Below are 121,896 nucleotides of genomic sequence, written 5' to 3' on the forward strand. Positions count from 1 at the left end.
CTACCATAGTCTGGACCTCTAACAATTTACTTAACAGTTTTTCGGTTTGTTTTTTATTGGATTCTAATCTACTATAACCTAACCCAATAAGGTAGGATAAAACAAAGCCGAAGCAGAATGAAACAAAGACGGAGCAGACAATGGTTGTATCAATTTTCTCTTTCTCAGGGCTGAATAACTTCAAACCTTGAGCCAACCATTTTTTCCAGTTCGCCTGAGAAAATTCTAGGGCTAGGGAGCTCGAAATGAAAACAAAATAAATCAAAACAAGAACACATTGTTTTCTGAGAAGGTCATCCATCCTGTCGCCTTCCCTCAGGGGCGAGCAATTTACTCACCTCTAAGCTTCAGGCGTTCCCCGTACGGGCCACCAAATGTTGCAGTCTTGGCTGGGCACAGAATCACGAGCCAATCAAGCAGGAACAAAACTTTATTTTGAAAAAGCCGCTAACACTCTCAGCGCCAGCAAGTCAAAAACCGGTCCTCCCACGAGGGTGTCCGACCGGAACCGCGCGCCGACCGGAACCCCCCCGTCTCCTCCCACCTCCTCCGGAATTCCCTCCTACTATCCTTCCCCAACCAATGGGAACTCTCCAGCAGTCCCGTAAAGTCCCGTAACTTGAGTCCGGTAGCAGGCCAAGGTGAACAGCGGGAGTCCAGTTTGCATATGAATGTAAATTTTAACATAATCATCTCAGTGGCTAGCTGGCGTCACTTTACAACCAAAGGTGCCATACATCGTATATATGCTTGTGGCTCCTAGCACTTGTCCACACTGACAAGCACGTGGGACAGTCTCTCTAGTGTGGGCTCAGCCATCCCAGGAGTTTGACAAGGGCCAGGACATCCCAGCTCCGGGAGCTCCGGGATTCCACGGGAGAGGGCGGCTCCTCACCCTGGCTCCCCGCGCCTGGCCCATCCCTCCTCGAGGGCACCCTGTTCGTCCCAGGTGCTTGCTGAGCTCCTTCCTGGTGCTAGGTGTTGGCAAGCCAGGTACCCTGAGATCCGTTCCAGGTTGAGTCCTCGTTTCCCCTCAGTCCTTAAACGTCCCAAGTACTTGACAAATTGTGATTTAGTTCTTGAAACTCAATCCCTGTTGTGCCAGGAAGGAGAGGAGGTGCACAGCTGCCTCGTATGTCTTCCTTCTCATCTCCGGAGATTAACGGATCATTATCTATTGCAGGGGCTTCGTTCGTGGTGGGTTCTTAGATTTTTCTAGAACTTGTTCAAGGCTTTGTCCAAATAAGTTGGGGGCCTCTGTAAACCCTAGAAAAGGACTGTCCACGCATGCTGTCGTTTCCTCCAGTCTGAGAATTCTCCCATTCAAAGGTGATCACATCTCTACTGACCTTGGCTAAAGGACATGTCCAGAAAGCATCTGTTAGATCTACCACACCAAGCTCCTGGTGATCGGAAAGTATTTTGCTAGAAAGGGTGTAGGGACAGGGGACTCTGGGATGTCTGTGTTGAATAATCTGATTCATTGCCCTCAAGTTTGGGGCTCCCCTGTAAGATCCATCTGGTTTCCTGACTGGTAAGATTGGGGTGTCCAAGGGGAACATACAGGGTTCAAGTAGGCCATCTTCGAGTAGCCCCTCTATGACAGGTTGCAATCTGTCTCCCTTCAAGAGGAACTAGGGGTTATTTTCTCCTGATTGATTCTCTTTAATTTTGAGTTCAATATGTATTGGGTCAACCTTTAATCTCCCTCAATTTCTCTCCTTTGTCCAGATCTCAGGAAGAAGTTTTTCTTCTTTAGCAGTTAGAAGGTCCAGAGAACCAGGTGCGGTGACACATGCTGTAATCCCAGCAGCTCGGGAGGCTGAGGCAGGAGGATCTCGAGTTCAAAGCCAGCCTCATCAATGGCAAGGCACTAAGCAACTCAGTGAGACCCTGTCTCTAAATAAAATACAGAGTAGGGCTGGGGATGGGGCTCAATGGTTGAGTGCCCCTGAGTTCAATCCCTGGTACAAAAAAAAAAAAAAAAGACATAAGGTGCATCACCCTTTCTTCCCTTCTCCATTCAGGCTTCCCCTCTTAAATGTCCTTCCTCCCACATTTGTAGCACTTATTTCCTCCCCTGCCCCCTGGCCTGTGGTCTCTCAGGGTATCTCGACAAGACCCCATTTGTGTCTGATGTTTAGGGCCTGGTTTTCGCCGAGTGACCTGTTCTGTGGTAGAGAGCACGATCTGGCCTTTATCTCCCGTCCCACGTACCTTCTGAGCGTTTCCATCGTCCCTCTAGACGTCTATCCTTCCAGTTTTCTTTCTTATTTATTTATTAGTTTAGGTGGACACAATATCTTTATTTTATCTTTATGTGGTGTTGAGGATGGAACCCAGTGCCCCGCGCATGCCCGGCGAGTGCGCTACCACTTGAGCCACCTCCCCAGCCCTATCCTTCCAGTTTTCTAGTCTGTAATTTTCTAGAACTGTCAAGCCAGCCATTAGTCACACACTGTAGTTCTAACATTCCTTGCCTTGAGGGATCATTAGCATCTAACCCAGAGTAACTTCTCATGGATGGCGAAACCCCAGGTCTAGCCAGATGCCCGGGTTCCCAAGTCATGGTGGCTGATTTCCTAATCATCCCCTCTCTTCCCCAGAAAATAAGATACTTAAGAGAGTCGTGAGTCCAGCCCAGGTGTCAAGTGGAAGGCTGGGGAATTGGTCTAAGTGGTCTGCTGCCCAGGTGGGTCCTCTAATCAAGGACTTCAGGTTTATTAAAGTTTTGAGTTTCTCTGGAACCCAGTTTTGCCTGATCCCAGAGGAGAAAGGGTGGAGGGGGAGGAAAGGGAATCAGGCCTTTTCCTCCCTGGGGAAGGAAACTTTGAACACCGGGTTTGCATTGTTCTAATTGTTTTTAATCTAGACAGGGAAGGGTCTGGCACTGGCCCAGGGGCAGAAGCCTGCAGCTGCTCCGTTTCCTTTGCATCCTCTTTTGACACACTCCTGGGGCAGGAGATGGATTCTGTTCCTCGGTGGCAGCAGGGTCTGAGTCCACAGGAAGGTAGAGCGGGGGAGTTAAGGGATCCCGTTTGTTGGATTCGTCCTTCTGGGTCTCACCATCTTTAGTCATCTTAAGAAGAACAGGACTTTGGGCCCCTTTCCCCAGAGAGCATAAACCACCTCATCTCGACTACGAGGGCCTCTGTCACTTATTCTATCAATCATCGACAGGACCGATCTTCATCGGTCCCAAACTTTGGTCAGCATACTGATGGGTTTAGCTTTGGCGGCTGAGTCCAAATAAAACAACAGTATTTTATCATCTTTGCTTTCTTCTTCCCTTCTGTCCTAGGATACCTTTCCAATACTTTCACCTGCGGCCCAGAGGGCTACCGGGGGAACTCTGGTGTCCTTTCCCCTGCCCGGCACCCTCTTTCCCTGGAGGGGAAAGATCACCCTGTCCCCTGGGTACGATTGTGTGTTCCTGAGGCTCCAGAGGTGTAGCTGCCCTCGGTGAGGGAGGATTCCTGCCCCAGCCTCAGCGGCCCCCTGACTCTGGCCAGCTCCCCGGGCTCTGCGCACCGACTCCTCCGCGGCCAGGACGCATGCGCACTCGCCTCCCATTCTGGGGGGCCACCAGGACAGCGCTGCTTCCCAGCTGGGGTTGTCCCCTGGACTCAGGTGCTGGCCAGAGCCCTTCCTCGCGGTGCTGACTCACCTTCGATTTGGGGTCTGCTGTTGGCCTTGGAGTCTCAGCTTCCTCCCCCACCCAGCAAGGCAGCTGGTGTCTCCTCCCAGAAGGGGGTCCCCAGCGCCCCCAGGCATGTATGGAGCCCCAGCTGAGCGCCAAGAAATCAAATATGGGACAAAGAATAACTGTCTATAACCACCCACTGTTATATTAACCCCCACTGAGTATAAATGGAAAGGAATTTCCAGACCTGGGGCCCAGAGATTTTTTTGGCATTAGCCCCGCTGGACCGCAGCAGCTTAAATAAGCCTGCTTCCTGGGAATTCCTGGGTGTCCAGCCTCATCTGTCCTACATCACTCAGAAGTGGGTCAGCAAGGCATACTGTCCCTCCACAAAAAGGTGTGCCCCAAAGAGCATCTGGATCTAGCACACCTGGGCAGGTGGCCTGCCAATATTTATCCCTAAGGAGGCATTGCGCCTCCCTTCTGATAGGAAGAGTTGAGGGTTACAATCTATGTGATTAGTTAATCTAGTATTGGGGTGGGCACGGAAAAGGGCTACAGTTGTGATTGGATACCTGTTAGTGGCACCATTCTGCTCACATGATTCCCAAACTCGGGATGGCTCCATTCTGACCCTATGAAACTTAAGTTACAGTCAACACGCCTGTGTTACATTTCAGGTTAACTTTGATAGAAAAGAAAACATAAATCTTACTACATGATATGTATTTCAGTGGCTTTAGCACAGATGATCCCAACTTGCTCAGCTTAGGACTTTTTGACTTTATGAATGTAGGATGGTAGGCAGAGATTTTCTCAGAGCATAGAAAAAGATAGCTGGACACCATTAGTACCAAGGTGAGCCCTCCCAACTCAGTTGTGACATTATCGCTCCTCTGTGATCTAGAGATAGAACGTCTAACCAGATATTACCACATATGGTGAAGTGGCACCCCCTTTCTCCCCAGAAAAGCCCTCTTCACCATGGCTGACTTTAGGACTGTCAGCAAAAGAGTCTCTGTGAAAGAGTCCAATGTGATAAACTTCCTATTTTCGTGTCGCCCTGTTTACTTGGCCACTGGCCGGGAAGATACCAGCACTCCAGGTGCTGGACACCCCTTACTAGTTTTTCACAAATATATCCAGTATAGTACTTTGTAGAAATGTGCAAACAAGGCCTCTGGCCTTGAGCTGGGCTTCACAGAGATGTCTACATTTTTAAGATAAGTTACAATTGGGCCCATGGTAACAGCTGGCAGGGGGAGGAAAGGGGGAGAAGAAGCTCTCCTCTTCTCAGGTGTTGTCCTTGAAAGGTTAACTTGCCCAGAACAGGGACAGAAAAAGCTGCTTTTATGTGAACTTCTGCAGACTGTGAACTTCTGAGCCCCTCCCCTTACACGCTGGGTATAGAACTCTGAAAGTCCCTGAACTTGGGGTTCAGGGGATTGATTGATTACAGCAAAAGCTGTGCCCCCTGAACCTGGCTGCAGCCAAATAAAACTGTTTCCTGCTGTCTTGATGCCTTGCCTCGTTTGTCCCCACAACAATGGGAGAAGGAGTATGTAAGAAATAGTGTGTAAAAGGAAACTAAAAGAGTATACAAGGCTATGGCTCCCTGCACTAAATGCTCAGCCTTTGGGTAGGAATCCCCTGAGCCTTTGTCAACACAAATAAACACTGCTTCCTGCTGAATGCCCTGGTGTCCCATGTCTCTGTGTCTCTGTGCGAGAATCCTGCAACAGTACCAAAGCGACATGATCAGCAGAAACAACACTTCAGACTTTGACTTTCGCTCTTTTCCCAGGTTAGGAATACACAGTGCCATGGTCTTTGTGATGCCGGGGAGTGGCGGCAAGCACTGCTCCCAGTCCCCCGCGATGGGGCTGAGCCGCTGATGCTCCACAGTGTCCTGGGTGCTAAGTCGCCATATTCCGTAATTTAGGTGTGTTCGGTGCATTTTCAACTTACAATGGATTTACCAGGATGTAACCCCACCTTAAGTTTGGACCATCTGCATCTTCACAGAGTTGTGCAACCACGGAAATGGGGTGACCTGCTGTAGCCACCTAGCCACAGAGATTCCCAGAGATGGGTGTGGCTTCCCAAAATGCCAGTCAACCTTGTTGACTACAAGACACCTTGAAAGAAGACTCCACCTCTCAAGCCTCATCCCTGCCTTTGATGCTATCCCTTAAGTAAAGAATCGGAGCCATTTTCTAACTGTTCTGTTCCAGCTCCTGTCTATCAGGCGCCCCCTTAAAACTAACTCTGACTTTGTCCCTTGTTTCTTCACTAATTACTTCAGGCTTTAATTTTCTCAGGTGGCTTATCCCCTCCTGTGCAGAAAGAATTACCCTGGAGAGGTGCTGGCCGCCTCGCGATACAGGTGCAGCTTAGGGCCTTGCTGGAAGAATCTGCTTCCAAGTTACTCCCCTGGCCACTGGCCAGACTCAGCGGTTGCTGGGTGGAAGGCACAGGGCCTCAGTCCTTGCAGGCTGTTCCCGAGACCACCCTCAGCTCCTTGCCATACGGGCCTCTCCGTGGGGCCGCTGACAGTGCAGCAGCTGGCTTCCTCAGAACAAATGAGTGGAAAGCAGCAAATGACGAGATCAGTCCTTTGTCTCTCTCTCAAGTGACATCTCACTACTTTGGCCACTGCATTAGTTTTCTGTTGCTGTGTGTAAGTTACTAAATTCAGAATCTAGAAACAACACCCACGTATTATTACCCAGTTGATGTGGGTCAGGAATCGTGCACAGTGTAGCGGGGCTCTCTGCTCAGGGGGACTCATAAGTCAAGGTGTGGGCTGGGCTGTGTTCTCATCCGGAGCTCAGGGTCCTTTTCCATGTCCCCTCTGATTGTTGGCAGAATTCAGTCCCCTGTGGTTGGAGCTCCTAGGCCCCCATATTTTTGCTGGCCATGAGCAGGGGCCACTCTCAGCTCCTAGAGTCTACTTAAAGGTACCAGCAGGCTGCTCACCTTCCTCCAACCAGCAGGTGAAGGCCTATCAGGTACACCCAGGTAATCTCCCTCTCGATCAGCTCCAAGACACTGAAATGATATCCCTTTCTGTTCCGCAGCCCTGACCACACTCACAGCAAGGACATTAGTGTGGTGGGTGCCCAAGGGACCGAGAAGCTTAGAGGCCAGCTCAGAATCCAGTTTGCTACAAGAAATACACTGAAAAATACATAGGAAAAAATACAAAAGATAAAAATAAAAATAAAAATAAATTTTAATTTTAAAAGAAAAAAAAAAAACCATTTAACTAGCTCCAGCCCATAATGAAAAGATGGAGATTACACAAAGATGTGAAGGATCTAGGGTCAGGTCACTGGGACTCCTCCTAAAAGGAGCTGCTGACCCCATCCATCTATTTGACAGCCTATTATGTTTGGAGGGGGTGTCTAATCCTGCTCTTTCAGGGTCTGTTGTCTTGTTCACAGTGACTTGTTTCCTTGTGTGATCTGTAGTTTTGGGTTGTGAGCTCAGCTTCAGAAGGGACTTGTGTGGGAAGCCATGGTGGCCAGGCTCAGGGCATGTACCTAGAGAGCTTCCCTATTGGTTTGGCCAGGTACCCGAGGGCCTATCATAGGCAAAGATCAAAGGCTAGTCAACGTTAGCCTCTCAACTTCAGGGTTCCTGGACCTTATGAATGGTGTAACTTCTTTGTAGGAATTCCAAACTTATATAAAAATTTCATGGGAAACGTCTTCTGGACTTAAAGCTCAATATTTTTTGCATCTTTCTGCTTCTCTGGGTGGACATTTTTTTCTGTTCTTTGTTCTAATAGTGTTGTCTTCCTCGGCCCCAGCTTTAGCGTTGCATTGTAAGAGCCCCCAACCCCCAGCCATGTCCCCACCTGGCTCGTGAAACTCAACCCAGGCCCCTGGGCTGCCTCAGTTCCCTGCCTCCACCCTGCTTTGCAGCTCCCTCTTCATTTTTGGCCCTAGGAGACTTGGCTTCTTTTCTTTTCTTTTTAATGAGAGAGAGAGAGAATTTTTTAATATTTTATTTTTCAGTTTTCGGTGGACACAACATCTTTATTTTATTTTTATGTCGTGCTGAGGATCGAACCCAGCACCCCACGCAAGCTAGGCGAGTGTGTTACCGCCTGAGCCACATCCCCAGCCCTGGCTTATTTTCTTGAATGCTCAACTCTATATTTAAAAGGAAACTTATCCAGTGGCTCTGGAGGCTGAGACAGGAGGATTTTGAGTTCAAAGACAGCCTCAGCAGTTCAATCCCTGGAAGTAAAAAAAAAAAAAACTATAAAAGGAAACTTGTTTCTCATCAAGCATTTTTAAGTGTTCTGTAGAAGGGCCCTTTTCAGGTTATCTCACCTGCTATGAGAATTTAAAGATGGTGGAAATCTTAGACGGAGGTTTGAGGGATCATACTTTTTTTTTTTTTAGAGAGAGAGAGAGAGAGAGAGAGAGAGAGAGAATTTTTAATATTTATTTTTTAGTTTTCGGCGGACACACCTTTGTTGGTATGTGGTGCTGAGGATCGAACCCGGGCTGCACTCATGCCAGGCGAGTGCGCTACCGCTTGAGCCACATCCCCAGCCCCGGATCATACTTTTTAAATCACATCATGCCAATAGACAAGACATCAGAGTTGCTTTTGGAGCAACCACAGTGCTCTGAGGCAGAGGCTTCAACACAGACTTTCCACCCAGGGATCCAAGGCCTCCACCAGCCACTTTAACCAGGGGTGACTGAGACAGGGGCGGTGACACCAATGGCACTGTCTTCACTTACTGTGAGACCTGGAGCTGCTCAGGGAGCAGGCATTCTGACTTCGGTGGCTCAGTCACCACTGCCCCAAAGAGCCAGCATGTTGCTGCCCCTGTCCCTGTGGCCTGCCCTGTGTGTGCACATGGGTCGCCTGTTGTGTTACGTGGTGCCTGTCCTAGGTATCACCTGTCATATATGTGGGTGTGAGTCTCATCCACGTCCCAGGGGCAACTAGGTGGATGTGGGGTCCTCGTGGGGACCATGACCCCGGTAAGAGAAGGAGGACTGAAGCCGCACCCCCACACTACGCCACACACCTGGGTCACCTCAGTCTGCTCCACATTGGAGACTTGGTCCTTCAGCATAATGAACTTAGAGATGAACTGTGACATCGTAGATCCACTGTCCAGACATGTCCCCTCCCCATGTTCACCCAGCACACCTAGGACCCACATCCTTCCAAAAGGCACCCACCCTGCATCCAAGTGCCCATTAGCCCAGTGTCTGGTCACCAACTCCAACTGGAACCCTGCTGGAATCCCGCCAGGAGGAGGTTGCCACCTTCCAGAATGCTCCCTTCCCCGGCAGGTACTGATGGGACCTGGAAGGACTTGCTGTGTGACAGTGTCTGGGTCTGCTTGTCACTGAAAATTTGCAAGTGAAGCAGGCTGCTTTCCCTCCAACATGTAGACAACGTCTTCTCTCTGCTGTGCCCTTGTAGCTTAGAGGACCCGGTGCTGAGGGGCCAACTGCCTCTTTATAGACTGTCCCGGGAAGCTGTGGTTCAGATGGGAGGGGGCGCCTTGCAAGGCCACAGCACCTGGCTTTAGGGTCCACTAGAGGCTCAAGAAGGCAGTGGGGGGCAGAGAGAGGAGGGGGGGGGCACAGAACATGGGCAGGAGACCCAATGCTGAAGACGGCATGGAGGGGAGGCAGGAGCGAGGGTCTGGCCTTCAGCGTGGGGCCCAGGGGCTTGAGCGGGAGTGGTGTGGCCTCAGCAGAACACCAGGGGAGAAGCCACAATCCCCCACGGTGCCCTTCAGAGGTCTTCACAGAGGGGTCTGGGTCTTCTCTGTCACAGTGGGCACCTGCAGATGCTTAACACTGCCTGGTTCGCCACCAGCTTCTGGGCATCCTAGCTGAGGCTGTGGCCCAGGACAGTGACCAAGTGTACCTGGGCTCAAGTCACTACTTCCTAGGCCCATCCTTGGCACAGGGTGACCCCCAACGTGACTCAGAAGTGGAACCTGCCCTCAAAGGTGTCCCTGGAAGATTGTGGCCAACATGCTGCAATGAGACAAACAGGGCTAGGGCCAGGCTGCCTGCCACCACAGTGCCCCAGAGGCCACATCAGCCAGGCACACACCCCAGGCGCTCTTCATCCCCCCTGCAACCCCGGCCGAGACCCCGCAGTCAGGACAGTACAAAAATCTCTTTATTGCTTATTTTCTATAAAAAGTCAGGCTCTCATAGGAAGTGCAAAGCGGGAGTCACAAGAGTCACAAGCGGTCCAGCAGCGGCCCCGGGCTGGGGCGGGTCCAGTGGCGTCCCTCAGGGCTTCGGCTGTGCTTGGACCCTAGGCCCCCCGCACCGCCGCGGTTCCAGTGGCCCTGGGCTCCAGACCCAGATCACAGAGGGCGCAGGGCTCCCGGGACCGGCTACCCGGGGCGGCCGTGCGGCCAGCGAGCAGGGCGCCCCGGGCCTCAGTGCTCCTCGGGGCCGTCGCCCCCCAGCGCCTGTTCGTAGGGGCAGGGCCGGCGACAGAGGGCGGCTGGCTCCGGGCCCGGCCCTGCCGCCTCCTCCTCGGCGCAGTCCCCCGCGCCGCGCGCCCCCTCCGCGTCGCTCTCGTCCGAGTTCTCCTCCTCCAGGTAGCGGTAGCCCCGCACCTTGTGCTGCGGCCGCGGGATGCGCGGCTGGCGCGGGGCCATCCCGCGCCGCAACTTCCGCTCCATCCACAGGTACGAGGCCGCCGCCGCCACCAGAGTCACCAGCAGCACCGCCAGCTTAGCCTGGGCGCAAGGGAGCCATGAAGGCACCGTCCTCCCGCGCTCCCAGCCCAGCCGCACCGGCCCGCTGCCTCCCGCCGGCCCCAGGAGCCTCCCGCCCAGCCCCCACACCTCCAGGGCACCCTGGATCCTGGCACTGCCCCGGTTTCCCGATTAAGAACAACAATCCCTTGGCCTCACGGGTAGATGAAGATTGGGTAAAGTCTGAACCAGGCCTGACCCTCTTTGACCAGGGCGTCGATTACCGTCTGTCCCCTCAACACAGCAGGCCTTAGTCATGCCTTTCAGATTTTTAAAACTGTAACCCACAGTCAGAGAACGACTGTGCAGCCTAACTTGGCTCACAGACTCATATTTGCATCCCCGTTTTGTTTTGTTTGTTGGTTTCTATTCTACTTCATTTTTTTAAAATGTTGGTCAGGACCTGCTAAACTGACCTGCCATGATTAAGGAGCGGGGGTGCAGCTCAGTGGGACAGCACTTGCCTAGCATGCTCCAGGCGCTGGGTCCCATCCCCAACACCACAGAAAGAAAACAAGCAGAGGAGCCCTTGCAGGCCATGGAGGGAGACATGGAGGAACCCAGGAGCCCAGTCTGAATGGGTGACCAAACAGGCCACAGGAAGACAGCTGGGATACACCCGCAGGAAAGCACAAACTATGGGTCCCTCCAGAGATGGGTAAACTGAGGCTGACAGGAGAGGCAATAAGTGGGGTACTGGGTTGGGGGCCACCCAGTGGGCTGAGGAAAGGGGTCCTTGGCCTGGGGCTTGGCCCAGGGAAGTGGGGGTGGGGCACGGAGTCCCTAGCCCCACTCAACCTCACCTTCATGGGCAGGCTGGCACCCAGGTACACCATGAAGATGGCCACCGCCTGCCACCAGTGGTAGATGGTAAAGATGAAGTCCTGCCTCTCCTTGTCCTCGTACAGGATTCCCAGGAGTGCTGCAAACAGGCGGAAAGGACAAGCAGGATGCAGGGGTCGCCTGGTGCTGCTGACCTCCCCCGGGGACTCTCCTAGGCCCTGCACTGGTCCCTTCCATGAGTCCCAGAGCACCCGGGCAGCACTTATGCCAGTCCTTGCCTGCCCTCTAGAGGAGGCCCTGGTTACCCTGCTGCCCAGGGGAGTTCCAGAGAAGAGCTCTATGCCCAGAAGTCATGGCCTAGACCTCAGGTGCACAGGGCCAAGAGCAAAGGGACTGTTGCTCTTCCTCCTCAGGGACCAGGGAGAGCCAACTACCCACAGCAACCAACTTTCTACAAATCGACCCTGAAGTGTGGGAGCAGGGGACTTGTTTCCCAAGAACCCTCCCAGGTGGGGGGAAGAATACTGACAGGGAGTCAGGGGACTCGGACTTGAGCTTCAGGACTGGAAGGTGGAGGTGGGGGTTCAGAGGTGCAGAAATGTGGATATAAACGTTGGCTCTGAGGATTATTTGGGTCAAGTGAGTTTATGCATATTCTATGCTGTTAGAAGTTCTAAAAAGAAAAGGCCAGTCGGGCACCTCACAGGTACTGGGAGATACTTGCTATTAACACCTCTGCCAGGCTCAGGGAATGAACACTCCTGTCCTGGGGCTCATGGGTGACATTAAAAACCATTAATGGCTCTGGTACACCAGAACAGATGCCAATGTGGACTACCCACGTGGCTAGACCCATGTGTACCAGTAATTCCCACTGGCAATACCCCCTCTATACAGAGGGCATCACACAGCTGAACTTGGGCTCACTCTGCCTTCTGCTGATAGGGCCCCTTTCCCCAGTGACTCATCCCTAGCAGCCCAGACCTGGAGACTGCTAGGCGATTAGGTTAGGATTCATGCCTGTTCCTGTCTCTGCTCCACAAAAGGCCCAGATCTGGGGCCATATGTATATCTCAGTGGTAGAACACTTGACTAGCACGCATGAGGCCCTAAGTTCAATCCCCAGCATCCAAGGGGAAGAAAGAAAGGGCCCAAGTCTACACCTGCATCCTAGGGTATGGACAGGGCTACCTGCCACTAGTCCCACGGTGCTTGTCCCTCAAGCATAGACCCCATCATCTACTCCGGTGTATGGAAACTCTATGAAGGCAGCCCCACCCCTGTGATGAGGAGGAGGTGTCCCCGCTGTGTTTTCCAATTTCCCTGAAAGCTGGGCACACCCACCCCATGTGTCCACAAGATCTCACCCCACTCCCTTGGTGTCTGCAGGGCTCAGTGCCCACCCTGAAGTATCAACAGAATGTCCATACCCCCAGGGCGTCTGGCTCTTCTTCGTCTGTGCCTCCACCCCTGGACTGCCCACCTACCTTTACTTCATAAAACTCCATGGCAGATCGCCTGTATGTTCGTGTCCATCCCTGGGTGTCCATGTCTCCCAACCACCCACAGCTTGCCACAGATCCTCCCCCGCAGTCATCCCAGTGTCCATGGCTGTACTCACTGCTGAGTCCGGTCTTGTTGAAGGCACTGCCTACACCCCAGAGGGCAGCTGCCACATAGAGGACCCAGCTGTGTTTCAGGGCTCGAGGTGCAGGGGCCCAGAAAAAGAGGCCAAGAGTGAGCAGCAGGTGCAGCCCTGCCCCAGTGACCAGGGGCACTGAGCGTGGCAACCACAGCCCCAGCAGACCCAGGACCGAGGCAGCTGAGGCACCCAGGCTGTAGGCCACAAGGAGGTAGGCCAGCCGCTCCAGCCCAATGGAGCACACTCCATAGCCCTGAGGGAAAAGCAGAGTATTGAAAGTCTGACAGCCCAGGCCCTGACCCTCCCCATACAAATGTCACTTTAGGCCACACTTTGTCCTCTCTGGACCTCCTGGGAACTAATTTTCTCCAGGGCTGCTAGGAAGGTTCCAGGAGAACTGTCAATATTGAAAATACTTGGACTGTGTCCCCAGACACTAAGGGCTGTACCCCACATAAAACCAAATGCTTTATGGAAATCATCCCAGTTCAGCTTCAGAGAGGTTAAAGTAACTTGTCCAGGGAAAAGGAGAATAGGGACAAGGAAGGAAGAGAAAGAGGGAGAAGGTTCTTATATATATTTATACACATGTACTTTTTTTTTTCAGTTCTGGGGAATAAACTCAGGCTGGCATCAAACTTGGGACCCTCGTGCCTCAGCCTCCTGAGTCACTGGGATTACGGGCATGTGCCACCATGCCCACCTATACATATATACTTTAAAATATGTGTATTTGGAATTTAAATTTAACTGGATATCCTGCCTCTTGTTGGCAACCTTATGCAGGCTGTACTTACCAGGGCGAGACCCGTGCAGGCAAAGAGCACCTCAAAGCCACTGTAGATGAAGAAGGGCACCAGGTGGCGCAGGCGGAAGTCACGCACGTACTTGAAGGGCAGCTGGAAGATGTTGCCCCAGCCCACGCTGCGCAGGTCGATCTCCTCGGTGGGCCGATAAGCTGCACCGCACAGCCCCAGCACCTGCCGGCAGGAACTGTTTAGAGTGACCAGCCAGGCACCTCGCTCCACCCCTGGGCTTCAGCCTCACCGCAGCCCAAGGCCCCGCCCCCAGCAACACTCAAGGGCTTTGGCCCCGCCCCGGGACACGCCCACAAACCTTGCTTTCTAGGCCACGCCCCCATCCCCGCCCCTCAGGCAACGGCCATATCTCCATGCTCCTCCAGTGGACTTGGACCTGGCTTACCAGCCCCGCCCTGATCTTAGGCACGTCATGTCCACGCCCCCGGAACTTTAGCTCTGCCTTCTAGTATCGCCCTCAGACTTGAGCCACATCCTCCAGTCCATGACCCTGGGACCGGCCCCAAACCCCTCTCAGGTAGCACTAATCTCTGGGACTTCAAATCCAGCCCGGGTCCCGAGGCGTAGGCCCGCCTCCTGGACTCAGCCCTACAACCCTCCCCTGGCCACACCTCCAGGCAGCGGAACGCAAGCCCAGACTGTTTTCCAGGCTGTGCCACTCGGTCCCAAAGACCCAAGCTTAGCCTCAACGCCTCTGGCCCATCCCCAGCCCGGGCCGCACCAGCAGCATGGCCAGGAAGGCTACCGCCATGAGCACGCTCTCCACCACGATGAGGTTTCGGCTCCGCGGTAATGTCCGCAGAACCGTCTTGTTGAAGCCATTAAGGATGCCATGGCTGTTGGTGCCTGGGAAGAGTGGATGGGGACACGGTGAGTGGGACCCGCTGTCAACCCTACCACGAAGAAGTGCAGCAGCCAGGGGACAGGCGAAGGTGGTGCCAGCAAGGAGCGCTCCCCTGGGAGGGTGGGCAGTCCACCTCCATACATCCACCCGGCACTGACTGAGCTCTGCCTGCCTGCTGGCCCCAAGGGAGAGCTGGGCAGTCTCAATCCAGGCGGCCTTCTCTGCCCGCCCCCACCGCTTAACCACATGCTCCTTCTGGGTCCTGGCCTTTCCCACCAAAGCCAAGGGATGCCAGGCTTCAGCCCCCACCCCTGTGAGTGAGGGCTCAGTGTCTGCTGGGTGACTGGGTGGGGGGAGTAGCAGGCCCTGGGGAGCCCCCCACCACCATGAATACTAACCGCAGCTCTGCACGTTGTACAATGTGTGGTTCAGGTCATACAGGTAGTAGTTCAGGAAGTAAACCATGGGCAGTTGGGCACAGGCAAAGCTCAGCTGTGGACAGGAGGGCCGTTGGGGCCAGACTCAGGCACCAGCCAGGCCGAAAGCCCTGGCACTGTCTGGGCACAGACTTGGGGAACTGGAGCCCTCCCCCTACTGGGTCAGCCTGGTGGCAGGGTGGGGGGGTGCCCAAGACAGGAGGACTTCTTCCTGGCCAGCAGTGTAGACTGGGAGGAGACGAGGTCTCTGTCACTAGAAGTAGGCAAGCAGGGGTTGGCTCCAGAAAGGATTAGAGGGTTGAGAAGATGTGCAGTGGGCTCCCACGTATGAGTTCTGGGCCCGGGACATCACACACACCCCCAGTGCGGTGCGAGGTGCTCACATGGAAGAAGCTATAGAAGATGGCTTGGAAGACCAGGAGGTAGGGTGCGTGGGAGCCCCGCGGTGGACGCTGCTGAGGGCCCTGCTCATCCTGCTCCTTGTAGTGGGAGTACTCATAGTACTTCTGCGACATCCTGGGCCACAGAAGTAAAGGCTCGCCTCAGCCCCGTCTCTATGGCAACCCCACTTCTAGCACCCTGAGCTACGGGCTGAGCAGCTGAGGCCCAGAGCATGGAAGGGGCCTGCCCAAGACCCCCCAGCTGAGGGTGGCAAAGCAGTCGAGGCTCAACCAGGTCTCCAGCCTCCCAGCCCACTGCCCCCGACTCACCTGGTGATATAGTTGCCCATGGAGGCCCAGAGAGGAACAATGGCCATGCCCAGGGCCACAGCTGAGGGCACCAGTGTGTAGTAGCGCTCCCAGTAGTTGGTGGAGACAAAGAGCGCATAGATGCCCACGGCCAGGAACATCATCCACTTGGTGCCAAAAAACCTGCAGACAGGGGAGGGGTGCTGGTTTCCCGGACCTGCAGGGACAACCTGGCCTGAGACCAGACGGCCATGGCCCCATATCCCCGCTTCCAGGCTGTGTGTGATGGAGAGAGCCCTGGCCAGATGGCCAGAGAGGGCCCGAAGATGGAGTCTCAGGTTATAGATGCCGAGTGGATTGAGACAGGCCACTGTGCCTGCACACCTTGGTTTCCACAGCTGTGAGGTGGGCAGGACCCAAACTACAGGCCTCTCGTGGTCATGGCAACGATAGAAGGATAGAAGTCAGTGGCTGTGGGTACAGCTAGCACTCACTCCTGTCCTGCCTGACTCACCAATCTCCCTTTCTCCTCCCAGGCTTCTGAGGTGACTCTAGAGCCAGTGACATGTTCAAAAGGCTCAACCAGGCTAGGATGAGAGAGAAGACGGGCCTCACGCTGTCAAGCGCCCGAGTTGGAGCCTTGGTGCCCCTTCTTCCCTGCCCACTGCTCTTGGGTTCCACTGTGGTCAGTGGGGAAGTTTCCCCTTCTCTGGGTCTGGGGAGAAGCCACACAGTGACCATGGAAGGGACTTGATCAGTGACAGGGTAAGGACCCAATCAGAGCACGGAGGCTGATCAGCCTAAAAGCCCACTCCCAGCATCTCTGGGTTTTACTTATGCTCCTTAGTTCTTTCTTTGTCTTGACTTCCAGGAAGCTCGAAGCTAAACAGCCCTGGGTTTTTGCCGCCCATTCTTTTGAGCCACATCTCCAGCCCTTTCTTTCTTTCTTTTTTTCTTTTTTTGAGATAAGGTCTGGCTAAATTGCTGAGGCTGGCCTAAAACTTATTCTCCTGCCTCCACTTCAGCCCTTCTAGCCACTGGGATTACAGGCCCCACTTGTTATTTTTAGTTTGCAATATAACAGGCAGCCTCCTCTTGATCTATTTGAGGGAGGGGCAGTTCACCAAAAATGCACATTTTGATGGAGCAAAAAGTAAAATGTTAGCACTCATTCACTGCAGGAGAGGATGTGGTTTAGAAATTGAAACAGCCCGTGGTCATGAGCATCGGCATGACCCTTTGGAAAGGTAGCCTGGTGGTTCTGGCCAACGGTGAACACCTGGGTTTAGAGTCACTTGGCCAGCATTCAAACCTGAGGTCTTTCAGTTACTGCCTGTGGGACATAGTCAAGTCTTCTCACCACAAGTTTCCCTTGTGGGTGGGAGCAGCTACCCTGGACTGTTGGGAATTTAGCTCCTACAGAGTGCCCAGCACATAAGAAACAAAATAAAGGCTAGCTGTAATTATTTAAAGTAATAGGTTTCTAGACCTGAAAGCATTTCATGTGCCTTTGACCTAGTGAAGACACTGCTGGGAATTTATCCCAGGGGAAAACAAAATAAAAATAATTTTAAAAAGAAGGAAAGAGCCAGGTACTGTGAAGCCACCTGTCACAGGAAGCTGAGGAAGATGGATCACAAGTTCAAGGCCAGTTTGTGCAATTTAGTGAGACCCTGTCTCAAAAAATAAAAGGGTTGGAGGTGTAGCTCAGTGGTAGAGCACCCTTGGGTTCAATAACCAGTACCAAAAAAAAGAAAAAAAGAAAGAAAAGAAGTAGAAGAGGAGGAGGACAGACAGACAGACAGCCTGGCAGTGCATGGCCGGCAGTCCCAGCTGCTTAGGAGGCTGAAGTGGGAGGGTTCCTTGCGCTCAGGAGTGAGATTAGCCTGGCCAACATAGCGAGACTCCTGCCTCCACAGAAGAAAGAAAAAGAAGGAAAGAGTGTCAAGCACAGAGGAAGCAACCATGTCCAACTGAGGGCCACAGCTGGTCCCCATCTCTGCAGAAGACACGGCCCTGGCAAAAGTCCTCATTGTGAAGGCTGCAGACGAGGCTCAGATGTGTCAAGTGGAAAGAAAAAAAGAACAAGAGCAAGGCTTGCACACACGTGCTCTGGTGACAACGAGGTGGACTTTATCCACTCATGCTGGTGGGACAGAGGACGTGGGCCATTTACTGGAGGGCTTAGGAGGAGTTTCCTTGTTTATGATTTCAGTTATGGTGACACTGTTCAACTGTGAAAAGGAAACTTAAAAACAAGGGAACTAAAACCCATCAACTCTGCCCGCTGGCCTCCTGGTCTCATCTGGGAGGTGCTGAGGGTGGGATTTCTGCACTGGCCAGGAGGCTGAGCCACATGCCTCTAAGGCTGGGAAGCTCCTGCCCAGCCATTCCCCTTTCTGTGCCAAATGTCCTCTCAACACCAGTCACAGCTGATAGGGCCAGGAGTGGGTGCCTGAGCTTTGCCCACTGACTGGAGCCTCTCCCAGAATCCACAGCCCAACTCAGAAGGTCACTATGGGTCTGGGCCACCACAGAGCCCATGAGAGGATGCCATGTGGGACACAGGCCAAAGGAGGGCAGAAGCCTGCTTGAATCTCTTGCCTGAAACCAAACGTGCCCTAGAAGCGGGACAAAATTCTCCTTTCCTCCCCTACACCTTGGTTTCCCCTCTTCACTCTCACCCTTCTAGGGGGGCACACTTCCTCCCCAGTTCCCTGTTCCTCCCTGCAAAACAATGGGCCAGCAATCTCTGCACCCTTGGAGACAGGGTGACAGGCCAGCCCTCACCTGATGAGCACTGGTGTGTAGAGCAGGGCAGCGATGGGTGTCACGTTGATGCCCATCAGCATCTTGCTGTCGATGTCGGGAAGGCCCATATTGCCGTACTTCACCTCCCGGTAGGTCTCATCGTAGTGCAGGATCAGCTGCATCTGCAGGAGGCCTGGGGACAGGGGGCAGCGTGGAGGGAGCAGTCTGGCTCCCGGAGCAACCTAGCAGAGGCGGGAGGCAAGCCTGGCAGGGGCTCCATGTCACCCGAGGGGTTCCCATTCCTACAGGGAGCGGAGGAGGCAGGGAACCCACCCCCACCCATCCCCACGGCTCTGGCTGGGACCTGGGGACACGGGCCGGCCAGGAAGCCCCTCCTTGCCCCAAGTGAGGCAGCTGCAGCTGCAGCTAAGAGGGCGATGTACCGGGAAGTGAAAGGGGAAGGAGAAGGGCTGGCCCAAGGTTTCTCTTTCCCTGAACGGGTCGGGCGAGGCCAGGGGTCGCGCGGCGCAGGCCGGGGCGCGGGGCGTACCCAGGTAGACGCCGTAGGTGAGCATGCCGCCCGCGCTGGCGGCCAGCACGTTCTTGAGCACGCCGAGGCGCTTGCGGCGGTAGTAGCGGCGCTCCTCCTCCTCCTCGTCGTAGTTGGGGTACGCGCCCACCAGCTCGTCCAGCTGCGGGCCAGCACGCCGCTAGCACCCGCTGGCCACCCGGCCGCCCCGCGCCCCGCGCCCCGTGCCCCGCGCCCCGCAGGGGACCCTGCCCCGCGCCGCCCCGCGCCCCCGGCCCCCGCTCACCGGGGCCTCGCACCCGTCCGCTGCCCCGAGTCGGTCCTCGTCGCCCTGCGGCCCCACGGCCCCGGCCACCGGGTAGAGCGGCGGCTCCGCCTCCATGGCCAGACTCCGGACTGACAGCGCGCCCCGCGCCTCCGCCGCCGCCGGCCGTTCCTCCCGGGGCCCGCCCCGCGCGCCGGCTCCTCCCCGCGGGCGTGCCCGGGTCCGGGAGCCGCCAGGGACTCCGCCTCCCGGGAAGAGGGCGAGTTCGAATCCCGGCCCAGACACGTCCGGCTCCGTGCCTTTGGGGACGAGTTCACCCCTTCCCTGTGTTCCTCAATCGGGGACACTTGGCGCCACTCCCCGGGGAATATGGTGAATGACCAGCTAATGCGAGGCCTTGACTCCCCCGCGGGGCTCCCCTAGGAGGGGATCTGCGAATCCTGAGCTTGGGGAGGGCGCAGGGGGCGGGACTGTGGCTCCCCTAGGCTCTAGGGGTGGCCTAGGGTGGCCCCACCACCGCCCGGAGGGTCCAAGGCGCCGGAGGGTCCAGGGCCCCCGGAGCCCATGAAGTTGCCACCCTGCGGCCACTGACATTCCACAGCCCTGCTTGTCCACCTGCCTGGAACCACCTGGGAGACCTTTTAAAATATCCAGTTCCCTTGACCTCCTGGCTCCTTCTGGTGCCTTCCCTCCCTGCTCCTCCCAGAAGGGCCCTTCCCAGCCTCGGCTCTCAGTGCCGGAGGCCAACCCTGAAGACCATGTATCTGGGCTTCTGGGGTTTAATTTCCCACCAAACCAACTGCTCCCCTCCTCCCCCTCATGCTGTGTTGGGCACATACTAAGTGACCGGTAAGTGGGACAGGATGGATGGATAATTAACAAACACCTCCCCCCACAGAGGGGTCACTGGGAAGTCTGGGGACTGGGGACATGGGTATGTGAATTTACAGGGGCCTCAGGCTTTAAGATAGCAACACTTTATCCAGGGGACACCCAGGTGCAGCTGTGGGAGAAACAGAGGGTGAATTCCTGCTGGTGGGTGCCTAGAGGTGGGAGCCATACAAGAAGCAGGAGAGAGGGCAGGGCTCAAGGTGCCAGGACAGGAGGAAGTGGGAGAATAGAGATGCCATGGGTTTCTGGAGCCAGGAAGCCGTCGGGCTGTGGCCAGAGTGGATACCAGGGCTCACTGAGTGATGACAAAGTGCAGGTGTGGCCAGGGTGGCCTGGAGGTGAGTGGCCATGGGCTGGGGTGGTAGTGTGCTTTGATGCCCCAGGAATACTTGGTCCTATAGAATTCAGGGGACAGGCATGTTCCAGGAGGCAGAGAGATGGTTCCGGGTATGGCTGCAGGCAGTGGGCAGGGGTGGAAAGGGCGGTTTGGAGGCTCCAAGGGAGGGGGGAGGACAAGCCTCTACCTCCCAGGAGGATACCCCCTGAAACCGTGCAGAGGATGGGCTGGTGGGCCTGAGCCCAGATGAGCTCCTGAGGTCCCTGAGGCCTGCGCTTCCCCCTCCACCAGCCCCTGGATAACTGCCCACGTGCTCTGGGGCCAGCAGAGGTCTCAGGACTATCCTCCAAGTTGTCAGACCCTCACAAAAGGGAGTCTGAGGCCATAAGGAAGGGGGGGAGCTGTCACCCACACACGCCTGTGCCCAAAGCCATTACGGGACTCTGCCAATCAACCTCGCACAAAGACGCCTGGAGGACAGCCGCCTGTCCAGCCTCGGGTGGGCGCTGTGGGTATTGATTCTTGTAGCTGAGGATTATTTTAAAACGATCATAATTCTCCTCGTTTTACCTTTAAAATTCTTCACCTTCACTTTACTGGGTCTTGGGTTCATCTGAACATTGAATTGGTGTTATTTAGATGGACACCAGAAAGAAACAGAGGTGAGGGCCCTCCAGCCATGGAGCGGGTCCCAGGGTGTCCCCCAGCCCTGGCCCTTCAGTCTTCTCTGGCCAGTAGTGTGGGAAGCCCCTCACCTCGCCCTCCACATACCCCAGGATTTCCTCACCTCCAAATAGAGATAGGCACAAAGGAATTCTGCAGACAGGAAATCAGATGGAGGGACAGCCTAGTGGCCAGGGGGCACAACCTTGGGTCAGAGCAGATGTGTAGGAGCTTGTGGAAAAGGAAACCTTACACCCCTAGATGGAGGGGGCACCAGGCTGGAGACACAGGCAGGATGGGGTGTCTGGTGTGACCACAGGTCCACGGAAATCCCATGGAGGAAGAAGGAGATGACTGAGCTCCGAGGGGCCAGGAAGCTCTAAGATGCAGTCTCTTGAAGCTGCTGTCCAAGCCAGCAGTTTGGAGGCGTGGCCAGGCCTCACACTCCACTGCTCAGCCAAGGAGAAGACCTCACGGGTTTGTTTCAAGGTAGAGGTGCATTTCCAATGTCCCAAGCACAATTTGTCATCCAGGGAACTCATGGAACAGGACTCCTGACCCTTAATGGGGAGGAAGGGAGCATCTGCAGGGCGAGCCAGCAGGCTGGAGAGAGAGAGAAACGGGACAGTGTGGGTCTGAATGCCATCTGCTGCCAGAATTCCCTCTTCATACCTTTTCAGTGAAGGCCTTCAACTGATTGTATAAGGCCCACCCACCTGGTTTTAGAGCACTTGCCTAGTACAGGCAAGGCCCTGGGTTCCACCCCAGCACCACACACACCAAAGTCTACTGATTTAACTGTAAATCTCATTCCCAAAATGCCTTCACAGCCACATCTAGAGTAATGCTAGACAAATATCTTAACTGCAGCCTCACCACACTGACCCCCAAGACGAAATGGAGAGGGATGTGTTTTAAGAAATAGAAGCAAAGAGAAGGAAGGAGATGAACGGGACGGCTCCAGGTGGGGAGGTGGGCCCCCAGTGAGAAAGGCTCCAGAGTCCATGCACCACGGTCACCTCCCCATGCCCACCCCTCAGCCTAGGGACGGCTCCACTAGGTGCTGCCTGTCCGTGAGTGACCCCACCTTTAAGTTTTCAGAGTTATTTAATTTAAAACCCTTGTTACCTTGGAATCCTCCTGAAGTTCATTTGTAACTTCTAACACTAAGTTGCCGTATTAAAATAAACTCCTTTTTTGTTTTACTTTATTTTAATTTATTTTTTGGCAGTGCTGGGGATGGAGCCCAGGGCCTCCCACGCGCCAGGCTCCGCTCCGCCACTGAGCCGCGCCCCAGCCCTGATGCCCTCCTTGTTTTCTTTTTTTATTGGCTCATTGTAATGACACACAACAGTGGGATTTGTTTTAATATATTCATAGGGCACACAATAACACATAACTTGGTTAATTTCATTCCCCAGTACCTCCCCTTTCCCTCCCCTCCCTCCCCCATCTCCCCTATTCTGCTGGCCTCCCTTATATGTTTTTTTGAATTTGTTCTAATCAGTTATACATGACAGTAGAATGCCTTTTGACACACTGTACACAAATGGAGCTCAGCTTCTCCTTCCTCTGGCTGAGCATGGTGCAGAGTCACACCAGGAGTGTAATCATATATATTTATAGAGTAATAAGGTCTGTCTCATTCTGCCGTCCTTCCCATCCCACAGCCCCGCCCTCCCCTCACTCCCCTCTGCACAATCCAAAGTTCCTTCTACCCCCTCCCCGCTGTGGATCAGCATCTGCCTATCAGAGAAAGCATTCAGTCTTTGGTTTTGGGGGATTGGCTTATTTCTCTTAGTATGATGTTCTCTAGTTCCGTCTATTTACCTGCAAATGCCATGATTTTATTTTTCTTTAAGGCTGAGCAATATTCCATTGTGTGTATGTACTACATTTTCTTTCCATTCATGTTGAAGGGCACCTAGGTTGGCTCCATGGTTTAGCTATTGCGAATTGAGCTGCTGTAAACATTGATGTGGCTTCTTCATGATAGTTTTAAGTCCTTTGGGTATATGCCAAGGAGTGGGATAGCTGGGTCAGATGGTGGCTCCATTCCAATTCTTTGAAGAATCTCCAAAGTGATTGTTCCAATTTTCAGTCCCACCAGCAACGTCCAATCATCTTGAATTTAATAATATTTATTTATGTATTTATTTTGGTACTGGTGATTGAACCCAGGGGTGCTTAACTACTGAGCCACATCCCCAGCCCTTTGATGTATTTTATTTAGAGACAGAGTCTCACTGAGTTGCTCAGAGCCTTGATAAATTGCTGAGGCTGGCTTTGAACTCGAGATCCTCCTGCCTCAGCCTCCCAAGGCACTGGGATTACAGGCTGCACCACCGCGCCCAGTTAGCTGCTTTCATTTTTAAATGAACACTGACACAAAATTACAAGTACCGATTACTCAAGTTTAGTAAGAAACAATTTTGTTCTTGTTGGTGTCATCGTGTGGTGACAGCCTATGGATTTGGCTCCTGCAATGTGCCGACGTTGTGGTGGGGAGTGGATCCTGGGTGTGCTTATCTAGAGACACAGGGTCTCGGGGTCTCACTGGGCTGCTGAGGCTTTGAACTCGCCATCCTCTGGCCTCAGCCTCCAGAGCTGCTGGGATTAGAGGCTTGTGCCACCCTCCCCCTGACCTTTGGTTTCTGATTATTGTGGGTCAAAGGGGGGTGCTGGCAGAAAGCAGAGGCAGTGGGGAGAGGGGCTGGGTATTGCCACCCCCACCCCTGCTTCTGAGCTTTGGAGTGAGCATGGGCAGTGACTTGACCCCTCCCTGGTCCCAGGGTCCCCTGAGGGAGCCCCTGTGGTTCAAGATTGGGCCAGAGCCCAGACTCCCTGGGATCTGATGGCGTCACTTCCCCCCTTTCCCTTCTGGTGCCAGACAGGAACCTCTGACTCAGTGACCATGGGAATGAAACAGAGCCATGTTTGGAGAACACGCAGGTGAGGTTTCGATAGGGGCTCAGCTCGGGGGGCAGCACTGGCGCAGGACACGGCTGCTCCCCGAAAACCAGGAGATGCAGCTCCAACCGCCTGGCGGGCAGGGCAGTGGGCGGGACCAACGGCCGGTGGTTTGGCACTGGGGCCAGTTTGGGGGACACAGTTCTGAAAGATGTCTTTTCTTGCACCAGATTCTGGCCACCGGGCCGTTGCAGTCAACCTGTGCAAGAACTGTTGGGTCACCCCTGCAGCCAGTGCCACCATCCATAGTCTTACGATGGGGCTAAAGGACTGCGGGACTCAGGCTGCGTAGCTGTGGAAAAGCCCAGGGCTGGGCGGAAGAAAACACCCGCTCCCGCAGCCAGGGTGTCCTCAGGCACAGCCCAGGAGAATCAGACCCTGGCTACTTTGTCCTACACCAGAATCCAACCCGACAGCGTCTGTCTCTGGCTCCACAGCCACCATGTCCACATAGACATCTGTCCATGCTGGGGCCATCAGTGTATCAAGTGCCGGACAGTAGAGGTGCCTCCCCTCCAAGGTATAGGCCTCTTGCTGGTTCACCGACATGGGCAACAGCACCTCTGAAGTCCAGCCCGTGGGCCAGCTGACAGTGGGCTCTGCTGTCACTAGTACACTCACTCTGAGCCACACAGTCCTTGGGGTGATTGCCCACCTTTACACCCATCCCACCACGGGATTCAGGCCACGCACCAAGACTTCAGTGGCACCCATGATGGCCTCCAAGGCCACCAAACGGCATGCACAGCTGTAATGCTTCTCCATCAGGACGTGGAGGGCTTGCAGCCTTTCACACTGGACACCAACGTCCCAGAGTCTGTCTCAGCCATTTGTATTTCTGCCATAAGCCCCAGCTAAATCCTTCTCAGGTTACAGGCACATCTAAGCCCGGAGGTTGTGCAGGATCAGTGACATGTAGCACCCGGGGTCTCTGGCCCCCGCCGGCTCCTGGCCCACCTGGACGCTTTCGGCCCCTCCCGGTGCTGTAGGGCGAGTCTCGAACCTCTCCATTTTAGGGCAGTGCACATGTTGTCCACCCCTAAAGCTCACAGGCCAGGGCTCTGCTGGCCTCTGTCTCTATTGTCTTCCAAGCTCGGCTTGATGGGCCGAATGAGGGCGCCTGGTCGCCTGGCTGGGCCCTGCTGCCCATTACCACTGAGGGCCTGAGGGGTTGATCCCCCTCCCCTCCTCCTCTCAGCCATGAGGGAGGCCGAGAGGGGTTCTCAAGGCACGGAGGTCCCCCTCCAGCGACCGGGCTCTGGTCTCAAGGCCTCTTCCTGACCTTACACCTGCCTCATCTTGGCGGGCTCTCTGAAGCACCCCCCGTCTGCTCAGAGCAGGAAGGGACATCCATCCCGCAGCCCAGCCCTATGCGTGGGCTCCCCGTCCTCTCTCCATCCCCTTCTCCTGGCCATGGGCTGCTGCCCGGGCTCAGCCGCTCGGTCCACAGTCCACCAGGTCCTGCTCACCCCCAGGGCAGTAAGAAAACACCCAGCCACTTGCCTCCCGAGGGGCCGCCCCGGGGTGGGAGCTCAGTGCTCCTAAAGGCTTCTCCCTGCTCTGAGGGAGCCCACCCTCCGCATCCCGGCTTTCCTCGGGAATCCATGCCAACAGGGTGGAGAATCCGAGTGCCACAGGTCGCCCTGTTGCCAGGGGGAAGGCATCTCTCACCTGACGGCACAGAATCCTGCCGGCCACGCCCGTTGTCAGGCTGTGGCCCAGACCAGGAGGAGGGTCGGGGCCCTGGAAGTTGAAAGGAGATGTGAGGCAGTGGGGACGGTAGACTGCTCTATCTGGAGGTGACAGTAGCCCTGCCATCACCTCCATAGGCCTTCTTTACGTGCAGGTCAGACAGAGAAGGTACGTCAGTGGGCGCATGTCACAAGCAGAGGCTCATGACCTTGCGTCCCTAGGCTGAACCGGGGTGTCTGTGACCTTGGCTACAAACTGAAAGCATCGCCCGTGGGAAGCCTCAGCAAGGGAGTCTGCCTGTGGCCATCGTGGGCCGACAGTGGGTGACGGGCCATCCCTCTGCTCATTGAGTGCTGGCCGGGGCCCAGGCACTGCGCCCTGTGGCCTCTAACTCTGCACCCCAGGAAGGATCTCAGTGGCCGCAGGGGAGGCCCACTCAGTGGAAGGCCACAGGGCTGGGCCTCAGGGACAAAGCAAGCACACCCACCTCTCAGGAGGGCAGGGAGAGGGGCAGGAGCACAGCTACATTCATTGAGCACTTCCTGTATACCTGAGATCCTGGCAGGTGCTTTCCCCATGGGCTCCTTTTGTCCTCCCAGGAGTGAGGTGAGGACACTGTGGCCTGAGGTGGGGACACCCAGCAGGTGAACGAGTAGCCTGTCTGCAGGTGAGACCGGGGAGCTCGGGGAAGGCTGGAGACAGGCTCAGGTGGCGGCAGGAAACGAGGATACTGGTTCCACCCGATGCCACACCCTTGTCCACTCTGCCCTCCCCTGCCCCTTGCCCCTGCCTCAGAGAGAGGACAAAGGTGAAATTTTTTTTTGTATTGGAGACTGAACCCAGGAGTGCTCCTCCACTGAGCCACGTCCCCAGCCCTTTCTATTCTTTGACACAGGGTCTTGCTAAGTTGCTGAGGCTTTGAACTCCTGGTCCTCCTGCCTCAGCTGCTGGGATTTCAGGTGTGGCCACCACGCTGGGCTGGCAGGGTCTTTCCATCAAATCCTCTGAAGTAAGTGCCAGCGTCTGTGACACTGCATGGGCAGGCCAGGCCGAGGCCGGGGCGGGGGTGGCTGGGGCGGCACCTCCTCCTGTGCGGCCACAGCAGAAGGCCCACCAGAGGGAGAGGGCTGCTGGGGCGTCCTGGACCCAAGGTCAGGCCCCACCTCAGGCACCTCCCTGGGCCTCCGCTGTCTGCTGCAGATGGGGGCTGCGGGTAGGTGAGGAGGGAAGGGCAATGGGGAGGGCCAAAGCTAGGGACCCTGGCAGAGGACGGTGGGACCGAGCCGGTCTGGAAGGCAGCTGGCAGGGGCCTGAGCCACCTTCCTGTCTTGGAGTTTGGGAAGTGGCTCTCGGCCTCCTCCAGGTTGGGTTGGGGCACTTGAAATGTCAATGACTCCAGACCCACCTGCAGGGATTGAGTTATTCCATCCTCGGGATCCTTGGGCACGTGTTACAGTTCCGTATCCCTCTAGATGGAAATGCAGAGGCACAGGAAGGTTAAGACACTGACCTGAGGTCGCACAGACAAGTGTCAGGACCGGGGCTGGAAACCAGGCTACCCCTCACCGCCTCTGTACCAGGTGCCGAGCTAAGTGCTTCACCGTGTCAGCCGTTTACCTTGTGGACACCCTGGGCCTGCTCTTGCCTGTACACACACGAGAACTCCAAGGCCAAGAAGCAAGTGCTACCCAGTGAGGGTGGGCAGATCTGTCTGGCCCAGACACGTGAGCTTGGCCACAGCAGAAAGTTCGAGACCTCTGGCTCCCCTACACCAGATGTGCAGGCCCAGGCAGCTCTAAGAGTGACCCCTGGAGGTCCTGTCCACAACCATCAGGCCCACTGAGCCTCTGGAACCCCCCTCTAGGGGCAAGGAGAAGGGTGGGATGCCTCCCACCCCAGGGTAGAGGGGCCTCCACACCCAGCACAGGTGGACCCTGTCCCAGGAAGGCGGACCTCCTCGGGAGTCTCCTTGCGAGCTGTTTCGAGCCCTGCAGGGAGTCTCCTGGCAGCTCTCTGGTCAGAGAGGGTCTTTAGGATCCTGCACACCCCTCTCACCCATCAGGACCTTCCCAGGTGGGCTCCCAGTTTGCTGTGTGGCTTTAGGCCTGTGACTGCTCCTCTCTGAGTCTACTTCCTGGCTGAAAGCTATGGGCTCAGCCCCCGCCTAGCCCTGCCTGTCACCAGCTCTCTTTGCTTCTGTCTGGCTCAGCTCCAGAGAGCGGCAGAGCAGGCTGTCACATGCTGAGTCACGTGACCGGTGGCGGCTGGGGGCTCCATCCTCCACAGAGAACGGGGAGGGGGTCCTCCGCAGCCCCTTATCCCTCCTCCACCCCAACTAGCTAAATCCTCCAGGGTGTCTGAGCTGACGTGGGCCAGAGGCCCTCTCCCGCCCGCCCAGGGAGGCAGGGGAGCCGGTGGGTGGGGCAGCCATGAGCATCTCCCAGGTGCAAGGTCGGCCCAGAGGCCCTGGCCCCGGAGCCTCCAGGCAGACCCAGGGCACCAGCAGGGAGGGCACCGCAGCAGGCAGTGGCACAAAGCCGGTCCCTGCCCGCACACCTGGAACCCACGAGCCCGTCTGACCCAGCACCTGCTTGGCCCCACAGGTATGCCTGGGGTGGAGACAGTGGCAAGGCAGGTGGCAGGCCCCCGGGCACAGCTCTGTGCCTGAGGAGGAGTGGGAGCACAAGGTCCCCCAGGGTGACAGGTGACACGGTGATGCGTAGCATCTGATCACTGTTGTAGGCAGTGGAGGGTGGATTCGTCCCTGGGAGGCAGAGGGGACATCTGTGACGGTGAACACCTGCTCGGAGCAGGAAGCCCTGCCACCCCTGCCCATGGTCAAGTCCCGTCCCCTTTCTGGGCACTGCTTTCCTCATTTGTAAAACGTCAGGTTTGGGGGATTACAGGTTCTGTGCAGGGGGTGCTGCTGGGGGTGGTGCAGGGGGTGCTGCTGGGGGTGCTGCTGGGGACACAGATAGGCAGAGGCTGAGGACAACAGGCAGCAGACATTGTCCTGGGATTGTGCTCTGGCCACCAGCCATCTCGGCTTTGCAGATGGGGACCCCTCTCTTGCTGTAGGCCTCTGGCCCCATCTCGCCCCTGATTCCCCGTCCACTGCCCTGGGCCCTCCTCGGGCCGGGCCCCTTGGTCAGAATTGACAGGCTGTGTGGCCTGTGGCTTGGTGCTGCCCTCTCTGAGTCCTGGCTCCTTCTCCTGAGGTTCAGGGAAGGATCTAGAGGCCTCTGGAGGAAGTAGCGGCAAAATCTTGCTTTGCAGCCTCCAGCTGGCCCAGCGCCAAAGTCAGGCCCGAGGCCAAGGTGCCCCGCCCGGGAGGCCGGCCTGTCTTGGACCTTTCATAAGGCAGGGGAGCCCCAGCCGAGCAGAGACAGCCAGCAGGAAGGGCAGCTTGGCGGGGCCTCAGGTACTGTATCCCGGGCAGCTGGGGCTGCACCCATCAGTCAGGGCTGGGACCCGGCTCAGCCACGGGGCTGCCGGCTGCCAGGCAGGCAGGCTACTGGGGACACACAGGCTCACTGTGTCCTCGGCTCCATGGCTGGCCAGGGGAGAAAGGGGAAGGAAGAGACAGGGTGGAGGGACAAGGAGGGGGAGAAGGAGGGCCCGGGAGAGGCCAGAGCGCTGGGCCCAGCCGCCAGCAGCCAACCTCAATCTGTGGGAGTGGGCCACCAGGCCTCCTCCTCCTGGGTACTGGACGCCCTGTGAGGCCAAGGGACCCTGCCCTGTGCCCAGCTGCCCCAAGAGGGAACACACTCCATGACCCCGGAGGGGGCAAGAGTCTACTCAGGTGACGGCCACCTCCTGGGCATGCCATGCCATTTCACAGACAGGAAAAGTGAGACTCAGAGATCAAGAGACTCGCCCTAGGTCCCCCGGCAAATAAGCAGAGCTGCTGGGAGTTGGGAGCCAGGTCGCTGGACCCCCAGGCCATGCCACGGCGGAGAGGCGAGCGGCTCAGTGACAGCACTGGTCCAGAAGGTCTGAGGCCCTGGGTTGGGTCCCAGCACAACACAACCCAACAACAAAAAGCCCGAAGGCCTGAGTAGGGACAGGGCCTGCAGCCGGAGGAGCATCCAGCCCCAGGCTGCGGACGGGCAGGGCAGGACCCGGCGAGCCCGGCCCAGCTAGGGGCTCTGTGAGGGGAGGAGCCAGCACCGAGCCACCCCATTCCTCTCGCTGACGCTGCCACACCAGGGCAGGCACACCTGTGCCCCTGAGCCAGAGCCTGTGATTATTTTTAGAGGGATCCCCGGGTCATCCGCCTGGAGGGAAGTGGCCGGACCTTCCCGGCCCCAGGGGACACAGGCCAGTGTTCTTTTCACCCTCAAATGCTCTAGGAAGCCCTGCCCACCCCCCTTCACAGAGACCTCCAGGCCTGCAGCCCCTGGACCTCCCTGGCCCGGCCCACGGAGGCAGGAAGGGACTTGGGCCTGCCGGGCGCAGTGGGCACTGGCGGGACTGAGGGCAGGTGAGGGAACAGCACGGGAAGAGCGCCACTCCTGTCCTCACAGGGTGCCTTGATGACAGGCCTGGCCCCAGGTCCCCTCCCCAGGACTCCGGCTGCCCCCTCGCAGGGCACTGGAACTGTGCTGTTTCCAGCCTAAGAATGTGGGTGGCCTTGGGGGACCCCGTGCCTTCTGTGTCCTGGTCTCCATTTCTTTCGATGGGGTGACTAACGGCCCCCCAGCTGTTGGCATGTTTCAGCGAGTCAGGGCAGACAGCCGGACAGACTCAGTGTGAGATGGACCTGAGATGGACCCACGAAGGGGGACCGCGCTCCAGCCCCGTGACTGCTGCAGGAATCTCCTGTGTCCACAGTGGCTGCGCGGCTCCCCTGAGGGGTCACAGCCCAGGACACTGGGCAGAGGATGGCCTGGCTCCTCTGCTTGCCTGGGTCCTGCCCAGCTCCCACCCTCGGGGCCACTTGCTGGGGGCCTCAGCCCAGAGTGACCAGCCACAGGGGCACGGGCAGCTCAGGGCCGTAGCCTTCTGCCCATGCCAGCCAGCCTCACTGTTGCTGGGAGCAGCGGCTGGAATGTTCCACTGGACCCCTGTCCCCCACTGAGCTCCTGCCCACGTCCCCTGTGGGTGCTGCGAGCTTCACATTTTTGTGGGCGATGAGAGGCTCTGATGAAAGGCAGGGGGCGGTGCGCTTGTACCCGCGCCCTCGGTGGGGGTGAGAAAGTGACGGGAGAGGAGTCAATATTTGTAGACCTCTTAGAGAAACAGCCAGGTGACCCTGTGCCCTGAGCTCAGGGCACAACGGCCAGCGCTTTTAGGCTATGTCCTGCCACGTGACGCAGAGGGGCCAGGGCGAGCGTCGCCCTGTGCTTTAGACAAGGAGACCGAGGCAGGGAGGGCGAGGGCCTGCCCAGGCCTCCCAGCTTATGAGGCCCAGCCAGGAGCCCAGCTCCGGAGGCCGGCAGGCACCACGAGCTGGCACATGCTGCTCTATGCCCAGCAGGCGGGGAGGCTGGGCACGGAGACCCAAAGGAAGGATCAAGTAGGCCAACAGGGGCTGCCATCCAGGCCCTCGGGAGGAAGCAGACAGGCAGGGGAGGAGACTGCGGGGGTGGACCGAGAGTCACTGAACATTTATCTCACAGCACCACCCAGAACAGTGGGAGACAGGCAAGGGGCAGCTACGGGGGTGGGTGGGGAGAAGTCAGGGCCGGCTGCCTGGAGGAGGCATCAGCTGAGACCCGAGGGAGGCAGGCACCAGGCTGAGGAGTGGGTGGTCACAGCACTCATCAGACGAGCCTCAAGGGAACAGGTGGGGCCCAGGGGGACGTGGGGCCCTGTCCTGGCTGGTGACAGCATGAAGCCATGAGTGTCCCTCACCCCATGTCACCTCCTTCTACAAGCACTGCAGACTGGATTGGAGGGGGCAGCAGGGCCTTCCCCCTTGTGCCAGGGCAACTGAGGTGCAGGGAGAGGGAGCCACTGCCCGGGTCACCCAGGCCTTGAGCTGCCACACCCATCCTGGCTCCCGGGTTGGGACAGAGAGGACAGGGATCTCTGTGTCCAGCACATTCCAAGAGGTGGCCGTGGTGGCAGATGGCAAACGGTCCCTCCATTCATCGTACTCCTGTCCACTCGGCCAGGCCTGGTGATGGCCAGCCTCCCTCCAGGAGGGCTCCCCAGCAGGGTGGGACCGTGACTCAGGGCCACCCTATGTGGCAGGAAGTAGGGTGACCTCAGCCTGCCTGCCCAGGCCTGGGGGCCGGGGAGCAGCTGTCCCCAAGCCACACTGTCTCCCGTGACACCCGCGCTCCCCTGGCAAAGGGAGTGGTTACCAGGCCTGGCGCGTCTGAGTGAGTCCATGGCAGGGCAGGGACTTGAAGGCCGCGGCTGGCCCGTGGGGTAACTGAGGGGCAGCCGCAGGACGCCCTGGAGGTGGAGCACCCAGTTCTCGCTGCCCTGTCCAGCAGGATGGACCCCTTCGAGGACACGCTGCGGCGGCTGCGGGAGGCCTTCGGCTCGGGGCGGACTCGGCCGGCAGAGTTCCGGGCGGCGCAGCTCCGGGGCCTGGGCCGCTTCCTGAAGGACAACAGGCAGCTGTTGCTGGACGCGCTGGCCCAGGACCTGCACAAGGTGGCCGGGTGGGGGGGGGTGCCCTGCAGGGAGGGGTCGGCAGCACAGCTGGGACAGAGGGACAGAGAGCCACCAGAGCCCAGCTCCTGCCGGGGCCAGGACCTGCTCCTGCTCTCACCCTGCCCCGGGTCCTCCGCTCAGTCTGCAGCTACTGTGTGCTGCTGAGGCTCTGGGCACCCGAACAGGGCCAAGGCCCCCAGTCCACAGAGCTGACCCTCTGGTGGGGGACAATACAACAGAACAGAGGTGGCACAGTAGGCTGAGTGATAATGAGTGTCATGGAGACACCCCAGAGAAAGGGCAGAAGGGACCAGGAGCAGGTGCTGGTTTATACATGGAGGGGCAGGGAAGGTGTCTCTGAGAGGGGGCATTAGAGCAGAGACACAGAGGAGAGGGAAAGAAAGAGCCCCTGGACATGGGGGGTGGCCACCTGTGTAGCACATGCAAAGGTCCTGAGGCAAGAGGACTTGGTGTATTTGAGGAGCCACAAAGAGACCAGTGTGGCTGGAGGGAGTGGGAGAGAGAGATGTGGAAGGTGAGGCCCGGGAGGGGGGACCCAGTGGGTCGGGCCTGGTCAGCCCCGGAGGACTTTGGCCTCACTCTGGGTACAGCGGGCATCACAGGCTCTGTGTGAACCCGGGAGGCCCACAGGCTCAGACCCTCCCCATCCTGCAGCAGCCACCGTGGAGGCCCCAGAAACACGCACCTGGCAAGGCCCCACCCCTCGACGCAACTGCCCCAGGACAGCTGTCCAGCGGGCTGCCCCAGAACCCTTTTCTGGGCAGGACGTCCCCAGCTGTCGCCTCCCCCAGCCTGTTAGGCTCCCTGGGGAGCGAGTCTCCTGCCACCCGAGACCTGACCTGACCAACCGGGCTATCTGGTCCCTTTGCCACTTCAGCTCTGACTCCAGGAGCCCAGGAAACCCAACCCGACCCCTCCCCGGCCGTCCCCACCCCAGCAGGCAGAGTCTCCCAGAGCTGTGTCCTCCCACGCACCCAGCGGCTCTTGGAGGTGCGTCACTCCCAGTTACCCCTAGAGAAGGCTCGGGAGGGACACGTTCTTGCCGGAAGACACAGCCAGGGTCCAAGCTGGCTCCAGGTGGCCCACTCTCCAGAGTCACGGAGCTCAGCAGACCCAGGCTGCCCGGGTCCCAGCAGCGTAACCAGCTATGGACACAGTGTGGCTGAAGGCTCGCGGCAGCCCGGCAGCCACCAGGGGGCACGAGGGGGCACGGCCTTGTCCTCTGAGGCCATCCCCTCCTCCTGGGCCCAGTGCTGGCCCTGGCCTTGCTGCAGGCTTGCTGAGTGACCCCGAGTGGACGATTCCTGCCTCTGGTCCTGACCACCTCACCTCTGCTCTGACACAGGGAGCTTGTCCTGCAGTCAGTCGCTCTGACCATGGCCTCCAGTAGCTGGCAGTGACTCCACTGGCCGTGTCTCTCCTGGGGGTGGGGACAGGGCACACCAGCTGGCAGAGATCAGGACAATGTCTCGCCCACTGAGCCCCTTCCCAGCCCTTAGAGACAGCGTCTCACTGAGCTGCTTAGCGCCTCACCATTGCTGAGGCTGGCTTTGAACTTGAGATCCTCCTGTCTCAGCCTCCCGAGCTGCTGGAATGACAGGCGTGGCCACCGCACTCAGCTCTATTGATTTTTGTCTCCTCCCTCCTGCCCTAGAAACCTGACCGTGGTCCCTGTCCCTGGGCTGTGGGAACAGAGATTTGCCAGGGAGGGGGCTGTGCCCTGCGCTGTACAGATGGATGTCCACCCTGCAGACAGCTGTACGCGGCCCGTTAGGTCCAAGTCGGATCCCGCCCCCTCTGCTCAGCGGCGTCTCCTGTCACCTGGCCATCACCTCCGCCATGCAGGGCCCTGCCCCCACTGGGACCCCTGTCCAGAACGTGCCACCCCTAGGCATGCAGGCCCCACCTCCTTGTCTTCAGGTCACTGCTCAGTGGCTCCTCATCCCGGAGACCTGTACTGACCAGTGTATAAACAGCACACCTCGCGCACACTCTCACACCCAGTCCCGCACACGTCAAGACTTAACACACCATTGATGACCTCATGGTCACAGTCACTGTCCCCTACATGGGACCCCAGGGTGGTTGCCCATCTGTTTTGGTCGCTGCTCCATCTTGGCACAGGAACAGCGCCTGTCCCCGGGAAGGGCATGGAGCGTGGAGTGAGCCCAGAGGTGTCACAGCAGCAGGTTCTGTGGCGTCCCCCATCCACCCACCCGCTGACCCCCAGCCCACCCCGACCTTGGCTTTCCCGCAGTCCAACTTTGAGGCGGAGGTGTCTGAGATCGCCATCAGCCAGAGCGAGGTCGACCTGGCCCTCAGGAACCTGCAGACGTGGATGAAGGACGAGAAGGTGTCCAAGAACCTGGTGAGAGGCCGGGGGTCGGGGCGGGCAGGCGGGCTTCAGGAATATTTGCTCCCATGGGGTGGCCTCTCGGGCACCTCACTGTTCACCCCCACCCAGGCCACACAGCTGGACTCAGCCTTCATCCGCAAGGAGCCCTTCGGCCTGGTGCTCATCATCGCACCCTGGAACTACCCGCTGAACTTGACGCTGGTGCCCCTGGTGGGGGCCATCGCTGCAGGTGAGAGCGGAGAGAGCCTCCGTCTTCCTACAGCCCCCAGGTCTCAGGGCCCCCGGGGCCAGAACAGGTGCTTCCACCGGGCTCACTGTCCAGGGCTGTGTGGCCTCAGATGGGTCTTGTCCCCTCAGTCAGAGTCTCCATCTGAGAGTGGGCGGGGCCAGCACCTGCCTGCAGGGCTGTGGGCTGGGGGTCCACCTCCCCGCCCCCTCCTCTCCCGCCTGCAGGGAACTGTGTGGTCCTGAAGCCCTCCGAGATCAGCAAGAGCGTTGAGAAGGTCCTGGCCGAGGTGCTGCCCCAATACCTAGACCAGGTGAGAGGGACAGGCAGCCCCTGGCGTCAGAGGACCCAAGTCCCAACCTCAGTGCTACCTCTCCCAAGTTGTGTGACCTTGGCTAAGTACCCCCCACCAACTTCCCTCTGTGAAGCAGCCAGAGCACCTGTCCCTGGGAGTCCCAGCCCGGCCCCACCCCCTCAACCCCATACCTGTGGGGCCCCGTCCCCTGGGGGACCCCAACCTACCCAGCCTCCTAGAGCCTTGGCAACTCTGGGTCAGGCCAGGGGGCTGGGGGTGGGCAGGACAGGTCCCCCCCGGGCGCTGAAGCTGGGACCCCCACCTGTGGCGCAGAGCTGCTTGGCTGTGGCCCTGGGCGGGCCCGCGGAGACCGCGCGGCTACTGGAGCACAGGTTCGACTACATCTTCTTCACAGGTGAGGCGGGGAGGCCCTGGGGGATCCCATCCCTGAACTCCAAGAGCAGGCAACGGCCACCGATGACCCAGCCCCGAATGGGCAAGCGCTGGGTGGGTGCACAGGGGCTGACCTCAACCAGGCTGGGAGCAGGACCTGGTCCCTCAGCACCACTCAAAATGGCATCGAGTCCCCTGTGTGGGTCCACAACCCACCTCTGCCAACCAGTCTCCTGAATCAAGCATCTGGCCTTGCTAGCTCCAGCTGTGCCAGGCCTCCCACCCCAGGGACAGTGGCCCTACTGCAGGCTAGACAGGTGAGGCCCGGGTCCAGGTGACCAAGGGCCCTGCCCAGGGTCACTCTGCCCTGGCCAGGACAGGATGTGCACCCAAGCCCTTGGTGAGAGCTGACCCCTGGGTTCCCCTGCCGTCACACTAGTCCCCACACCTCCTGGCTTCATCACCAGGATGGGGCTTCTGGAGGGGACACAAGGACAGAGGCGGGGCAGCACTCCCAGGGCTGAGCTCACCTCTGACCTCAGAGGAGGGGAGGTGGGGACGCAGCCTTGCCCTTCTCCCCTGCGGACCCTGCGTCAAGCTCAGGAAAAGCGGTGCCTGTCCCACCTGGCCACAGGGAGGCTAATGGAGCAAGAGGGTCTGGTGGCAGCTCCTGTAGTCCCCATTCGAGGGAGGAGCTGCCCCTCCACCCACCCTGCAGCTCTGGCGGGTGAGAGGCCAGTGCCCCAGGACCAGGGTATAGAGGCAGGGAGACCCCAGAGGCTGTTCTAGGCGCAGTCCTCAAGGTGGCCTGCACAGAGGCTGCAGACAACGGGGACCTCTGCTGCACCCCAAGCTCTCCAGGCCTGTTTTCTCATCTGCAAAGCTGAGTCATCTCTAAGTCACAGGTCCGTCCTGAGGGCGAAGGAAGGACAGACGAAGTCCTTCCCAGACTTGGCCCTGGAGCTCCGTTCTCTCCTGCTGCCCTGGTCAGTGAGGTTTGCTGAGCCCACCGACCAAGTGCCAGACACCACGTGGGCCTCGGGGTGCAGAGGGGCTGGAAGGACAAGACCTTTGGAGTTCTGCGTTAAGGGGAGAGAAGAGACCAGGGGCCGAGAGGCGTGGAGCTGCAGGCCAGGCCAGTGTGGGAGGCTCCAGGGGTGACAGGTGGCATCTGAGCAAAGGCAGGAGATGAGCAGGAGCCACAGGCCTGGTGAGGTGCCCTCTAGATCCAGGAACTCAGGAAGGGAGTTGGGGACAGAGAGGGGACAGGCAGGCTGAGAGCTGGTAAGAGGCCACCAAGGCTCTAGAGGAGAACGGAGAACTGGGAGGGGAACAGCTAGCATTTTAGGAAGAGTGGCCCACAGGATGGGCTGCAGCCGGGGCCAACTTGCAGCCGGGCTGCAGCTCGGCGCCTCCCCAGAGCATCTGCACTGCTGGGGCTGGTCTGGGGAGAGACGAGCAGGGCCCTGGCCTGCAGCGTGGTGGAGTGGTAAGGAGGCCAGGCAAGGAGCCAGGAGCCCAGCCCCAGGCCAAGGCTGTCCGCTTAATCAGAGTGATTTCTTCCCATGCCCAGGGAGCCCCTGTGTGGGCAAGATCATCATGGCCGCCGCTGCCAAGCATCTGACACCCGTCACCCTGGAGCTGGGGGGCAAGAACCCATGCTACGTGGACGACGACTGTGACCCCCAGACCGTGGCCAACCGCGTCACCTGGTTCCGGTACTTCAACGCCGGCCAGACCTGCGTGGCCCCGGATTACGTCCTGTGCAGCCCCGAGACGCGCGAGCGCCTGCTGCCTGCCCTGCAGAACGCCATCACCCGTTTCTATGGTGACGACCCCCAGAGCTCCCCCAACCTGGGCCGCATCATCAGCCAGAAGCATTTCAAGCGGCTCCAGGGACTGCTGGGCTGTGGCCGGGTGGCCATCGGGGGCCAGAGCGACGAGAGCGAGCTCTACATCGGTGAGTCCCCTCTCCCCTGCCGCAGCCCCCTGGGCCGAGGGCCTTCCTCGCTGCAGGGGCCTCGCCTGAAAGCCGGCCCCGCTCCCTGCTGGCCAGGCCTGGGTCCCCGGCCCGGTGCCTGGTTCCAGAACACCAAGGCCCCACGTCACCACGGCCCGGAGCTGTCTCCTCACCCCAAACTCTGATCCACTGAGCGGGACCCCAGTTCCAGGGTCCGGAGGGTGGTGTAAGCTCCCGTCCTGCCGTCTGTCCTGCCATCTGGGTCCCGAGAGGCCAGGACCCAGGTCCTCAGAGCCTGGAGAGCTGGGAGGTCAGGCCAGGGGGTCCCCAGCCTGCATCCTGGGTCCCGGCCCTGCCGAAACCCCTCCCCTGGGGTGTCCCTGCTGTGGCCCTGGGCTGACTGTCGCCGTGCCCACCCGCAGCGCCCACTGTGCTGGTGGACGTGCAGGAGACGGAGCCCGTGATGCAGGAGGAGATCTTTGGGCCCATCCTGCCCCTGGTGACTGTGAGGAGCCTGGATGAAGCCATCGACTTCATCAACCGGCGGGAGAAGCCCCTGGCCCTGTACGCCTTCTCCAACAGCTCCCAGGTGCGGCCCGGCAGGATGGGGGAGTGGCGGCAGCAGAAGGGACACAGCCTTTGTGGGGCAGTCACACAGGACTTCAAGGCTGGTGGCTCTTGGCTTTGTTCCTGTCCTTCTTCCCAGAAGTATGTCCCTGGGATCTTCTCCAGGGTCCAGAGTCCCCAAGTCAATTTTCCCCATACACCTGCACCTGGTGGCCACCGTGCCTAGCTCTGGAGGCACACACGAGGGGGCCACCTGGGTGTGGATAGGACAAGCACCTGCAGTTCCCACAATGTGCCCTGCTTAGGCCCACGGAGCAGCCTGAGAATCCCCAGGGCACAGGGGTGGTGTCCCCAGCCTAGGACAGGGCAACAGTTCCCACCACCCTCCCACACCCCTCACCCAGCCCTCCTGAGATTCTCCTCCTGTCTGAACAATGGTTTTTTAAGTACACTTTTTATATGGAAATAACTTTGGACTTACAGAAGAGCTTCAGGGACAGTAGAGTTCTTGTGTGCCCCATCCCCGATTCCCCTGCCTAAGGGCCCTGTCGTGGGTTGGAATAAGAAACTGCCATGGTTCATCTCCATGAACTACACTCAGCTTCCTGGGGACTTCACCAGTTTCCATGAAGGTCCTTTCTCCTCCAGGAGCTAACGATGCACTAGCTAAGCCTCTCAGCTCATGCCAGCAGCTTTATTTGTCCCCAGCCTCAGGGTGCCTGGTTTTTCCCAGGACTTCATTAGGGGTGCTGGGCTATGGGGAGCAAGGCTGTGCTGGGTGTGGCGAGACCTCTGCTGGCCAGCAGGGCAAACCTCAGCTCCTGGGTGAGGCTGCACCTGCCGGGGCCCCACCATGAACTGGAGCCAGGCTCCGAGTCTGGCCCTCGGCCACGGAGGCAGTGTGGGGGGCGCTCTGTGCGCGGTGTTAGATCATCTGCATGTTATTTGTGTCTTCAATGATCTATGTAGAAGGGATATGTTTACTTGATTCTTTGCGCTACAGGCTGTGTCACAGGCTTGGAGGCCCCTGTGTCCTATGACATGGCCAAACTTTGGTCACCTTGCACCTTCCTGACCCAACTCTAGAACCAGCCATTCCTCCAAGGACCCTGTTTACCAGGATCCTTGACCTTTAGGAAACTGGACCTGGGCTTTGGCATCAGGGTCATCTGGCCCTCCACCTCCCTGACCGCCAGCACCGGTCCACCTGGCTGTTTGCTGTTAAGGCTGGTCACGAGGGCCACCAGGATTGGAGCTACAGTGAAGTGACCTCACAGCAACTACTTAGAGTCGGCTCGTTTCCCCCATTTCCTTCTTCAGATAAACCTAGACTGAAAAGGAAGGCTTCGTTAAGTCAGCCAGGGACAGGTGGAACCGCAGGGTCAGGTCCTCGTGTGTCCCCGTGCCCACTCCACACGGCCCCTCCCCATGAGACTGAGCAGGCACACCAGGTCCCTCCTGGGACACCTCCCTGACTACGTGGCACCGCACCACTGCCATGACACTTTACCCGTCCCCAGGTGACACTGTCTCCTGCCTCCCCCTTGGGCTTGAGAGCCTGTGTCCCAGCACGCTGCACAGACCACGCGCCAGCACTCAGGAAACACGTCAGCGGCTCTGTGAGGGGCGGCGTGCCCACGGCCCTGGACCCTCTGCAGCAAGGCCGGAGCCGCCAGGTTTAGCCTCGAACACTCTGCTCTCTCCCAGGTGGTCCAGCGGGTGCTGGCCCAGACCAGCAGCGGGGGCTTCTGCGGGAATGACGGCTTCATGCACATGACCCTGGCCAGCCTGCCTTTCGGAGGAGTGGGTAGGTGCCCGCGGAGCCCTGCCCTCTTGCCGTTCCTGAGTGTGTGGCAGCAGTGTTACCTGACGAATTTCTTGCCACAAACTGCTTGAGCCCAACCTCACATGGAAGGTGACACGGAGGCCCCCTGCACTGACCATCCTGCTCTCCTCCCCGGTTTGGAGTGGAACCTTCCAGACCTGCCTGCACTTAACGCACATAGGTGGGCCCACAGGTGCACAGCCGTGGCCACCTGTCTGTTGTGCTACAACTTGCCTTTCTCCCAACAGCGTGGCTTGGGGTCTGCTGTCTGTCCACGGGCACTGCCCCAGGGGCTCTACGCTCCGTGCCTGGCTGCCTGCACTCCTTCACCCTCCCGCAGCCCACAGGCCAGCCCTGGCATCTGTTGCCAGCCCCCTGCCCTCAGCTCCATCACAGCTGCAAAGCCCTGGCCTCCAGACTGGGAAACCTCAGGGCTGGCCCCGGAAAGCCTGTCAGCCTGTGTGACCTGGGGCAGCAACTTCCCCTCTCTGGCCCACTTCCTCAGTGAGAGGGTAGAGGCCGAGGAGGCAGTCAAGGTCCTGCCACAGTAAGCTCCAGAATGAGCAGCAGCAAGGCCTGGAGAGTTGTACCTCAGTACTGCCTGGACCCCTCCTGGAGGGTGGCTAGGGCCACCGCAGCACACAACAGGCTGAGGCAATGCCACCTGGCAGTGCAGGCCACACTGGGGTGGGCACACGGAGACCCTGGCTCTGGATCCCCCCTTCCTCCAACCTGGAGCCTCTGCTCCTACCAAGGTCACTGCCAGTCCCACTCCTCATCCTACTTTCTCTGCCCCTGGAGGAGTGGGGGTTGGCCTGCAGGCATATCCGATCCAGCTGCGACCCTGAGGCCCCAGATCAAGCTGGGCCTGACTCCCAGCATCCTGAGGCCAGACCAGGGGTCCCACTCTAGCCTCCTCCCCCAGCTTCCTGCCTGCTGCTTCAGCCACTGAGCTTGGCCCTAACAGGCCACCGGCCCCCAGGGTTCTGTTACCCCACACCAGTGCTCCTCCTGCCCACCTTCCCTCTTCACCTGGTGAGTGCCCTATCCCTCGGCCCACTCACTCCAGGATGCCCCAGCTCCACCCAGGCCATGGCCCCTGACTTCCCTCACCTGGTCCTTGTCTGCCTCCCTTCCTAGACCCTGATGCAAACCAACAACACAGAGCTTACCACGTTCGCAGCTCTGAACACTTGCTTGGTTCTTTTTTTTTTCCTTTTTTGGTACTCGGGATTGAACTCAGGGGCACCTGACCACTGAGCCACATCCCCAGCCCTATTTATATTTATATAGATAGATAGATATAGATGTATATTAATACCTTTATTTTATTTATTTTTATGTGGTGCTGAGGACTGAACCCAGGGCCTCACATGTGCTAGGCGAGTGCTCTACTGCTGAGCCACAATCCCAGCCCCCTATATTTACTTATTTATTTAATTAGAGGCAGGGTTTTACCGAGTTGCTTAGCACCTTGATTTTTTAAAATATCTTTATTTTGCTTATTTGTTTTTATGTGGTGCTAAGGATTGAACCCAGTGCCTCACATGTGTGAGGCAAGCACTCTGCCACTGAGCCACAACCCCAGCCCTAGCTGAGGCTGGCTTTGAACTCGCAATTCTCCTGTCTCAACCTCCTGAGCCACTGGGATTAGAGACGTGCGACACCACGACTGGCTTCTTGCTTAGTTCTTGCCACAACCCTTGAGGTGGTTCCATAGTCCCAGAGGATGAACCTGAGTTAAAGTCACCTGCCCAAGGTGACACACAGCTATTCATGGTAGAGCTGATCGTCAACCCTGGGCAGTGTGGCTATAAAATAGGCACCCTTGAGCACTGTGTGCCTAGCTTGCCCCAATACCTGGTGTCCCCAGCACTTACTGTCCTGGTTATAATGCAAGGCTTGGGGCCCAACCCTGATCAGCCCACTTAACAGATGCGGAAACTAAGGCTCACAGGATCAGAGCCCAGGTCTGCCTGATATCCCCCCAGCGGGCCACTGAGGGCCTGACCTGTGCTCTATGCCACTCTACAGGTGCCAGCGGGATGGGCAGGTACCATGGCAAGTTCTCCTTTGACACCTTCTCCCACCATCGTGCCTGCCTGCTCCGAAGCCCGGGTATGGAGAAGATCAACGACCTCCGCTACCCTCCCTACTCACCACGCAATCTGAGGGTGCTATTGGTGGCCATGGAGGAGCGCAGATGCAGCTGCACACTGCTCTGAGCCCGCAGGTGCTGGGGCACCAGCCTCCCTCCCCTCATGAAGCAGCCAGAGATGTGGGCTAGGGCACAAGGAGACGCCCAGGTGACAGAGCAGCTTGCTCAGCCTCACCCTCCGGGGGATTTCCTTTTCTGACCCTTAGCTGCCCCATAATGAGGACAGGCTGAGGACGGGAGCACAGGAACAGTGCAGAGACCTGCCCCTACCCCCCATGTCATCCATCATGTCCCGGAAGAAGAGAGCAAATGTGGCACCTCTGAGCCACTTGCCTTCCTGCAGAGGGTGCAGCAGAGGAGCCCTGGCATGGGGTCCAGGCCACAGCATGGAAGCTGTGTGAGCAGGTCATCACTGTCTTCTGTGAGCCTCAGTGTCCCCACCTGCAGTGCTGGTGGAGATGATTAAATGACACCTCTGAAGACTGTTACAAAGATTAAATCCCGAGTTGCTGACCATGAGCTCCAGGTGTCCTTTTATTCTTGGGGTGCAGGGCCAGAGTGGGTGAGGGACAGGGGGCTGTCTCCCTCTCCTCTCCCTCCAGGCAGGGCTGAGATTCCTGCAGCAGCACTGCCCTTTGCTTCAGCAGCCTCTCAGAAGCTCTGCCTGCCTCCCGGTAAACATGTCCAACCCCAACTCCTCACCATCCTGCTCATCCTTGGGGCTCCATTCACTCATCTGCCACCAGGGCCAAAACCCTGTGGCTCCTGCTTGACGCCCTATCTCCTCCCCCAGGTCACAGCTTTGAACACGTCCTGGTGAACCTGTAATACCCCGGGATTGCTCCAACTCATACACAAATCACAACACCAGGGCCGGGCCTCGAGCAGGACACTATCACCTCACTTCTCCCTCTGGCCTAGCTCCTCTCCCCACGCTACCCACCAATCTTCCAAAATTAGGCAGAACCATGCCACCACTCGGCCAGAGACCCCTCAGTGGCAACCTGTAGCTGACAAGTCCCTCATCTGCTTCAGTCCCCAGAAGGCTCTTGTTCTGCTCCTCTCTCCCAGGACTGCAGTCACCAGGCCGCCACCCTCGGACCCGCGCTGGACAAGCTTTCTCTGTCCTTCCCGGCCTGCCCCACCCTAATGTCAGCTCAGGCACCGCCTCCTCCAGGAAGCCTTCCCTGTCCACCATCCCAACACACACGAAGACTGACCCAGGGGCGACTCAGTGCCCGCAGCCCCCGAGGGTCCCTCTACCGCGGAGCGCACAAGAGGAAGCAGACGATGAGAGGCGGGTCCCGAGGCCCACCGGTCCAGGTGCAGACCGCACGCCGCTCCTCGGCGGCCTGACACGTCCCCGCCTCGCTTCCTCATCTGAGAAGTAACAGTAACGTTTCTCCAGACTGAGCTCTGAGAACTAGATGAAGTCGCACGAGTCCAGCGTCTGCGCCCGGGGCTGCCGCCGCGGTTACAGCGGCGTCACCTAGCCCTCCGGCTCCCCCGCCTCCAGCACTCCCGCACGTCTCCCTAAGCCACGCCCCGGACGTCCCGCCTCCAGCACTCGGAGGTCCTTGGGTATTGGTCTTTCCGAACCAACATGGCGGCGCCCTTCCCAACTTCACACGCCTCCTTTTGCGCATCCAATCAGAGGAAAGATGCTTCTAGATCCCGCCTCCTTCGGCAGAACCACTGGCCAATAAGGGCACAGCACGGAGGTCACCGCGGAAAAGGCAAAACCAGCCGACCCAATGGCTATGGCCCAGGGATAGGCTCCGCCTCTCGCTGACCAGCCCGCTCGGCTGGGGAAGGAGAGGCAGCGCTTCGAGGTGGGTGCCTGGGGCTCGGCCGTGAAGGCCAGGCTGGGCAGCGCAGCGTCGGGGGCGAGTGTGGTGTCCCCGTCAGTCCCGCAAACTCTGTGCCCACGCTTCATCTAGGCCCCTTAGGACCCGTGGCCTCTGCGCCCTTCACGTGTCGCGGGCCGACCGGGAAGCTGGCATTCTCGCGGCGCATGCGCTGCCTGGCCGCGTCTTCCTGCGTGCGTCCTTGGGGTCAGAGGTCATGGGGAAGGTCGGAGAAGGTGGTGGGTTGGGTGCCCGGGACTGTAGCCATTGGTCAAAAGAGTGGGCCCGCTAGAGGTCAAAGGCCTGGAGGGTCCCTTTTGGGCTCTGGCGAAGTGCCAGGCTCTGGACTCACCCTTTGGGGTGTATGAGTCCCAATATATAAATCTCATGATCCCCTAATTTGCAGGTTAGAAGTCTGAGGCCAGGTGGCGTCACCTACCTTAGGTCACTCAGTATGCTGGGGGACAGTTCTAGAAGGGCCTGGGAGCGGGGAGCTGGGAGAGGGTTTCCAGCGGGAGGTGGCTTCCAGCCCTGAAGCTCCCCTGTTGTGGGACTGGGGGAGTCACTTCACAAGGACAAGCTGACAGTTCCTGAGTGTCCTCATGTAGAACCTGGGGCAGAGTTAACTTGTAGTGCAAGCTGGTGGTGGTTGGCCTTGTTATTTTGTGAGGACAAATCAGGGCCGGGAGAGATGTAGAAGGAACTTAGGGCCCATAGAATTCCCAGAGCTTTAGCCCAGCTGAGCTGCATCAGGTTGGAGGGCTGGAAGACGTGCCTGGGAACAAGATGGCCATCGAGGGAATGGAGTGTGAGGGCATAGGATGGCACCACTGGCCCTGGGGCAAGTGCCAGGGGTCCTGGAAGGTCAGTTTTCAATCTTGCACTTTCCCTCCTTTTTATGCCCTCAGATGCGCTGCCTGACCATGCCTACGCTGCTGCGGGCCCTGGCCCAGGCTGCGCGCACAGGTAGGACCAAGGGAGCCTTCCCTGGGGGTGGGAAAGCCCCTTCTGTCCTAAGATCACAGCACATCATCACCCCTCCCTTGTAGGACATCCCAGTGGCCGGAGCCTTCACAGCAGCACAGTGGCAGCAACCTACAGTGAGTAGTGGGGCGGCCTCCAGCCTAGGCTTCCTGATGGAGGCCCTGCCAGAGGCCAGGGAGGACACCATTCTGGTCCTGGCTGTGCCTGGGCCCTTCCTGAGCTTCAGTTTCCCCTCTAAAAACGAGGATGATGCTGGGCGTGGTAGTGCACACCTGTAATCCCAGCAATCCTAGGAGGCTGAGGCAGGAGGATCACAAGTTCGAAGCCAGCCTGGGCAACTTAGTGAGACCCTGTCTCAAAATAAAAATAAAAATGGTTGGGGTGTAACTCAGTGGTAAAGTGCTCCTAGGTTCAATCCGCAGTACCAGAAAAAAAACGAAGGACGATGATACAGATGGGCTGAGATTCTTGGGAGCAGACCTGCCGGGTCAGGGTGCGGGAGAGTGGTGGCACTGCTCCTCTAAGTGGGGCCTGCGGTGTGAGTCATGGGTGCCTGTTCCTCTACAACGGGAAGGTGGGGGCCAAGCCTCTCACCCACTCGTGCTCCTCTTTAAAGCCTTGCTTGAGGGTTCTTGTGGGCTCAAGGGTCACCTAGGCACAGGGAGGAGTGAGTCAGGCCTGCCTAGGTCCAGGCTGACGTCCCAGGTCCTTGTGGAAGCTAGGGAAAGGGTGGGGAATGACCAGGCCCTGGGAGCCTCATGGTACGCCTAGGAGTGAGGCCAGGCCTCATCTCCCTGAGCTGGACTCCCGAACCTCCTGTCATGGCCCGTGCCTGCCACCCCGCAGAGTATGTGAACCTGCAGGAGCCCGAGATGGACATGAAGTCAATAACCGACCGGGCAGCGAGGACCCTGATGTGGACTGAGCTCTTCCGAGGTGGGTCCTGGTGGGGTGAGGACAGAACGGGCAAGGCTGTGCTGGGGAGGAAGACGGCCCACACACAGGCCTGTACTGCCCACAGGCCTGGGCATGACCCTGAGCTACATGTTCCGGGAGCCAGCCACCATCAACTACCCATTTGAGAAGGGCCCGCTGAGCCCGCGCTTCCGTGGGGAGCACGCGCTGCGCCGCTACCCATCTGGGGAGGAGCGCTGCATCGCCTGCAAGCTCTGTGAGGCCGTCTGCCCTGCCCAGGTGAGCCCAGCCCCTGCCCCTGGAGGGAGGACAGGCAACCTGATGGACAGTCCCTTTCCTGCCTGACCCTGCACCCCCTCCCCAGGAGTGGGTCTGATGGCCTTGTTGCCTGAGTGTCGTGGGCAACAGAGGCCAGCCTTCAGCCTGTGTGGCTGGGTGGCATGTGTGGTGCTTGACTCGGTCGGTCAGCAGTGTGAGGCTTGGGCCTAGGATCGTTGGGGTGGCGCCTGAGGTGTCCATTTTCTCCAGATGTAGCATCGGCTCCAGGAGCTCTGTGTGTGTGCCTGCCCTGGGCTGGACCCCCAGACAGAGGCCCCGTCCCTGGCGGCCGGCCCTGGCAGCTCTGGCTTTGGGTGGTGGAGGATTCCCTAGAGGAGGGGCTCTTGGGATGGAAACGGAGATGCAGATGCTTCAGACCCTGGTGTGCCCAGCAGGAGCCCAGCAGACTGTCCTCACTTGGTCCACACAGCGGTCACCTTCCAATATCTGTGGCTCAGGGTGGCTCCTGGTCACATCCTAGCTAGTCTCTCCTAGACCACTCCCAGGTCCTCCAGGCTGAGAGCTGTGGCTTTGATGCTTCTCCTCCACCCACTGCCTGGGAGCACACAGGAGTGTCCTCATGCAACAACCTTGGCTACAGCCCACGCCTGTCATCCAGAGACTTGGGAAGCTGAGGCAGGAGGATAGCAAGTTCAAGACCAATCTCAGCAGTTTAGAGAGAGACTGTCTCAAAAAGCAAAAAAGGGCTTGGGATGTGTCTCGGTGACAAGTGCCCCTTGGTTCAGTCCCCAGTGCAGTCATGGCTTCTGGGTAGTGAGTGCTGGTCACAGACAGGCATGCACTGAGCTCACGCCTTCCATCATCTCATTTAATCGTTAACGCAAGCAGATAGAGGTTATGTGTCCATTTTTACGGGCATAGAAAGATGAGGCTACAGCTAAAGGTCCCACTGTGAGTAGTGAGTGTGGCTCTCCTGGAGGTCTGCAGGAGGGTCTGAGCATCCTTGAGGGTCCTCCTGCTGGGGAGGCCCCAGGCCGCCTTTCTTTCTCCCAGCTGGCACACACGTGGTGCACAGAAACCCCTCAGCCTCAGCTTGATCATCCGTCAGCTGAGGATTAATAGACCTAAGGCAGAGAGCTGCTCGCCACATAGCAGGTAGTCACTGGGCACTTTCTACAGGGCCAGGCCCTAGGGCTAATCTGCAGTGAAGGGGGCGTCCAGCCTGGCCCTGGGGGGGCATTCTGAGGCAGGAGATAAGGCAGTTAATTAACAAAGAGCAAGATGTTTCTGAGGCAGGAGCTGAGAGAAACAGAATCTGGTGTGGCAGGTGTGAGGGCTGCCCCTTAGGAGGGGTGGCAAGGGGCAGAGGCATCTGCGCAGACACCAAAGGTAGGAACAAGCCCCACATAGGTTGGACCTGGGGCCAGGACATGGCTGGCAGTGTGACGGTGACCAGTGGCCACTCCCCCCAGGCCATCACCATCGAGGCTGAGCCCAGGGCTGATGGCAGCCGCCGGACCACCCGCTACGACATCGACATGACCAAGTGCATCTACTGCGGCTTTTGCCAGGAGGCCTGCCCTGTGGACGCCATTGTTGAGGTAAGTGGGCCCCAGGTGGGAGCGGCTGGGCAGAGGTCCTGGGAGGGGTCTGACCTGGCTGGACCTCTGCCCCGCCACAGGGTCCAAACTTCGAGTTCTCCACGGAGACCCACGAGGAGCTACTGTACAACAAGGAGAAACTGCTCAACAATGGGGACAAGTGGGAGGCTGAGATCGCCGCCAACATCCAGGCCGACTACCTCTACCGGTGACGTGCCCGCCCGCCCAGCTCAGCCCCCCAGCTCAGCCCCAGGCCCTGCTGCCCAATAAAAGAGCCTGCTCTCCCTAGCTGCCTCCTGTCGTGCATCCAGTGTCCAGGGTGGAACTGTCCCCTGCCAGCCCAAGGTCTCTGGATTCCTCCAGCCAGATGAGGGCCTGGTCCACCAGCTTCATTCTTCCTGTGGGTTCCATCAGCCCAGCAGGGTTGGCCCAGCCTTCCTGTATGTTTCCATGGGCCCATCAGACCCTCTTCCTGGTCACCAGAGGCCACAACCTCCCTGATACCTACATACCTTCCCCAAGGTGAGCAATACCAAAGGTCACCTTGGCCCTGCTGCCCCCACAATTGGTGTTCTTGGGAGTAGGGGGAAGCCTGCTCTGAGGTCATAGTCACGAGCAGATGATAAGGCCCTGCTGCCTCTGAGCTGGCCTTTCCTCCAAACACATCCCCTTTTCTCCCCAAGTTCCCCAAACAGACTGCTGGCTCACAACTTCCCAGTTTGCAGTCCCACTAAGGCAGGGTAGCTCCCTGAGCTATACACAGGCCCAGTGCCAATGTACTAGCCAAAGCAGCCCCTGAACTTGGTGCTAAGCATTGTAGGGAGGCGCTTACGAGGTGAAGTGACTATCCAGGTCACTGAGCACATATCCAGTGACTTACTCGGGTCTAAGAGGCCTTGAGTCCCCTGCCCCATCACTTGCAAAATTGTTTTTTGCAAAATGCTGATCTCCGAAGATGTATCTCGGAAAGCAAGGAGGTGTTTTATGAACCATGGTGTGGGAAATGCCCAAGTGCACCGTCTCCTCGCTGGACTTCGAGGCGTTGAGAAGACCTGCTGCTGGTTTCTGTTCTCGGGCTCAGGGGTCACTCCAGTTGAACTGGGCTGACTGGGCTGCACAAGAGACAAAGAACCTTTTTCTTTGGGGTTGCTGTGACGGCTCCTCTGACCTTAAGGGTCCACAGGAAGAGAGAGAGTCAGGAGCTATTCAAATGAGGCAAGGGGTCAGGTTTCAGGGGGCTTGTCCACTATTAACAGGTTGACTGACACCTGGGTAGGCCACACCCAAGCACACAGTAAGAGAAGGGGACACACACAAGGCACTTCCAGGGATGATTCTATCCTAAACAGGGCAAGGGGTTATATCACAAAGGGACAGGTGAGCATAGCTTCACCCATGGGGCTGTAGCAAGACACACCCATGCAGGGGACACCAACCCTCGAACCCAAGAAGGGTGGGGAAAGCTCTGCCACATTTCTGTGACTGAGCGCCTCAGCACCCAGCCGGGAAGTGTGACTCAGTCACATGTAAGGTTGGTCTCCCACAACCTATAGCACTGAAGCCCAGCCCCCAGTCCATTCCCAGGAGTCCTTTTGCTCAGATCCCCTACTAACACCTGGCCTAGTTCCCAGGCTGGCTTTTGTCATCTCCTGATACAGAAGTGACTCAGGCTCTGCTTGGGCCCCACCAACAGCCAAGAATTTGGGGCAGGCCACTTCTATTTAGTTTCCCAGCCACCATTAGCACCTTGAATTAGACCTGGGGCAGCTGCATCAGCAAGTAACCAGGTTCTCACTGATCTGAGGTATGTTGTGGCCTCAGGAGTGTATCCATAACATGGTTTTGTGACCATGGTAGAGTTCTGGTTTCCTCTGCACTCCCAAGGATTGACCTGGGCCCTTTGGCACTGAGGTTGGTTGTAGTGAAGGCCCTTCTTATCCCACTGATGAGGAGTGGAAGCACATGTCTCAATTTCCTGAGGATGCTGACCGTGCTGGTGACTGTTTCCAGGTGTAGTTCTGGGGCTTCTCCCCCACACTCCTACCCTCTAGGCCCTTGCTCACTGAGCGTGATTCAAGGATCACCAGGGCTAAGGGGCCATCCTCCCTCTGGTCCCCAGTGGGTACTGTCCAGCCCGTCCAAAGTGCAGGCAGCGAGATGGTGGTGAGTCCCAGTTTCCAGGCACTGGAACTGACAGTTCTCACAGGACACCCCTGTACAGTATGTGTCCAGCCACAAATGAATCTGCTGTGCTCTGGGCAGCCACCCCATCCCCGCAAGGGCACAGCCCTCCTGGCTCAGCCTCCTATCCTGGGTGGTCAGAAGCAGAAAGGGTGAATGAGTCGTTGTGTGCTGGGGAGGGCCAGGTTCTGGACCCTAGGGCCTTAGGTCCAACGAGCCCTTCAGGTGGGAGGGGCGTGGGAATCCCATTCCCTAGGCTGGCCTCCCGGCGCCGCTGGTCAGTTATCTCCGCTCTCCGCCGTGATTAAGCGGCCCACGCGCCTGAACAGTCCCCGAACCTCCCGCGCCAGACTCGGAAGGCGCCTGGGCGGGGCGTCCCGGGCCCCGCCCCTGGGCCCTAGCGAGCCGCGCGCGCAGCGGCCAGGTGCACAGCCCCTGCAGAGAGCGAAGCGGCGCGGCGCGCTGGGTGAGTGCCCGCCCCGGAGGGGTGTGCGGAGCGCGGCTCCGCCTGCCACCCGCGCCCCTGCCCCGGAAAGGTGTCCCGGCGCCCCACCTAGCTGGGTCGAGGAGGCTGTGCTGGCGGCCGCCGGCGGCGTCAGGCGGAGCAGAGGAGACGATCAGGAGGGGCAGGAAGATGGGTGTGGGTCCCCAGCAACTTTCAAGGCCGCCCCTGCCGGCCTGCGCTCAGAGTTTTCCCGCTGCGCCTTGCTCAGAGGGCGGGATGCATTCTACAGATGAGGAAAGCAAAGCTCCCCCAACTAGGAAGTGGCAGAGCCCGAGCCCCGCAGTGGAGGGTTGGCAGTCCGGGGCCAGAGGCTGGGAGAGGAGTCGCTGCTTCTGAACTCTGCAGACCACGCGGTGGCTGGAGGCGCTGTGTGGTCTGGCAGGCTCTCCCCTGGCTAGGGCAGGGGCCGGGGGGAACAGGGACGGGGCTAGCCAGCGGAGGCCAGGTCTGCAGCCCCGCTCTGAGCTGGGACTGCCAAGCCTGCAGCCCTGGTCCTGGCTCCTCCCTGGCTTGGCCACCAGCTGGTCATGTTATGTTGGGCCTTGCGTCTCCCGGCTTCAGTTGACCCCCGTTTAAGACAGGGCTCCATCGCCCCTCCCCCAGCATCACCATCAGGGATTAGTGTGAGTTGGTGTGGGTGAAGGGGAAAGATGGGGGTCTCTGGTTATTTTTGTCATCTCATATCTGTGGGGGTAGCCAAGTCCCAAAGAGGAAGTAGAGGTCCAGAGAGGGCAAGTGACTTGCTTAATGTCACACAGTGTAACACAGTGTCACAACCTGGGTAGGGCCCCCAGTCCTGGTTCCTTGCCCTCTGCCCATGGCCGGAGTCATGTCCTTGAATGATGAAAGCCAGGCCCTCCTGCCCATCCTTTGCTGTTCAGGAACCTGCCCTTCTGCAGCCCCTGATGCCTGCCCTCAGAGTTCACTCCTTTCCCAGGCTGTGAACAGGCCTGTGGTTTCCTATTCAGAATTACAGAAACCAGGCCCAGGGACATGTAGGTCATGTCCACACAGCAGGCAGAGCACACTAGTCTCCCCAGGGAGTGAAGGGTGGTCCTCAACCATGTCTGTCTCCCTGCTACCTAGAGAGCTAAGGAAACTGAGGGACCCTGGGACCGGAGAGTAGTGGGCACAGCAGGCAGAGGGGTCCTGACTCCAGCAGGTTATCTGCAGGGCCAACTGGAGGCCACCCTGCCCCTCTCCCTGTCCGTGTTTGAGCAAGGCGCTGCCAGGCCCTTCCTGCCATTTCAGTTTCGTTTTTGTTGGTTTCAACACCTGGAAGCCTGTCCTGAGTCCCCAGGGGCGATGGATACAGCCAGGCGGCCTGGGGCCTCAGGATGGCTCCACCCCTGAAGACACCCTTCCCAGGCCAGTCTCTGTGGCCTTGCTGAGTCCCCGCAGAACAAGTAGAGCCGCCCACCCGAAGGGCTCAGACTACAGGAAGGTGGGAGGGCGCTGGCTGTCCCTGAGGACAAGTCCCATCCAGGCCTGTGTGTCACTTGTCACAGCTGATGTTTGGATAAATAAAGGCAAGCCTGGGGGCAGCCCTTTGCCTGGGGTGCTAGGGATAAGCAGGACTCAGGTGAACGGAGGGGTGAGCAGAGCCAGTGTCACCCCAGTGCTGGGGTGGGTACAAGGGACAGGGTGGAGGCAGGTGGGCTTGCTGAGAGAGCTTGAGGCTGGGCTGGCCTCATGCCCAGTTGTGGCGCTTACTTCCTGTGTGATCTCAGCACCTAACTGCCCCTTCCTGGGCTTCAGTTTTCCCCTTCGGTCACATGGGGACAGTAGTCACAACTCTGAACTACATGAACAGAGCTTTAGGAGGTGCCAGCTGGGTTGGGAGCCTTCGTGGCCTGCCCTGACCTCACCCCCCACCACAGCACCATGGGCTCCATGTTCCGGAGTGAGGAGGTGGTCCTGGTCCAGCTCTTCCTGCCCACAGCTGCTGCCTACACCTGTGTGAGCCAGCTGGGCGAGCTGGGGCTCGTGGAGTTCAGAGACGTGAGTGGGGCCAGGGCCGGGGGAAGGCCTTCATCCTGGGGCATTGCTGCTGGGGTGGGCTGTGATCTAGGCCTAGATGGGGACCCACCTGTCCCATAATCGCCCCTGGTCCCACATGCATCCCAGAAGCCCTGGCCATAGGTCCTTTGTCCTCAGGAAGCCCACACCTGAGGCTCCCAGGCACATGGGGATCTGGAGGCTCATGGGATACTCAGCCCCTTTTTGAAGAAGGTGGCTAAGGCCTGAGGAGAGAGAGGCCTTGGCCCAGGGTGGGACCTCCCTGGACCTCTCCCTGAACACACTGACCCTTCCATGTGGCAACCGCAGCTCAATGAGTCGGTGAGTGCCTTCCAGAGACGCTTCACAGTGGACATTCGGCGCTGTGAGGAGCTGGAGAAGACCTTCAGTGAGTTGGCCCAGGCCCATCCCAGGCTGGCTTTATGGAAGTGGCCCTGGGCGGGCAGGTAGAAGACAGGAAGGAGGTGCAGGCAGGCCCCCATCTGTGGGTGCTCCTGGGACTGGGCCTGGGTGGGCTGTGCAGAGGGTTTGGGGGAGCGTGGGAATTTTGTGCTGTGGACTTTGGGAGCCATGAGGGTTCTCAGCAGGTGAAGGGCATGGACAGAGCTTACTCCTAAGTGATGGACCGGGTGGACGGAGGCCAGGGTGTAGGGCTGGAGCCCCCAAAGCAGAGCTGCTTCCTGGACCCACCATGGCAATCTCCAGGAGGTGCCTGTGGCCAATGTCCAGCCCCTGCCTCCTGACTGGGAGGATGGAATAGGTTTTATTTTATGGCCTATTAGTCTGACCAACAGCTTTAGAGTGATCAGGCCTGCAGGCTGACCTCAGAGAGGCTCTGTCCCTGGGCTGGGCAGTGGCCAAGAGATAGGAACACAGAGTCACCCAGGAAGGGAGCAGAACTTTGGGGACAGGGGTTTGGGCTGTTTTGTTTCTGGGGCTCACAGGCTTGGTGAATTAGTTAGCAGGTGGCAGTAGAGTTTGGGGTGCACTTGGAATCCTCCAGATGTGGCCAGTCCTTAGCTAGTAGTGGATATTAGCGGGTGTGGCCTCTGCTGAACCTGCCCTCTGTGCTCAGCCTTTCTAGAGGAGCAGGTGCGGCGGGCTGGCCTGGCACTGCCCCCTCCCGAAGGGAGGCTGCCAGCACCCCCGCCACGTGACCTACTGCGCATCCAGGAAGAGACAGAGCGCCTGGCCCAGGAGCTGCGGGATGTGCAGGGCAACCACCAGGCCCTGCGGGCCCAGCTGCACCAGTTGCAGCTCCACTCGGCCGTGCTGCAGCAGAACCATGGCCCTCCGGTCAGCTGCGGCCTGGGGGGGTTGGCGGGGAAGGTGTGCAGGCCCCTCCTGCGCCCGGGTTCACGGTGTCTCCCAATCCCAGCTGGCTGCTGCCCACAACGATGGGCCCTCTTCAGAGAGAACTCCCCTGCTCCCGCCTCGCCAGGGACCGCACCAGGACCTGAGGGTCAAGTGAGTGAGGGAGGACCTCTTGTCCTTTCCCAGCAGCCCCAGCCCTGACCCCAGGTGGGGGCAGGTCAGGCCCCCTGTGGGCCTGGCCCTGTGCTCCCTGGGGCTCAGCTCGCCCTCTGCCTCCTCCCAGGCCCTGCCCTGGGAGGTTTCTGCCCTTCTGGCCCTGCACTGGGGTCTCCTGCCTTTTCTGGCCAGGGCGGGAGGTTGGAAGCGCCTCCATTCCTGGCTGGCAGCTTTGTGGCAGGTGCCGTGGAGCCCCGCAAGGCTGCGGCCCTAGAGCGCCTGCTGTGGAGAGCCTGCCGCGGCTTCCTCATCGCCAGCTTCCGAGAGGCCGAGAGGCAGCTGGAGGACCCACTGACGGTGAGCCGAGGGGCCTGCCGGGCTATCCTGGGCGGAACCAGAAGTCCAGGGTGACCTGAGCCCTCCCGCAGGGTGAGCCTGTGACCTGGATGACCTTCCTCATCTCCTACTGGGGTGAGCAGATTGGACAGAAGATCCGCAAGATTACAGACTGGTGAGCCACCCGGTCACACCAGCTGCCCCCACCCTGGATCAGCAAGCCTCTGCCTGCTCAGAGTCCTCCCTGCTTGGGTTGGGCATTTGCCCGCCCTGTGTGCCCAGGACCCTCCATGTCACCTCCACCCTCCTGGCAAGCTCCCTTCTGACTGTCCCCCGTCCCGATCAGCTTCCACTGCCACATCTTCCCATTCCTGGAGGAAGAGGCGGCCCGGCATGGGACCCTGCAGCAGCTGCAGCAGCAGAGCCAGGAGCTGCAGGAGGTGGGTGCCCACCCGACCGGCCCCTGCCCGCCTCCTGCCCAGCCCCTGCTGACCACTCGCTCTGGCCCCAGGTCCTCCGGGAGACAGAAGGGTTCCTGAGCCAGGTGCTGGGCCAGGTGCAGCAGCTGCTGCCACGGGGGCAGGTGCAGGTCCACAAGATGAAGGCAGTGTACCTGGCCCTCAACCAGTGCAGCGTGAGCAGCACGCACAAGTGCCTCGTCGCGGAGGCCTGGTGTGCCACGCAAGACCTGCCCGCCCTGCAGCAGGCGCTGCGGGAGAGCTCGGTGAGCAGCGGGCTCCGGGCTTGCCCACTCCACCGCTGCCGCGGACACCTCCTCTGCCTCATCACCCTCCTTTCTCAGCACCTTTGCCCCGGGGGAGGGGGTTCCCTCTCCTCCCAGCCACCTCCTCCCAGGGGTCAGCCCAGGGTCCCTGAGGCTCTGCATCCCTCTCATCCATCTCTCTTTCCTGGGAATTCCAGAGCGAGGCGGGGGTGAGTGCCGTGGCTCACCGCATCGCTTGCAGGGACATGCCCCCGACCCTCATCCGCACCAACCGCTTCACGGCCAGCTTCCAGAGCATCGTGGATGCCTACGGCGTGGGCTGCTACCAGGAGGTCAACCCTGGTGAGAGCCACAGGGCCCTCGCCCTGGACAGCCCTTGGACCCTCTGCCTGGGCCTTGGGGAGGCCCAGCTGCCCCATGGAGTGCAGGCCTGGGTGGGGTGGGGGGCTCCCTCGTCCTCACATCTGTGGGGCTGTTGGTGGTGCAGCTAGTCGCAGTGGGGGGGCTGCAGCCTTGTGGTCCAGCAGGCTGGAGGTCCAAGTTCAAGGGTCGGTGGGCAGATTCCTTCTGAGACTGTGAAGGGGAACGTTGTGGGCCTCGTCCTGGGCCTGTAGGTGGCCATCTTCACAACCACATGGGATCCACCCTTTGTGTCCGCCTCTGTCCAGATTTCCCTACTCATAAGGTCACTGGCCCTGTTAGATTAGAGCCCACCCTGATGGCCTCATCTTTTTTGACCACCTCTGTAAAAACCCTTCTCCCGGTGAGGTCCTGGGAGTTAGCGTGCAGGAAATCTTTTTTGGGGGGGGGTCACTGTTCAGCCCATGTAGGGTGTGTGTATTGGAATTGGCACCCAAATGAGAACTTACCCCATTTTACTGAAGGGAAATGGACTTGGGAGATTCACTGACTGGTTTGGCCTTCTGGAACTTTCTGTGTGGCCTCCAGGATTGCTTCTGGACTCTCTGTCCTTTCTGTGGTTCTGCTTAACACTCTTTTTAAAAATAACAGCAGCAGCCAGGCGTGGGGGCTCGCACCTATAGTCCCCGCTACTCTCGAAGTGAGAGTATCATCTCTAGGAGATCCACATCAACCTGGGCAACAGGAGGCCCTGTCCCAAAATTAAAAAATTGACTTTTCGTCAGGAACCTGTGGCCTGCCAGGTCCTGCCCAGGGACACTCATTTATAATACCCTATGAAGTGGTCCTGCCTTTCTCCCTGTTTTACAGATGGGGAAACAGGCTCAGAGAGGTTAAACAGCAAGCCCAAGGTCACAGAGATTACCGGTGGCAAATGATGAAATCCCAAGTGGTGTCCCTGCCTCACAAATGCTCCTAAGCTTGGGGTGGGGTGGGGGCCTCTGTCATCTGTGGTCCTCAAGGGAACAGATGCCAGCTCCTGTGTGGTCCTGGCTGACCTGCCCCCCGCTGCCTGCAGCTCCTTACACCATCATCACCTTCCCCTTCCTCTTCGCCGTGATGTTTGGCGACGTGGGCCACGGGCTGCTCATGTTCCTCTTTGCCCTGGCCATGGTGCTTGTGGAGAACCGGCCAGCCATAAGGACTTCGCAGAATGAGGTGCGGGCCGGGGGTGCCTGGTGGACGGGGTGGTGGGGCTGGGCATCCCCTGACCACGTCACCCCCCAGATCTGGCAGACCTTCTTTGGGGGCCGCTACCTGCTCCTGCTCATGGGCTTGTTCTCCATCTACACCGGCTTCATCTACAACGAGTGCTTCAGCCGCGCCACTACCATCTTCCCCTCGGGCTGGAGCGTGGCTGCCATGGCCAACCAGTCAGGCTGGAGGTGAGGCCAAGGCCCCAGCCCACCCTCGGTCCCAGCCTGTCCTGTGGCCCCCCAGGCTCCGTGCAGCCCTGACCACTTGCCCACCATTGCCCCAGTGACGCGTTCCTGTCCCAGCACCCACTGCTCACCCTGGACCCCAATGTCACTGGTGTCTTCCTGGGACCCTACCCCTTTGGCATCGACCCGGTGAGTCCTGCAGCTGCAGCACCATGTGGGTGGTGGCCAGAGGGAGACTGGGCAGGGACTTCAGCTCATTCACTCCTAACTGTGGCAGCTGGTGCCAAGCCTCTTCTGTGTGCCAGGCACAGGAGACAGCCAGCACCTGCCTGGCTGGGCCTGTCACCATCACCAGGTAAGCAGAGGCCTGTAGGTGCAGCTGCCTAGAACTGCTGAGCCCTTAGTGATTTCTTGTGTGGTCTGTGTGACAACCTGGGTGCCCATTAGCGTGATCCCGTGTACAGACCAGGAAACTGAGGCCCAGGCTGCAGGCCCAAGGCCACCCAGCTGGGAAGAGCTGGGGCTTGAGCTCCGGTTGCCAACCACTCCCTCTTAGGCCCCCGTGGCAGTGGCAGAGTCCTGAGGGGGCCAACGGGGCAACAGGAGGCAGGGGCTCCCTGAGTGTGGCCCGCCCCTCCCTCCCTCCCTCCACCCAGGTCTGGAGCCTGGCCACCAACCACCTGAGCTTCCTCAACTCCTTCAAGATGAAGATGTCTGTCATCCTGGGGGTGACCCACATGGCCTTCGGGGTGCTCCTCGGAGTCTTCAACCACGTGTGAGGGTGGAGTTGCCAGGGGGTGTGTGCAGCTGGGCGGGGCCGGGGTGGTCCCAGTGACCCTGCCTGCTCCCCCCAGGCACTTCCGCCAAGGGCACCGGCTGCTGCTGGAGACCCTGCCTGAGCTCATCTTCCTGCTGGGCCTCTTTGGCTACCTTGTCTTCCTGGTCATCTACAAGTGGCTGTGTGTGACCGTCACGCATGCTGCCTCTGCCCCCAGCATCCTCATCCACTTTATCAACATGTTCCTCTTCTCCAGCAGCCCCACCAACCAGCCGCTCTACTCTGGGCAGGTGGGCTGCCCAGGCAGTGGCTCACACCCCTCACGGAGACCCCTCTGACTCTGGGCCACCCAGAGTCAGAGGGTCCTCGTCTGAGAAACATGGTGTGGGCCTGAGGCCCCGCAGAGGGACAGTCCCTGTTAGTGACTGATGGGCAGGAGAGCCCCTGGGTGCCTGGGAGAGGGGAGGTGGCCCAAACTTCTGAGTGACTCACCTCTGCTGCAGGAAGTGGTGCAGCACGCATTGGTGGTCCTGGCCTTGGCCATGGTGCCTGTCCTGCTGCTGGGCACACCCTTGCACCTGCTGCACCGGTGGCAGCGAAGCCGCCACTCACCGAGGCCAGCTGTGGGCCAACAGGTAGCTGCTGGGAGCACGTGGTAGGGGAGTTTGGTAGACGAGGCCACTGTCAGGTGGCCCCTGACCCTGGCTTCCCCACGGGCTCCAGCGTGGCAGGTAACAGGCCCTCATGGTGGGCCTCTCCTGGTGCTGGGGCTTCTGACACTGCCTGCTCCTCACCCTCTATCTCCAGGACAAGAATGAGGACAAGGCCAGGTGCGTGGACTCCTCCGATGCTTGCGAGAAGGGCTGGAGCTCTGACGAGGAGAAGGCGAGGTGCCCAGGGGGTGAAGAGGAGGCCGAGGTGGGTGCAGTGCCACCTTGAGGGGGCAGCTGGCTGCCGGCCCCTGCCAGCCCTCTCACTGCCACCCTTCCCCAGTTTGTCGCCTCCGAGGTCCTGATGCACCAGGCCATCCACACCATCGAGTTCTGTCTGGGCTGCATCTCCAATACGGCCTCCTACCTCCGCCTCTGGGCCCTGAGCCTGGCCCACGCCCGTAAGTGGTCTGCGGCAGCAGAGTGGGCAGCCAGGGTGGCCCACATCCTGCTCCAGCTCACACACAGCAGCTGTCTGGGTGACCTGGGCAGGTCCCTTCCCTCTGGGCCTCAGTATTCCTCCCCGGCCCCTTGAGCAGGGAGGCCTCCAGGGGCTGGAGGGTGCCCACTTGCCTGACCCCACGGCCCGCTCCCTCCGCAGAGCTGTCCGAGGTGCTGTGGGCCATGGTGATGCGCGTGGGCCTGCGCTTGTGCGGGGAGGTGGGCGTGGTGTCTGTGGTGCTGGTCCCGGTCTTCGCCGCCTTCGCAGTGATGACCATAGCCATCCTGCTGGTAATGGAAGGGCTGTCTGCCTTCTTGCACGCCCTGCGGCTGCACTGGTGAGTACCCGGGCTGGCTGGGTGGCAGGGTGGGTGGGGGCTCCCCTGACCAGCCTGCCCCTTGGCCCCCAGGGTGGAGTTCCAGAACAAGTTCTACACAGGCACGGGCTACAAGCTGAGCCCCTTCACCTTCGCCATCCAGGACGAATAGCGCCCCCTGCGGGCCATGCCCTCCTCCTTACCTTCCTGAGGCAGAAAAGGAATAAAGAGCCCCAGGCCCAGGAACCGCACCCAGGCCTCTTCCTCCCCCAGGGGCTGGACTGAGACCAGGAGGGCAGGGCCCTGGGTACCAGGCTCCACCAGCCGGCCTCCACCAGTCCCTATACCTGTCTCCCTTACTCCCTCTGTGGGGGGCAAGGACCCCCACAAACACACCTGCAAAGAACCAGACTGTGGGGGAGGGGGAGGGAGGGACATTTCCAGCACATTCTAGCTTAGACTGTCTTTCCAGCCAGGCCAGGGGAGTGAGGTCCCTGTCCTTGGAGGTATGCAGAGTGGCTGGCACCTCTGTTCCACACCTTGTACAGGTTCCCAGAGGTTGAGGCACTCTGAAGTGGAGCAGCAGGGACACCAAGCCTGGCCTGCTGCTCCACATGGGACCATGGGTCACCCACCCAGGGCCACAGTCCTGTGGGGAAGGCAGGGGCTGTCCAGAGTCGCGAAGACTTGCCCAGGGCCCTGAGGGTCAGAAGGGGGCTCAGTCCCCATCCCAAGGCCATCATCTCATCCCTCCCTGGTCTCCTGCCCCAGGCCATCCTCCCTGCATGATGGGTGGGGGTGGGCTTCGACCTCCCCAAGTCCCTTCTGGCTGTGCCAGTGGAGGCCAAAGCCAGTGCTTTAGAGGCCAACAGGCTACTAAGTAGTTCTTCCAGCTGGAGCACCAGGAACAAAGGCAGCTTTGAGGCCAGCGCTGCCCTGGGCACAGTGAGATGGCTGTGGCTGTGGCCGTGGCCAGCTGCTAAAGGGGCCTGACCCTTGGATCTTGGACTGTCCTGTTGAGGACCCCAGAGGCCAGGTGGGCATGCAAGGGACTGTGGTAGTTCACATGCCTGGAAGACTGGGCCCAGAGAGGGGGCAGCAGTGCCTGGCCACGAATGGCTGGGGTGGGGGCGGGGGGCAACACGGGTTCAGGCTGTGAAGGGACCTGGGCTAGTCGGTGGCTTTGATCCTTGGGGAACAGAGTTGAGCAGACCTTGGGGGGGGGGGGGTTGTGACAGCAGAGGCTCACAGTCTAATGGAGGTCTCCTGGGGAGACACCAGTGGGTTGCCATGGAAACAGCACATGGCTGGCTGTGGGGTGGCACCTTTCAGGGTCACCTGCCTTGAGGACTGGCAGTGACCAGGCTGGGTTGAGTTCTCAAGGTTATGGTCTGGCTCAGGGGAGGACCCAGACAGATGGCACTCTAGGGTCAGCTGAGCTTCACGGAGAACAGGTCAGGGTGGCTTAATTTTGTGCACCATCTTCAATGGAAGGATTCAGAGGTGTGAGGGTGCTGCACGGCCTGGCAGGACTCCCCTGAAGGAGCCCACCACCCGCAGACCTGACCCCAAGGCATCTAGGTTGGCCCAGGGCTTGTAAGCAAGCGGGGCTGTTCAAGTGTGGCTGGAGCGAGAGCTGGGGTAGGGCCAGTTGACCTAAGTGGTGAGTGATCACACATCCTTTCCTGCTCAAGATCCTGAGTATCCAGATGGGTGAACAGTTAAGTCCCCTCCTGCCTCCCCCACCACCTGCTCCACTCCCCAGACAGCCACTGTCCCAGTTTCCTCTGCAGAATCAGCAGGCACAGAGCTGGGTTGAGTCAGGGAGAGTAACAGGCTGTCCCAGGGCCAGCAAGCTGGGCAAGAGCCCCATGGGACTTGGGGCCAAGGGCAGACCCTGGGGACTGGGGAGTCCAGAGGAAAACCAGAACATGGCGAACAGACAAGTGTCACAGGAGGAGGAGAGTCAGATGCTCTTGCCCACAGCTAGGGCAGGACACTGCCATCTAGAACCTCCCATGGGCACATGGAGGTAAGAGGAGCCCTCCCCAAGGTTAGGACACATCCAGAGAACAGCTTGAGGCTGAGTCTTAATTTTATTATTTATCTGTGTAGTACAATCTCTGTGGTAGCAGAAATATATGCACAAAAACAATTCAGAGTTTGGAGTAAAAAAAGTCGGCTAAAATTTACCCCCCGCTGGACACTAATGCTCATAGATTCACAGCTCTGCTCCATTGCACCACAACCCACGTCAGTCTCCCAGAGTGACACCAGGCCGTGGGGGTGGGGGTGGGGGTGAGGGATGGGGCTGGGAATGCTGGTCGAGGCCAGGGCAGCAGCCTACGCAGAAGGATTCCCTGGAGGCTGCCTGTGGCCAGGAGAGGGAAGGAGAGAAAGGCTGGGGGCTGAGGTCCCCACACTGTGAAGCCAGAGTTACAAAGCACACCAGTCAGAAGGGGCGGGTGCAGGTCATGTCCAGTCATAGAAAAGCTCGTCCACGTATCAACATATGTAGCAGGCACAGGAGGGCCGCGGCCATCTGCCCGCAGAGCTCCTGGCAGCTCCTGTGTAGCCTGCTTCTCCAGCTGCCGCCGCTCTGCCCAGAGGGTGCTGCCCGGGGAGCCACTTCACAGTGTGTCCACTCCCTCGTGTCCCTTGGGAGCAAGAATGTCTATATCACATTGTCACCTACAAGAAGCCTGGTTACAACGTTCACCAGTATATTAATGATAAATTTAAAATTAAAAAAACCCAAAAAACATTAACCGAAGTACCTGCAGCAACGCTGTCCGCTCCCGCTGGCGGCCGTGCCCACCGGAAGTCTCAGCCCGGCGTGAAAGGCCGCCTCTGGTTCCGGGGCTCAGAGGCTGATCTACTGTTCTACTGCCTACACTCTGCTTCCCCACCTCGTCCAAGTCCTAGTGAGATCGTCAACAAGGGATGAGATAAATGTCACTCCACTTTAATAGTCTTCGTTATCATACACATCTGTGTTCAGAGACGTCTGGGCCTTCGTGCTGCAGGTCACTGCGCAGAGGGCCCGGCTCCCGGTCTCCCACAGTCCAGTGGTGAAGGGCTGCTCCTCCCCAGTCACACCCCAAGCTTCCTCTTCTGGTCAAAATAGGCATCAAATCTGGCTTGCGCATACTCCTGGGAGACAAGGAACAAGGAAGGCCAAGGCCTCAGCAAGGGCTGTACTCCTGGGGCCCTGCCCACGCCGCCGGCCCAGGGCCCAGCCAAGAAGACACCCAGCGCAGTGTGGCCCATGCTGCAGCTGCTCTGAAGACAAAAGCTGCTGAAGCTCTCAGCACTGTCCCCACACCCCTTTATCTCAAAGCTAATGCCTGTCGAGTGCCACTCAGAAGGATCTCATCTACAAACCTGGCCTTTCGACTGCCCAGAACATTGGGCAACCCCTGGGACAATTCCAATTTTAACAGCAAAGATCCCAGAATGTGGGGAGACACAGAGAGAGGTCAACTAAAGAAGGTGCCCCTATTTTCTAAAATCACTGGCAGCTGTCACAAGGAGCACTTTGCGGGGGAAGGGCTGGCCAAGCTATTTCTGCTCCCTCATCTCTCCAGCTGCACACACAGCAATTTCTGAGGACCTACTCCCAATCCAGTCTGCGCTAGGAGGGTTACCTTTTTCTTTTTTCTGAGTACTAGGGATTGAACTCAGGAGTACTTAACCACTGAGCCACACCCCCAGCCCTTTTTATATTTTTAAAAACAGAGTCTCACTAAGTTGCTTAGTACCTTGTTAAGCTGCTGAGGCTGACTTTGAACTCTTGATCCTCCAGACTCAGCCTCCTGAGCCACTGGGATCACAGGCATTACGGGCATGTGCCACCACGCCTGGCTACACTGTCACTTTTTGAAAAATTAATCTGGAGGCAGGATTTCTATCCCCCAAACATGAACCCATTTTAAGGGTACACTGTAGTTTCCACAGACACGCCCACTGTGGCAAGAAAGGCCCCGGGTCCCCTGGAGTTTTTGGGGCTTTGCAGTTAGTACCCCTCCTCTCCCCCCACTGCACAGGCAGTGCTGCCCTCACCTGTCCCTAGACAGGCCTCAGTCCTAGAGCAGAACCAAAACCACAGCATGTTGGTTCTGGCACCTGAGAGTCCTCTGTGCTGTGCAGACCAGGGACCCGCTCCTTCCCCGGGTCCCACTCTGCCGAGCTGACAAATCCTGTTTATGTCAGCACCTGCCCATCAGCACTGTGCAATTTCCCGCTTAGGTTTATTGAAACTGAAGGTGTGGCTGTGGTGGCGCACACCTGCAACCCCAGCAACCTGGGAGGATGGGACATTTGGATCGCCAGTTTGAGGCCAGCCTCAGCAACTTAGCATGACCTTGTCTTAAAAAATAAAAAGGCTGGGGATGTAGTTCAGTGATAAAGCACCCTTGGGTTCAATTCCCAGTACGTAACAATTAAACTTCAAAAATAAAATAAAGGTGCCATGAGCAGTTGAGCGCTACCACTTGTGGCCCACCTAGCACGTGGGACGCCCTGGGTTCCAGCCCTGGCACTGCAAAAGAAGAAAACGGGGAGGGAGAGGGGTGCTTCCATTTTGTTGAGCTCCCTTTTATCTGGCTCTCTGTACCTGCAGGTTCCACATTCATGGACTGAAAATACCTAGGGGAAAACCTGCGTCTGTACTGAACGTGCAGACCTTCCCCGGCCGCTCTGAGGCATCAGTGACACAACAGTCACACAGCACTGCCCTGTATCTTAAGGTAGCATAAGCACTGCAGAGGTGACCAAAATGACATGGGAAGATGCATGCAGGATTTTATGCCAGGGACTTGGACACAGCAGATTAGGGGAGAGGGTTCTGGAACCACTACTGCTGGACTTCCCCACTACACTTTTCCCCTTTAACTGTGCTTTATGGAGTTTATAAAATATTTGCCTAGATCATAAGACTTTTCTTTTTTCTTACAGAAGCCTAATAGTTTGGCCTTTTACAAGTTCACTTCAAGTTAATTACAGTACATGGCATGAGATCAAGAGGGTTTTTTTCCCCCCATAACTCTATGGTTGTTCCCTTTTTTTTTGGTACTGGGGATTGAACTCAGGGGCACTCGACCACTGAGCCACATCCCAGCCCTATTTTGTATTCTATTTAGAGACAGGGTCTCACTGAGCTGCTCAGTGCCTCACTGTTGCTGAACTTTGAACTCGCCATATTCCTGCCTCAGCCTCCCAAGCTGCTGGGACTTAGGCGTCCCAGCACCACCACACCTGGCCCCACATCATTTTTTGAAATGAATTACTTTGGTCCTTGGGTGGGAGAATGTGTGACTGTGGACTGAACCCAGGGGAGCTTTACCACTGAGCCACATCCTCAGGCATTTTTCTTTTTTGAGACAGGGCCTTGCCAAGTTGCTGAGGCTAGCCTCAAACTTGTGGTCCTTCTGCCTTAGCCCCTTCCCAGTAGTTGAGATTACAGGCATCTGCCACCATGCCCATTCTTATTATGAATTCAATTTGTTTAATAAACATATAGCCATTTCTTATATCAGTTTTGGACATTTTTATCTTTCAAAGAGTATGCATTTTCATCTACACTGTCAAATGTGCTGGCACAAGGACTGGGATTGTAGCTCAGCAGTAGAGCACTTGCCTAGCACATGGGAGGCACTGGGTTCAATTCTCAGCACCACATTAAAAAATTAATCAATTAATTGAAGGTACTATTCCCATGTACAACTGACAATATTTCTTAAAATAAGTTTACACAGACCTGCAGAGACCCTCCTCTTGACACCCTATATTGGTATTGTGTTCTTTTTTTTTTTTTTCTTGTCCAGCCTCAAACCTGGAATCCTCTGCCTCAGCTTCCTGAGACACTGTGGTTACAGGCATGTGCCACTGTGCCCACTGGGGATTTTCTAGATAGCCTTCTGTTTTCTAGATATTCACTTTTTCTAGACATCAGTTAAGTTCCATGAGGACACATCCTTTAAGATTTATTAAACCCTGTTCTCTAGCACAGCACGCACTGCTCTGAGCACAGGAAGAGTGGATCCCGCAGCCGAGCACCTGGTAAGGACCAGCAGGTGAAGCTGCCTGACTCGGCAACTGCTGATGACCGCCTGCCCGCCCTTCCCAGAGGACTGGGGCATGCACTCTAACTCTGCATCGCCTCTCTCCTCTCAGTTTCGTCAGTTTTGTTTCATGTCTTTTACAAGACAGCTGGGTGCACACTTAGTATTTTACGTCCTCTTATTATAAAATGCCATTCGTCGTCTCTGGTAATATTTCTTATTCTGAAGTCGGCTTTATCTTACAGTGTCATCTGACCAAGACTCCAAATCTGCTTAAAAAACCCAATTTCCTCTTATTTATCTGCCTAATGGTGTCTTTACATCACCAAACCTTCTGCCTAGAAGTGGAAATCACCTTGTGCAAAGTTGAGGAGGACAAGACGAACCAGCACCTCCCACACCTGCCCCAGGGAAAAGGAGCCATAGGCCGGGCTTGTGCCATGTCCTCCCTCAAGATGAAGCCCCAGCACAGGGATTTCTCTAATGGTGTCAATGTCAAGCACAGTTCTTAACATTAAAATTACAGCCTGAATTGACTACAAGCCAATTGGCTACAATTCTCCTGAAAAAGAACCAGGAGATAAGTACCAATACTTATCAATAAGAACCAGCTTCTTGGGCTGGGGATGTGGCTCAAGCGGTAGCGCACTCGCCTGGCATGCGTGCGGCCCGGGTTTGATCCTCAGCACCACATACCAACAAAGATGTTGTGTCCGCCGAGAACTAAAAAGTAAATATTAAAAATTCTCTCACTCACTCTCTCTTTAAAAAAAAAAAAAAAAAAAAGAACCAGCTTCTACCCAAGCTGGGCACTACAGGTGGGCACAGGAGTGGACAGATGACCACACCCTGGCAGCGCAGGAGGAGTGCCCACACTCTGCCACTCAGGCTCCCTTATGTCAGAAGGGTCTCGACCTCTGCAGGCCTCCTCAGACCACAGGCCTCCCCAGCACTGCCCCGAAGCCGGGTGGCAGAGCCAGTGGGCCCAGGAGTGAGGTGACCTCCCAAGGCAACAGTGAGAACCATGCTGTCCTGGTGCCACCAGGTCACCACTTTCAGGGTCTGAGGGAGCAGGTCACTTCTGCGAGTAACAGCCACTGCTGCTTCCAAGCACTCCCATGCGTCACAACATTTCCCCAGGAGAAGATGAGAGCTGCCTCGGAACATACCATGTACCCAAATTCAATGGCTGAAATCTTGGCCTGTACAATGGACCAAAGTCCCCAGAAGAAATGGGATGCGAGGGCAAACCTGTAATCACAGAAGAAACATGTGAGCTGCTCAGTGCCTGTCACACCCCTGATGAAGCCCCTTCCCACTGGATGGCCAGCCATCTGGGCTGGATGGGGACAATGCCTTGACCACTTGGTGGGATTACATGTCAGAGGGCACAGAGGGACCTGCAGGAGTGAGCACACCCAGCTGCCTGGCTACAGCACACAGGACACTGACAGCACAGGGACGGAGACCATGGTGGCCTCACTGTTGCCACAAGTGTGAATGCGTAGGCACAAGTGAGAAGAGCCCTGCCGGCCCGCTGCCTCTCCCCACAGGCCCCGAGACGCTGCTCCCCAGGCAAGGGCTTCCTAAATCCACCCTCAGGCCTCTCCCTCCCTGCCACAGAAGGGGAACAAAGCAGATGAGTGCGTGAAACTTGCCATCTTCTCCAGCCCTCTCTGTCACCCTGAATCCACATTCCTCCTCAACAATGCCTGAGTGTCATTTACATGACCAGCCTTCCTCTGCGTCCTGGAGGTCCCTGGCCCACCTAGTCCCTTGGTACTGCCCTTTCTGTGGGTTCTCCTCTGTCTGCACTTTTCTGTTTCCACTGGTTCCAGAAGCCAGAGTGTCACATGAGCACAGTGGCAGCAGCCTCACACAGCCGGGTCCTGCATGTGGCTGGACCAGGCGTACTGTCCCGGTACCCAGTACCTATCTTAGCTGCTGATGCTGGAATCAGAAGATCTCTATGGTCCCTGCCACCACACGAAGCAGAAGCCTTGATTTTGGATGAGGTGTGGGCATGAACAAGCACTCCAGGCAGTTTATAAAGGGGCAAGCTGTACTCGCAGCTTTCAAAGGAGGATGGTTACCTATTGACTTCAAGCAACACGTCTTCTTCTATAGCAGATTTTTCTTCACTACTGAGGTTTTCAAAGTCATTCTGGAATGTAGTCAAGTAACTGGAAATAAAATGGAGCTTAAAAAAGAAGTGACTGTGTTAGGACCAATGCTGGTTAAAAGAGGCGCCGTTCATCGCTGTGCAGAGTGCACATGCACTGTGCCCGCGGCTGTGTCCACGGTTCTGCTGGAAGGGTGTGGTGTGGGGGCTGCTAGTTCTGGAGGAGTGATTCAGATAGAATCAGGTTTTTCCTTAATTAAATCCACACTTATGTTTTTCATTATCTGATCTTAAAGCAGGGTACACCTCTTTCAAACCTTTCTCCAAAATGGCCTGTGTGCCATGCGGGGCTCCCAGGAGCAAAGCTCTGGGTTACCCTGGTGCTGGCAGACGTCCCCTCAGGGTGGAAACTGCGCTGGACAAGACGGAAGCGTGTGCCTTCCCACCCTGCAAGGCCAAGACTATTTACACACATGTTCATAAACTGTTTTTGCTTTGGAGGAAAAACAGTTTACCCGAGACTGTTCCAGGCATTCAGACAGCTCATCCTGGCAACTCTAGAATGACCAGACATTTAAAACTATTTCAGCACAGATGAAAGAAAGGAAATAAAGATCACCTCAAGAGATGTACAAGGGCTATCTTATAAAGCTCCATGCCCATATACTACCTTAAAAGTTTTCAAAAAATACAACTGGGGCTGGGGATATAGTTCAGCTGGGAGAGTTCTTGCCTGGCATGCACAAGGCCCTGGGTTCAATCCCCCATATTCCCCACCCCGCCCCCCACACCAAACAAAAACAACAAAAAACAGAAAATATAGCTAGGAAGGAACTTCTTTAAATGACATGTTGCTGTGTGATTTTAGCGGTTCATTAGAATGAGATCTCCTCTGATGCCTCCCTGGCCTGCTTGCCAGTCCTGATGGACAGCGCTCCAGCTCTATGAGCTTAACTTGTCCCCCTGTGACCAGGGCGAAGCTGTGCTCCCCTCCCCAGGCAAGCAGGCCCCCTCACCTGCCCTTCCTTCTCATGGAGTCCTGGCTGCCTGGCTCTGCACACGTCAGGTTCACCCTCCTCAGCCTCAAGATGTGGCCAGAAGAGGGCAGTCACAGTGTCTGGCCCCTCAGCAAGGCCACAGTGAAAGGGCATCCAAGAACATGGGTCACCTCCTGGGGAATCCAGGAGTGCAGCTCAGGACACTCCTGAGTGAACCGAGGTGGCAGTGCAAACACACCTGTCCTCACCTGACCCTGTCCTCACTCCTGATTGCTGTGTGATCTGCTGTTGCCACTAGTAAGGTGCCAGAACACAGAGTCATTGTACATCAGGGGCATCTAGGGAGGTGGGCTGAGCTCTCTCCTGCCCTCCCAGCTTCACTGCCACCTGCTGAGCCTGTACTCAGGCCTTAGGGTGGTCTAGACCACAGGTGGGGTGGGGGGTGGGGATGCGGGGGGGACGGGACGGGGGTGTCCCAGGAAGAAATTCCAGGAGGAAATGACGCTCCTCCAGTAGTGCAGGACAGGAAAGGGAACTGCTCATGCTAAAGGCATTTCCTCCAGGTACTGACCATGGCGTACAGGACTTCTCTCTGCACAGTGTGAACCCAACAGAGAAAGGGTCACATTCCCCAGAAAGAAGCCCAGAAGGCACAGGCTGGGCTCTGTGGGAAACACTGGAAGCTCCTTTGTGGGCAAGCAGTGCTTATCCCCGACAGAGGACAACTATTTCCAGCACGGATCTCAACAAGGCTGAAGTGTGAAAGTGGCATCCACGTTAACAGAAAATAACATTTTCAACATGAGCAAAAGGGTTTGCCTAATCATGACACAATTTTACAAGGGCATCTTGAAAAACATGTCATTCTAATTGCATGAAACTGACTTCTATAACTAACTTATCAAGTCCATAAAAATGAATCTCTTACCTGTTGTTTCCTGGTGGGATACTTGAGAATGCTGGCAGTAAAGAAGGGGTACTTTTCATAGCTATAGTCATACATCCATTCACAGAAATGATTCCCAATGTCAAATCCCCTGAAAGAGGAGACAGCACAGTGTGAGCACACTGACGCCTCAGAGCCCTCACTGGGAAGGGCGGGTGCGTCCTGACCGGGCTTCCTGAGGGTATAGGGTGTGGCAGCTCTGTGGACAAGCAGAGCGAAGCAACTGGGCATCAGAGTCACAGCTGCGGAGGGCACAAGGCTGCTACCTGGCCTTCCCCACCGCCTCAGACGCCTCCTACAGCAGTGCTGAGAAAGCGAAGAGGCTCTGGCAGGCCACAGGAAATGGCGAGTTCCGTCCACAGAGCCCCTGGCCCAGTGGCCACTCTGGCCAAAGCCTTCTCTTCCAAGAGCGGTGCTTGCCACTCATCTTGTCCTCACATCATTTCATAATGTATCACAATAAAAAGCAGTACTGAAAGCTAAGCCTTTGGTGCGACATTACCTGTAATTATAACTGCTGTATTCAAAGTCAATGAGCATCAGTTTCTGTTTTTCAGAATTCTCTCGGCCTTCCAGCAATAAGACATTACCTGCAAAAAGGTTTGAGTGGCAAGACTTAGAACAGAAAGCTGACGTTTTTAGAGCTGAGACTGACTCTTGCCTCTGTGGGGACCCTGACTGAGTTCAGTTTGGGTCCTGCAGCTGGAACACAGGTGCACTACTACCAGGGTTGGCCCCCCACACGGAAAGACTCCAGATGCACCTATCCAGATCCTGGCCACCTCCCTGGCACCAGGAGGCTCACTGTGGAACACAGCCTGGCCTCTCCCTCCTGTCAAGGCCGCACCTCCCAGACATCTGGCACACTGGAGCTTGATGACCTAAGCACCACCACTCACACCCACCCCAGCAGCCCTGGGACTGAGCTGCTGGCAGTGGTTGGCGAGGGCACAGCAGCTGAGGAGCTGACATGGTGTCCTGCCACAGCTACCACAGGCTGAGCCCGAGGACAGCACAAGCAGCAACCGTACAAGGACAGTTCCTTTAGCATAGAATTTCGGGAATGAGGTGGGTCAGCTGCCAGCCTGACATGAACTCAGGCCCATGCTCCTGAGGTCCACACTGTGAGCCCTCGAGCATCTCAGCACCTGGGCCAGTGGACCCTTTGCTACTGTCTGGCCCCTCTCTCCCAGGGTCCCTGGTGAGGGTCTCTAGGCTTGGCAATGTACTTCTCCTGCATCTAGGAGCACTGCAAAGGAACTTTGGAGGCCCATGTCCCAAACGCCAGCACAGAAGAAACATACAGCTCACATCCCCACCTGCTCCTCCCTGGCAATCCAGAGCCACACTGGTGCTGTGCACTGCCCTGTCAACAATGGTCACCACTGAAGGCTGTGGCCGGCCCCCAGGGCTGCACTGAACTGCCTGTGCCCTGCTTCCCTCGACTGAGCCCACAATTGGTCAAAGGTGACTGGGCTCAAACTAGTGGCTCACTGCAGCTGGAACCTGACCAGGAGCTACTGTGGAACTGAAAACCAACTGCTAAGGCAAGAGGACCTCTTGACCCCAGGAATTCGAGGCCAGCTTGGGCAACACAGTGAGATCCCATCTCCCAAACAAAACAAAACAAACTGCTGAGCCGGGCAAAGAAGGTCTTGAAGCGGGACCACAGCCACCTGTGACCTCCAAGGACCAGGACAGCAAGGCAAGGTAGGAAATGCCAGCAGCATCAGTGGGAACTGCACCATCAGGAGGCTGAGGCAGGATGACTGCAAGTTTGAGCCCAGCCTGGGCAACTCAGTGAGAGCCTGTCTCAAAAGAAAAAAGAGAAAAGGACTGGGGACATGATCCAGTGGAAGAGCACATGTGGCTTCAAAACCAAGGAGGGGAGGGAAGGAGGACCAAATTGGAAATCACGCTAGGTAAAATTCTGTGACACTAAGGGACCCTATGGCATTGTAATTTCCTGAAGCAGAGCAACCAACAGTCATTAACTGTGCCGGCTGGGACAACCAAGACGGTGGTCTGAGGAGCTGCCCTGTGCTGCTCGGTGGGCCAGGAGGGGCCTGCATGGCTACTCCTGGTCTGCCAGCTGCTGCAGGACAAGGAAGCCCCGGGCGCTCACCACAAACCAGACAGCAACATGCGCCTCAGAACATTTAAGTCCTTAGTCCAAGTCCCACATTTAGTGAAAAATCTTTCAGATTTTTTTCCATGTCAACATTTTAATAGAAGTGGAATGATACTCTGTTTTTCTAAAACTTGCTTTTTTCCTCTTAATATAGCCTAGAGATTTTTCTGTTGATAAATAAAAAGAATAAGGAGAGCTTTACATCTATTTTTATTTTTGGGGTTTTGGGAATTGAACCTAGAGACATTTTACCACCGTGCCACATCCCCAGACCTTTTTATTTTTTCATTTTAAGACAGTGCCTAATTGCTTAGGGCCTTGATAAATTGCTGAGGCTGGCTTTGAACTTTACAGTCCTCCTGCCTCAGCCTCCCGAGCAACTGGGATTACAGGCATATGCCATCAGCCTAGCCTGAATTCTTTTTAATAGTTACCCAATACGTACTGTCACTGCAGCATAATCTGATGTATCAAATAGTCCTGTGATGGCCATCTGGTGTTTATCACACATAGAGCATACACACAAATTCCATCTGTAGCATTACATGATGATTCTTACCTTCCTGACAGTCATTGTGACAAAATACAACTGGAGACGGAGTAGATTCAAGCAGTGACCTGGAAAATCAAGGTGTCACTATCACCTGTCGAGGATTAATGTAGGCTGCCCACAGCCCCACTGCCCACACCAGCTCTTCAGTGCTCCCACACGCACAAGGCCTCTCTGCACCCGCTCCCTCTTGTCCCAGGCAAGGCAGCCCCTCTGTGTTGGTCTGCTCTGAACTATTCCTTCCCAGCATTTATGCAACTTGACACTATGTCATTGTTTACTTGGCCTAATAAAAATGACATCTTGGTCCACCACCTCCTCACATGACGTACTGCCCAGCACAGCAGGGGGACTGTACATCCTGGACAGATATGTATGTAGGTATGCAAGCCTGCCCAGCCCCACCCTGAGAACAGTACAGGGCCTCCACTCAAGAGATCAGTCTCAAGATTCGCACAGCTCCCCAAAGCTCAGGTTTAGCCATTTCTCTCATCAGTTTGCAAACCCCCACCTGCTTCTGCTCCAAAAAAATCTACTGCCCCAGACTTTGCTGCCCCAAGCACCAAACTACTTCTCTTAAAGTCGGCCTCCCCCCCATGAAGCCTTCCTGGAACACAAGAGAGTATCTCGGGCAGCAAGACCCACCTGTCAAACCCACCCTGCAAAACCAGCAACAGATGCCAGGCACAGGATGCGCTTCACCAGCACCAACTGACAACAGTTCTAGTGACCAAGAGTAGCTACATTTCTGGATAGACGTGCTCACTTGTCAGGAAAGAAGTCATTTCTCACCTGAGGTTTTCCAGTTCCAAAGGCAGATTGTAATTGAGGAACTTGTGGAGCTGTTTGATTCTGGATTCCCCAGTAAATTTAATCCTCAGCACTTGATTTAGGTATCTGTTAAAGAAAGGTGAAGCTTCGCTGCTTGATTCTCAGACTTCACTTAGACAGTCCCAGACCAGAAAGGAGAGGGAAGGGTGGTGACTAGGGATCCAAGGTTTTCTGGGACGCTAGCTCTGCCCCCGCCCCGGGGAACAGCATTTCTGCCAAGTCATCTTTCTTGGTCCAGGAATTAATTGCTCCATGTAAAAAAAACTTACCCCAGAGACAAACACTACCCCTGAGGGCCGGTGCACCAATGAGCCAGCAGAGAAGGGCCTCAGCCTGCCCTGGTACAGAACTAAGCGAGGCCTGAGCGATCGGACCACTTACTTTTCCATTGTTCCAAAAAGCCATTTTGGTTCCTTATTGAATGGCATTTTCATACCATGAAATGTGGCCATTTTTTCAGCTATTTCTGCAGAAATATCTGGCAAACTTAATTCTTCAGTGTCTAATCGCCGGCTCTAAAAGAAAAAGGGAGTTAAAAACTGACATTTACTAGGTCATCTAACAAGCATGAGATCACACATTCATAGAAATTAGAAGTCAGTTTTTGCACAGCATTTCAGTCTCACCCAATTAACAAAATTTCCTGCAGAATGGACACTCTGCCCTCACAGATGGTGACCCAGCAACTGCCATGGCAATTCCACAAAGAGGGCAAGCCACCTCTCAGAGTCTATTTCCTTATGAATTATATATATATATATATAAAAAAGAGAGAGAGAGAGAGAGAGTGTGTGTGTGTGTGTGTGTGTTGTATACAATACCTTTCATTATTTATTTATTTTTATGTGATGCTGAGGATTGAACCCAGGGCCTCGCACGATATAGACGAGCAGTCTACCGCTGAGCTCCAACCCCATCCTTATGAATGCCTTTTAACTTTAAGAAAGTCCTTCCTTAAATTTCAATGAACTAAAAGCCCCTTTCCTATGATGATGTGATTCTGCCTTCTCACACCCGCAGCACCAGAAGCCCTGATCTCAGCAGCGTGCCTCAGCTGGGGTTCTGCTCTGCCCTGCACCGGTGGGATGGTGTGCTGGTCAGAACCAGTGCTGACCAGGGGGTACCATGAGTTCAGCAGGAGCCAGGGCCTCTCACTGTGTCCGTTACATCTGGCCTGGCAGAGAGCAGGCTCTGCAGGCCACGTTTATTCTGGCAGCTCTTTCACAGTGTTCTCAGGGGGCCTGAAGTCCAGGGGACTTTGTAGGTCTTGCACATAAGCTACTCCCTACAGACCCCCAAGGGACGTGTCTCTAAAGGCACAACACAGAGGGCACAGGGCCAGGGACGTGCTCCCCACTTAGTGCATCTAACCCAGGTGCTGTGTGCTGAGAGCCCTGAAGGCACCAGGCTCCTTTTCCCACTCAACTCAGGAATGTCATGTTCCACGACATTCTCAACAGCCATGCCACAATCCGGACAGGAAGCTCAGCCTCCAGTGGAGGATGCTCGGCCTTCTTAAGGCACCTCCTGTGGCTTTTTTAAGGGCCAGCATCATATGCCCATTGATGACGGAACACATTCCCAGAAATGTGGTGCGTTGCCTGTGGCACACCTGGGCTGTGGCACACCTGGTCTGTGGTTCAGCCTGCTGCTCAAGGGCTGCAAGGACCAAAACCAGATTAGATCAAGCACAAGAGGCAGGCAGGCGGGGGCAGGCTGCTGCCGGCCTACAGCACACTCTACAGTGTCTTCTCAGTAGAAGGTGGAAGCTCTAAAACAACAACAAATAGTATAGTAAATACATAACCAGTAACAGCCTAAGTTGTTGTTATGAAATTATTATGTGCTGCACATAACTGTACATGCATGTATAAAAGTATATTCAATGTGACTGCTAGCACAGTGTTCACTTCAGCATCACCATACATGTGTAGAGTGTAGAGTGCTCAACTCTGACACAATGTCACACAGCAAAAAAAAAATCCTTCCATGCCATCATAATCTCCTGGGACCACTGTCATACATGTAGTCTACTGTTGACTAAAGTGCTATGCAGCGCGTGGCTGTAATTTGTTTGGTACTGTGGAAAATTTAAAGTTAACCTGCTCAGGCTGGGGCTGCAGCTCAGTATAGAGCGCTTGCCTAGCACATGTGAGGCCCTGGGCTCCATCCTCAGCACTACATAAAAATAAACAAATAAAATAAAGGCATTCTGTCCATCTACAACTACAAAAATATTATTTATTTATTTATTTTTGAGGGGGGGGGAGGGGAGAGAGGAGAGAGAGAATTTTTTAAATATTTTATTTTTTACTTTTCGGCGGACACAACATCTTTGTTTGTATGTGGTGCTGAGGATCGAACCCGGGCCGCACGCATGCCAGGAGAGCGCATTACCGCTTGAGCCACATCCCCAGGCCCAAAAATATTTTTAAATGTTTAAAAAATTAATCTCCTCAAAGATGGACAAATCTGGGCTGGGGCTGGGGCTCAAGCGGTAGCGCGCTCACCTGGCATGCGTGCGGCCCAGGTTCGATCCTCAGCACCACATACAAACAAAGATGTTGTGTCCGCCGAAAACTAAAAAATAGATATTAAAGATTCTCTCTAAGAAAAAAAAAAAAAAAGATGGACAAATCTCAGTATCTGTTCCTTCCTCAAAAGTCAGAAAGGGAAATGGAGACTATTATTCTTAGGAATCATCAATCTCACATGACCCTTTGAAAGACAGCTACAGGAATCAAAAAGGACAGAATCTTCAAATCTAATGCGGTGGGCAGGCAAGATGGCACATGCCTGTAATCCCAGCTGCTCAGAAGGCAGAGGCAGGAGGATCACAAGTTCAAAGCCAGCCTCAGCAACTACGAGGCACTAAGCAACTCGGTGAGAACCTGTCTCTAAATAAAATACAAAATAGGGCTAGGGATGTGGCTCAGTGGTCATGTACCCCTGAGTTCAATCCGCAGTACCACCCCCTAACCAAAAAAAAAAAAAAAATCCAATGCAGTGGCCAAGAATAAAACTAAAAATAATGTATGATATTAGTCTGAATCAAATAAAATTGACATATCTGTGGATCAAAAACAGTCAACTACTGGCAATTTTTTGTGGTTCAACTTAATATTTTAACAGAAATTTTAAAAATCTCAACAGGCATGGTAACACACACCAGTAATCTCAGCAACTGGGAGGTTGAGGCAGGAGGATCGCAAGTTTGGTGACAGCCTGAGCAACTTAGCAAGGCCCTCAGCAATTTAGTGAGACCCTGTATCTAAATTAAAAAAAAAAAAAAAAAAAAAAAAAACCCAAAAGACTAAGGATGTAGCTCAGAGGTAAAGCAACTGGGTTCAATCTCCAGTACATTTAAAAAAAGACAAACCCACTATGGTAAGTAAGATACAGTGGCGCAGACCTATAATCCCAGCTATTTAGGAAGCTGAGGCAGGACAATCACAATTGTGAAACCAGCCTGGGCAATTTAACCAGAACTTGTTTCAAAATTAAAACAAAACAAAACAAAAAAACTGAACCAAGCAAACAATATGTAAACTTAGAAGAAGAATAAGATAAGGCTGTCAGGCTGAGCAGGGTGGCCACACCTGTACTCCCAGCTACTCAGGAGACTGAGGTACGAGAAACACAAATTTGAGACCAGTCTCAACTCAGTAAGGCCCTGTCTCAAAATAAAAAAATAAAAAGGAGTTCTGAGGAGTAGCTCAGTTTCAATCCCTGGCACCACAAAAAACAAAAAAAACTCCACCATGTAGTAGGTGATATGTACAAAGTGTGCAAAATTTTCTAGGATCTTGCGATCAATTCCACAGATGCCACAACCTGTGTCCTGTTGCTATGAGACCCCATCTCTAACATATATAAATTACTCCGTGGTTAAGTGCCCCTGGGTTCAATCCTGATACCAAATTTAAAAGTTGATTAATTAAATAAAGGTACTGTTGTCAATTCACAACTTAAAAACAATAACCAAAAAAGCTTTAAGACATCAAGAAATGGAAAATAATCCTGACTATTTGGAAATAGAGGAATTGAGTAAGGCCTCTAAACCTCTCGGCACCTGGGAGCAGAAGGACAGGGCAGGAGAGACCCTAACAGGGAAAAGCCAAAGTGAAGGGAAGACATTGGAGACAAGGGGAAGGAGATGTGACAGGTGTGCTGGGAGCCCAGATACTCCACCAGCAATTTCTAAAAGAAGGCCCCAGGCCAGGTGCAATGGCACACAACTGTGATTCCAATAGCTCAGGAGGCTGAGGCAGGAGGATCACAAGTTCAAAGCCAGCCTCAGCAACTTAGCAAGACCCTGTCTCAAAATAAATCAAAAAACGAGATTGGGGTTGTGGTTCAGTGGTTAAGCACCCTGGGTTTACTCTGGTGTCAAAGAAGGCCTCAGAAGGTGAGAAGGATTAAGGGAAAGGGGAAAGCTTACGGGATGATGCAAAGGTGACTCTCACATATATTTTTAATTTGAATGACCATGTCTTTGTAGGAAAGAAACAGGTTCTGATATACCAAAAACAAAACAAACAAACAAAATCTGTGTGTCTATATATATTTTCTAATCCAGTTTAATAACAGGTCACAAAATCACTTACTTCAAGCCACAGCATCAGGTTCTCTCCATGCTGAGACATGGAGTCCACCTCTGTTTTCGGCTCACATCAACTGACCATTCACACACACACATCTTACCGGAATGAACTGCTCCAATCGGCCTTGGGGAAAGATGCCATAGAGCTTTGGCCCAAGTGACCTCTCTGCGAGAATGGCAAACATAACGCTCTCCAGAACCATAGCCTCGGCCCCCTAGAACAGAGGGCAACAAACCAGGTGTTTACTGAGTGCCTGCTCTATGCCAGGCATCTCACGAGCAGCACCCTCCTCTCCTCCCACTATGATGAAACATGGACTGGCACCATCATCACCCCAGGATAAATATGAAGGAACAGGTCCTGGCATTTGTAGGACCCATGCTTGCAAGCATTATACTACATGAGATTCAAAATTCAAGTTTAATTTAGGTCACTGGTCCAAAAATAGAAAATATCTATTGAGATTTCATGGCTTCCACTTAATTCACAACTGATATGAGTCTCACCCTTGGCCTCTAAGCAAAGTACACACCACTGTGCACTCTGATGAGGGCTGAACTGCTTTGTGCCAGACAGTTCCAGGGAAGCAAATGATCCAAAGGCCTTCTGCCTTCTAAACTGCTCTGTGGACCAAATAAGTTTGAGAATTCCTGATTTAGGTCTGGGGTGTGTAGTTTTTTGGTGCAAAGCACAGACTGGCACACAGCCTCCTGGGTTTCTAGCCTCAGCCCTCTTCCCGACCTGTTCCTCCTCTGATGCTGGTCTTCTTGCTAAATGCTCTAGGAAGCCTGCATGCAGTACTGTGAGTCATGTGGGATCCAGAATCATTCTGCCTTCGAAATTCTTCCTTTTGTCTCATTTCAAACTCATTCTTTAGTCTTTTTCCCTTCAAAAGTAAAATGCAGCTTGAGAGTTTCCATCTTGAGTGTGGAGAATGAGGCAGAGTCCCTCCAACCAGGAGTCCCAAGTCTCCTAAGGAGCTTGCACAAATAGATTCCTAGGGTCCTGACTGAGTTTCTAAGCTGACCTGATTAAGGAAAGGAGCCAGCAGGTATATGCAGATGATTCTAGTTCATCTCTTCCTGAGTGTGCTGTGGGGGAACACGAGCCCAGAGAACACTGTTTAAAGCACTCACGTTACAAAAACAAGCTGAGAAACTAAGAAGACAAGTTCTTTAAGCAGTGACAGAATGCTACAGTGAGACGCTAACAAAAAAGAAAGGCTACTTCCAACGGACATTAGACCACAAAGAGTCATTCAGTCACTTCTACCTTGTGTGGGCAAAGTGGAATTCTTGGTAAGTAATCCCCCACAATTATGGTATAGCCATCACCTTGTGAGGCTCAATCTTCACTATTCATTTTAATAATTTATAGTTGTTTGTACTGAACAACATTGATAGAGCACTGATTTGATCAAATTAATAGATTTTCGAGCAGGATTTGATCAAACAGGTTTTATTGCTTAAACCCTTAAAGACAGACAATACCAATCTCTCTAGTTGGCAAAATACCTAATCCCCATCATTCATGGATCCTCACAGCACACTTGACCAGAAGGCACAGTCACTCTGGGTCCTGTCTGACCTCAAGTCTAGCACTGGAGAAACTCTCCAAGGAAGCTCACCCCAAGACTTGCAAGGTGGCCTCTGCTTCCATATCTGCTCAACTGCTGCTGTGGGCAGTGCACCCTGATGTCCTGGGGACTGCGGGCACCTCCCATACTGTATAAAATGCAAAAGCAAACAGAACCTGGGCACTGTAGGACAAGAGGATCTGGCCTTGGCTCCCAGAGCAGGCGATCTGCCATTGGTGATTCTTCGTAACCCTTTGCCATCTGTAGACTCTCCCACGAAATTCTAACTCTCCAATCACTTCCAAGAGTAGAATTAGGACTTCTTTTGTCTAGGTACCCAGAATTTTGTCAGAATTTAATGTGTTTTCCACTCCCCCACCTTTGTTTTTGTACCAGGGATTGAACCCAAGGACACTTAACACAGAGCCGCATCCCCATCCCTTTTCTCATTTCTTTATTTTGAGACAGGGTCTCACTAACTTGCTTAGAGCCTTGCTAAGTGGCTGAGGCTGGCTTTGAACCTGTGACCCTCCAGCCTCCCAAGCCACTGGGATTACAGGCACATGCCACCAGCCCAGCCCAACTTTTTGTCAAAATGATAAAGTAGGGCTGTTGTGGCTCAGCGGTAGAGCGCTCGCCTAGCACATGCAAGGCCCTGGGTTTGATCCTCAGCACCACATAAAAATAAATAAATAAAGATATTGTGTCCAACTAAAAAATAAATATTTTTTAAAAAATGATAAAGTAATCATGATGAAGGATATTATGGTGGGAACTATACATCCAACACATATATATCCAACCTGAAATATCCCTGAAAGTTTGAAATGGAGCCACAGGTAGATTGACACCTCAGTAGGCTCAGCATGCTGCACATCATGGTTGACATTACTTACACAGGGCAGCACTGTCATGGGATCTGGACTGACACGCTGCCCAGACTCTGCTTCAGTGCTGGCTGAATTAATGCATGCCCAGAAATTGTGCTGAGAAGATGAGCAAAGACTTAAAGAACCTCCCAGTTCTCTTCCTGCTGTTCTGAAAGTGTAAACAAAGCTTGGTTCTCATGGAATCCCACAATTTGGTATTTGTGCCCATCAAGAGGAGTGGGGACAGTGTGTAGAGGGCAGGATCTATGGACAGAGACAATGGACAGAAAGACCGGACATGGGAACTGGGGTTGTGGTTCAGCAGTAGAGCGCTCGCCTAGCACGTGCGAGGTACTGGGTTCGATCCTCAGCACCACATAAAAAAATAAAAACAAATAAAAATAAAGGTATTGTGTCTAACTACAACTAAAAAATTAAAAAAAAAAAAAAAGACCAGACATGAGCAAGAAGGGCAGTGGCTGGGAGGGTGCCTGTGGTCCCTCTGAGTCACTGGTCTCCAGGCCCTTCCCGCGGGCTACTGAGAGCGAGTGAGTGGGCCAACAGGCACGACTCAGTCCACACCTTCGTGTCACACCCTGGGCTAGCCATGATCCCAGTGGCTCAGGAGACAGGCAGGAGAATCATGTATTCAAAGCCAGCCTCACCACACTAGCAAGACCTCGTCTCTAAATAAAATGTAAATGGGGCTGGGGATGTGGCTCAAGTGGTCGCGTGCCCGTCTGGCATGCAGCGCGGCCCGGGTTCGATCCTCAGCACCACATACAAACAAAGATGTTGTGTCCGCCGATAACTAAAAAATAAATATTAAAAAAATATATATATTAAAAAATAAATAAAATAAAATGTAAAAACGGGCTGGGGATGTGGCTCAAGCAGTAGCGCGCTCACCTGGCATGCGCGGGGCACTAGGTTCGATCCTCAACACCACATAAAAAATTAAAAATAAAGATATTGTGTCCACCTAAAACTAAAAAATAAAATATTTAAAATAAAATGTAAAAAAGGACTGGGATATGGCTCAGTGGTTAAGCACCCCTGGGTTCAACCCCCAGTACCCTCCCCCCAAAAAAGATTCATTCACACATTTACCCTAGCACATTGATGAATGTGTATACTGGCACTGTGCCAAGTAACCAAGAGCACAAAGAGCAATACCATCAGGTCTGTGCCTGCAGAGCTTACGTTCTAGAGAGGGCAGACGAATGAGTGAACATGACCACAGACAGGCTCACTGCCACGAGGGGGACAGAAGGGTGTTGGAACAGGACAGCTAGGTCTACGGAGGCCCAAAGGGTGAGGGGGAACCATGAGCAGCTCTCAGGCAGGGGAGTCTGGTGTACTCAAGGAAGGGGACGGGGAAGGGGAGAGTGTAGGTGGGACGGGAATCAGGGGATAGAAGCGGACAGGAGCACCTTGCAGAGGGCTGGGCTTGGGAAAAACCTGGGTTGAAGAACTGAGTGCCAAGTCCTAGCTGGGCATGCCTGTAATCCCAGTTACTTGGGAGTGAGCCCAAGACCATTTTGGGCAACTTGGTGAGAACCTGTCTCAAAAAATAAGAAAGGGCCAGGCGCGGTGGCACACACCTGTAATCCCAGTGGCTCAGGAGGCTGAGGCAGGAAGATCGCAAGTTCAAAGCCAGTCTCTGCAACTTAGCGAGAGCCTGTCTCAAAATAAAAATTTTTTTTTAAAAAAGGGGCTAGAAATGTGGCTCAGTAGTTGAGTGCCCCTGGGTTCAATCCCTGGTACCAAAAATAAAGCAAAAACAAAAACTCACTGTACTAGACAAGCTCACCCAGGCACAAAAGAGGAGGAACTAGTGCTAGGACTGAGAACTCCCAACATTTAGGGCAATGGCTTCCAAACTGACTGCCCCCGCAGTGCAAAAGACCTCCACACATCGACCTCCACACACACCAGATGTTACACACAACAACACGCCCTCACAACATGGCAAGCTTCCTAATATTCTCTACTCTATTTCATTTCAAAAAGCCAAGAAGCCAGGCACGGTGCTGTAACACCTTAGAGACCCAGCTACGTGGTAGGCTGAGGCAGGAGGATCACTTGAGCCCAAGAGACTTAAAGGCCAGCCTAGGCAACACAGCAAGACTGACAGCTCAAAAAAAAAAATGCATACATTTTATATCCCATTAGAGGGTCCCACGACCCGCCACTCCATCCACTGATTTAAATTTGGGTAGCAGGAAGAGGAATGAGGCAGGGGGTGCTGGCAAAGGAGGTGATACACCTGCCATCATGGAGGAGGGGGTGGCGCTCTGTGTCAAATGGTACTAAGGGTCAAACAGGAAGAGAGGAAAGAGGACACTGGATCTGGCAACGTGGAAGTTGAGAGTGATGATGTCAGAAGGGGTGACTAGGAGTGAGGAGGGAGTTGAAGGGGGACAGAAGCAAGGGGTTTAAATGGACTCTCACTTCATCTACACTAGGTCATTTATTCAAAACACTTGACACCCAGGAATAAGAATGATGGCACGTGAGCTTCTGGAGAAGACATCACCAAAGTTCTGTATGACCTCATTCCAAGCACGAGGAAGCAGGGGGTCAAGACTGAGGGAACATTCTCCACAGTAACTGACAGGCATTCTTCACAAGTATCAAGACTGTAAATAAGTAAGAAGAACTGGTATAGGCTGAAAAAGACCAAGCAGAAACCATCGAATGCAACGCTGGGATTCTGACTAAACCCTGGAATAGAACAAAAGAAACATCAGGGAAAAATCTTCTGAAATTCCAATAAGGTCTGCGTTTGGTTAGTACTACTGCAGCAGACTCAAGGACCCGGTTTCGATCACCATACTGTGGCTGTGTAAAATGAGAACCTCGAGGAAGCCAGGGAAGGGGTGCCTGGGAACTCTCTGTACTATGTTTATTATTTGTTCCAAATCTCTTTTCTGAGAAAGGAGATTGGGAAGTAAGAAAGTAGAGACAACAGATTCTGTCTCAAGAAAACCTGCTGGGGGCTGCATTCCCAGGGCTCTGGCTTCCACCCTTCAGGACTAAAACAACAACATAAACCCCACCCAATAAAAATAAATAAAAATCAAAATATATTTTTTAAAAAAGGAAAGAGAAATCTTGTCAGGAACAAGAGCATAAATGGTGGGAGCAGGCAGGGCACTACCGCCGATAGCCCTGTTATCAGGAAGTGAAGGGGACAGTGAATGGGGAAGTCAGGGCCAAATAAGAAAGGAGGTCAAGTGTGGGGCACAAACACCCTTTAGTAGCAACAGTCAGTGAAAAGTGCCAATGCAGAGGGCTTGTGGTGGACAGATGAGGGACAAGAGATTGGCAGTCATCAAAGAACCAGGTTCTACTTTCTGAAACGGGGAGGTCCAAAGGACCCAGTTCTGGAACAGACCTCCCAGATACAGAAGCAGAGCCTAACCTCCTGGAGACCTTAAGCAGGTCCCAGGCAGTGGTGCACCCCTGAGGTTGGGCACCAGAGCCCTGGAACCAGACCACCCTCCCAACTGTGTGGCTCTTCTCTAGCAGCCCTGGCTGCCTGGACACTGCACAGAGGAGGAGTGGCAGTAGCTGGGCTCAGCAGGGTCGGGGTTTCAAGGAGCACGTGACAGGAAGCATGAGGAGAAAGTTGAGAACACGTGGAAGGCAAGACCTGTGGCAGCAGAGCCGGGTGTTCAGCTGGACAGGACAGATGAGGAGACTGGAGGGCTGGGAGTGAGAGGGTAGTTGCTACCCACGCTCTAGAATGGAGGTTTGATGACAGCCAGATAGCTGCAGAGGTACCCAGGCAGGCTACTGAAGCTGGCCTGCCATAAGGGACACAGTTTCCCATGGGAGCAAATAACAGGAGGAACAGAAGGAAAGACCATTAGGGATGAGGAGGTCAGAATGCAGAGGCCAGAGAATGATGGCGAGAACCAGAATGAATTCAAACTGAGCTGTGGACTGGGGTCTCCAACACACAAGTAATGGGCAAGCCCAGAGACAAGAGCTACCATTGGGGAGGACTGACAGCACAAAGCATGAGCCTCAAAGGGAAAGGGGTTCCTAGTGGAGGAGAAATGGTTAGAAGCAGGGAAGAGGACGAACAGGAAGACACCAGCTCCACCTGTGGCACAGAAGCACTTGAGAGGTGATAGATGGCCCTAGGGCCATGAGTGAAGGTCCTGTGGGACAGTGAGGCTCTGGATGAATGTTCAGAATAGGGGTTCTGCAAGCCAGGATGGGTGACTCAAAGGGGCTCCATAAGGAAACAAAACCAACTGCTCCACTCTTACTGCCAACCACCTGCCTTCTCCTCAAAAGTTCATATGCAAAATCACACTGCCTGAGGTTTTCCAATAGGCCCTGAGGAGGAAGAGGAGGTGTGGCCATGACTGAAAGTCCAGGAGACAAGCAAGTGCATGCATACCAGCAGGTGGGGTGGATGAGCCTGAGAGGTTCCCTGCAACCAGCCAGCACCCTACTACAAGCAGCAGAGAGACAGTGAGAAGCAGAAAGACCCCCCCCCACCTCCAGAACTTTAGAATCTCAGGGCAGATGGAAGATCATGTCATGCTGACCCCCTTCTTGTGCACACACATGCCCCCTTCACGATAAGTCTACATATATGGAAGACAGCATTTAAAAGAAACTTTTGTGGGATGTGGGGGTGTAGCTCAGTGGTAGAGCATAAGACCCTGGGTTCAATCTCCAGCACCACCAAAAATAATTAAAAAAGAACAACATAAAAAAACACTTCACTCCAGGTATGGAGATCCTCACCCCAGACTTCATACTTCTAAGCCTCCACACTCCATGTGGTGACAACCTCAAACCTGCTGCTTGCATGTGTTTCAGCAGACAGGGGTCAGCTTAGCTCACAGTCTCTTGAGTCTAGGGACCTTTTCCGCCTGGAACAAAGTCTGCTGTTTCCCCAGAAAATGGAGTGACCACTAAAATGACTGGGCACTGACCAGCTTCCCTAATGGGAAGCATGGGAATGAAGAAAAGGGGTGAGACACACTGCAGCAGTGGAAGCCAGCTGCCTCCACATCAGAGCATTACACACAAATGTCACCCCAAACCTCCACCTCTCTGCACCCCGGACACTCGTGTAGAAAATGCTGCCATAAAGACATCAAACTTCCACCATCTGCACCCTCAAGAGGGGCCAGGAACCCCCACTGCTTCCTCGGTCTCAGTGAGGTGGCTCCCAATACACCAAGAGCTCTCCCCTAAGGAGGACAGGTGAGGGTGTTTCCAAGGGCAGTGAAGAGGCCCTGCAGAACTGCAGCGCAGCGAGGTTGGCTGACACCGGTTCACCTCTCATGCAGAACAGACTGAATTACTTACTTGAAATTCATTTTCTTTCTGAGCTTGTTCGGATCCCTCTTTATTACAGGACCTCTATGAATGAGAAAAAGCAAACACTTCCGGTGAGATGGAGAACACTGAGCAGACACTAACTCTGCAACCACCAGAACAGTAGGGCTTACGAACACCACAGATCTTTAACAAGGGCTTCTCAGCCTGCCGTGGGACCGGCGTAGTCTACAGGCACAAGCAGCCTCCAGCACTAGTACCAATGCCTTGGAAAGTGCTTTAGCTATTTACAAGAAAAGGGATGTGCCACTGAGACCAAAGAACTGTGCATCTCATGGCCGTCCTCCGGACCTTTCACAATTTCATTGTTAGAGGAAAGTCACTAGATAGTACTCTTCCAATTGAGCCTTCTAAAGAAAAGTGCAGGCCAAGGCTCTCACCAATTTAGTTATGGGGTTCTTTCAAGCCAAGCGCAAGGACTGGGGTATCAATCCACCCACGGATGGCTGTGGTTAGCACAGAGCATGGACAGAGAAGAAAGCACTGTGCAGGCAGGACACCCGGCACTCCCCCAGTCTAACCCTGCTGGTGCAGCTGGTCACAGCTCCAGCAAAAAGAGGACAGGGTGAAGTTAACAAAGTCCCTAAAGTTATCTTATATACTAATATATTAAGGTTATTTTTACATTACTTTCCTCAATGAAATTGCAAATTATTGGCAATATTAACAACACACTAGATCACCAACTTCCATAAGCAGCTCTGAGGCTACATTCTTTCTTCACGGCACAAAGCATGTATCTTCAAAGCAAGCCCCCCACCCCAAGTGCTTTAAACCCTCATAGAACCTTAAATGAGGGACTGGGGGAAAGCAAAGTAAGAAACTTAAGGGTAATGTCAAAATTTCATACTCTATTGCCTCTAAAATTATGTTATATTTAAAGTCTGCGTGTAAGCCAGACCCAAGAGGAGTCCTATAAAGGAAACCTCTTTAAAATAAGAGGTTGGTAACTTAGGGTAACAGATCTTGACCATCCCATGAAAACATACCTTTCCATTCCACAGCTTTATCAAAAACACCTGTACCAAGGGTGGAAAGTGTGGACAGGAAAAAAATGCCACGTTAAGCAACACCAGCTACTCTAGCAGCATTCAAAATCCTTGTGACTTACAGCAACCACTCTCTCCCATCCTACACGGAATGGCATTCCACAGACATCTTAATGCTTGTCATATATAAACAGTACATGTTTATCTTACTCAGTATAAAAGTAAACAAACATCCATGTTCATAAAGCTATCTGCTAAAGGCTTTCTAATGCTTGCACTTATACATATTCACTAACATCTGGAACATACGCTTAATGTACATTTGGTACAAAGTACAGAAAGTACAATGAAGATATATGATGTTTTCATTTGTGTAATCTGCATTTCTCTGATGGAAAGATGCGACAGGTTAAATCCCGTTACAGTGAACACCATAAAAATCAAAATATTACAAAAATGCCATTATCCATCTGCTGAGGGGGGTCAATGGATGACGAGATAAACTGAGGAGGAGCCACTGGCTATCATGAAGCTCTACTCCCTCCTTTAACTGCAGGGTTGCTCCCTCAGCTGCACTGTTCCCTTAGACTTACACCTCCGTGATCTCTCCTGGGTGGCCTGTAAGTTCCTGAAGAACAGGGACTTCACCTTTGATTGTCTGTCTACCCTGAAAGTACCAAGCAAATTCTGATGCTTGCTACGCTCTGGTCTAAGTGAGTCAAGGAACACTCTGGCACTGGCACCATGAAACACAAGGCAAACAGCTCCAAGGAGCAACCCAGCACCATGCAAGTTCACATCCACATTCCCAGTAGTGGGGAAACTAGATACAGTGTTAATTAGAACACTGAATGGGCTGAAATGCCCTTAAAAAGTCCTCATGCTTTTTTCTCCAAGGAAAGCTAAGAACAGAGTTGTCTGGATTGGGGTTTAAATCCAGAGCCTCGCACATGCTAGGCCAGTGCTCTCCCCCTGAGCTATATCCTTGTGTGTGTTCTGCAAGGGATCAAACCCAGCCTTGCTCATACCCCACACCTAAATTCTATAATCAGACATATTACATACTAACGCTTTGTATGAAAAGCTTTTAAGACAAATAAGGAATTTGGATATATTACTAAATTTTGTTGTAACATTTGGATATATTACTAAATTTTGTTGTAACGGGATTTGACCTGCACAAAATTCTAAACAACTATGGTTATTCCTATGCTGTTATTGCTCTAACTGTATCTTCTTAGGGAGATACAGTTAATGGATTATTTAGCTAACAGAAGTCCTTTTCCCTGTTAAATGGTGCTCTCAAAAGCAAGTCGCCTCATCCCAGGTTACAAACCCTGGCTAACAATCCGTTACAAAGTTCCAAGACCACTCCTTTTTAACATGTTATCACCAGAAGTGGAGGTAAATTTCATTCATTTTTTCCCCACCCCCAGAAGTCCCATCCCACCCCAATGGCTGCATGACTTATTCAGTAATAAGAGCACCATCGCAAAGGCAAGATGGACTTCTGCAGTATCAACCCCGAGTTCTGTTTCCTCAGTACAGAATGCACAGGTGCCCTTTGGCTATAACCAAGAAGAGCAGGCCCAAGAAACCTCAAACCAGGGAAACAACTGTGGAGAGGCGAGTGGAGGCCTGCTCCTAGATGAGCCAGGCACAGACCCACTCACTTGGCCAAAAGAGAGGTCAGAGGAAAATGGGAAGAAATATATATTTTGGGACTTGTGGAATTTTACCTCAGTGGTAAAAATTTATTTGAAGTAGATATTAAGATATATTGTATGAATACTTGGTATGACTTTAAACTCTCCTAACTTGCAAATTAATACAAATTTTATTTTATAAATTAGAATACTAAAATGTTTTACACTTATTAGAATTTAGACATTGGTTTTTTAACATTAAATAATGCTGTGTGGTGTGTGTGTGTGTGTGTGTGTGTGTTCTGCAAGGGATCAAACCCAGCCTTGCTCATGCTAAACTCAAGCTCTAACCACTGAGCAAACACCCCAGTCCTAATTTTTTTTTATGTGAACATTATATAAGTCATTGTTAAAAAATGATCTTATATAGATATAGACTGAAATATTTACAGAAGAAAGGATTTAATGCTGGCACCTGCTTCAAAATAACCCTGGGGAAATAGATGAAAAGATGCAAGAAGGCTGTCCTCCGGGAGAAATGGATAATGGGCACCTGGGGCTTATCACTCTTCTGCCTCCTTCTGTACTGATCTGAAATTACTCAGAATAAAGTACTTTTTTGAAAATAAACAGAAATTTCAAGACCTAAGAAATTAAAACATCTTGGGCTGGGGTTGTGGCTCAGCGGTAGAGCACTTGCCTAGCATGTGCACGCCCTGGGTTCGATCCTCAGCACCACATAAATAAAGGTATTGTGTCCAACTACAACTAAAAAATAAATATTAAAAAAAATAAATTAAAACATCTTGAAAATATGTTTAAAAATACCCAATTTATACTGAGAACTTCTGAATTATAAACCTGAAATAGGTAAATTGTCACATAAATTAAAAAAAAAAAAAAAAGACAAAGCTATCCTGTCACTGGCTTTCTCATTTCTTCTTCTTCTTCTTCTTCTTCTTCTTCTTTCTTTCTTCTTCTTCTTCTTTTTTTTTTTTTTCCTTTATAAACCACAGAAATTTATTTCTCAAGAGTTCTGGAGGCTGAGAAATCCAAGATCTTTAGGCACCAGCAGAAATAAAATCATTTCTTATTTTTCTTTCTTTTTTCTCACAATGCCAGATTAAATCCAGGAATGCTCTACCATTGAATTACACCCCATCCTTTTTAATTTTTTGAGACAGGGTCTCACTAAGTTTCCAAGGCTGCCCTCAAACTTGGAATGCTCCTGTCTTAGTCTCTCAAACAGCTGGGATTACAGGCATACACCATTGCAACTAGCTGCCTAAGGTCTTAATAAAAGATTCCTCTATTAATAATAAAGAGGGTTTATAACTATAATAAAACCCCATTTGTGAGATTAAACAAAGTAGCACATCAATTTTCCTTAGATGTGGGTGTGTGAATATAAGTAAATCAGCAAGAGCAGCACATAATTATTTGAGCCATTTTTAAAGTGACTTTAGAGATCCACTACTGCATGAGCTGCTCCTGGGACAGGCTGGGAAAAATGGTAATTCAGACCCAAAGAATGACACATCATCAACCAGCACAATAAACTCGGAATGCTATTTAAGACATCAAATCACTGCCAATTATAGGCAATGTCATAATAAGGAAATAACCACTATGCCACACATGATGGTAGATGCAGGAGTGAAGTGAGGAGGCATGACCACACAACACTCACCTAGGACATGCTCTTCTCTCCATCACCCTTTCCCCACCACATGAGGGCTACGTGAATCATTTAGCTAGGAGCTCTTTTAGAGACTCTCCATAAAACATAAATTGTGGGGTTTTCAAAAATGCTGTGAGACCCATGGAAGGATGACTGAATAATTCAACTGCTGGCCCGACTCAACTTCTAGAGCATGTGAAGGTTGGCTGGGAAAACGATCCACTCTCCACTAACCCAGGACCATCCTCCTGAGCTGAGGCCTCAACAACTCCCAGGCTATCAATCCTCTAAGAGTGATGGAAGCTACATTCTAAATGCCAGGCACTGTGACCTGTGGTCCTGGAATAGCACTGGGATCCATTAGTTTGAAGGCTTCTAATAGCCACCCGCTTATTCAATCACACTCTACTCTCTAGAAGAGAAGGTTCTGTCATAAACCCTGGCCTTGGGGCTGGGGTTGTGGCTCAGTGGTAGAGCACTTGTCTAGCATGTGTGAGGCACTGGGTTCAATCCTCCGTACCACATACAAAATAAAATAAAATAAAAAATAGTATGGTGTCCATCTACAACTAAAAAATAAATTTAAAAATTTTTTAAAAATTAATAAACAAACCCTGGCCTAATTCCTGCTGCTGATGCAGATCTGGTCCACCTCAGGTGAGGAGGGGCAAGGAGTGCACACGATGGGATCCACTCTTCCCACTAATGTTATGCAGAATGTTATCATGGCCTTGGCTTTCCTTCTCCCAACTGTTAAAAAAAAAAAAAAAAAAAAAAAAAAGACAAGAAGGAGAGAAAACATCCTATACTTACTGATTTTATAATTTCTTACAGTATTCTCTGAAAATATTTTACTGAACATTAAAATGTGAGATCCATACACAATGATTTAAAATGGAGCTTATGCTGGGGGTGGCTCAGTGGTAGAGTGCTTGCCCAGCATGCCTGAGACCCTGGGTTCGATCCCCAGCACCACACACAAAAAAAACCCAAAAAACGGTGAACTAAAATGGAGCTTATGTGATTCATCCATGAGCACGTATGAATCACAAGTATGTAAATAGAAAAGTGACTTCTAATATTTGATGGTAGTCTCTACAGAATCTCCCACATTTCCAAGGAATATTCTATGAGTTGATCTTTTGGAACATTAACAACTTCAAACTGGAAGATCTGATGAATATGGATAAGAAACCAGAACCTCAAAAAGGCTCCAGGCCACATAAGGCAGCAGCTGGTGAGCGAAAGCCCGGTCAAGAAGGCCACTTCAGGACCTTCTCAGAATCATGCCTGATGCAGGCAACCTGCTGACCCAAGCCTGCTGGGACTTCCACGTAGGCATCCAAGGGCTGACCTGCAGACAACCCTTTTCCAGGAAGTGAGCTGTGACCTCTCTGGCCTGATATCTTCCATGTGGGGTCAGGTCAACACTGCTAAGCTTCATGAAGAAAATGGGCATCCAGCTCGGATAAGACCACAAAAAGCACACTAACTGATAAGGAAAAAGGAAAGAAAGTTTGCTAACTCTCACCAAAAGAACTACTACACTACTACTAGATACACTGCAGTGTATGTGCACACACGCACATGTGTCTATGTGTGTGTTTGTGTATGTCTGTGTGTGTCTTTGTGTGTGTCTCTGTGTGGGTGTCTGTATGTGTGTGTGTCTCTGTGTGTTCCCACAATGCTGAAAGATGTGAAGGAAGAACCGAAGTACCTCAATTAAATTCTCAACTTCAGGTCCAGTAATGTCTAGAATTACTCAATGTCTGTCATTTTCTACTGAGGAAACAGAAGAAAGGGATCTGATTTGCCTTGGACAAAAAAATAAAATTAAAAAGTGATATATCAATATATAACATTCTGAAATCTTTATCACTGTACCTCTTTAAGCACAGCACAAACTGTAGCTGGTGCTACTTAACAAGCATTATAATTTTCTCTTTAAAAAGCATTTCTTGAATCCAAGAACTAAAAGAAAGAAATTAAAGCTGTAGAGAATGCTCCAACTTCAGAGGTCTCATACTATACCGTGAATCGTGTCTGTCACCTGGAAACCAGAGTGCTCCAGGCACGATCGCATGGACAAGCCTGCAGCAGAGAACACATGCACATACAGCTAAAGTGGTACATTACCCCAGCGCCCTTCACTCCACCCAACACAGACATTCCTTCCCACAGAGGGGTAGGCCGCGGGCAAGCCATCGTTCCGGGGACCAGAAATCTGCATTGGTTTCATGCTATAAATCCCAAACATTTAAGACCAGCAAGACAAGGACACTTTGAATATGTCAAAACTAGACATAGTCTGTGGTTTATTAAGTTATCAAAAGAAGGCACCAAAGCAGGTATAGAAGGACCACAGGTGTAACTGGCAGCTACCTCTGGAGAGTATTAACTAAGAAACACTAGGTGGGTCAAAGGGGTGCGTACAATGCAAAGAAAACAAAAGTCTTACTCTGAGGGAAGTTTTGACTACCTTAGAAATAGATAAAATTACACCAAACTCAGAGTTCAGGGGGTTTTAAAAAAAAAAGCAGAGTAAACAAAAGAACTTGAAGTCATAAATGATGGCAACATGACAAGGGGAAAAGTCAGCTCCCATCCAGGAGCTTCAGCGGTCATGTCTGCAGGGCGAGTGGCTTCAGCACCACACAGGAGTATTTTTAAGCAGTTTATTTCTCAGTAGCCAGTAACTATCTACAAGCTGGTCCATATTTTATTGGGTTGAATTAAATGAGTTCAGAGAAAATAGGGAAGAGGATATTTTGTTTTCTGGACTCCAAAAGAACAGTCTCACAAATTTCACTCTTTAGAATCACTAATACATATCTGCGTTGTGCCTTGGTGCCTTTAATTGCATTATGGTTAGTATTCAAACAAGCACTAATATTAGCCTTCTATTACTCAAAAAACAAACAAAAACATTTTTTCCAGACAACACTTAAGAGAGATCTTTGATGTGCATTATTAACATTCATGCCTCTGAGACCATTCTTAATGGTGAGGCCAATCTCTCAGTTCATGCACAGAAGGACCTGGCTTAACACAGAGTCACTGTTCTGACAGAGGAAGGGACAAGGCACTCCTCTGAGACTTCCGCCAACTGGCACAAGTTACAATGAATGAACAATACGTACTGACATTTGTGTCTTCCACAATTCATGATAAATAAGCAAACTGGTTATTTGTAATCAGCCAAACTTGCTTCTGTGAAAAGGCTGCTACTGGACGTCGCAGAGCTCATGTTCCTTCCCAGTATCAGAAAGGAAAAAAATCAAGTTACATTTATAGCTAGTTTTAGAGTTTCAAGCTCTCATCTAGCAGTTACATCTCTTTCCAAAATGGCAAAGGCTCCTCACTTCTCAAAACTTCTAAAACAATCCTACTTTAGTCACAGTCATATTACAGTTGAGTCTGGTTGTCATCATCTATGCAGTTAAGATAAATGCCTTTCCCTCCACTAAAACTGAAGCTAGTCTATGGAAAACAGACACAAAATTATACTGATATGTATTAAGATCAAACCAGCATTTATTAAACCTATAGATAATGGTATATGGCTGGGTCTTCTCCAGATCAGATTTCTAAAGGATCTGCTCCTGCCCTTGTTGAACACAGGACTTTTCATAAGTCTCTAAAACTAAAAAAAAAAAAAAAAAAAACAGGATATAGTGAGCAAGTTTGCTTATGTCTCATCTTGTATAGAGTTAGGGGCTGGAAGAGACAGATGTTTGTGGACACAAATTGAGCTGTAAGTCAATCACAAGGTTTTACCTTGGCTTTCTGGTACTTAACCCTTAGAGAACTGCATCAAAGAGCAGTCACTTCACTGTCACTATGGAAATAAAGGAAATCACATATCTCACAACACCAAGAGGAAGACATAGGAGAAAACTGAGAAGCATCTAGTTATTTTAAACCAAGTCACTTATAAATCATTACTGAAAGCTGGGGTTGTGGCTCAGTGGTAGAGCACTTGCCTAGCACATGTGAGGCCATGGGTTAGATCCTCAGCACCTCATATAAATAAACAAATAAAATAAAGGTATTGTGTTCATCTAAAACCATTTAAAAAATTAAAAATGAATAAATAAATAAATCATTACTGATTAAAGAACATGAGGACTATTTCCACATACTATTTGATTCCCACAGAGGTAAAAAGTTCAAAAGTGTAAAACAAGGAAGGGGAGAGGGAAAGAAGGGACACACTAAACTAAACTAGTCTATCATATAATTAAGCAAAACAGCAAAATATTCTGAGGAAACACACGGGCCTATCATTACGTGCAGCAGCAGTCCTCAATTAACATTCTTCGAGGAAAGAGTGAACCGGAATCCCCTTAAAGGCACAATGGCACTGAAAGAGCTCCCCAAACTCACCAGTCTCTCCTCCATGGACACACATACAGACATAGGATGTGTGCGCAGTGAAAAAGAAGGAAAGCATGGGGCTGGGGCGGGGGCCGGGACTGGGGCTCAGAGGCAGAGCACTTGCCTAGCACTTGTGAGGTACTGGGTTCGATCCTCAGCACCTCGTATAAATAAGTGAAATAAAGGTCTATTGACAACTAAAAGAATATTAAAAAAAAAAAAAAGAAGAAGAAGGAAAGCAGATCACCTGAATCACGCCACATTTAATTCTGTTGCTAGCCTGTAAGTTTATTAAAGTAATGGTATTTATTTATTTATTGGGGCTCCACATTTGCTCTGCATCTGTTAATTAAACAATTAACAATTTTCCATTGATTCTGGCAATTTTTGTTGTTGCTGTTGTTGTGATAAGAATGAAGGCCTCAGTGAAGACCATAAATGTCTCTCTCCGTGACGTGCCATGTTTATTTCAAAAAGTTGAACATAAAACAGCAATTTGATTCTCCCATGCCCCAGGAGAAATAAATAAATAACAGACTTTTAAAAACTGAATTGAAAACCTTTGAAAAGGAATTTAAATTCACGGTAGAGCTCCTGGCACAGCACGCTGGGGAGGCTCAACTTCTGCTATGCCTGGTTCACTTCTTACTTCCTTCTCTCTACTGAAGTCATTTTTCAGAGTCTCTGAATGTGATTCCTCCCCTCATGTCACAGCAAGCCCAATGACCAACAGTCTACAACGGCCACCAATATTTGAGGTTCTTCTTTGGCAACAAATGTTCCTCTTACACCTGCAGAGTTTGAGGACTAAAAATATTTCAATTCGAAGTTGTAGATCTCATGGTTTTACTATGTTTAAACTTCAACCATAAGAGCATACTTGAACTAAGGATCAGATCAGGAAGTTTTTTCCAACAAAAATGAGTTTACTGCTGGGTGAGGGTGCCCATGCCTATAATCCCAGCAGCTCAGGAGGCTGAGGCAGGAGGATCACAAGCCAGCCTCAGCAAAAGCGAGGCACTAAAGCAACTCAGTGAGATCTTGTCTCTAAATAAAATACAAAATAGGGTTGGGGATGTGGCTCATGTGGCTCAGGGCCCTGAGTTCATTCCCGGTACCAAAACAAAAGAATTTACTGTCTTAGGTCAAGCATGAGACTGTGGAAGTGTTCCTCTTCATCTACTCAGATACCACTTATTTCTACCCAGATGCTTGCAAGCATGGTCTCCACCTTCCTAAGCAGAGGCAGCTTCAGGAACGGAAATTAATATAATGTTTGCCTAATATAAAGATAACTGATTGCTAAATACAGGAGTGTCTGCCCCTGAAACTAGAATGGTTTGTGAAACGTACTCCATGCTATTAGTTTGGAAAGAGTTAATTTCGTTTTAAGCAGTTCAAATCATTCTGAGATTTATTTTCTGAATTACTTAATAGTCTCCCCTCACCTTAAAAATAAATAAGGAGAGTACACATCTGTAATCCCAGTTACTCAGGAGGCTGAGGCAGGAGGACTGCAAGTTTCAGGCCAGCCTGAGCAACTTAGCAAGACCCTGTCTCAAAGATTAAAAAAAAAAAAAAAAAAGATGGGAATGCAGCTCAGTGGTAAAGGGCCCCTGGGTTCAAAAGAGAGGGGGGAGAGGAGGAAAGGAAGAGAGAGAGAGAGAGAGAGAGAGAGAGAGGGAGGGAGGGAGGGAGGGAGGGAGGGGGAAGAGACGGGAGAGGAGGGGAAGGAAACGGAGGGGAAGGGAAGGTGGAAGGAAGACAGAGTTCTGTTTAAATAAATTCTCATTTCCAAGCACTTCTATTTGTACTTAACTACTAAAAGATAACACTACCAGAGTGCTAAAATTCCAAAAAGGATGAAATATTAACAACTGCTAGTGAATCTTTATTAGGGGAAAGGCTAACTGCCAAGCTGCAGCTGGCTTTTACAGCGTCACTCATATAGTAGTAACCCAGCCCATTCCAGAGCTGGGTTGTCCAATATGGTAATAGTCAACCACATGCGACTATTTCAACTTAATTAAAATCAAATAAAATTTAAAATTCAGCTCATGGGCCACACTTGCCATATTTCAGTGTTTCGTAGTGACATATGGCTAGTGACAAGCACACTGGACAACACAGATACAGAACATTCCATAGCTTCCATCATTTCAGCGGTGCTCTAGATCAGAGAACTTGACTCTCAGTTTATACATGGAAGAGCACACTGTGCACATTTAAAAGGCTTTTATTTAAGATATAAATAGGAATGAAAGTCTTATCAGATTTAAACAATCTTATATCACATGCAATTTCAGCAGCTATTTATTTATTTATTTGTTTGTTTGTTTATTTATTTATTTATTTATGGTACTGGGAACTGAAGCCCGGGTGCTCTATCACTGAACTATATAACCCCAAACCTCTCTATTCTAAGACAGGCTCTCACTAAATTGCCCAGGCTGACCTTGAATTTGTAATCCTCCAAGTAGCTGAGATTACAGGCATGATCCACCAAACTCAGCTCAGCAGCTACTTTTTAAAGTATTTTAAAAGCATTGCTTAAATGCAAAATATACAGAAGAACAGAAATGGGACTTATTACAGAATGTATACAGTCCTTAAAAAATTCTAAAAAGACTGATTTCATTAAGTCTTTTAACATTAACAGAGCTAAAGGACATCAATTACTTGGAAAATGGCTCTATAATCAACTGCAATTTGATTAAATTAAAAAGCAGGCTACACAACAGACACCAGGATTTTGCTCCTTAAGATCTTCAATGGAGGGTCAGTGTTTTAAGGTGGCTCCAGCTGTGGCTCCTGCTGCATACTAGTTTCGGGACCGAAGATGTTCTGAGGTATGCATGGAGCAGCTGTGTACCTCCAAACAGGCTAACTTGTTTCTAGTACTTTTAGACATTAACCACTTTCCCAGCTGGACATAGTCAAGGACAAAGTATCCAAGGAAAGGACTCATTCACATTATGACAATTTTTAACAAATTAACATCTAGATTGTCAATTTTAACTTTACTAGGTATATAATATATATAATCAAATATCACAGATAAAATCTGTTTTTTTAGGTTGAGTTGAAAAGACTGGTCTTTTAAAAATTTTAGTCAAAAAACTATTCTGTTCTGAAGATAAAAATGGATCTTTTCGAAGATCACAATGGATATCAAAATCCTATCATAGAAATACAGCAACCTAACGTTTCTTTCCACGTGTGGTTAGTGAAATAGCAAAAACAAAAAGGTCTGGGCATTTGAAATATCCTCTAACTAGATAAGACAATTCAACTTACATGAAAACTAAATTTGACTAAAATAAAAATTTAGGAAGATTTTAAATCTATCATTTAAAGTTTTAAAGAAATCTCAGAGAAGTAGTTAATAATTTCAGCTTCACTGAGATCATACTTTGTTAACTGAGACTAGTCTCCAAAATCTTTTTAAAAATCTTAATTATACATAATTATGAGAGAAAATTTTTTTGATCTTGCTATAAAAACCATACCTTCTCCACTTAGAATTTTACAATCTAAGTCTGAGTTGAAAATTTCAGTGTAGAAAATCCAAGAAACATCAGCACTTTTTAAAGGTTTCACCAACATATATTCTCTAGATGTAACACTGAGAATATCTGTTTGACTAATAAATATTAGATAAAAACAAGAATTAACTTACGATGTAAACAATAAACCAAGTCATACAGACCAACTAAAATAAAAGCAATATACTTAAATGTCTATAGTGCACCATTAACATCTCTAGAAAGAGGATTGAAGCGTCCAGAGGCCCCGCCCAAGCTACCCACACTCACCATCTGCAGAATCGCCCCATACAGCCGCAGGAGCACTTTTCGAGGCTCGTCGCCAACCGTGGCCATGGTGTCGGGTAAGGAGCACTGGAACAGCATGTTGCTGAGGCCACCTCTGTCAGAAACCAGAGGACAGTAAACATCCACACTGTGAAGGTGAGCAAAGTCACTCTTGGATGAATACAGATGAAAATTCAGCCCACACAGGAACTGCGCTTGTGGCATCCTGACCACCCTCTCAGAACACTTGGAAGGAACAGGACTGGTGAATTTATAGCTTTCAGATTAAGTCCACAAGTCACACTAAAAATGGGCAAATTCCCAATCTGCTTTTCTACAGTAAACTTGGGTAGAGGTTTTTAAAAAATTGCCAGTGTGTACCTAGAGAATGAAAAGGGCCAAAGAGGAACCTCCTCAGCACTAGGAATGGAGGAACATCCCAGAGGTATCCCTCTCTACAAGATCATATTCTTCTAGAATCCAAGATTTTCATTTTTATTTCCATAATCACAAGATTAAAATGCTGGGCCCTTCCTCTCTAAGGCTTGCGATTCCAGGACCCACCCTTCTTGTTCCCTCAACCAATTTTAACTAACAGCCTTGTCAAATGTCTTTGCAATGTTGGGCTGAGGATGTGACTCAGTGCGAGAGCACTTGCCTGGTATGCATGAGGCCCTTATTCTATACCCAGCACTGAAAGAGAAAAAAAAAAAAAAAAAAAAAACTTGCAATACAAACCGGGGCTTTCCAAAGAAATGGGACCCCAATGCCCTATAGTTAAAGATTCATGTCTGATTACCAAAGTCAAAAGCAAGCTAGAGCCTTGGAGCAAATCATCTGCCTAGGTGGGAAATGATCAGCTATAGAGGAAAGTTAGTTCCTAAGATAAGTGGATAACAAAATACTATACGATTAAGAATTACTGATAAAAGGCTCTTCAATTGTAGTGGACTTCATTATATCCTTTTCTTACCTAATCAATAAATCTTAGGAATACAACTTAAGCAAAGCACTACGATGGAAGCAAGAGTAACAAACCAAACATACGTGAGTCCCTGCCTTCAAGAAAGAGACAGAAACTGAACACAAATTTCTAGTTTATAATTCTAGAGTCCATAAGTCCGAAAATAGGTTTTACATGGCTAAAATCAAGGTTATGGCTAGAGGTCAAAAGAAAGTACATCATACCCCAGGAAACTAGAAACAGATGTTGAGTTAATGGATTTAAAGAATAAGGGTGACTGGGGGAACAGGGTTAGTTAATGTTTACTGGGGACAGAATTAAGTACATGCACATTGAGCAGTCACCACCATCAACATCCATCTCCAGAACCCAGAGGATAAAGGGTTCTGGAGATGGATGTTGGTGGTGGTGACTGCTCAATGTGCATGTACTTAATTCCACTCAACTATACACTTAAAAATGTAGATTTTATGCTATCAACTTTACCAAATTTACAGTAAGAAAGAATGAAGAGCAGGGAGCACTTGTATGTGGCTACAGTCCCAACAACTTGGGAGACTGAGGCACGAAGATAGCTTGAGGCTATGAGTTTAGAGGCCAGCCTGGGCAACACAGCAAGAACTCCATCTCTTCAAAAAAACAAATTAAGTATTAGAACATTTTATATGAGTAACCTTAAAAACATGTCATATAATACATGCTGCATGGATGAACCTTAAAAACATTTAGAGCTTGGGGTAGAAGGCAGGGTGAAGGGGTGGGGTTTCTTTGTGTTATGATGAAAATGTTCTAAAGTTCACCTTGTTGACAGTTGCATAGACCTGTGACTACACTAAAAACCACTTCAAATAGGTAAATTTAAATGGTACAGTATGTGAAATATGTTAACTCAATAAAGCTGTATTTTTTAATTTTTTTTTTTTAGTTATTGATGGGCCTTTATTTTATTTATTTATATGTGTTGCTAAGGATGGAACCCAGTGTACCACACAAGCTAGGCAACCTCTCTACCACTGAGCCACAACCCCAGCCCCAATAAGCTGTTTTTAAAAAAGAAAAAAGCAATGATCTTTTTTCCTACGATTTTTTTCTTAAGCAACTAAAAAACCTGAATATGTTTCTAGGCAATTCCCCTCGGATTTAAAAAAGCCATATTTAAGTAGTTTCCCAATGGCTTACTTACAACAATCATTAAGTGTCTAGGAATGACTGAGTAAGGACCTATTTTCCCAGAAGACAAATTAAGTTGGTCCTTAGTTAACAAGATCAGAAAGAACAGGGAACCCAAGGTTCCCGGTTTCCAGAGCCAGCAGGAAACAGGCCCAGAGCAGCCTCACCCTTTTCTGCTTACCCTCAGGCAGCACCTCCTCCACAGGGCTCATCAGAACCCACACGCAGGTCCAGCCACAGCCAACATGGGTTTCTGGCTACCAAGCAACAGGACAGGCATTACATCAGAGTTAAAAGCCCTGGTTTTTCTTCCTGTCACACACTCTTAAAAGCTCAAATAAATGCCAGAGCAAACAGATGAACTACTGTTCCAAACTGTGGACTTGATTCAAAGTCTGTCCCTGTACGCCTACAGAAGGCAGTCAAGCTAGCTTGGCCAGAAACAAGCTCACAACTTGGAAATCCTTCATCTACAGTGTTACCTGCAGTCTGCTGCTCAACAGGCTTTAGTGAAAAAGCTATGGATTATTGTCCAAATAAATGAATCAAGGTCACTGGCACCAATGACCTCAACTACAATGAGAAACTCCTTAGGAAAAAGCCAATGATTAATGTGTCAAATAATATCACTGGGAACAAGAAGATCTGGTAAGAAGAAAGGCCAAGAAGAGATGGTAAAAATACAAGAGCCCAATTTGCTATATAATTGTCAGAAATATACTCCTAGGTGCTCTCAAGGATATCAAAATTTGTGAAACCAAATTTGTTATCATACATAACAGCTTTACAATAATATAAGTCATAATTAAATAAAGGAGGCATAAGATGTTCATGCAAAATATCAAAGTGAAAATGACACATTTACTTCGCATTCAACACACATAAGCAATCCATGACAGTAAAAATAAAAGGACAGGAAGTGCCCACTGGTATCCCTCAAGATCACCGCGTATTGTGCACACCTGAAATTCCAGCGGCTCGGGAGGCTGAAGCAAGAGGGTCACAAATTCTGAGGCAAGGGCTGGGGATGTGGCTCAAGCGGTAGCGCGCTCGCCTGGCATGCGTGCGGCCCGGGTTCGATCCTCAGCACCACATACCAACAAAGATGTTGTGTCCACCAAGAACTAAAAAATAAATATTAAAAAATTCTCTCTCTCTCTCTCTCTCTCTCTCTCCCTCCCTCCCTCCCTCCCTCCTCTCTCTCTCTCTCTTAAAAAAAATAAAAAAATAAAAAAAAATTCTGAGGCAAGAGGATCACAAACTCAAAGCCAGCCTCAGCAATGGCAAGGCACTAAGCAATTCAGAGAGACCGTGTCTCAAAACAGAATACAAAACAGGGCTGGGGATGTGGCTCAGTGGTTGAGTGTTCCTGAGTTCAATCCCTAGTACCAAAAAAAAAAAAAAAAAAGATACATATGCTAATCAAGAATTCACTCCTGGGGCTGGGGATGTGGCTCAAGCGGTACCGCCTGGCATGCGTGCGGGCCTGGGTTCGATCCTCAGCACCACATACAAAGATGTTGTGTCCACCGAAAACTAAAAAATAGATATTAATTCTCTCTCTCTCTCTCTCTTAAAAAAAAAAAAAAATTCACTCCTTCCCCCACACCAAAAAAATTCACTTCTAGTAGTTGGGATGTAGCTCAGTGTAAAGTGCTTGCCTAGCATGCAGGAGGCCCTGGATTCAATCCCCAGCATTGCAGAAATTAATGAATGATTGCAGGTAGCTCATTATGCATAGTATGTTGAATACAAATATGAAACAATCTCTAACATCTTCAGCATTCCTTGAAACGCAAAACAAAAAAATAATCTATTGAAAGTACTAAGAAGATTGGGGGGGGGGGGGGCTACATAGTCTTACCTCCTGTACAGTGCCCAAAACATGGCAGGCTCCCTATTATTTGTGAAAGAATGAACATACTCACATGCGAATGCATACCCAAGATCTCCCTGGAAGAACACTTAATACTAACAATGCCTGCCTCTAGCGATGCTGAAGGTCAAGTGGGAGAAAGGCTTATTTTCTAGGATACCCTTCTGTAAAAGTAACTCATTATCTTTTAGAAGTTTTCAAAACAAATGTTTGTGGCTCAGTGGCAGAGCACTTGTCTAGCATGTGTGAGCTAAAATACCACATAAAAATAAACAAATAAATTAAAAGTATTGTGTCCATCTACAACTAAAATAAATAAACAAACACCAAACAAATAAAAATAGACCTTGTTTTTCCAACTGTCCTTTGTCATCACTTCATAAATAAAATGCACACAGTGAATAAGCTCTCCTACTTGCTAATTTGGTGAATACCCTCCAAAGGTCCATATGTTAAAGACTTGGTCCCCAGGGTAGTACTACCAGGAGGAGCTGAGGACCTTTAGAAAGTGGGATCTTACAGGAGGTCCTTGGTCATTGGGGGTATGCCCCTAAAGGGGACTTGGGACACTGGTCTGTTCCTCTCTTTTGCTTCCTGGCCACAGGTGAGCAGTCCACTTTGCCATGGCTCCCCACCCTGTCATCCAGCCCCTCATGACAGGCCCAAAGTGATGAATCTGTTGATCTTGAAATGAAACTTCTAAAACTGTGAGCCAAAATAAATCTTTTCTCTTTATAAGTTAGCTGTCTTGGGTATTCTGTGGCAGTAATAGGAAGCTGTCTAACTAACACTTGGCTGAATTTCCTTAATTATCAAGGTTTATAGTAAGCACCATTCTACTCTACAACAACTGGAGGCCAACAAATAAATATGTTTAGGAGCAGCTCAGTGGCAGAGCATTTGCCTAGCATATGTGAGATCTTGGATTTGATTCCCCAATGCCATAAAAAAAGCAAAAAAGAAATATATTCTTGAAAATCTAAAATCTCTTCATACGTCTCCCCCCCACCCCTGGCTTCCTGCCTTGCATACAATCTGGCAAGCATGACAGGTATTACTGATTCAAGGTCTTTACTGGTCTTGGGTCGTCATTTTGAACATGAAATATTGTTGTACGGTATTGGAGAGAAGAGACACAGAAGAACTCAGAATTGAACTGATTCCAAAGCATAACAGAAAACTTTTTTAACTTTTATAATAATCTTGATTTTTCTTATTTTACACTTTTCCTTAAAGAATATAGAAAAATTCCCATGAATTGGGCGCTAGTTAATTAAACCTTTTCTCAAACACCCTTCCTCTAGTTACCTGACAGATAACATTCTGCGTACTTTCCCAGACGTTTATACCTAGGACTCCTTTTCCCTCCCAGACTTCCTTTTTGAACCATCTAAAAGGCCAAAATGTCCCTTAATCATATGACACACAATAACAAGGACGAATTTGCCCCTTGTGGCTTTTCCCTCCTTCAAATTCCGAGAAAGTCCTACACCAAGCAGCTTGTTTTGTTTGCCCCCACTTGTCTTTCCCTGCAACCTTTTCACTGAGCCAAACAGCTCAATCCTTTTCAAATGAGCCACGCTATCTATCCTAAGGGTGAACCCATAATGTCCTGAAACTGGAAAGGTGAAAAAAATCATTATGTTCCTCTTAGTTTGCTATTAGGTCATTCGTTACCCTTCAAGAAAGTATCTTTAACATTTAGCCATCGCTTGCCAGGCTTCACCATTCCCACTTCATCTGACTTCAGAGGCGCATAAGACAGTATTCTGGGAGCCTGTGGTGGGGACTGCTCCCCACTGACACAGACAATAAAAACCAACTGTCATGTGGGAAAGGAAAGGTGGCGATGGCATTGGCAGCTGTAAAAACCATCCTTCTATTTACCACTTCCAAAGTCCTTGAGGGTGGGACAGCATAACACAGCTCCTAACTCATCATCCCTCTCTAGCTACTATGCTGCAGGTTCAAGGTGTTACCTTGGATCCAGAGCACACAGTCAAAGGCAGCTTTGCAAATCCTTCCAACTATGTACCAGCTATAGCAAACACTGAGCATTCTCATCAGGTTGGCTATGAAAACTATATTCTAAAAAGTTCATGTAGACTATAAACATACTCTGGGTATAAAACCCAAGTCAAATATGAGTCAATAATGTCATCAAAACCCCAAGAATAAAGCTTGATAGTCTTGTAGATGTAATTTACCTGCAATATGAGACCCACTTTAAAACATACCTCACCCACAGCATATGAAAGCTGATAAGAATTCAGTGTTAACTTGGACACTTGTGTAGATCACATCCAAGGTTTTTAAGAACTCAATTTGTCTACTTGGGAGGCTGAGAGAGGAGAATGGCAAGTTTGAGGCCAGTCTCAGCAACTTGGTAAGATCTGGTCTCAAAATAAAAAATAAAAAGGGCTAAGGTTTCAGTTCAGCACCTCTAGGTCCAATCCCTAGTTCTGCCAAAAAAAGATTTTAGAGTAAAATCACTTTATTCAATGATGATTTACAATATAAAACAATCTTTATTTTAGTAAAATGTATTCAAATAGCTTCTCCAATGTATCCTCTATTTGTAGGCTTGGCAGGTCTAAAGAGGTCACTTAATTTCTGTTACAGCATTCTAAGCAGAAAAAAATCCATGTGATACAACTACCTAGTGACTGATCCAAAGTCTTGAAATACGTCATTCTATACACCTCTCTACACATGTATTTATTTATTTATTTATTAATACATACTGAGGGGGGGTGCTGGGGATTGAACTCAGGCTTGTGCTTGCCATGTGAGCTATATCCCCAGCCCCCCATCTGTATATTTTTTTATCATTTGTAAAAGGACTCAATTGCAAGTGAGTCAGCTCAATGCTCTGGCAGATAATAAACCTAAGCAACTGTTTTCTCCAAAAACCTTCAACAAAAATATTTTCATCTACTGGGGCTGGAGGTATAGCTCAGTAGTGGAGCAGTTGCCTGGCAATATGCAAGGCCCTGGCTAGGTTCAATCCTCAGGCACAAACACAAAACTTATCTGCTAAATTAAAATAGGAAGTTACTTGGTCTATATCTAAAAAACTTTTTTTTTTAAAGAGAGAGAGAGAGAGAGAGAGAGAGAGAGAGAGAGAGAATTTTTAATATTTATTTTTTAGTTCTCGGCAGACACATCTTTGTTGGTATGTGGTGCTGAGGATCAAACCCAGGTAGCACGCATGCCAAGCGAGCACCGCTTGAGCCACATCCCCAGCCCTAAAAAACTTTTTTAAAGAAAAAAGTCACCAAACCCCTGCAAACTGTCCACAAGTCCCATGGCATCCAGTAGACCCACAGTCAATCAGCAAGGCTGGGGGCCTGATAGGGGAGAAGACAGAGGCAGCTTGAGAGTTTCAAGAGCATCATTGAAAGAAAAAAGACAACACAACTAGTTTCTCAGAGGAAAAAGGAAGCTTAAGCCAGCATAATACCAAATTTAAATACTGAATTTAAAGCACAAGGAAAAAAGTGTATTTTTAAAAAAATTTCTTCCAACCATCTAAAACTCAACTTGAAATAACCATGGCTGGGGTTAGGGGGAGTGCAGTAAAATGACAGTTTCTATAGGCAGTAATCAAGAACAGGCATCCCAACCCCCAACTCTGTGCACACAGAGCCTGAGGCACAGTGCAAAGAACAGGCTGTGACATCCAGCCCAGGGGGACTGCTGGCTCCACAAGGAACCATGTGACCTTGGTCAAGTTACTCAATGCCCCTAAGCCTGTTTTCTCACCACAAAATAATACAGCAGTATCTAACAGAGGTCTTTGTGAGGATTCCGGGGAGATAATGTGAACTGCTAGTCATCAGCACCAATCCCAAAGCAAAGGTTAATCTCAGAGAAGCTGCAGAGGAGACAGTAAAGCTCAGACATGAGCCCTCTACTCCAGGGAGGCGCAGCCCCCACACGGCTTGGGGGGGGGGGGCGCGGAGGCAGGGGGAAGAGGCAGGTGCCCTTGCACTGTAGGATGTTTAGTCAGTGTCTCTTTGCCCTCTGCCCACTAGATGCTAGCTGTACCACCACGACAATCAAAACTGTCCAATCATGAGAGGCTGAGGTGGGAGGATTGCAAGTTTGAGGGCATGCTGTGCAACTTAGGGAGACCCTACCTCAAAATAAAAAGGGCTGGAGAGGTATCTCAGTAAAGTGGCCCAGGGGTCCATCCCCAACTACCAAAAGAAAAATCCAAAATCACTTCAATTTGAAAACAGATTTGCGGGGAGCAGGGGCGGGAGGTGCTGGGGATTGAACCCAAGGACACTTAACCACTGAGCCTCATCCCCAGCCCTTTTTTGTATTTATCTAGAGACAGGGTCTCACTGAGTTGCTTAAGCCTCAATTGAGTTGCTGAGGCTGGCTTTGAACTCATGATCCTCCTGCCTCAACCTCTGGAGTCGCTGGGTTACAGGCGTGTGCCACCATGCCCAACTGAAAACTTATTTTTTTTTTTGGAGGGGGAGTGGTACTGGGGATTGAACCCACCTTGTGCATGCGAGACAAGCACTCTACCAACTGAGCTATGTCCCCAGCCCTGAAAACTGATTAATAACTCTGTGACCCCCAAATTGGAAGACCAACATATTCTCTACACTGACTTTCAACTCCTTTTTCTGACCTCTATTCAAAATAATGTCTTCCTCTTGATTAGCCAATTTCACCTAACAGTAGTGACTCTATCTCACCCAGCTCAAAATCTTCCTTAGCTCCAAAGCCTAGGCCTTTCCCTACCTTTCAAATTCTTTCCTCCTTTCACTCCTTCTCAAATGTAAGTCTCCCAGCTTCTTAGCTCTCTCCCCACTAAGTTCTCCCCCTCCCCCTCCCAGGCCATTCCCAGAACCAGTTTCTAAAATGCCAATTTCAAGTCACTATGCTTCACCTCCAGGGAATGCAGCCAGCCTCTGGCACATTCCCCTCTTAAAAGGTCCTGCAACCTTTCCAGTTAGGGAACACTCCCACTTCCTCACAAAGTGCCCCAGGCACACCCTCCAGCCTTCTGACTTCCCAGTCCTTACTTTCTAAATGCTTTACTAAAGCTCAACAAAAGGAGCACTAAGCACATGGAGTGTGGATGTGTTGGGAAAGACCTGGAGATTACCATCTCTCTGTGGAAAGCCAGAGGTACAGGCTTTCCCTGGACAGGTCGAGTGTTCTGGCTGCCCGCTCCACTGGAGGAAAAACAGGAGAACCAGGTACCAGTGCAGCTGGACAAGGCTGAGAGCCACGGCCAGTGTAGGCAAAGTAAAGGGAACACACTGGACAAGAGCAACGCCTGCGACCCCATGGAGAGTAGTAGTAAAATACCACTCAGGCTGGAGGGCAGCTCAGAGTCCAGCACGCACTGGGAGGCCCTGTGTTCAATCCCTAGGACTGAAAAAATAAAAGTAAAAACTAATGAGCTGCATAAACCTCTGGTTTCCATTCTGGCACATAAGCTTGGAAAGGGCTGCCCAATCTAAACACACAAAAACAGACCAAACTCAAAAAGTCAATTATTCTTCTCAGATCCATCAGTGAAGTAAGTCATGAGGCACACTCCCCCCCTAAAACTGCACAGGCAGGTGGAGACCCAGAACCGCACTCACCAGAGCAGAAACCTCAAAGGGAAGCAGTGTGGGGCAGGAAGACCTGCTCAATAACTGACAAACTGCTGGGGGCTCAGTACAGACAACTCAGTTGCTTCAAGGGAATGGGTAGGGATTTGCTCAATGGCAGAGCACATCTCTAGGCACAAGGCGGAGTTCAATCCTCTGCCCCGGAAGAAGAAAAAAAGAAACTTCAGGGGACCATCATATAGTGGGTCTCCACAATTATTCATGAACTCTCTACCAGGTCCTCACAGTGATTGGAGACTAAAAAAATCCCTTCATAACTGGGTAAGAAGGCACACGCCTATAACCCCAGCAATGTGGGAGGCTGAGGCAGAAGGACTGCAAGTTCGAGGCCAACCTCAGCAACTTAGTGAAACCCTGTTTCAAAATAAAAATAAAAGGGGAGCAGGCATGGGTGGTGCAAGCCTGTAATCCCAGTGGCTTTGGGAGGCTGATGCCGGAGGATGATGAGGTCAAAGCCAGCATCAGCAACTTAGTGAGGCCCTGTCTCAAAAAATAAAAGGGGCTGGAGAAGTAGCTGTAGCTCAGTGGTAAAGTGCCCCTGGGTCAATCCTCGGAACCAAAAAATAAAAATCCCTTCATGCTTCTGGAAGACCAGTGGGGAAAGAAACCATCTTAATATACACAGCAGCATTCCCCTCTCCTTAACAAATCCCGTCTGCCCTCAGGAAAAGCAGTTTTGACAGAGCCTGGTCAGCTGGAGTTTTCTCAGAGCCTAACCTATCCTAGGAGAAGGGAATATACTATTCCTGTCCCTCTGGTCATCTGCCCCACCTAAGGGGAGTCAATACCAAGCTTGGCAAGTATACTGGCTAAGGGTGCTAAGGGCAAAGTTCACCAAAAGGCTGAGCCCTAATAATAGGAATTCAGGTTCAACATTCAAAAATCAATTAACACTGGGGCTGGGGATGTGGCTCAAGCGGTAGCGCGCTCGCCTGGCATGCGTGCAGCCCGGGTTCGATCCCCAGCACCACATACAAAACAAAGATGTTGTGTCGGCCTATAACTAAAAAATAAATATTAAAAATTCTCTAAAAAAAAATCAATTAACACAACTTATCACATCAACAAGCTAAAGAAGAAAAATCACTGGGGCTGGGGATGTAGCTCAGTTGGTAAGTGCTTGCCTTGCATGCATAAGGCCCTAGGTTCGATCCCCAGCAGCACCAGAAAAAAGAAAAAAAACCACATGATCATACTTTAGAAACAAAAGGAAAATCACCATGAAAGCAACACTGAAAGTGCTTCTCAAAACGGAGTTAGAGGCCACTAAGGAAGCAGGACACATGCTAGAGTCCACAGTGGCCTGGGTGTAAACTTGGGTTACCTCTCTCTCCCCTTTGACTTCAGGAGGCATCTGGAATACCTTTTTTTGTTTGTTTTATGCTACTGGGGATTGAGCGTAGGGTCTTGTGCATGTGAGGCAAGCACTCTACCAACTGAGCTATGTCCCCAGCCCATCTAAAAGCACCTTAACTACCACAGATTACATTGTGCCCAAGAAGCATATCAAGAGGTTCCAGAACATTTGTTTGTTTTTTATACTGGGGCCAGAACCCAGGGGCGCTTTACCACTGGGCCACATCGCCAGCCATTTTTATTTTTTGAGACCGAGTCTTGCTAAGTTGCCCAAGCTAGCCTCAAACTTGGGATCCTCCTGACTCACCCTCCCAGCTACACTCCTGTTTTATGGAAATTTCCATCCTTTTTATACATTCTTGTCTTTATCTTCTAACAATAATGAAGCCCCTTTCCTTTCTAGCATGTAAGCTCCTGCTTTTCCTGCCTTCCTCAGAACATGGATCCAGAGCTATCTGAATCCATGTCTTCTGAACTATCATTCCATTTTCAATGCTGTAGTTTCTCAGTTTAGACTGATCAACTGTATCAATAGATAAAAGAAAGCATTTGACACACTGGGTGAGGTGGTGCACACACTTGTAATCCTAGCAACTAGGGAGGCTGAAGCAGGATTGCAAATTCAAAGCCAGCCTCGACTTAGCAAGATCCTAACTCAAAATTTAAAAGGGGGGAGAGGCTTATTTAGGAAGTAGTTCACTGGGAAGGCACCTGAGTTCAGCAATAAAACAGTATGACAAAATTCAACACCCATTCATGATAAAAAGTAAACTCTCAGAATACAAGAAATGGAGTGGAGCTTATTCAACTTGATAAAGAACATCTATAAGAAACCTACAGCTAATATCATATTTAATGGTGGCAAGGTCACAACTTTCCCACTAAAAACAAGTACAGAGCAAAGACAACCCCCTCTCACCACTCCTTTTCAATATTGTACTAGAAATCCTAAGTAATGCAGTATGACAAAAAAAGAAAATAAGGAGCCAAGCATGATGTTACACACCTGAAATCCTAGCCACTCAGGAGTCTGAGGGTAGGAGAAAAGCAACTTCAAGGCCAGCCTGGGCAATCAAGAGAGACCCTGATTCAAAAATTTAAAAATTGGGGGGCTGGGGATATATGGCAGTGGTAGAGTAATTGCCCAGCATGTGTGAGGCCCTGGATTTCGTCTCCAACAGTACAACAAAGTAAACAAACGAAAGAAAAAAGGAAGCAGGTATGATGGTACGTGCTACTCCAGAGGCTAAGGTAGGAGGATAGCAAATTTGATGTCAGTCTCGGCAACTTGAAGAGATCCTGTCCCAAAATAAAATATATAAAGGGGTGAGGATATAGTTCAGTGGTAGAGTGCCCCAAGATTCAATCCCTGATACTGTGGAGGGAAAAAAGAAAAAACAAAAGGAAATAAAGTATACAGAGGTGTGAAGACAAATAAAACTGACAAAAAAACCAAGAACTAATAAGAGACTACAGCAGAACTGCAGGCTACATGGTTATTATATAATAGTCAACTGCTTTCCTATATACTAGCAACAAACAAGTAGAATTTGAAATTATAAACACACTACATTAACATCTCCCAAAAGTGAAATACTCAGATATAATCTAATGAACTATGTACAAGGTCTACATGAGGAAAACTATAAAGATTCTGATGAAAGATATCAAAGAACAACTAAACAAATGGAGAGATATAGATATTTTCAAGATGTCAGTTCGGGCTGGGGATGTGGCTCAAGCGGTAGCGTGCTCTCCTGGCATGCGTGCGGCCAGAGTTCGATCCTCAGCACCACATACCAACAAAGATGTTGTGTCCGCCGAGAACTAAAAAATAAATATTAAAAATTCTCTCTCTCTCTCTCTCCCCCCCTTCCCTCTCTCACTCTCTCTTTAAAAAAAAAAAAAAAAAAAAGATGTCAGTTCTTTCCAACTAAAACTGTAGTGTCAACACAATTCCAACAAAATCCCAGAAAGTTGGGAATCAAGAGAGAATCATGTACAACATTTAACTTTAAAGACCACTGACCTCCAAGAAATTCCAATCATCTTTATTTTGGTCTGTAGAGGGCTGGAGAAGGCTCATTGTGCTCAGGTTCCACCACTAGCACCTCAATTCCAAGTACTGATTACTGGGAGAGAATCACAATGTCACTACAGGTCCACAGGCAAGGCCATTTCACTATGCAGACCAAGTCCAAACACTTGTAGGACTCAGGTTGCATTAACTATTTACTTACAACAAAAGAATCATGTCTCCCATTTGTATTTAAGAACTGCTTTTCTTTTGAATATTTGAAATTATGTGATGCTGAGTATTCTGCTGCAAAACAATAAAACAGAATACACACCAAAAAAATCCCAATGAGTTATTATTCTGGGGGTACCAACAAACTGATTCTGAAGCTTATGTGGAGAGACAAAAAAAAAACAGCCAACAATATAACACTATCCAACTTCAGGACATGTTAATAAAGCCGTGGTAATCAAGACAGTCAGTACTAGCAAAAGAATGAATAGCTAGGACTGGGATGTAGCTCAGTTGGTAAAATGCCTGCCTTGCAAGCACAACGCCCTGGGTTCAATCCCCAGCCTCACAATAAATACATAAATAAATAAATAAATAAAAATAAAAGAGGACAAGTAGATCAACAGAACAAAAAAAGTTCAAAAATAGCCCAGCCCTTGGACAAAGGCACAAAGGCAAAACAATGGAGCAAAATAGTCTTTTCAACAAATTCACATGCAAAATTAAAAAAGCTAGACACAGCATATCCTCTGTTAAAAAAAAAAAATATATACATATATATATATATATATATATATATATATATAAAAAGATGGATTATAAATCTAAATATAAAATGCAAAACTAAAAAAGTCCTAGACAATAACATAGGAGAAAATTAAGATGACCTTGGCTATAGTGATTTTTTTTATAACAAGACAGGAAATAAATGTCCACACTTTTGAAATTCAAAATATAATAATTAAATCAAATTTTGTAACATAGGTCTCCCCATGAGAATGGAATCGTTCAGGGAACATAACAGTTAGCTTGAGGTTCAAAGTCAGTTTCCTGTCATTGACATCCTTTACAGATATTTGATCTGTCAGTGCTGATCTGCAATGAGCACTGATATATTTCATCACTTGGAAGGCACTTGGAAAGTTCTAGATTCTTCTCTTGATATTAGCATGTCATCACACTGCAGATGCTGACAGTAACAACTCTGCTTTGAAGGGGAAAAAAATAGTTTATTCTGAATGACCATGGCTCAGGAACATGGGTTCAAGTTACCTTGATAATATATTCCCTGGTGGCAGTTCTTAGAAACAACATTAATGGCACCACCCAAGGTGGAAGCTATAGTTTAGTAGAAGAGCACATGCTAAGAATGCATAAATCCTGGGTTCAATCCCCAGTGCATTTACATAAAAAAGGCATGACTCATTGAAAGAAATAACTTTTAGGGTTAACTTCTTTAAAATTAAAATCTTCTCCTCTACAAATGTCACTGTTAAAAGAATGAAAAGACAAATCATAAACATAGAAAAAATGCTTGCAAAAGACACATTTGAAAAAGAATTGCTATCCAAAATCTACAAAGAACTCTTTTTTTTTTTGAGAGAGAGAGAGAGAATTTTAATATTTATTTTTTAGTTTTCAGCGGACACAACATCTTTGTTTGTATGTGGTGCTGAGGATTGAACACGGGCCTCACGCACGCCAGGAGAGCGCACTACTGCTTGAGCCACATCCCCAGCCCCCGAAAGTACTCTTTTTTTTTTTTTTTTTTTTTTTTAAAGAGAGAGTGGAGGGAGAGAGAGAGAGAGAGAGAGAGAGAGGGGGAGAATTTTTAATATTTATCTTTTAGTTCTCGGCGGACACAACATCTTTGTTGGTATGTGGTGCTGAGGATCGAACCCGGGCCGCACGCATGCCAGGCGAGCGCGCTACCGCTTGAGCCACATCCCCAGCCCCGAAAGTACTCTTTTTAAAAAAAAATTTTATTAGTTATTGATGAACCTTTATTTATTTATATGTGGTGCTGAGACTCGAACCCAGTGCCTCGCACATGCTAGACAAGCACTCTACCACTGAGCCACAACTCCAGCCCTAAAAAGAACTCTTAAAACTCATCAATAAAAAAACAGGATGGATTTGGTAGTGTACACCTGTAATCCCAGTGACTTGGGAGGCTGAAGTAGGAGGATCACAAGTTCAAGGCCAGCCTCAGCAATGCAATGAGGCCCTAAACAACTTGACAAGACCCTGTTTCAAAATTAAAAATTAAAAAGGGCTGAGGATGTGGCTCAGTGGTTAAGTGCCCCTGGGCTCAGTCCAGGTACCAAAAATAACAATAATAATAATAAAACAATCTGGGCTAGGGGTGTAGCTCAGCAGTAGAATGCTTGTCTAGCATATTCGAGGCCCTGGGTTCGATCCTCAGCACCACATAAAAAAATAAATAAATAAAATGAAGGTACTGTGTCCACCTAAAACTAAAAAATAAATTTAAAAAAATAAATATTAAAAAAAAATGAAACAATCTGATAAACAAAAGTGCAAAAAACCTGTACAGATTTACCAAAGAAGATAAGAAGTATGAAAAGATGTTCAACATCATATCATTAGAGAACAGAGAACTGCAAACTAAAATAAGATACTAGCTGGGTACAGCAACACACACTTAGCATACTGAGCAGCTTGGATTATAAGACAGAAGGATCAAAATTTTAAGACCACTCTGGTCAGCCTGTCGCAAAATAAAAATAATAAAAAGGGTCAGGATATAGTTCAGAGGTATAACTGCTGCCTAGCATGTGAGAGATCCTAGATTCAATCCCCAGCACCAAAAAGAAAGAAAAAAAAAACCCTCACACACCTATTCGAATGGCCAAAATTCAGAACACTGACACCACCAAATGCTGCCAGGACAGGGAGCAGTAGGAAATCTCACTGCTGGTAGGAACACAGATGGAAGCACCACCTTGGAAAGCAATTTACAAGTTGGCAGTTTCTTTATAAAATCAAACATAATTTGATGATATAACTAACAATCACAATCCTCGGTATTTACCCAAATGAACTGAAAAAGTATGTCTCCTCAAAAACCTGCACATAGATGTGTATAATTGCTTTATTCATAATTGCCAAAGCTTGGAAACAGGCCAGATGTCCTTAAATAGATGAATGGATAAACTGGCACAACCATACAATGGCTATTACTCAGCACTAGGAATTAAAAAAAAAAAAAAAAGTAAACTATTAAATCATGAAAAGACATGAAGGAAGCACGTACATGTTATTAAAGAAGCCAACCTGAAAAGGCTGGATGCTTGATTCCAACAGTGGCATTCGAGAAAGGCAAAACTAGGCCTTTAAAGGGATGGCAGGTGAAGGGTGTCAGGAGAAGAGGAGGAACGACCAGACCAGACAGTATAGAGGATGTTTTAGGTACTGAAACTATTCTGCATCATACTACAATGGTAAATTCATCTCATTATACAGTTGTAAAAAGCCACAGAACATCATCTGCAGTGGCACACACCTGTAATTCCAGGTACTTAGGAGGCTGAGGCAGGAGGATCCAAAATTTGAGGACAGCATGGGCAACTTAGCAAGACCTTGTCTCAAAAATAAAAACTGAAAAGGACTGAAGATGTAGCTCACTAGTAAAGTAGTAAGTACCCTTGGGTTCAATCTCCAGTACAAATAAAAACAAAACAAAATTTTAAAACACCATAGAATATAAAATACCAAGAAAAAACCCTAATGTAAACTATAGGCTCTGAGTAATAATTTACATATTACATGATGCATCAATGTAGGTTCATCAATTTTAACAAGCATTCCACACTGCTGGAGGATGTGATAATAGGGGAGGTTACACACACTGGGGTTTGGGGAGCAGGGAATGTGTAGGAACTTTGCATTTTCTGCTCAATTCTCCTATGAACCTAAAACTGCTCTAAAATATATATATATATATATATATATATATATTTTTTTTTTTTTTTTTTTAAAGAAGTGCTAGGGGTATAGCTCAGTGAGAAAATGCATGCTTAGCATGCATGAGGCTCTGGGTTCAGTCTCTAGCACACACACACAAAAAAAAAAAAAAAAAAAGAAGAAGAAGAAAAAGAAAGAAAAGACGAGAAGAAGGATGAAGAAGGATGAAGTCATCCATCCAAAGAACTAAATTTTCACAATAAACCTTATTAACAGTACAGCTCAAACTTTATCTTGCAAAATGACACTAAAAATTATTTGTTTTTATATTTAATATAATTTGGATTATACAACTATGTTTATACCAAAAAATGAAAAGAAAATCAAGTAGGGAGTTTGGGCTTAAATTTTCCCCAAAATTTTATGACATAACTATAAAACACAATTCATCCTCTATTTGATATTTACTGATTATCGTTGGCAAAAATATCTGAGGAGCCAGGTGTGGTGGTACATGCCTGTAATCTCAGTGACTCAGGAGGCTGAAGGCTGGAGGACTGCAAGTTCAAAGCCAGCCTAAATAGCTTTAGGCCCTAAACAACTTAGTGAGACCCTGTCCCAAAATAAAAAATAAAAGGGCTGGAGATGTGGTTCAATGGTTAAACACTACTTGATTCAATTCCTGGTTCTAAAAAAAAAAAAACTAAGGATTTTTGCCAGTCTCAAGGTCCTGTTTTTTGATATGTAAATTATTCTATTTTGCAGGGCTCCTGGTATTATCCTGTTCATTTTCTTTTCTCTGTTAGGGATTTCTTTTTTAGGGTGTACTGCAGCAACAGATATGTATGAAAACTTCTGAACTGTTCTCAAACTTTTTTTTCATTAAATTTCATGAAATCTTGCACCTTTTACAAGATTTTTTTTTTTTAAAGAGAGAGTGAAAGAGAGAGAGAGAGAGAGAGAGAATTTTTTAGTATTTATTTTTTAGTTTTCGGCGGACACAACATCTTTGTTTGTATGTGGTGCTGAGGATTGAACCCGGGCCGCACGCATGCCAGGCGAGCGCGCTACCGCTTGAGCCACATCCCCGGCCCCACCTTTTGCAAGATTTGCAACTTCATTTCACAAATGATTTTAAGTGTTTTATCAATCAGCAATGAAAATGATAATAATAAGTCCTTAATCTAACAAACAAGGAGAGGCTGGGGATGTAGCTTACTGACTAGCTTATGAGTCCGGTGGGTTCAATCCCCAGCACCGTGAAGGAAAAAAATAATAAGAAGTTGTCTTAGTTGTGATGTCTGGGCACAGATGAATTTTTAAGTGATCAATTCATTAATAACAATTTTCATGATCTGACAATTTTTACTTTTCCTTTACTTCTCATAACTGAAGACACTCAGGCAACCAATAATTTGATAATAAGGAACCCTGTTTATCACACAGGAAAGAGGCCAATTGAGGTTAAAAAAGACAATTACTACTGGGCGTGGTGGCACATGCCTGTTATCCCAGCCTGTTATCTCTGGAGGCTGAGACAGGAGGATCTCAAGCTCAAAGCCAGCCTCAGCAACAGTGAGGTGCTAAGCAATTTAGTGAGACCCTGTCTCTAAATAAAATACAAAAATAGATCTGGGGATGTGGCTCAGTGGTTGAGTGTCCCCGAGTTCTATCCCCAATACCAAAAAAGAAATGACAATTACTACATACTTAGGCAGTGCCAACTGTGTGTCAGACATAATTCTAGAGCTGGAGATACAAAGATGAACACGAAATGCCCTCTAGGAACTCAATCCAACATGAAAGCTGAATGAATAAGCACACATACCAGCATGTTAAGCGCTGCCATATCAAGGCCTATATGTTTAAAGTGCTAACAAAAAAATACAGAAAACAATTAATTCTGTCTGGTTCAGAGTTGGGCCTTGAAGGAGAAATTTTAAAAGCAGAAACCAGGGGGAAAGCTGCCAAGTAGAGGGAAGGAGCAAAGAAAGGCCTGGTAACTGAGGACACAAAGCTCATTCAGAAAATGCAGGGTCCAGTGGAGCTGGCTCCATGTTGGTCACTGCAGTTTGGGAAAGGGGTGATTTTAAAACGGCAACAAACAAAAGAACCCCTCTAAAAAGGTAATCTGGGGCCCAAGTTGAGACCTTGCAAACAAGTTTGGATTTTATTTCCTAGGTACAGGAAGTCACAGGAGTAACCAATGATATTTGAGGAAATACCTGGCAACAGGCTATAGAAGGAGAGTGGGGGTGAAATAGAGATCACTGGTGCCTCCTGTTACAGTGTCTAAGCAAGAAGGGTGGGTAGGTATCGCCTTCCCCAGGCCTCCACAGCTAAAGAAGAGATTTCCAGGATGATGTAAAATTAGAAATGATCTCGGGACTTGAACTACCATGTTAATAATTCAGAGAAAGCAGAAGTACATTTGGGATAGGGAGGACCCAAAGGGATAAATCTTGGACAGGCTGAATGGAGTTGAGGTGGTATGGTCTGATAAACTACTACAAATGAACTACAACTCGGCAAAGTTGGAGCTCAAGTTGGGCATGATGGCACACACCTGTAAACCCAGCAACTCCGAAGGCTAAGGCAAGAGGATTATAAATTCAAGGCCAACCTCACCAATTTAGCAAGACCTTAAGAAACTTAGTGAAATCCTGTCTCAAACAAAAAACAAAAAGGGCTGATGACTGGCTCAGTGGTAAAGTGCCCCTAGGTTCAATTCCTAGCTTGAGAGATAAGCGCAAGCAAGCAAGCAAGCAAGAGCACACACACACTCAAGTTCAAAAGGATTGGAAAGTGGAAAGTGTGTGTATACACAATAGCTGGAGCCACAATAAATGCAACTGTCCAAGGAGGACCACTGAATTTTGACCAAGTGCATTCTTCCTACGCTTAGTTGCCTTTTTTTCTTTTTTTTAAGAGAAGTACTAAACCCAGGGCCCTGCACATACTCAGCACTTACTCTACCACAGAATAACATACCCCCCCCCCCCCCCCCCCCCCCCCCCGGCTGGGGATGTGGCTCAAGCGGTAGTGCGCTCGCCTAGCGTGCGTGCGGCCAGGGTTCGATCCTCAGCACCACATACAAACGAAGATGTTGTGTCCGCCGAAGAACTAAGAAAAAATAAATAAATATTAAAAAATTCTCTCTCTCTCTGTCCCCCCCTCTCTCTCTCTCTTTAAAAAAAAAAAAAAAAAAAAAAAGAATAACATCCCCCAGCCTTCTTTTTTAAAGCTAGGCATCACTCACTTTCCCATGTCCTAAATCACCTTTTAACCTTATGCAAGTCATTCCACAACCACCATCTTCTCCAGAACACAGAACTGAGACAGTGTACCCCATGCTACATTATTTAGAAAGGTCCTTTGTTTTTGAGACTATTAACTTCTAGAGAAAAGCTACAAGACATCCTCAATACTTTTGTAGTAACTGGTTTGAGCAAGCCTGAAAGGTTTAACAGTTCAGTGGCACTTCCTGGAGAGAACCACAAAAATGTCTTAAGGCTGGATCCAGGGTGTCCAAATGTTTCCACAAGCCTCAGGGAGAGTAAAGATGCAGAAGAGAGGGACACCAGAGACCTTGCAATTCAGGCTTTGTCTTTGATAAACCTCAGGCAAGTCACATCCCCAGGTTTTGTTTTTACAGGATAAAAATAAATGGCCTAAAATACTCTGTACCCCTGGTCTAGTTGAGAACTGTCAGGTCTAACAGGATTGAAGTTTTGGAGTGAACTCCCATGCCCACCCCCACCCCCAAAGAGCTGGGGACTGAGCTAAGACCTCACCCATGGTTGGCAAGATCTCTACCACTGAACTACATTCCCAGCCCCTCCTTCTTTCTTTAAAGTGCCATTAGAGCCAGGACAGTGTCACACGCCTATAATCCCAGCAATTTGGGAGGCAAGAGGATTGCAAATTTGATGCCAGCCACAGCAACTTAGTAAGACCCTGTCTCAAAATTTTAAAAGGCCCGGGGATATAGATCAGTGGCAAAGCCTTCTGGATTCTATACCCAGGATCAAAAAATAAAAAATAAATAAATGAAGTGCCATTAAGAAATTCAGGAATAATGTAAACATCTTCAATGCTCTTGTCTCTACTTCCTCCCAACTGCCTTTTAACTATTTGCTCATTAACATATCTGTAAGTGGGGCCTGAAGGGCAAAGAGGAAGTGAAGTCCAAAGATTTCATTTTGCTGCATTAGTGGCTCTGGTGAAAGACTGTGGACACAGAAAATAAATCAACCATAAAACTGGATTTGGAGGGGCTGGAGTGGTAGCTCAGTGGAAAAGCGGTTGCCTAGCATGTGTGAGGCACCAGGTTCAATTCTCAGCACCACATATAATAAATAAAAGTCCATCAACAACTAAAAAATATTTTCAAAAAAACGGATTAGGAGATTATGGGTGCTAACCAGCCAGCCAGTTTCTTCCTAGACACTTTCACTCAACCTGGTCAATCAATGAAAAGAAAACTAACAGAAGACAGGCGATCGGGTTTTTTAAAGGTCCAAACAGAAGGACCCATATTCAATGTTTAAATGCTTGTCGCCTGGGAGCAGAACAGCCACAGAAGTCAAGGGCATAGCTATACCTTTCTGTTAAGTCGAAATCTGCAGATACGTACTTCAGTGATTTAAATTTGAGGTCAAATATTATTAAGTTTAAAACAAAGGGATAAATCTTCTTTTTATTTTTTGCAACCACGCCTCCCAACTTCAGGTCCCCTTCGTCACTCCAAACGGCTTTCAAAGAGGGACAAGAAAAGTCACCAAGTGGTTTTTATGAGTCCAGCCACAACACCTCGACTCCCTTCAAGGCCGTGAAACCCGCAAAGGGGCTCCGCGGGCGCGCAGTTCGCATCGGCCCTGTCGCCGCGAAGGGCCCGGCCGGCCCGGGGACCCGGAGCGCTGCCCACGGCCCGCCCGCATCACCTGACCGCGGCCCGGCGCGGCGCGGCGCGGCGCGGCGGGGCACCGACCTGATGACACTGATGTGGAACTGTTCCTCGCGGAGGCCCCGCCAGGCGCCGGGCAGGAACTCCTTGCACCACAGGTAGGCCTTGCGCCGCGTGCGCGGATCCGGCTGCTCGGCGGCCGGCGGCAGCGGCGGCAGCAGTGGCAGCGGCGGCGGCGGGGGCAGCGCGAGCGGCGTCTGCCGGCTGCCCAGCGGCTTGGGCTCCGGCTGGTCGGCAGCGTCGCGCGGCTGCCCCGAGCCGGGCGCCGGGGCCGCGCTGCCGCTGCCGCAGCTCAGCAGCAGCCCGAGCGGCGAGGGCTCCGCCTCGCTGCCGGTGCAGAACTTGGTCTTCATGCCGGACAGGCGGCCGAGGAGGCGCGGGCGGCCGCAGCGCGAGAGAGCGAGGCTCAGGGTCTGGCCGGGCGCCCGCCTGGGGCCGGGCGGGGTCTCTCGCGGGCTCTCTGGGGGCGGCCGGCCGGCGGGGGCTGCGCGCGGCAGGCGGCGGTTGGAGCGCGCGGGGCAGCAGTGGTAGCGGCGGTAGTGGCGGCGGTAGTGGCGGCGGCGGCGGTAGTGGCGGCGGCGGCGGCGGCGGCGGCGACTGGCGGCGGGTGCTGCCGGCCGCGGCGCTCGCTCTATACAGCGCTGCACGAGGAGGGCCGCCGCGTCACAGCCCGCCCCCGCGCCCCCCGCTGATTGGCCGTCGCGCCGCCGCCCCTGCGCATCACAACCGCCGCCGCCCTCGCCACGCCGCCCTCCGATTGGCTGAAACGCCGCCTCCCCTTACGCGATGCTGTGGCTGCCAGGGACGGGGCGGGGCCGGCGCGTGGGGGGGCGAGGCGCGCGGCCGGGCGCCCGGGGTCGCACTGAGGGAGGAGGGGGAGCGGGGCCTGTGGACGCTCGCCCGGCTGGGCCGCGCTGGGCCGGGCAGGGCCGCGAGCGGGGGAGACAGGGCGCTCCGAGCCCGGGAGGCCCCGGGGAAGCTCCGGAGCGAAACTTTCCCTGGGCCCCTCGAAAGCCGGTGATTTCGGAGGCCGGGGGCCTGGCCCTGGCAGGCAGGAAATTGACGCCTGCAGGCAGGCTGCTCTTTCCGCGTGACCTTGGGGCGCCGTGGGTGTGTTTTATGACATTTCTCAGCGCTGGCTCAGCCAAGGCGCGTCCACGCCCGGTCCAACTCGGGGCTGGAGGTATCACTATCCGCGGTTCAGAAACGGAGGCCCGAACAGGGAAGAGGTGACCGGTTCCAGGCCCGCAGCCGGCCGGCACACTTGCACTGCTGCGGCGACCCGCCCTCTGCCTCGGCCCGCCCTCTTCGCACCTTCGCCTCAGTTTCCCTGTCCGTGGTGCTGAGGACGCCGAGGCCAAGAGGCCCAGGGCAGGAAGTCTATCTTCCCGTCTGTGGGGCCGCCGCAGGCGCCTAGAACTCTGGCCAAAGGTGCTTGCCACTGAGCTGCTGGCTTTGTGGACGCTGTCACCTGCCCTCCTGCAGGAGATGGCCGCGTGACCATGACTAAAGCACCTTTGCCCTGGTGGGGTGGGGCGAGGGTCCCCACTCCAGTTTGTCCACATACTGCCCCTTGTCCGTCTCTCTGGCCCCTCCACCTCAATCCTTCCTGAAAGTAAGTGGGATATAGATCATATAAAAAGCACGGATCCTGTGTTGTGGGATATGAGGTGGGACAAGAGGTTTCCCTGGTTAATAAGAGCTTAGGAAATCCAGGGCCAGGCGCACAGGAAATGGCTTCTTTGCAGGGATTTCGCAGTCTGCAGGAAACAAATATCTCTTCAAAAAAAGCATGTACTTGTCTGAACCTGATCCAAGACAAATGATCTTAACAAAAGGACACAAATGAAAAGGACTTTTTTAAAAATATATATTTTTTAGTTATAGATGGACACAATATCTTTCATGTGGTGCTGAGGATCAAACCCAGGGCCTTATACATGTGAGGCAAATGCTCTACCACTGAGCTACAGCCCCAGCCCTAAAAAGGTCTTTCGACAAGTCCATGTGCTTATAGACCTGGAAGTTGAACAGGAGGAAGCTAGGAGATGCCCAGGACTCTATAGGAGTCCCTCTGGGTGTCCGAAAGTCTGATAAATCAAGGTCTCCAGTCAGAGAAACACTTAGATAATAGAGCCAAGGACTTTGTCTAAAAATACCAGCCCAAGGGAGGTGGGGCCAGTATCAGTGGCCTGCCCAGGTGGCAGGCCCTTTGTCCCATACCAGTCTGGTAATTGCAGAGGAATGTGGGAAATCTGGCCAGAGAAAGGAGTGATAGAAGTAAGAAGTGACCTCTATAATTTGAAGTAGCTTTCTGGCCTCCTTGGCTCGGGCTATGAAAACCCACAGGCACCTTTCTG

General features: G+C 51.8%; 5 protein-coding genes across 27 annotated transcripts; 3 read left to right on the plus strand and 2 right to left on the minus strand.

The window, feature by feature from the left end:
• Window positions 1-7,860: 7,860 nt before the first annotated feature.
• On the minus strand, window positions 7,861-19,363 carry UNC93B1 (unc-93 homolog B1, TLR signaling regulator; the record flags this gene model as incomplete). 3 transcript variants are annotated; one of them, XM_081261936.1, is made up of 11 exons in its annotated part: window positions 19,189-19,363; window positions 18,924-19,065; window positions 18,413-18,566; window positions 15,644-15,805; window positions 15,317-15,449; window positions 14,895-14,988; window positions 14,374-14,498; window positions 13,632-13,814; window positions 12,814-13,087; window positions 11,213-11,331; window positions 7,861-7,890 (listed from the first exon to the last, which is right to left on the minus strand). In XM_081261936.1, the coding sequence occupies exons 1-11, from the start codon at window positions 19,282-19,284 to the stop codon at window positions 7,876-7,878; spliced, it is 1,497 nt and encodes a 498-aa protein (XP_081118062.1). In that variant the 5' UTR covers window positions 19,285-19,363. The 3 variants fall into 3 exon arrangements, with proteins under 3 accessions (XP_081118062.1, XP_081118061.1, XP_081118063.1); XM_081261935.1 differs by lacking the exon at window positions 7,861-7,890 and adding an exon at window positions 9,800-10,391 and having other exon boundaries at window positions 19,189-19,362; XM_081261937.1 differs by lacking the exons at window positions 7,861-7,890; window positions 12,814-13,087 and having other exon boundaries at window positions 11,215-11,331; window positions 19,189-19,361.
• A 9,663-nt stretch (window positions 19,364-29,026) lies between these two features.
• ALDH3B1 (aldehyde dehydrogenase 3 family member B1) lies at window positions 29,027-42,649 on the plus strand. Of its 6 annotated transcripts, none has more exons than XM_081263315.1 (9): window positions 29,027-29,141; window positions 32,167-32,329; window positions 34,608-34,935; window positions 35,160-35,245; window positions 35,561-35,642; window positions 37,194-37,580; window positions 38,003-38,169; window positions 39,855-39,954; window positions 42,007-42,649. In XM_081263315.1, the coding sequence occupies exons 2-9, from the start codon at window positions 32,168-32,170 to the stop codon at window positions 42,195-42,197; spliced, it is 1,503 nt and encodes a 500-aa protein (XP_081119441.1). In that variant the 5' UTR covers window positions 29,027-29,141; window position 32,167; the 3' UTR covers window positions 42,198-42,649. The 6 variants fall into 6 exon arrangements, with proteins under 6 accessions (XP_081119441.1, XP_081119442.1, XP_081119440.1 ...); XM_081263316.1 differs by having other exon boundaries at window positions 29,048-29,141; window positions 32,164-32,329; XM_081263317.1 differs by lacking the exon at window positions 29,027-29,141 and having other exon boundaries at window positions 32,009-32,329; window positions 34,608-34,718; window positions 34,815-34,935.
• Window positions 42,650-43,885: 1,236 nt separating this feature from the next.
• NDUFS8 (NADH:ubiquinone oxidoreductase core subunit S8) lies at window positions 43,886-48,042 on the plus strand. Of its 5 annotated transcripts, none has more exons than XM_081263388.1 (7): window positions 43,886-43,962; window positions 44,886-44,943; window positions 45,027-45,077; window positions 45,808-45,897; window positions 45,983-46,155; window positions 47,628-47,756; window positions 47,837-48,042. In XM_081263388.1, the coding sequence occupies exons 2-7, from the start codon at window positions 44,886-44,888 to the stop codon at window positions 47,966-47,968; spliced, it is 633 nt and encodes a 210-aa protein (XP_081119514.1). In that variant the 5' UTR covers window positions 43,886-43,962; the 3' UTR covers window positions 47,969-48,042. The 5 variants fall into 5 exon arrangements, with proteins under 5 accessions (XP_081119514.1, XP_081119512.1, XP_081119515.1 ...); XM_081263386.1 differs by lacking the exon at window positions 43,886-43,962 and adding an exon at window positions 44,034-44,171; XM_081263389.1 differs by lacking the exon at window positions 43,886-43,962 and adding an exon at window positions 44,223-44,421.
• A 2,275-nt stretch (window positions 48,043-50,317) lies between these two features.
• TCIRG1 (T cell immune regulator 1, ATPase H+ transporting V0 subunit a3) lies at window positions 50,318-59,774 on the plus strand. Of its 2 annotated transcripts, none has more exons than XM_081280786.1 (21): window positions 50,318-50,403; window positions 52,323-52,443; window positions 52,771-52,849; window positions 53,537-53,757; window positions 53,840-53,928; window positions 54,162-54,288; window positions 54,360-54,442; window positions 54,614-54,707; window positions 54,779-54,991; window positions 55,189-55,333; window positions 56,430-56,569; window positions 56,639-56,796; window positions 56,892-56,982; window positions 57,450-57,568; window positions 57,648-57,861; window positions 58,075-58,206; window positions 58,379-58,489; window positions 58,565-58,682; window positions 58,883-59,060; window positions 59,133-59,603; window positions 59,636-59,774. In XM_081280786.1, exons 2-20 carry the CDS (start codon window positions 52,327-52,329, stop codon window positions 59,209-59,211), a joined length of 2,508 nt encoding a protein of 835 aa, XP_081136912.1. In that variant the 5' UTR covers window positions 50,318-50,403; window positions 52,323-52,326; the 3' UTR covers window positions 59,212-59,603; window positions 59,636-59,774. The 2 variants fall into 2 exon arrangements, with proteins under 2 accessions (XP_081136912.1, XP_081136913.1); XM_081280787.1 differs by lacking the exon at window positions 50,318-50,403 and adding an exon at window positions 51,348-51,971.
• Window positions 59,775-61,560: 1,786 nt separating this feature from the next.
• CHKA (choline kinase alpha) lies at window positions 61,561-120,253 on the minus strand. 11 transcript variants are annotated; one of them, XR_014020485.1, is made up of 14 exons: window positions 119,561-120,247; window positions 97,607-97,718; window positions 85,069-85,122; window positions 79,036-79,188; window positions 77,384-77,497; window positions 73,061-73,194; window positions 72,641-72,745; window positions 71,858-71,916; window positions 69,670-69,757; window positions 69,150-69,258; window positions 67,195-67,301; window positions 66,271-66,352; window positions 61,817-62,192; window positions 61,561-61,696 (listed from the first exon to the last, which is right to left on the minus strand). XR_014020485.1 is itself a non-coding variant. In XM_081280795.1 (14 exons), the coding sequence occupies exons 3-14, from the start codon at window positions 97,700-97,702 to the stop codon at window positions 62,133-62,135; spliced, it is 1,161 nt and encodes a 386-aa protein (XP_081136921.1). In that variant the 5' UTR covers window positions 97,703-97,718; window positions 100,700-100,861; window positions 119,561-119,578; the 3' UTR covers window positions 61,776-62,132. The 11 variants fall into 11 exon arrangements, 8 of the variants coding, with proteins under 8 accessions (XP_081136921.1, XP_081136914.1, XP_081136916.1 ...); XR_014020486.1 differs by having other exon boundaries at window positions 61,595-61,730; XM_081280795.1 differs by lacking the exon at window positions 61,561-61,696 and adding an exon at window positions 100,700-100,861 and having other exon boundaries at window positions 61,776-62,192; window positions 119,561-119,578.
• Between the last annotated feature and the right edge of the window lie 1,643 nt (window positions 120,254-121,896).

This window comes from Spermophilus citellus (genome assembly GCF_964194105.1).
Source record: "Spermophilus citellus genome assembly, chromosome: 2".
NCBI lineage: Eukaryota > Metazoa > Chordata > Mammalia > Rodentia > Sciuridae > Spermophilus > Spermophilus citellus.

What these genes read in the sequence shown, in the direction of transcription:
- ALDH3B1 (XM_081263315.1), top strand. Translation starts at nt 32,168, where the DNA reads ATGGACCCCTTCGAGGACACGCTGCGGCGGCTGCGGGAGGCCTTCGGC. An exon ending in CGACTACATCTTCTTCACAG is followed by an intron (nt 35,643 to 37,193) that starts GTGAGGCGGGGA and finishes TCCCATGCCCAG; the next exon opens with GGAGCCCCTGTGTGGGCAAG. An exon ending in CCTTCTCCAACAGCTCCCAG is followed by an intron (nt 38,170 to 39,854) that starts GTGCGGCCCGGC and finishes GCTCTCTCCCAG; the next exon opens with GTGGTCCAGCGGGTGCTGGC.
- TCIRG1 (XM_081280786.1), top strand. Translation starts at nt 52,327, where the DNA reads ATGGGCTCCATGTTCCGGAGTGAGGAGGTGGTCCTGGTCCAGCTCTTC. An exon ending in CACCAGGACCTGAGGGTCAA is followed by an intron (nt 53,929 to 54,161) that starts GTGAGTGAGGGA and finishes CCTGGCTGGCAG; the next exon opens with CTTTGTGGCAGGTGCCGTGG. An exon ending in GGGGTGAAGAGGAGGCCGAG is followed by an intron (nt 58,490 to 58,564) that starts GTGGGTGCAGTG and finishes ACCCTTCCCCAG; the next exon opens with TTTGTCGCCTCCGAGGTCCT.
- CHKA (XM_081280788.1), bottom strand. Translation starts at nt 119,889, where the DNA reads ATGAAGACCAAGTTCTGCACCGGCAGCGAGGCGGAGCCCTCGCCGCTC. An exon ending in AGAAAGAAAATGAATTTCAA is followed by an intron (nt 79,189 to 85,068) that starts GTAAGTAATTCA and finishes CTGGGTACCTAG; the next exon opens with ACAAAAGAAGTCCTAATTCT. An exon ending in TACAGCAGTTATAATTACAG is followed by an intron (nt 69,259 to 69,669) that starts GTAATGTCGCAC and finishes CTCCTCTTTCAG; the next exon opens with GGGATTTGACATTGGGAATC.
- NDUFS8 (XM_081263386.1), top strand. Translation starts at nt 44,145, where the DNA reads ATGCGCTGCCTGGCCGCGTCTTCCTGC. An exon ending in CACAGTGGCAGCAACCTACA is followed by an intron (nt 45,078 to 45,807) that starts GTGAGTAGTGGG and finishes GCCACCCCGCAG; the next exon opens with AGTATGTGAACCTGCAGGAG. An exon ending in CTGTGGACGCCATTGTTGAG is followed by an intron (nt 47,757 to 47,836) that starts GTAAGTGGGCCC and finishes GCCCCGCCACAG; the next exon opens with GGTCCAAACTTCGAGTTCTC.